Source organism: Strongylocentrotus purpuratus, unplaced genomic scaffold (genome assembly GCF_000002235.5).
Source record: "Strongylocentrotus purpuratus isolate Spur 01 unplaced genomic scaffold, Spur_5.0 spur5_scaffold_17, whole genome shotgun sequence".
Taxonomy (NCBI): Eukaryota; Metazoa; Echinodermata; class Echinoidea; order Camarodonta; family Strongylocentrotidae; genus Strongylocentrotus; species Strongylocentrotus purpuratus.
Window position 1 is genome coordinate 5,567,125 of NW_022145602.1, and position 144,179 is coordinate 5,711,303.

General features: G+C 36.4%; 5 protein-coding genes across 15 annotated transcripts; all 5 read left to right on the plus strand.

Moving 5' to 3' along the window:
* Positions 1–5,487: 5,487 nt before the first annotated feature.
* On the plus strand, positions 5,488–63,610 carry LOC763130 (neurogenic locus notch homolog protein 1-like). 11 transcript variants are annotated; one of them, XM_030988537.1, is made up of 32 exons: positions 5,488–5,620; positions 11,562–11,675; positions 12,246–12,430; positions 13,213–13,368; positions 13,883–14,030; positions 15,676–15,846; positions 16,896–17,177; positions 18,570–18,683; positions 20,941–21,111; positions 22,161–22,442; positions 23,829–23,942; positions 26,195–26,365; positions 27,413–27,694; positions 30,587–30,757; positions 31,806–32,087; positions 33,466–33,579; positions 34,611–34,724; positions 35,756–35,869; positions 37,948–38,118; positions 39,166–39,447; positions 40,818–40,931; positions 43,099–43,212; positions 45,559–45,591; positions 46,805–47,122; positions 48,120–48,137; positions 49,304–49,618; positions 52,319–52,351; positions 53,694–54,011; positions 55,013–55,030; positions 56,636–56,950; positions 58,158–58,210; positions 62,650–63,610. In XM_030988537.1, exons 1-32 carry the CDS (start codon positions 5,551–5,553, stop codon positions 62,752–62,754), a joined length of 5,262 nt encoding a protein of 1,753 aa, XP_030844397.1. In that variant the 5' UTR covers positions 5,488–5,550; the 3' UTR covers positions 62,755–63,610. The 11 variants fall into 11 exon arrangements, with proteins under 11 accessions (XP_030844397.1, XP_030844398.1, XP_030844400.1 ...); XM_030988538.1 differs by lacking the exon at positions 23,829–23,942; XM_030988540.1 differs by lacking the exons at positions 46,805–47,122; positions 48,120–48,137.
* A 32,579-nt stretch (positions 63,611–96,189) lies between these two features.
* Positions 96,190–99,218, plus strand: LOC115925167. The gene is made up of 2 exons (XM_030988548.1): positions 96,190–96,333; positions 98,892–99,218. Exons 1-2 carry the CDS (start codon positions 96,272–96,274, stop codon positions 99,163–99,165), a joined length of 336 nt encoding a protein of 111 aa, XP_030844408.1. The 5' UTR covers positions 96,190–96,271; the 3' UTR covers positions 99,166–99,218.
* A 7,185-nt stretch (positions 99,219–106,403) lies between these two features.
* On the plus strand, positions 106,404–108,714 carry LOC115925012 (ankyrin repeat domain-containing protein 50-like). Its single transcript, XM_030988133.1, has 3 exons — positions 106,404–106,486; positions 107,167–107,891; positions 108,692–108,714. The coding sequence occupies exons 1-3, from the start codon at positions 106,404–106,406 to the stop codon at positions 108,712–108,714; spliced, it is 831 nt and encodes a 276-aa protein (XP_030843993.1).
* Positions 108,715–110,650: 1,936 nt separating this feature from the next.
* On the plus strand, positions 110,651–113,548 carry LOC115925046. Its single transcript, XM_030988195.1, has 4 exons — positions 110,651–111,097; positions 111,354–111,601; positions 112,288–112,416; positions 113,302–113,548. Exons 1-4 carry the CDS (start codon positions 110,851–110,853, stop codon positions 113,503–113,505), a joined length of 828 nt encoding a protein of 275 aa, XP_030844055.1. The 5' UTR covers positions 110,651–110,850; the 3' UTR covers positions 113,506–113,548.
* Positions 113,549–113,971: 423 nt separating this feature from the next.
* On the plus strand, positions 113,972–131,850 carry LOC105442168. Its single transcript, XM_030988549.1, has 13 exons — positions 113,972–114,012; positions 120,366–120,649; positions 121,535–121,550; positions 123,090–123,349; positions 123,904–123,979; positions 125,540–125,637; positions 125,880–126,002; positions 127,142–127,345; positions 128,059–128,300; positions 129,359–129,493; positions 129,945–130,107; positions 131,055–131,118; positions 131,556–131,850. Exons 2-13 carry the CDS (start codon positions 120,430–120,432, stop codon positions 131,821–131,823), a joined length of 1,869 nt encoding a protein of 622 aa, XP_030844409.1. The 5' UTR covers positions 113,972–114,012; positions 120,366–120,429; the 3' UTR covers positions 131,824–131,850.
* Positions 131,851–144,179: the final 12,329 nt, after the last annotated feature.

A 144,179-nucleotide genomic window follows, 5' to 3' on the forward strand; every position in this document is an offset into this window, starting at 1 on the left:
AATGCTTAGGGGCATCTTGAGATGACATTTCGCTGTACACGCGCTATGTGGGATGGATTACATTTTCTATTGCTCTTGAAAGTCAAATAGCCCTTTCATTTCATTTAAGGAATAAACTCTAATCCATCCCTTGATATTTAAATTGCACTGCCCCCCGGCCCCCCACTCAGTGTTATTTAGGGTATATGCATATGCATGTTACCTCTTTTTGAGAACACCCCCTAAGTCCGGTGTGTAAAGTCAATTTTGTGTACTACGAGCCGGACTTTGGTGCGTGAAAATTATCCTTTTACCCATGGAGTAACTCCATGTTTTACCGGACATGTTGGTAACACCATGGAGTTACTAGCCTGGTTTCCCTCCGTTCACGGAGTTTTTTTTTTTTGGGGGGGGGGGATTGCCCCTATTGTGTGCTCTTTTTAAGACCTCAGATTAGTCAGCAAGTTTAGCAAAACATGCCCTTAATACTTGACACAACATTCAGTGGGATAATGCCCGAATCATTGAGTCTGAAACGCACTTCTGGTCAAGAATGGTAGAGAAACCATCTTGATATAAAAGATTAATCCTTCACTGAATAGGGACTCTTGCTATATTGTTAGCTTCCTTCGCTCCAGTGATCTCGAGACAGCAGACATCCAGAAATTGTGTACATAATCAAAAAGTCCATGGGAGTGGTTGTTAGAAGCTTAAACTACATATAACTCACACTCTCTCCAATTTTAGACAACAAAAGTTTGTCTTGGAAACCACTTTTATCTTTAAGGATAGGGTGCAGGGGCAGGGCCTTTGTCAAGAGTCTAGGGGGCGGAGCCCCAGAAGGTTCTTGATTTTTAAAAAAAAATGTAGACAATTCAAAATAGTCGTCACGAGGGATAGAAATGGTAATTTCCTCCTTGAAAGTCACATACCCGGATGCGTTGATGCAGGCAATACGTCTAAACCTGCGGTGGGATTTGATTACCATCCTATCTAGTTGCCGACCCGTTACTCAGAATGTATAGTTGTTGTCATGATGAAATGCAACGGAAATGTTGGTAGTAAATGGATGAATGAAATATGAATCTATGAAATGTATACCTTACCATTATTAGAGAAGACGCTTGCCACACTGAGGCAAAAAAGAAGCGATAGTATAGTTTAGCCTTTCATCATAGTACGATTCAACCAGGACCTTCGGGTAGGTGTTTCGATGAAAAGTGTTGCTAATTCCTGAATGATGTACGTTTTTATGGTGAAATGTTACCAAAGGAACATTTCCCTCAGATAATGATTTGAAAGGATTCGAAATATTTCCCCTTAGTTATCGCCTAGACAGCAGACTGTGTTACATTTCTATTACAAAATCCCCACAGCCATTTAAATTCAACGTTTTTCGTAGCTTATAATTATGTAACATAATACAATGCGAAATTTACAAGGTTTTGACCCCCAAAATAAAATTCAAACGTGGTTTATTTCTAATACAAAAATATCACTAATTTCTGTTTTTCTCGTAAGTTCCTTCTCCTTTGAGGCACTACTCAAAATATATTATAGATAGCATATTATTATAGGTCCTCTAAAAAGAACAGATCCTCCTGAGCCATGAAATTTTGAAAAACAATTTTTAAAGTTGATTTGGAGATACTGTTCTTGATTAAATGAATTAAAAAGAAACTATTTTGGCTATTGGCTTCTGTATTGGTTAATGGGTGGATTTCCAAAAAAAATAATTGAAAGAGGCATACGACAAGGATGTCCATTGTCAGCACTGCTGTTTATCTTAGCTGCCGAGCTCATGGCAAACAAAGCGAGACAAAATAATAATATTGAACCAATAGAAATGGTCGGGTATGACCTTAAACTAAAGTTGTTGCAATATGCCGACGATGTATTATTTTTTGTTCCGGATGAAACTTCATTATAGGGAATTTTACATGAACTGAATCAGTTTGGCGAAGTAGCAGGTCCAAGAATAAATAAAGAAAAGACAGCCATGATATGGTTAGGAGACACTGATAGAAGTTGGAATTTAGAGAAACATGATCTGAAATGGACCCACAAGCCTAAGATATTTAGGTCACTATATATATTTTAATAATAATGAAGCTCTAAAGATGGACTGGGAGCAGAAGTTGATAAAATTGAGGAACATTCTTGATAGCTGGACAAAAAGAAGCTTGACCATTTTTGGAAGAGTCACGGTACTGAAAAGTCTAGCACTTAGCCAAGTCACTCACTTGATCATGGTTGATTCCATCCCCCAAACTTTTTGAAGATGATAGAAGGCATTATATTCAAATTTATTTGGAGTGGGAAAACAGAAAAATGAAAAGGGTTTCTCTTATGGAAGACTACAGTAAAGGTGGTATAAAAATACTTGACATACAAAGGCAATTGTTCAACTTCCGACTAAAATGGTTGGGTAGATTTTTCACGGAGAGTAATGGAGCGTGGAAAAACTGTTTTCTTACTGGTTCAACTTATTAGGAGGCATCAATTTATTGTTGAACTACTCTTATAATATAATCACACTTAATGATATTCTAGTTCAAAAGAAAATTCCGTCATTTTACGTAGAAATCTTAAAGGTATGGGAAATGATTTGATACTGCACTACAGTGAAAGATGTTAGTATAAATGAGCCAGTGAAAGTTTCAGATCAGATTATTTGGCACAACAAACATGTGGTGTATGATAATCAGTCGCTCTTTTATAAAGGCTGGTACAACAGTGGTATAGTATTTTTAGGAGACCTTCTTACGAGAGATGGCTTTCGGTCAGCAGAATATATTATATCGCAGGTGCATTCCATACGAAAATGCAATGCAATGTTTGACTATGCAAGACTTAAACGAGCGTTACCACCTGTATGGGTCAATAGTTTAAAAGAAGAATTTATGCATGGATATACTAGACAAGAAAATGAAAACAAAGTTTCATATCTGTTGGTTGCAAATAAGGTAAAACATGTTACGGATGTAAGAAGCAATCGTTTCTATAAACTCATTCCTTCGTGAACTGTATTAACTAAGACATGTTGCCTTTATTCGGAAAAAACTCAATGTAGATATTGATTGGTCTATGGTATTCGAGCGTAATCTTTCACAAATTAGAGAAAGCAAATTACAAGAGTTTAACTTGAAATTACTGTATAATCTATTGCCAGTAAGAAGTAATCTTTTCAAATGGGGAATATCCACTGATGATGTATGCCCAAAATGTAATATTAAAGAGGGTATGAATCACGCATTTATAGAATGCAAACTATTTAAATTGAGCCGAACGGACATTTTGTGAAAGAAGTATTAGAGAAGCTTTTGAAAGCGTTTTTTCTTCTTTCTGATAAGTCTAAATAAGATACACTGTGTTTTGGCCCAGGGGCCTTTAATTCTCAAGTGCATGGCTTCCATGTCGGCCTTTGCATTTCTAAACAACTTTTCTCTTGTTCTTCTCTTCTATTGTTCAATTGTTCGGTAATTTAACAAAATCATGCAATTTCACGGACATTATGGAAAGTTTTAAGTAATTGTTAGTTCTTTATGATACAAATCTTGTACTTTTATTTTTTTTGTAAATTTGTTAACTGATTATCAATCATGCCCTGTCCATGTCAACACAATTTGTTATTTCATTTTAGGTTTGGAAATGGAAATAAATGTAATGAATGGAAAAAAAAGGGGAAAATTATCCAGCATATAAGGAACCTCAAGAGAAGTTTGTTGTGATGTTTAGAGAGGCATATTCTAGTTAAACTTTTGTCCTAGTTCAGATGTTCAGATGGTCATTTATTTTATGCTGGAAAAGTGAACTACGTTGAAGAAAAAGAAAGATTGTTTGAATATGATGGATAAAACCACCTGTTCTGTGGAAAGTGCTGATTGTTGTGTTGTGGGTTGGAAAGTAATAACTATTACGCTAAATAAATGTAAGTATAGAGACAAACAAAATGGAGCCTGCAGAAATACGTGTGGTTGCTTTGGTAGTTTAATCCAGACTCAATATCCATGTGCTTTTACATATGCATCAATATGTGTAGTTAACAGAAGACCCTTGCATAAACTTGAATTGTGTGTATGCATCTAATATGAATAACAATGAGCTGTGCCTAAACAACTGCACTGCATTTCTAAGTGGCATGTTAATTTCAATTGCATGTTAGTTTCAATGAACCTGTTTCTTAACATAACACTGAGGTTTAATACACGAATATAAAGTACAGTAATTACCTGATGTACACTGAAGGTAAGTGGCGTATAAAGCAATTGGTGTAAGCAAGACACGATTTAACGAATGTTGCAGCTTGTCGCATCATCCTACCAATGCCCTTATAACCCTTATAACTTTTTACACGATAACACGATTCAGAGCGACATTCTTCAATCGTGTAAATTTACACGATTACACAGTTACACGTTTGTTGCATCTTGTCGAATAATCCCACCAATGCAATTAACTATTTAAACGATTACACGATTCAGAGCGACATTCTTCAATCGTGTAAATTTACACGATTACACGGTAACACGATATAGGTGAATCGTGTAAACCGTGTAATCCAAAATAAAAATCGTGTAATCAGGGACGTGATAGAGAAGGACTGGAAACAAGCCGCTCTCCTTTGACCCCATGCCCCAAACCGCCGAAAAGTTATGCGCTAATCTGCAACTGTTGACCAGGTGATGAGACAAAAGAGCGCATGAAATTTCAGGATCTAGAATTCCTACATCAGGAATGGTATCACAGCAACTGTTCGCTGTCCCTTTCAATGATTTCTCATCAATTGTAAATGTGTAATGAGCAAAACAAGCGAACACAAACTTGTGTAATTTCATCCTTTTTCAACTGCAAAAAAAAAAACAGAACACACGCGAAAACACGCATTAGCCAACTTATAGTTATCGAAGATCGTATATCATGGATTAAATAACGGGGCATTAAAACACGCACAAATTAGCGTATTATCCTAAAATATTGAGTTTTTGTCAGGATCTAATTTTTCTTTTACCAACTCGGGCACACAAATTATAGGAAGGACGTAGTACTAAATTGGAAAAAATGTTTGGTGCACTATTCCCATTACATTCCCCGTACAAAGTTTATAATTTACACTGAAATTTTGCCGGTAATTTGATATTTTTAATAAATGTGAAACTGGTGCATGGCCTCCGAAATTCCCCGCAGTGGAAGTGCGGTTCAGAGCATGGAACTTCAAAGCCAAGTGGAACGTTACACATCCCATTGTTACGCTTTAGAACTCACGAATGAGTTTGAAAGAGTTACCACTCCTTTCTTTCACCTCCCTGGTGTAATCGTGTTGCGGAGATTTTCGGCGTGTACTGTATAATAACAGGGTCCAGGTACCTATTCTTTGAGCCAGTTTTGTAACAGCCACCACGGTCGGTTGGTTAACGAGAAAGGGGGAGGGCTAAATATTTCGATTCCTTTCAAATCTCTGAAGGAGAGACTCTTTTTGTTATCATGTCTCTATAAAAACGCCCCTCCTTTAAGAATTATTCACACTTTTCATCGATACATCCTACCCGATGGTCCTGGGTAAATTGTGCTATGATGGAAGGCTATACTATACTCTCGCTTCTTCTCTGCATCAGTGTGGCAAGCTCTATCTCTAATAATGGTAAGGTATACATTTCTTTCATTTAATTTTCATTCATCAATTTACTGCCAACATTTTAGATACGTTTCATTTCAGCATGACAATAACTATACAATTTGGGGCCAACTGTGAAAGATAGTCAACTTTTGTCCCATTTTAAAACTCAATGATCTATTGCATTAAATCAATCATTAAGAATCACTAATAATAACAGAAATAGTATTTTGGGGTTTGCACTATAAACCAAGACAATTTAGAATGAAGTTTGAGATTTTTGAAACTCTGCTTTTACGACTACTAATATTATCGATTATTTAGGAGCGCTAAAAGCAAAAGCTTTTACAAAATCACAGAATTCGAAGAGAAACAAAATGTATATGTAATCAACTAACATACCATTACAATACAGTTCAGTGATTGCACTCTCTTTTTTAAGATATTTGGACTTGAGTAAAATGTTGCGTGTCGTTTTGATTCCGAAGGTAAATAATAACGCACCCCGGATAGAACCCTGGATAGATATAGGACTTGTACAAATTACCCCAAAATATCCACAGATCTCTTACAACATATGGAGACGTCCCACTTTTCATTGCATTTCAGAATAATTACTGCCAAAGTGATGGAAGTGCTTTATGAATATCTTTTCTATGCCCTCTTGAAAATAAGGATTCCACCTGAGTGTGTATCGTAGAATGTACCGCCGATGCATAAATAAACGATTACACAACTTTCATGAACTCCTATCCAGTAGTCGTCGCGACTGGTTTTTAAGTTGTGAACAGTTTTGTGGCTTATTCCGAAGATTCGTTTATTCTGGACGTCCGTATTTCTATATAGGTTCGTTACCTCGAAAGTTAAACAACTGGAAGGGTCGTAAATCCGAAGATGAAATAAGGATTGTAAAGAAGAAAATGAAATAGGCTTTATTATTCCGAATGATCATATTTCCACAAATGTCATAGAACGCTGGGTTTGTTTTACTTTCGTGCAGAATACCAACGTTTAGAATAATGAACATTATTTCCTTTTCGGAATTAAGAGCCTTCTGAACAATGAACCATCGAAATAACGCAACAAATGTTATGAATGAAGTACTCCCTGAGTCCCTGAGGTATACTTTGCCAATTTGTGTTCAGGATGTATGAACCTTCGGAAAAACGAAAGTAGAATAATTCGGCAAGCACAGACCCTACAATTTGTAATGTGTATTGAGCGAAGGCAAGCCCAGTTCCTCCAGGGGAGTGTTTCACAAAGACTAAGATCGACTTTAAGTTTGGACTTAATTATGGCAGGCCGTTCATGCCACGGTTTGCTCTCACCATTATGATCTTTAGATAATATTATTTCCTTCAATAACGAATTATCATTAAAAGAAATTATGTAGATTTGTGACCATGAATTGTACGTCCCTTGATAGACCAATGCCAGTAAATGGTGAGAGTTAAAACAGTGGCATGAACGGCCTGCCATAGTTAATTCCAACTTAAATGTCATCTTTGTCTTCGTGAAACACTCCCCTGGTTGTGTGAGTACGTATTGTCAGGAACAGATACAATGCACGAAAGGCGTATTGCGTATACTAATAACTATAATTTAGTGCTGCATGTATAGGTGGCAAAATTATAAAGCCAGCCTCAAATGGTCGTAACCCTAATGTGATATTTGACATTAATATATCATTTATTGAACATGCATCTAGCATATCAAAGTCTGTGAGATATCAACTGCAGAACCCTGGGTTCATACCACAATCTTTGACTCAACAAGCATGTGAACAATTAATCCATGCATTTATCTCATCTCGCTTAGACTTTTGTTATTATATTTTGTTTGGACTTACCAAACAGCAGCAAGACAGACTGCAATCCCTCCAAAATTCCAGTGTAAGACTCCTTACTTTCACACCAAGAATGTCCTCTATTAAGCCTATATTAAGAGCTTTTGTCAATACCAACCAGGACATCTTCATACCTCTGAACACAACTCTGGTACGCCCACAACATTGTACGGTATCATGAATCCCCGTTTCATGAAAGCTGACCGCAAGATGCAACGGAGAGCAACAATAATTATTCCTGGTATGAGTGTATTATCCTATCCTGAAAGGCTTAACAAATTTCGATCTATTCTCACTTCGCTACCGGCGTGAGAGGGCTGATGTGATCCAGGTTTATAAAATACTTCATGGTATTGACAGACTCAATCCAAAACATTCTTTCTTTTGTATTCATTTTTATTTTTGTAAACTCACTTTTGAACTCTTTGGTTTTCTGTTTATATATTTTATATTTGATTTTTAATTTATGTCAAAGTATGTTTATTGTAATTTATATGTATATTTTGTAATTCTGCATGTTTTTATCTGTAAATTGTATCGCAATTCAGCCTTTTGCGGCTGCGAAGATATTTTTTAATAAACCTTGAATTGAATTGAATTGAAGAGACCAGAGTACCAATTCACTCGGGGACATCAGTTTAAACTGTTTAATAGTCATCACAAGCTTATTGTCAGAGGCTGTTTCTTCAGTAAACGTGTTATCGAGCTATGAAATAAACTGCCAGAATCTCTAGTCACTGCACGTAACATAGGTATCTTTAACACTGGTCTAGATAAACACTGGCTTGCTAAAATGTTTCATGTAACCTGACATCCACGCATTCTGCACTACGTTTTAAGTCGCAAACTGGCAATTGAACTTATATCTTTGAACACGACCGGGAGATCTATAGGACTACCTCACTCCCGTATATCGATGATGATGATGACTACGCTCTCTTCCCTGGCTAGTGGCTACCTGTCCAGAAAAGGGTCCAGTAAAAATAACGTTACTTGTTTATTTGGCCCTCCATGGCATGTCGCCACACTATATTAAAGACTCACTACACCCCTACAATCTAAATCGATCTGGAAGTGATAATTTGCTGCAATTTCCCCGTACCACTCATTTATGGGGAGACGATGCTTTTTTTTTTTGCATGCAGCCAAATTATCTGATAATGATGATGGTGATGATGAACAGCATTTGAATAGCGCCATATATCTGTTTCAAAAAACATTCAAAGGCGCGGGCTCCTCCAATAAAATTAGCATTTAAATGTCTGAAGGAAGATGTAAAGTTTTGAGTGAAGCTTTGAAGTGGTCCAGGTTGTCAATTTCGCGAATAGATGATGGGAGGGAATTCCACAGGCGAGGAGCAATAGAGGAAAATGCCCGGTCTCCATATCCTTTGAGATGAGTAATGGGCATCTGGAGAGTAAGGCCATATGAGCAAAGTCCAGGGCGAAGATGACGCCGTTCAATTAAAGATGACACATATCCTGGGGTCTGACCATGAATTGCCTTAAATGTGAGCAGCAGGACCTCGAATTCAATTTTGCTCTTGACAGGAAGCCAATGTAGCTCAGCCAGGACAGGAGAGATGTGATCATGCTTCCTCAGCCCAGTAAGCAAACGGGCTGCTCCATTATGTACTGCTTGAAATAATTAGAACATATTATCTTCAAAAAGTAAAGCGTGGGACATGCACATTTTGGAATATCCCTCATTTGGATATTCAATTAGTTGTATACTGAAATTCCTAATGTGAATGACCTACCCCCTATGCTATATGTCCCTGCACTTTGTTGATAATATGTATTAAAAACTATTGAAATACATTAAAATGGATGATGTTTTTTTTAATGTCCCAAGCGTTACCATTCATCGATTATGCAAATTTAGTCATTGATTACAGGGTTCATGTATTTACACATTTTCAAATTCTCTGACTTTCCCTGAATGTCCAAAGCAGAAAAATGGAAATTTCCATGACTGATTGCTTACGTGAGATGCTGATTTACAAAGTTACCAATGGATCTGACTGCCATGCACTCAGGGCAAGTCCAATCGCGAATTTGCTAACCATAAACAAATATCTTGAATAAATGATTTCCCATGACTTTCTAGAAGAAATTTACAAATTCCCTGACTTACCCTAACTTTTTTCTTCTGGGAAAAAGTATTTTTAAATTCCCTGTCTTGGCAATAAATTTTCTGACCCTTCTGAATCCTGTGATTACTTCCAACATAGTAAATATTTCTCTTTTCTTGTATTGATTCTTGAAATTTCAATATTTTATCTTTCAAATGCTTCCTAACTCAACTAATTTGCACAAAGTTGATAAATTAGTCATCCATTCATCCTTGAAACAAATACTTTGAATTAGCCCACAAATCTTTCCTAAACTCTCTGCCCACAGAGTTAATTTAGAGGGGAAACTAATGACAATAGTTCCTTGAATATTTTCTTTAAACTCTGCTTTCTTAGATCAGTATTGATGCTGGTCATTCTATAAATCTTATAGATTACGACTATATGTATCAGAAATAATTGAAGGGATTTACTCTTCAGAGAAATATGGAAGAATGCAGAGTAATTAAATTACCAGGGCCTGAATTCATGTTTTTGCTTGAAAACTGACATCCATGGTTAACCAATTGTCGGCGATAATCACAAACAGGCGAGTAGCCAGGGAAGGGGGGGGGGGGGGAGGGCGGTCGCCCCCAACAAAAAAACGTAGGCCAAAAAGAGAGAGAGAGAGAGATAAGAGGAAAAAGTAAGAGGACGTAGGAAGAAAAAGGAACAAAAAAGAAACATTTTTGAAAAATTCAGTCGATTATTAAGGTCGTGAATGGTAAAACGTATCGTCTTCTATCTCTAATAATTTAATGAAAAGTCAAAGCGTACGCGCTTTGCGCGGGAGGGGGTGGGCTGGATTAACAAGGATTAAGAGTCGAGAACGGTACAACGAATCGCCTTTCTCTAAAATTGTTATGAAAAGTCAAAGCTTCCGCTTTAATAATTTGATAAACCTCAAAGATTAAAAAAAAGACAAAAATTCAACCGGTCACCAATGAAAGTACACGCCTTGAAACAGAATAACTAGAAAGAAAGTGTGTGTGTAGCGACATAACGTGGTATAACTTTGAAAGTAACTCCCCCCATGCTCAAGCTCGGAATGACTCCCTTGGTTATAGGGTATGATAAAGACTGGTATGATTCAACCTGATTATAGCGATTCAACTTTTGGTGCTGGGGTGTCTCATGCCATTTCTGCGTCCAATTTCACATTCATTTCACGCCCAAATGAAAGAGATTTGCCTTAGTGATTTTTTTTTCTTGTCTGGCACGGGCACATTACGTTTTTTGTAAAAAAGATGAGATTTTTTCAAAATATATTTTCTTTCTAAGGCAACGTTTAAAAAAAAAAAGATGCTCACATCAAAAGAGATATTTAGTTAATTTACTTCATTTTAATTATGTATTAATAGTTTTACAAATGAAGGAATTTATTCCTGAACTGTAATTTGTATTTATAATGCCATTTTGACTTTATTTTCCTGTTCACCGCCAAATGAAGATAAATATGTCAAAAGGGACATCATTTTCTCATCCCTTTTATCTCATTTATGGTCAATAAACTCAATTTGCACAGATTTCAAACGATTGTTCTCCCGATCCTTGTGATGATAAAGGAACTTGTAGTCATGGTCATATCTTCATAATGTAAAATCATTTCTCCTTCCTATTTATCTTGATCAAGTTCAATATCGATCCAATCATTTTCAATTAGTAAGACGCACGCGCGCAAAAAAAAAATCCTCTGAATTATCTAAAATTCATTTAGCACACGTTTTAATCCATTTTAAGCATTTCAAACTTTTTGCCAAGTTTTTGAGAAAAAAAATGGTAACATTTAAAGAGACATTTTGTTCTGTTATTTCAGTTATATTTTGTATTAATAGTTTTACAAATGAAAGACTTTATTCCAGAACTGTAATTATTTGTATTAAGATTGCCAGTTTTGACTTCGTTTTACCTGTTCACCGACAAAATAATGAATATAAATATGTCAAAAGGGACATTACTTTCTCATCCCTTTTATCCCATTTATTGACTTTGGAACTCAATTTGCACAGATATCAACGATTGTTCTCCCGATCCTTGTGAGAATGGAGGAACTTGTAGTGATGGAGTAAACACCTTTACTTGTGCCTGCGATCCTGGATATACTGGGCCTACGTGTGAAACAGGTAAGATATAGAGTCAAAGCAGATTACATACCTACACTTTTTATATAAAGCAATTGCTCCTTGTTCATCAAGACATTAAAGATAAAAAGCAAACAAGGAAATAGAAAGAAAGAAACATGTTGTCATTGGTGTTGAAATCCTTGGAGAGTTTTCTTGACTGACAGTCTCATGCCCATATTGTAACTACACACTTGTCTATTGTATGTCCATCTGATAGGAGCATTTTATCATGTTTGCCTATTTGACCACCACTTCCATATAATATATCCACGGATGTTTTAGACATGGATAGGTCTCCTCGAATAGCTTTTGATTCCCCTCATTTCATAGGAAAACATCTACCTGTAGAACATATAATGCTTTGCTTGTTTATTCATGAGCAAATATCAAGTACTTGTCTTGGAGAGGGCCTTACAATTTTTACAAATAATCTTTTTTTCTGCTCATGTCCAGATTATAACTACACTCTTGTCTATTGTGTGTCAATCTGATAGGGGCATTCGATCCTTTTTGCCTATTTGACCACCACTTCCTACATTTTGCTATACATTGTCACGCATTAACTTACAGCTATCTTGAATGAGCCTGGCCCTCTGGGGCTTGAGAGTTATGTTATCCCGGATTCAAGTATGACAGCTTCCAGTGAGTATAATGCTGACCATGGTGCAGAGAGAGGTCGTCTTAACCTGGCTCGAGACGGCAACCTGCGTGGAGCCTGGTGTTCACGAGCAAGAAATGTCAACCAGTGGATCCAGGTTAGCAAATAATTTCTTAAGGCCAATTCAAACACGAAACATTTAGGCAACCCTTTTTTCTATGGCATGGGTTCATATTCCACTGCTGCCACCGTATCAGTAATGAAAGGGTCAATAGTCAAATGTTAGGCCATAGTTTGATTTGTATCCATACACTGCCACAAAGTCTGCAATAAGAGTCACCCGTCATTTATATGCATGGCATGAATTCATATTCCACCGCTACCACGATCTCAGTAACAAAAGAGTCACCAGTCAGTTATATGGCATATGGGTTCATAATACACCGCTACCACCATGTCAGTAACAAAAGAGTCACCAATCAGTTATATGGGTTCCTATTCTACTGCTGTTACCAGGTCAACAATGAAAAAGTCACCAGTCATTTCTTTGTCACTATTCACTTACACTGTTAAAATTGTTTTAATTGGCCACTTTTTGAGGTGACATATGGATTCGGAGATGTTATCTCCACTCTGTAGGTAAAGCTACTATAAAATTGCCAATTATTATTCATATCCAAGTCAACAATTGTTTCCATTTTTAAGGGCATCAATCTAATTATTCGATATTACTCAGACAATTAAAGTATCAATGTCGAGAACTTCTAATTTAAATATTGCCCTTGGAGGGGCGTTCTTAGTATTTGTATTTTAATTATATAGATTCGACATATTTTGGAACATGCTCATTGGTTAAAAGGTTGTCATGGAGATAAAAAAATTGATGATTATGAGAATTAACATCAATAATCCTTCCTCCGATTATTTTCTTTCTACAAGGTGGATCTTTTACACCTTTACCGTATCACTTCAGTTGCGACTCAAGGGCGAGAAGATACAAGCCAGTGGGTAACAAGCTACAAACTTGCTTGTAGTACTGATGGCACGAACTTTCACACCGTGCAGGGCATCTCCACAAACCCTGGAGCTGACAGGGTAAGTTTGTTCTCTGATTATTCATTCTTTAATATTACATTGACTCTATTCATGTAGAAATTGAAGGCATTTGAATTTTTGTTGATAACAATTAAAATATTTTCATATTACAATACTTTCTTTTAAAGAAAAAGGCAGTCATTACCTCAAAACACATAAACATGTTAGGTGTATTATCTACTATTCTGCATACACAAAGTATAGTAGCAAAAGACTATTAGGTAGGATTAAAGAACTGTCTATAATTGTAAATATTACAGAGCAAGAAATCCACTTCAAGCCAAAATTCTTCAATCCATATCATGTTTTTTCCTATTTTATTACTAGGTCTCGAAAACTAGAATTGTATGTCATCAGAATATAACTTCAAATAGAAACGAATGGACAGGCACTGACCATGCAAAAATATGTATTTTTCAGCATGCTTAATTAGATTGTCTTTAGTTCAATTGCAATTGACCGCAGAATCATTTGAGTCATTCAAAAGTGGATTGATTTTCCTTTATCATTGAAGATCTTCACCGGTAATGTTGACAGCAACACCATCGTGACCAACACTCTGCCTGTACCCCAAATGTGCCGCTATGTCCGATTGATGCCTGTCAGCTGGTTCGTCAGCATCAGTCTTCGTATGGAGATCTACGGTGAAGGCCCTTTCACAGGTCAGTTTTAAAACTAGTGATACTCAAACATTTTTTTGCTCCATATTCAATTTCTAGTAATGAGAAAAACTACACTTTTTTGATTTCGAGTATACACTTAAAAAATAGGAGTGCATGGTACTTTCAAGAGCAAATTTTATATTTTGATAATCACAACGATCTCTGATAATTATGATTTGTTTTAAGGTATGATAAGACTGGTATGATTCATCCTGATTATAGCGATTCAACTTTTGGTGCTGAGATTTCTTGGAGATCAGACTATCCCATGCCATTTTCACATTCATTTCACGCCCAAATGAAAGAAATTTATTTAAGTGAAATTTACTTAACTCGCATGGACACACTACGTTTTGTGAGACGATGAGATTTGTTCAAAATTTATTTTCTTATGATTATATCTTCATAACGGAAAGGAATTTCTCATTTATAATTATCAGGATTAAGATCAATATCTGTCCGGTCAATTTCAGGTCAATAAATGCGCGCAAAAATGCGCGTACGCGTTTGTGTGCGCGTCAACGCGCGCGTAAAATTTTAAATTGCTCAAAATCGTTTAACAAATTTTTTGCATACGTTTAAGGCCATTATAAGCATTTCATAAAAAATCGCGCAAAACACGCAGTTTTGCACGTTTTCGTTTGTCACTGCCGAACGAAAAATAATTCCTTGTATATTAGTTTTGACAGAATATTCCTCATAATTTTCTGAACAATTTGATGCCATGTTTATCTCTTTATCACTCTTAATAACGGTATGAGCGTCCGTTGAAGATAAATATCCGTGCGTGCGAGCTCATGTATTACATAGCATATATTGGCAAAAAAATGCCTATCAAAAGTCCATTGGGATGAATAAAGACTGCCAATTTTTGTTTAGATAGAGTATGAGTCGGAGATATGATTTCATGTCTCATTTGGCCATTAAGTACATCGTGACGTCATTATAATAGCCTTGGAAGTCAAAATACGAATACGCACATTATGACGTCAGTATCTTTATGGGAAATCGAATGTATATCTGTAAATATTGATCGATTTTCTTATAAACTTTGATATGTTGTAGCTGAGACAATCCTCCACAAGTTCATTACCAATATTTATTCATTTTGATAACGTCATTACGGTGAAAATTGTGATTGAAGTCGACATATGTCAGATTTTTGCTTAATATGCGTGTTATGCCTATGGGAGGTGATTGATACTAAATTCCAGTCTAGACTTGTTCATTATGTTGCGTATGTAGTGTGTCAAAATATCAGTTCAATGATTGGTAGGCTCTGCAATCAGGCGAAAATTTGAGCTTGTTTAGTAAATTAATAGTGTCCTTTCAAGTGGCAGAATGTTCTACAACGTAATAATTCCTGCACTTATTGTACGACACTGGATTCTTGTAAAACAAAGAAATGAATCAAAAATTATTTTATTAACTGGGAATGCAATGGGTCTGGCCCGATGTACTGTCAGACATAAGGTTCAAGCAAATTTTGGTCAACGATAAAATATATATTGTTTGTAATTGTATTTAAAAGAAAGATACCTAAAATAAACGAAATAAAAGGTCCCTGTATTCAATTGTCACCGGGTAAAAGAGATAGAGTAACACCAAGGAGAAGAATCTTAATGTATTCCTTTTCTGAATGCAGGGGAGGCCATAACCTGCAAACAATGTTCAGCGGTATATTCAACAAACGACGAGGCTTTGAACATACCATATATCATTAGAAGCTCATGTACGGAGCCTAGGCCGACAGATTGCGGAGGAAATGCCAGCTGCGTGACAATTATAAGCCTGTTTAACTTCTGGCATGAGACAGGTAAGAACAAACTAGTAATAGATGTTTCAGAAACCAAACAAGCAAATAAACTATAACGATGAGGTCTTAGAACACCGAAAAGTTTTGCTATGAACTCATTTGAGAAGCCTCGAGAGGTAGATTGCGATTAAGATGTCACAAGTTTCATGACAAAGACATGTATAGGTGTCGTGGATGACTGGATACGCCGCCGGACTGTCGATCACAAGGTCCGCGGTGCGAATCCCGCAGCAGCACTAATGACCTTTGACAAGACATTGATCTACATTTGCCACACTCCACCCAGTTAAAGTAAATGGGGACCGGTAGGAAGGAATTCCTTGAATGATACCGAAATCGGTAGCCTAGCAGAGCCGGGGTAATATTGGAGCAATTTGAGCACCTTGCAGGGTGGATATGTGCGCTATATAAACATCCAATATTATTATTATTATTATACACCATCAACCTTACGCAAAAGAAAATTCGAACAGGAAATAAAAAAATATTTAACTGGCACTTTCACTGACTTCACTACTAAAAATACAAAGTTCACCTATATCGAACGCAGAGGGAAACCTGTTTAACTCGGCATTATTGGATATGTGCGCTATATGAATATCCAATATTAGTATTATTATTATCCACCATCAACCTTACGCAAAAAGAAAATTGGAACAACAAATTAACAAATATTTAACTGGCACTTTCACTGACTCCACTACTAAAAAATATAAAGTTCACCTATATCGAATGCAGAGGTTAAAAGGTTGTTTGACTAGGAGTAGGGATTTCTGCTTACGGTGACATCTAGTACGCGACTGCTTGTGACCTTATGGAGTAAACTTGAACGTTGCGTTAGAGCATCTCAACGATCACTCAAATACAGATTTAAGACCCACATATATTTTGATTAAATTAGTTTTGGTTTTTAATGATGTTAAAAAGAGGAAATAAACCTAATGATGTTTATTTTTTATCACGATCATTATCATTATTATCATTATGCTGATTATGATTATAATCATCATCATCCTCAATATAACGTGGTCTAATGTATCGGTTTGCAGAAGGTCTCATCGTCCTGACGACCATGGACCGAGGATGCAACCCCGCGCAGTATAGCCAGTTGATCCCGGCTGGAGACGTATGTCTAGATGATGCGACAGTCGCAATTATCAAAGCAGATTCGCCAGACCCATTAACCAGCCTTCCGTCCCATCTTCGTCCGATGTACCTGAATTCCAGCCTAAGCTTTTGTGTGTGTGACAGCGAGGACTTGTGTACCCCGCCCTCACCCGTCGCTCCGACCCCGCCCTCACCGGTCGTTCCGATGACTGAGCCTGCCCCAGGTAAATAGTAGCTGCACCATGGCGTATTTAGAGTGAAAGTTGCGACACGAGCGCACATTCGCGCCCTAGTGTCAATAGTCATGGAGCTCCGAGAATTCCTCTCTAGACCAAACTCTATCTGAGAGAATTTAGGCGCTCGTTGAATGTTGTTGCTGCTAATTTGTAGAATGTTGCATGTTCATACTTTATTTTTAAATTGAGAAGAAGAAGGCAAATAAGAAAGAAGAAAAAAGAAGAAGAAAGAAGAAGGAAGTAGAAGAAAAGGAAGAAGAACGATGAAGAATAAAAAGAGGAGAAGAAATTAGTAAATCGATGAATACATACTACTACTATTGCTACTTATATTTCTACTTCTACTACTACTACTACTACTACTACTACTACTACTAATATATCAAATAATAATAGGAACTAGACTTTAAATCGTCACTTTGACGAATTGGGTGATACGTATGCTATTTCTGTATCATGAAAGTATGCCGATGATGATCGAAAGAAACATTACGCCATTGGAGAGGAAAATCATTGAGGTTTTTCTGAATTCAAAATTAACATAAGTGAAAGATCGAACAGACAAAGGGTTCGAGGGTGCTTTACAGTTCGGTTCGGTATTGAGAGAAACTACACTTCTCTTGATTTCGAGTAATCACATGATTCATGGGGGTGCATGGTCATATCTAGAGCAGATTTGAATTTTGATTCCCACAACGATCTCTACTGCGCACCATCTGTTTTAGGATAGGAAACGACTGACATTTGTCATCATGATCATAGCCATTCAATATTTGTCGCTTAGGTGCTGCAAAAGTCAACTGTGTCCATTTGTACATTGAATTCCACCCAAAATGAAAAATCACTTTCTTTAGTGATGTTCTTATTTTCTTCCAGTGCCACATTCAAGTTTGAGAGACAATGATTTCGTCCAGGATATGTTGTCTTTCAAAGGCCATGATTTTGGAAAAGGATCAAACATTTAAAAACAGAATCCGATCATTTACTTCATTTGATATATTGATCACATTTTTCTTCACTTTTGAGAACTTCACAGGGTTTATATTAATAATCTTTACACCAACGAACAAATCATATATATGGTTTTGCTTAAAACAAATAATAATAATCTTTCTATACAAAAAGCAATTCTAGCAACTGCCACTATACAACAAAATGTCTTTCCATTCCAGATAGACTTACTCACATGCTTTGTATTTTGATAAGTAGTTTTTAAAATAAAGTAACTATTTCCTTTCCTGTCATTACTCTAATTTAAGATAGCTTTTTTTAACTTGATTTTCGTGTTTTCCGTCCAAAAAAGATAAATCTGTCAAAATGGTAATGATTTTTCTCGTCATTTATATTCCACTTATTGTCTTTGGAACTCATTTTGCACAGATACCGACGATTGTACACCTAATCCGTGTCTGAATGGAGGAGGTTGCACTGATGGAGTTAACAACTTCACGTGTGCCTGTGCTGCTGGCTACGAAGGAAATACGTGTGACACAGGTAAGCTACACATTCTAAACAGATTACATACCTATATACATACATTTTTAGGTAAAGCAAAATCCACCAAAATTTGTAGTCGTTGCTCATTAAGAAATTAAAGATAAAGAGCGATATAGGAAATTAAAAGAAAGAAACATTACGCCATTGGAGAGGAAAATCATTGAGGTTTTTCTGAATTCAAAATTAATATAAGTGAAAGATCGAATAGACAAAGGGTTCGAGGGTGCTTTACTGTTCGGTTCGGTATTGAGAGAAACTGCACTTCTCTTGATTTCGAGTAATCACATGAAACATGGGGGTGCATGGTCATATCCGGAGCAGATTTGAATTTTGATTCCCACAACGATCTCTATCGCTCACCATCTGTTTTAGGATACGAAACGACTGACATTTTTCATCATGATCTTAGCCATTCAACATTTGTCGCTTAGCTGTTGCAAAAGTCATCTTTCTATACAAAAAGCAATTCTAGCAACTGCCACTTTACAGCAGAATGTCTTTCCATTCCAAATAGACTTACTCACATGCTTTGTATTTTGATAAGTAGTTTTTCAAATGAAGTAACTATTTCCTTTCCAGTCATTACTCTAATTTAAGATACCTTTTTTGACTTGATTTTCGTGTTTTCCGTCTAAAAAAGATAAATCTGTCAAAATGGTAATGATTTTTCTCGTCATTTATATTCCACTTATTAGGTGATACGTAACGAAGTCTACGTATCACCTATTGATTTCGTCAAGATTTTTATTATTATTTATTAGGTGATACGTATGAAATATACGTATCACCTTTTGATTTCGTCAAGATTTTTATTATTTATTTATTTCTTATTTATTATTATTCCTCGAATTTGTTCGCAGGATATCTCAAGACTGAATAAAGCCATTATCATGAAACTTGCCATGATGATAGATCTTAGTCTAACTTAGAACTGCGTGACCTTTTAGAGAGTGAAAATTATCGTGACGTCATCCAGGCGCCATTTTGTGAAAATAAACTTATGATCATATCTTCATAACGGAAAGGAATTTCTCATTTATAATTATTAGGATTAAGATCAATATCTGTCTGGTCAATTTCAGGTCAATAAATGCGCGAAAAAATGCGCGTACGCGTTTGTGTGCGCGTTAACGCGCGCGTAAAATTTTAAATTGCTCAAAATCGTTTAACAAATTGTTTGCATACGTTTAAGGCCATTATAAGCATTTCATAAAAAATCGCGCAAAACACGCATTTTTGCACGTTTTCGTTTGTCACGGCCGAACGCAAAATAATTCCTTGTATATTAGTTTTGACAGAATATTCCTCATAATTTTTTGAACAATTTGATACCATGTTCATCTCTTTATCACTATTAATAACGGAATGAGCGTCCGTTGAAGATAAATATCCGTGCGTGCGAGCTCATGTATTACATAGCATATATTGGCAAAAACATGCCTATCAAAAGTCCATTGGGATGAATAAAGACTGCCAATTTTTGTTTAGATAGAGTATGAGTCGGAGATATGATTTCATGTCTCATTTGGCCATTAAGTACATCGTGACGTCATTATAATAGCCTTGGAAGTCAAAATACGAATACGCACATTATGACGTCAGTATCTTTATGGGAAATCGAATGTATATCTGTAAATATTGATCGATTTTCTTATAAACTTTGATATGTTGTAGCTGAGACAATCCTCCACAAGTTCATTACCAATATTTATTCATTTTGATAACGTCATTACGGTGAAAATTGTGATTGAAGTCGACATATGTCAGATTTTTGCTTAATATGCGTGTTATGTCTATGGGAGGTGATTGATACTAAATTCCAGTCTAAACTTGTTCATTATGTTGCGTATGTAGTGTGTCAAAATATCAGTTCAATGATTGGTAGGCTCTGCAATCAGGCGAAAATTTGAGCTTGTTTAGTAAATTAATAGTGTCCTTTCAAGTGGCAGAATGTTCTACAACGTAATAATTCCTGCACTTATTGTACGACACTGGATTCTTGTAAAACAAAGAAATGAATCAAAAATTATTTTATTAACTGGGAATGCAATGGGTCTGGCCCGATGTACTGTCAGACATAAGGTTCAAGCAAATTTTGGTCAACGATAAAATATATATTGTTTGTAATTGTATTTAAAAGAAAGATACCTAAAATAAACGAAATAAAAGGTCCCTGTATTCAATTGTCACCGGGTAAAAGAGATAGAGTAACACCAAGGAGAAGAATCTTAATGTATTCCTTTTCTGAATGCAGGGGAGGCCATAACCTGCAAACAATGTTCAGCGGTATATTCAACAAACGACGAGGCTTTGAACATACCATATATCATTAGAAGCTCATGTACGGAGCCTAGGCCGACAGATTGCGGAGGAAATGCCAGCTGCGTGACAATTATAAGCCTGTTTAACTTCTGGCATGAGACAGGTAAGAACAAACTAGTAATAGATGTTTCAGAAACCAAACAAGCAAATAAACTATAACGATGAGGTCTTAGAACACCGAAAAGTTTTGCTATGAACTCATTTGAGAAGCCTCGAGAGGTAGATTGCGATTAAGATGTCACAAGTTTCATGACAAAGACATGTATAGGTGTCGTGGATGACTGGATACGCCGCCGGACTGTCGATCACAAGGTCCGCGGTGCGAATCCCGCAGCAGCACTAATGACCTTTGACAAGACATTGATCTACATTTGCCACACTCCACCCAGTTAAAGTAAATGGGGACCGGTAGGAAGGAATTCCTTGAATGATACCGAAATCGGTAGCCTAGCAGAGCCAGGGTAATATTGGAGCAATTTGAGCACCATGCAGGGTGGATATGTGCGCTATATAAACATCCAATATTATTATTATTATTATACACCATCAACCTTACGCAAAAGAAAATTCGAACAGGAAATAAAAAAATATTTAACTGGCACTTTCACTGACTTCACTACTAAAAATACAAAGTTCACCTATATCGAACGCAGAGGGAAACCTGTTTAACTCGGCATTATTGGATATGTGCGCTATATGAATATCCAATATTAGTATTATTATTATCCACCATCAACCTTACGCAAAAAGAAAATTGGAACAACAAATTAACAAATATTTAACTGGCACTTTCACTGACTCCACTACTAAAAAATATAAAGTTCACCTATATCGAATGCAGAGGTTAAAAGGTTGTTTGACTAGGAGTAGGGATTTCTGCTTACGGTGACATCTAGTACGCGACTGCTTGTGACCTTATGGAGTAAACTTGAACGTTGCGTTAGAGCATCTCAACGATCACTCAAATACAGATTTAAGACCCACATATATTTTGATTAAATTAGTTTTGGTTTTTAATGATGTTAAAAAGAGGAAATAAACCTAATGATGTTTATTTTTTATCACGATCATTATCATTATTATCATTATGCTGATTATGATTATAATCATCATCATCCTCAATATAACGTGGTCTAATGTATCGGTTTGCAGAAGGTCTCATCGTCCTGACGACCATGGACCGAGGATGCAACCCCGCGCAGTATAGCCAGTTGATCCCGGCTGGAGACGTATGTCTAGATGATGCGACAGTCGCAATTATCAAAGCAGATTCGCCAGACCCATTAACCAGCCTTCCGTCCCATCTTCGTCCGATGTACCTGAATTCCAGCCTAAGCTTTTGTGTGTGTGACAGCGAGGACTTGTGTACCCCGCCCTCACCTGTCGCTCCGACCCCGCCCTCACCGGTCGTTCCGATGACTGAGCCTGCCCCAGGTAAATAGTAGCTGCACCATGGCGTATTTAGAGTGAAAGTTGCGACACGCGCGCACATTCGCGCCCTAGTGTCAATAGTCATGGAGCTCCGAGAATTCCTCTCTAGACCAAACTCTATCTGAGAGAATTTAGGCGCTCGTTGAATGTTGTTGCTGCTAATTTGTAGAATGTTGCATGTTCATACTTTATTTTTAAATTGAGAAGAAGAAGGCAAATAAGAAAGAAGAAAAAAGAAGAAGAAAGAAGAAGGAAGTAGAAGAAAAGGAAGAAGAACGATGAAGAATAAAAAGAGGAGAAGAAATTAGTAAATCGATGAATACATACTACTACTATTGCTACTTATATTTCTACTTCTACTACTACTACTACTACTACTACTACTAATATATCAAATAATAATAGGAACTAGACTTTAAATCGTCACTTTGACGAATTGGGTGATACGTATGCTATTTCTGTATCATGAAAGTATGCCGATGATGATCGAAAGAAACATTACGCCATTGGAGAGGAAAATCATTGAGGTTTTTCTGAATTCAAAATTAACATAAGTGAAAGATCGAACAGACAAAGGGTTCGAGGGTGCTTTACAGTTCGGTTCGGTATTGAGAGAAACTACACTTCTCTTGATTTCGAGTAATCACATGATTCATGGGGGTGCATGGTCATATCTAGAGCAGATTTGAATGTTGATTCCCACAACGATCTCTACTGCGCACCATCTGTTTTAGGATAGGAAACGACTGACATTTGTCATCATGATCATAGCCATTCAATATTTGTCGCTTAGGTGCTGCAAAAGTCAACTGTGTCCATTTGTACATTGAATTCCACCCAAAATGAAAAATCACTTTCTTTAGTGATGTTCTTATTTTCTTCCAGTGCCACATTCAAGTTTGAGAGACAATGATTTCGTCCAGGATATGTTGTCTTTCAAAGGCCATGATTTTGGAAAAGGATCAAACATTTAAAAACACAATCCGATCATTTACTTCATTTGATATATTGATCACATTTTTCTTCACTTTTGAGAACTTCACAGGGTTTATATTAATAATCTTTACACCAACGAACAAATCATATATATGGTTTTGCTTAAAACAAATAATAATAATCTTTCTATACAAAAAGCAATTCTAGCAACTGCCACTATACAACAAAATGTCTTTCCATTCCAGATAGACTTACTCACATGCTTTGTATTTTGATAAGTAGTTTTTAAAATAAAGTAACTATTTCCTTTCCTGTCATTACTCTAATTTAAGATAGCTTTTTTTAACTTGATTTTCGTGTTTTCCGTCCAAAAAAGATAAATCTGTCAAAATGGTAATGATTTTTCTCGTCATTTATATTCCACTTATTGTCTTTGGAACTCATTTTGCACAGATACCGACGATTGTACACCTAATCCGTGTCTGAATGGAGGAGGTTGCACTGATGGAGTTAACAACTTCACGTGTGCCTGTGCTGCTGGCTACGAAGGAAATACGTGTGACACAGGTAAGCTACACATTCTAAACAGATTACATACCTATATACATACATTTTTAGGTAAAGCAAAATCCACCAAAATTTGTAGTCGTTGCTCATTAAGAAATTAAAGATAAAGAGCGATATAGGAAATTAAAAGAAAGAAACATTACGCCATTGGAGAGGAAAATCATTGAGGTTTTTCTGAATTCAAAATTAATATAAGTGAAAGATCGAATAGACAAAGGGTTCGAGGGTGCTTTACAGTTCGGTTCGGTATTGAGAGAAACTGCACTTCTCTTGATTTCGAGTAATCACATGAAACATGGGGGTGCATGGTCATATCCGGAGCAGATTTGAATTTTGATTCCCACAACGATCTCTATCGCTCACCATCTGTTTTAGGATACGAAACGACTGACATTTTTCATCATGATCTTAGCCATTCAACATTTGTCGCTTAGCTGTTGCAAAAGTCATCTTTCTATACAAAAAGCAATTCTAGCAACTGCCACTTTACAGCAGAATGTCTTTCCATTCCAAATAGACTTACTCACATGCTTTGTATTTTGATAAGTAGTTTTTCAAATGAAGTAACTATTTCCTTTCCAGTCATTACTCTAATTTAAGATACCTTTTTTGACTTGATTTTCGTGTTTTCCGTCTAAAAAAGATAAATCTGTCAAAATGGTAATGATTTTTCTCGTCATTTATATTCCACTTATTAGGTGATACGTAACGAAGTCTACGTATCACCTATTGATTTCGTCAAGATTTTTATTATTATTTATTAGGTGATACGTATGAAATATACGTATCACCTTTTGATTTCGTCAAGATTTTTATTATTTATTTATTTCTTATTTATTATTATTCCTCGAATTTGTTCGCAGGATATCTCAAGACTGAATAAAGCCATTATCATGAAACTTGCCATGATGATAGATCTTAGTCTAACTTAGAACTGCGTGACCTTTTAGAGAGTGAAAATTATCGTGACGTCATCCAGGCGCCATTTTGTGAAAATAAACTTATGATCATATCTTCATAACGGAAAGGAATTTCTCATTTATAATTATTAGGATTAAGATCAATATCTGTCTGGTCAATTTCAGGTCAATAAATGCGCGAAAAAATGCGCGTACGCGTTTGTGTGCGCGTTAACGCGCGCGTAAAATTTTAAATTGCTCAAAATCGTTTAACAAATTGTTTGCATACGTTTAAGGCCATTATAAGCATTTCATAAAAAATCGCGCAAAACACGCATTTTTGCACGTTTTCGTTTGTCACGGCCGAACGCAAAATAATTCCTTGTATATTAGTTTTGACAGAATATTCCTCATAATTTTTTGAACAATTTGATACCATGTTCATCTCTTTATCACTATTAATAACGGAATGAGCGTCCGTTGAAGATAAATATCCGTGCGTGCGAGCTCATGTATTACATAGCATATATTGGCAAAAACATGCCTATCAAAAGTCCATTGGGATGAATAAAGACTGCCAATTTTTGTTTAGATAGAGTATGAGTCGGAGATATGATTTCATGTCTCATTTGGCCATTAAGTACATCGTGACGTCATTATAATAGCCTTGGAAGTCAAAATACGAATACGCACATTATGACGTCAGTATCTTTATGGGAAATCGAATGTATATCTGTACATATTGATCGATTTTCTTATAAACTTTGATATGTTGTAGCTGAGACAATCCTCCACAAGTTCATTACCAATATTTATTCATTTTGATAACGTCATTACGGTGAAAATTGTGATTGAAGTCGACATATGTCAGATTTTTGCTTAATATGCGTGTTATGTCTATGGGAGGTGATTGATACTAAATTCCAGTCTAAACTTGTTCATTATGTTGCGTATGTAGTGCGTCAAAATATCAGTTCAATGATTGGTAGGCTCTGCAATCAGGCGAAAATTTGAGCTTGTTTAGTAAACTAATAGTGTCCTTTCAAGTGGCAGAATGTTCTACAACGTTATAATTCCTGCACTTATTGTACGACACTGGATTCTGGTAAAACAAAGAAATGAATCAAAAATAATTTTATTAACTGGGAATGCAATGGGTCTGGCCCGATGTACTTTTAGACATAAGGTTCAAGCAAATTTTGGTCAACGATAAAATATATATTGTTCGTAATTGTATTTAAAAGAAATATACCTAAAATAAACGAAAGGTCCCTGTATTCAATTGTCACCGGGTAAAAGAGATAGAGTAACACCAAGGAGAAGAATATTAATGTATTCCTTTTCTGAATGCAGGGGAGGCCATAACCTGCAACGAATGTTTAGCGGTATATTCAACAAACGACGAGGCTTTGAACATATCATATCTCGTTAGAAGCTCATGTACGGAGCCTACACCGACAGATTGCGGAGGAAATGCCAGCTGCGTGACAATGATAAGACTGCTTAACTTCTGGCATGAGACAGGTAAGAACAAACTAGTAATAAATATTTCAGAAACCAAACAAGCAAATAAACTATAACGATGAGGTCTTAGAACACCGAAAAGTTTTGCTATGAACTCATTTGAGAAGCCTCGAGAGGTAGATTGCGATTAAGATGTCACAAGTTTCATGACAAGGACATGTATAGGTGTCGTGGATGACTGGATACGCCGCCGGACTGTCGATCACAAGGTCCGCGGTGCGAATCCCGCAGCAGCACTAATGACCTTTGACAAGACATTGGTCTACATTTGCCACACTCCACCCAGTTAAAGTAAATGGGGACCGGTAGGAAGGAATTCCTTGAATGATACCGAAATCGGTAGCCTAGCAGAGCCGGGGTAATATTGGAGCGCTTTGAGCACCTTGCAGGGTGGATTTGTGCGCTATATAAACATACAATATTATTATTATTATTATCCACCATCAACCTTACTCAAAAGAAAATTCGAACAGGAAATAAAAAAATATTTAACTGGCACTTTCACTGACTTCACTATTAAAAATACAAAGTTCACCTATATCGAACGCAGAGGTAAACCCGTTCAACTTGGCATTATTGGATATGTGCGCTATATGAATATCCAATATTAGTATTATTATTATCCACCATCAACCTTACGCAAAAGAAAATTGGAACAACAAATTAACAAATATTTAACTGGCACTTTCACTGACTTCACTACTAAAAATACAAAGTTCCCCTAAATCGAATGCAGAGGTTAAAAGGTTGTTTGACTAGGAGTAGGGATTTCTGCTTACGGTGACATCTAGTACGCGACTGCTTGTGACTTTATGGAGTAAACTTGAACGTTGCGTTAGAGCATCTCAACGATCACTCAAATACAGATTTAAGACACACTTATATTTTGATTAAATTAGTTTTGGTTTCTAATGATGTTAAAAAGAGGAAATAAACCTAATGATGTTTATTTTTTATCACGATCATTATCATTATTATCATTATGCTTATTATGATTATAATCATCATCATCCGCAATATAACGTGGTCCAATGTATCGGTTTGCAGAAGGTCTCATCGTCATAACGACGATGGAGCGAGGATGCGACCCCGCGCAGTATAGCCAGTTGATCCCGGCTGGAGACGTATGCCTAGACGATGCGACAGTCGCAATTATCAAAGCAGATTTGCCAGACCCATCAACCAGGCTTCCGCCCCATCTTCGTCCGATGTACCTGAATTCCAGCCTAAGCGTTTGTGTGTGTAACAGCGAGGACTTGTGTACCCCGCCCTCACCTGTCGCTCCGACCCCTTCCTCACCGGTCGTTCCGATGACTGAGCCTGCCCCAGGTAAATAGTAGCTGCACCATGGCGTATTTAGAGTGAAAGTTGCGACACGCGCGCACATTCGCGCCCTAGTGTCAATAGTCATGGAGCTCCGAGAAGTTCCTCTCTAGACCAAACTCTATCTGAGAGAATTTAGGCGCTCGTTGAATGTTGTTGCTGCTAATTTGTAGAATGTTGCATGTTCATACTTTATTTTTAAATTGAGAAGAAGAAGGCAAATAAGAAAGAAGAAGAAAGAAGAAGGAAGTAGAAGAAAAGGAAGAAGAACGATGAAGAATAAAAAGAGGAGAAGAAATTAATAAATCGATGAATACATACTACTACTATTGCTACTTATATTTCTACTTCTACTACTACTTCCACTAATATATCAAATAATAATAGGAACTAGACTTTAATTCGTCACTTTGACGTATTAGATGATACGTATGCTTTTTTTGTATCATGAAAGCATGCCGATGATGATCGAAAGAAACATTACGCCATTGGAGAGGAAAATCATTGAGGTTTTTCTGAATTCAAAATTAACATAAGTGAAAGATCGAACAGACAAAGGGTTCGAGGGTGCTTTACAGTTCGGTTCGGTATTGAGAGAAACTACACTTCTCTTGATTTCGAGTAATCACATGAAACATGGGGGTGCATGGTCATATCTAGAGCAGATTTGAATTTTGATTCCCACAACGATCTCTACTGCTCACCATCTGTTTTAGGATACGAAACGACTGACATTTTTCATCATGATCTTAGCCATTCAACATTTGTCGCTTAGGTGTTGCAAAAGTCAACTGTGTCCATTTGTACATTGAATTCCACCCAAAATGAAAAATCACTTTCTTTAGTGATGTTCTTATTTTCTTCCAGTGCCACATTAAAGTTTGAAAGACAATGATTTTGTCCAGGATATGTTGTCTTTCAAAGGCAATGATTTTGGAAAAAGATCAAACATTAAAAAAATAGAATCAGATCATTTACTTCATTTGATATATTGATCAATTTTTTCTTCACTTTTGAGAACTTCACAGGGTTTATATTAATAATCTTTACACCAACGAACAAATCATATATATGGTTTTGCTTAAAACAAATAAAATAATCTTTCTATACAAAAAGCAATTCTAGCAACTGCCACTATACAACAAAATGTCTTTCCATTCCAAATAGACTTACTCACATGCTTTGTATTTTGATAAGTAGTTTTTCAAATGAAGTAACTATTTCCTTTCCTGTCATTACTCTAATTTAAGATACCTTTTTTGACTTGATTTTCGTGTTTTCCGTGCAAAAAAGATAAATGTGTCAAAATGGTAATGATTTTTCTCGTCATTTGTATTCCACTTATTAGGTGATACGTAACGAAGTCTACGTATCACCTAATGATTTCGTCAAGATTTTTATTATTATTCATTAGGTGATACGTATGAAATATACGTATCACCTTTTGATTTCGTTAAGATTTTTATTATTTATTTATTATTTATTATTCTTCCTCGAATTTGTTCGCAGGATATCTTAAGACTGAATAAAGCCATTATCATGAAACTTGCCATGATGATAGATCTCAGTCTAACTTAGAACTCTTTGACTTTTTAGAGAGTCAAAATTATCGTGACGTCATCCAGGCGCCATTTTGTGAAAATAAACTTATGATTATATCTTCATAACGGAAAGGAATTTCTCATTTATAATTATCAGGATTAAGATCAATATCTGTCCGGTCAATTTCAGGTCAATAAATGCGCGCAAAAATGCGCGTACGCGTTTGTGTGCGCGTTAACGCGCGCGTACAATATTAAATTGCTCAAAATCGTTTAACAAATTTTTTGCATACGTTTAAGGCCATTATAAGCATTTCATAAAAAATCGCGCAAAACACGCAGTTTTGCACGTTTTCGTTTGTCACGGCCAAACGAAAAATAATTCCTTGTATATTAGTTTTGACAGAATATTCCTCATAATTTTCTGAACAATTTGATACCATGTTCATCTCTTTATCACTATTAATAACGGAATGAGCGTCCGTTGAAGATAAATATCCGTGCGTGCGAGCTCATGTATTACATAGCATATATTGGCAAAAACATGCCTATCAAAAGTCCATTGGGATGAATAAAGACTGTCAATTTTTGTTTAGATAGAGTATGAGTCGGAGGTATGATTTCATGTCTCATTTGGCCATTAAGTACATCGTGACGTCATTATAATAGCCTTGGAAGTCAAAATACGAATACGCACATTATGACGTCAGCATCTTTATATGAAAACGAATGTATATCTGTAAATATTGATCGATTTTCTTATAAACTTTGATATGTTGTAGCTGAGACAATCCTCCACAAGTTCATTACCAATATTTGTTCATTTTGATAACGTCATTACGGTGAAAATTGTGATTAAAGTCGACATATGTCAGATTTTTGCTTAATATGCGTGTTATGCCTATGGGAGGTGATTGGTACTAAATTCCAGTCTAGACTTGTTCATTATGTTGCGTATGTAGTGCGTCAAAATATCAGTTCAATGATTGGTAGGCTCTGCAATCAGGCGAAAATTTGAGCTTGTTTAGTAAATTAATAGTGTCCTTTCAAGTGGCAGAATGTTCTACAACGTAATAATTCCTGCACTTATTGTACGACACTGGATTCTTGTAAAACAAAGAAATGAATCAAAGATTATTTTATTAACTGGGAATGCAATGGGTCTGGCCCGATCTACTTTCAGACATAAGGTTCAAGCAAATTTTGGTCAACGATAAAATATATATTGTTCGTAATTGTATTTAAAAGAAATATACCCAAAATAAACGAAAGGTCCCTGTATTCAATTGTCACCGGGTAAAAGAGATAGAGTAACACCAAGGAGAAGAATATTAATGTATTCCTTTTCTGAATGCAGGGGAGGCCATAACCTGCAAAGAATGTTTTGCAGTATATTCAACAAACGACGGGGCTTTGAACATACCATATATCGTTAGAAGCTCATGTACGGAGCCTAGGCCGACAGATTGCGGAGGAAATGCCAGCTGCGTGACAATTATAAGCCTGTTTAACTTCTGGCATGAGACAGGTAAGAACAAACTAGTAATAGATGTTTCAGAAACCAAACAAGCAAATAAACTATAACGATGAGGTCTTAGAACACCGAAAAGTTTTGCTATGAACTTATTTGAGAAGCCTCGAGAGGTAGATTGCGATTAAGATGTCACAAGTTTCATGACAAAGACATGTATAGGTGTCGTGGATGACTGGATACGCCGCCGGACTGTCGATCACAAGGTCCGCGGTGCGAATCCCGCAGCAGCACTAATGACCTTTGACAAGACATTGATCTACATTTGCCACACTCCACCCAGGTAAAGTAAATGGGGACCGGTAGGAAGGAATTCCTTGAATGATACCGAAATCGGTAGCCTAGCAGAGCCGGGGTAATATTGGAGCGCTTTGAGCACCTTGCAGGGTGGATATGTGCGCTATATAAACATCCAATATTATTATTATTATTATACACCATCAACCTTACGCAAAAGAAAATTCGCACAGGAAATAAAAAAATATTTAACTGGCACTTTCACTGACCTCACTACTAAAAATACAAAGCTACCTATATCGAACGCAGAGGTAAACCTGTTCAACTCGGCATTATTGGATATGTGCGCTATATGAATATCAAATATTAGTATTATTATTATCCACCATCAACCTTACGCAAAAAGAAAATTGGAACAACAAATTAACAAATATTTAACTGGCACTTTCACTGACTCCACTACTAAAAAATATAAAGTTCACCTATATCGAATGCAGAGGTTAAAAGGTTGTTTGACTAGGAGTAGGGATTTCTGCTTACGGTGACATCTAGTACGCGACTGCTTGTGACTTTATGGAGTAAACTTGAACGTTGCGTTAGAGCATCTCAACGATCACTCAAATACAGATTTAAGACACACATATATTTTGATTAAATTAGTTTTGGTTTTTAATGATGTTAAAAAGAGGAAATAAACCTAATGATGTTTATTTTTTATCACGATCATTATCATTATTATCATTATGCTGATTATGATTATAATCATCATCATCCTCAATATAACGTGGTCCAATGTATCGGTTTGCAGAAGGTCTCATCGTCCTGACGACCATGGACCGAGGATGCAACCCCGCGCAGTATAGCCAGTTGATCCCGGCTGGAGACGTATGTCTAGATGATGCGACAGTCGCAATTATCAAAGCAGATTTGCCAGACCCATTAACCAGCCTTCCGCCCCATCTTCGTCCGATGTACCTGAATTCCAGCCTAAGCTTTTGTGTGTGTGACAGCGAGGACTTGTGTACCCCGCCCTCACCTGTCGCTCCGACCCCGCCCTCACCGGTCGTTCCGATGACTGAGCCTGCCCCAGGTAAATAGTAGCTGCACCATGGCGTATTTAGAGTGAAAGTTGCGACACGCGCGCACATTTGCGCCCTAGTGTCAATAGTCATGGAGCTCCGAGAAGTTCCTCTCTAGACCAAACTCTATCTGAGAGAATTTAGGCGCTCGTTGAATGTTGTTGCTGCTAATTTGTAGAATGTTGCATGTTCATACTTTATTTTTAAATTGAGAAGAAGAAGGCAAATAAGAAAGAAGAAAAAAGAAGAAGAAAGAAGAAGGAAGTAGAAGAAAAGGAAGAAGAACGATGAAGAATAAAAAGAGGAGAAGAAATTAATAAATCGATGAATACATACTACTACTATTGCTACTTATATTTCTACTTCTACTACTACTACTACTACTAATATATCAAATAATAATAGGAACTAGACTTTAATTCGTCACTTTGACGAATTGGGTGATACGTATGCTATTTTTGTATCATGAAAGTATGCCGATGATGATCGAAAGAAACATTACGCCATTGGAGAGGAAAATCATTGAGGTTTTTCTGAATTCAAAATGAACATAAGTGAAAGATCGAATAGACAAAGGGTTCGAGGGTGCTTTACAGTTCGGTTCGGTATTGAGAGAAACTACACTTCTCTTGATTTCGAGTAATCACATGAAACATGGGGGTGCATGGTCATATCCAGAGCAGATTTGAATTTTGATTCCCACAACGATCTCTATCGCTCACCATCTGTTTTAGGATACGAAACGACTGACATTTTTCATCATGATCTTAGCCATTCAACATTTGTCGCTTAGGTGTTGCAAAAGTCAACTGTGTCCATTTTTACATTGAATTCCACCCAAAATGAAAAATCACTTTCTTTAGTGATGTTCTTATTTTCTTCCAGTGCCACATTAAAGTTTGAGAGACAATGATTTTGTCCAGGACATGTTGTCTTTCAAATGCTATGATTTTGAAAAAAGATCAAACATTTAAAAATAGAATCCGATCATTTACTTCATTTGATATATTGATCAATTTTTTTTTCACTCTTGAGAACTTCATAGGCTTTATATTAATAATCTTCACACCAACAAACAAATCAAATATATGTTTTTGCTTAAAACAAATAAAAATAATCTTTCTATACAAAAAGCAATTCTAGCAACTGCCACTATACAACAAAATGTCTTTCCATTCCAGATAGACTTACTCACATGCTTTGTATTTTGATAAGTAGTTTTTCAAATGAAGTAACTATTTCCTTTCCAGTCATTACTCTAATTTAAGATAGCTTTTTAAAACTTGATTTTCGTGTTTTCCGTCCAAAAAAGATAAATGTGTCAAAATGGTAATGATTGTTCTCGTCATTTGTATTCCACTTATTGTCTTTGGAACTCAATTTGCACAGATACCGACGATTGTACACCTAATCCGTGTCTGAATGGAGGAGGTTGCACTGATGGAGTTAACAACTTTACGTGTACCTGTGCTGATGGCTACGAAGGTAATACGTGTGACACAGGTAAGCTACACATTCTAAACAGATTACATACTTATATACATACATTTTTAGGTAAAGCAAAATCAACCAAAATTTGTAGTCGTTGCTCATCAAGAAATTAAAAATAAAGAGCGATATAGGAAATAAAAAGAAAGAAACATTACGCCATTGATGAGGAAAATCATTGAGGTTTTTCTGAATTCAAAATTAACATAAGTGAAAGATCGAATAGACAAAGGGTTCGAGGGTGCTTTACAGTTCGGTTCGGTATTGAGAGAAACTACACTTCTCTTGATTTCGAGTAATCACATGAAACATGGGGGTGCATGGTCATATCCAGAGCAGATTTGAATTTTGATTCCCACAACGATCTCTATCGCTCACCATCTGTTTTAGGATACGAAACGACTGACATTTTTCATTATGATCATAGCCATTCAATATTTGTCGCTTAGGTGCTGCAACAGTCAACTGTGTTCATTTTTACATTGAATTCCACCCAAAATGAACAATCACTTTCTTTAGTGATGTTCTTATTTTCTTCCAGTGCCACATTAAAGTTTGAGAGACAATGATTTTGTCCAGGATATGTTGTCTTTCAAAGGCCATGATTTTGGAAAAGGATCAAACATTTAAAAATAGAATCCGATCATTTACTTCATTTGATATATTGATCAAATTTTTTCTTCACTCTTGAGAACTTCACAGGGTTTATATTATTAATCTTTACACCAACAAACAAATCAAATATATGGTTTTGATTAAAACAAATAAAAATAATCTTTCTATACAAAAAGCAATTCTAGCAACTGCCACTATACAACAAAATGTCTTTCCATTCCAGATAGACTTACTCACATGCTTTGTATTTTGATAAGTAGTTTTTCAAATGAAGTAACTATTTCCTTTCCAGTCATTACTCTAATTTAAGATAGCTTTTTAAAACTTGATTTTCGTGTTTTCCGTCAAAAAAAGATAAATGTGTCAAAATGGTAATGATTGTTCTCGTCATTTGTATTCCACTTATTGTCTTTGGAACTCAATTTGCACAGATACCGACGATTGTACACCTAATCCGTGTCTGAATGGAGGAGGTTGCACTGATGGAGTTAACAACTTTACGTGTACCTGTGCTGATGGCTACGAAGGTAATACGTGTGACACAGGTAAGCTACACATTCTAAACAGATTACATACTTATATACATACATTTTTAGGTAAAGCAAAATCAACCAAAATTTGTAGTCGTTGCTCATCAAGAAATTAAAAATAAAGAGCGATATAGGAAATAAAAAGAAAGAAACATTACGCCATTGATGAGGAAAATCATTGAGGTTTTTCTGAATTCAAAATTAACATAAGTGAAAGATCGAATAGACAAAGGGTTCGAGGGTGCTTTACAGTTCGGTTCGGTATTGAGAGAAACTACACTTCTCTTGATTTCGAGTAATCACATGAAACATGGGGGTGCATGGTCATATCCAGAGCAGATTTGAATTTTGATTCCCACAACGATCTCTATCGCTCACCATCTGTTTTAGGATACGAAACGACTGACATTTTTCATTATGATCATAGCCATTCAATATTTGTCGCTTAGGTGCTGCAACAGTCAACTGTGTTCATTTTTACATTGAATTCCACCCAAAATGAACAATCACTTTCTTTAGTGATGTTCTTATTTTCTTCCAGTGCCACATTAAAGTTTGAGAGACAATGATTTTGTCCAGGATATGTTGTCTTTCAAAGGCCATGATTTTGGAAAAGGATCAAACATTTAAAAATAGAATCCGATCATTTACTTCATTTGATATATTGATCAAATTTTTTCTTCACTCTTGAGAACTTCACAGGGTTTATATTATTAATCTTTACACCAACAAACAAATCAAATATATGGTTTTGATTAAAACAAATAAAAATAATCTTTCTATACAAAAAGCAATTCTAGCAACTGCCACTATACAACAAAATGTCTTTCCATTCCAGATAGACTTACTCACATGCTTTGTATTTTGATAAGTAGTTTTTCAAATGAAGTAACTATTTCCTTTCCAGTCATTACTCTAATTTAAGATAGCTTTTTAAAACTTGATTTTCGTGTTTTCCGTCAAAAAAAGATAAATGTGTCAAAATGGTAATGATTGTTCTCGTCATTTGTATTCCACTTATTGTCTTTGGAACTCAATTTGCACAGATACCGACGATTGTACACCTAATCCGTGTCTGAATGGAGGAGGTTGCACTGATGGAGTTAACAACTTTACGTGTACCTGTGCTGATGGCTACGAAGGTAATACGTGTGACACAGGTAAGCTACACATTCTAAACAGATTACATACTTATATACATACATTTTTAGGTAAAGCAAAATCAACCAAAATTTGTAGTCGTTGCTCATCAAGAAATTAAAAATAAAGAGCGATATAGGAAATAAAAAGAAAGAAACATTACGCCATTGATGAGGAAAATCATTGAGGTTTTTCTGAATTCAAAATTAACATAAGTGAAAGATCGAATAGACAAAGGGTTCGAGGGTGCTTTACAGTTCGGTTCGGTATTGAGAGAAACTGCACTTCTCTTGATTTCGAGTAATCACATGAAACATGGGGGTGCATGGTCATATCCAGAGCAGATTTGAATTTTGATTCCCACAACGATCTCTACTGCTCACCATCTGTTTTAGGATAGGAAACGACTGACATTTTCATCATGATCTTAGCCATTCAACATTTGTCGCTTAGGTGTTGCAAAAGTCATCTTTCTATACAAAAAGCAATTCTAGCAACTGCCACTTTACAGCAAAATGTCTTTCCATTCCAAATAGATTTACTCACATGCTTTGTATTTTGATAAGTAGTTTTTCAAATGAAGTAACTATTTCCTTTCCTGTCATTACTCTAATTTAAGATACCTTTTTTGACTTGATTTTCGTGTTTTCCGTCCAAAAAAGATAAATGTGTCAAAATGGTAATGATTTTTCTCGTCATTTGTATTCCACTTATTAGGTGATACGTAACGAAGTCTACGTATCACCTATTGATTTCGTCAAGTTTTTATTATTATTTATTAGGTGATACGTATGAAATATATGAAAATATCGTGACGTCATCCAGGCGCCATTTTGTGAAAATAAACTTATGATCATATCTTCATAACGGAAAGGAATTTCTCATTTATAATTATCAGGATTAAGATCAATATCTGTCCGGTCAATTTCAGGTCAATAAATGCGCGCAAAAATGCGCGTACGCGTTTGTGTGCGCGTCAACGCGCGCGTAAAATTTTAAATTGCTCAAAATCGTTTAACAAATTTTTTGCATACGTTTAAGGCCATTATAAGCATTTCATAAAAAATCGCGCAAAACACGCAGTTTTGCACGTTTTCGTTTGTCACGGCCGAACGAAAAATAATTCCTTGTATATTAGTTTTGACAGAATATTCCTCATAATTTTCTGAACAATTTGATACCATGTTCATTTCTTTATCACTCTTAATAACGGAATGAGCGTCCGTTGAAGATAAATATCCGTGCGTGCGAGCTCATGTATTACATAGCATATATTGGCAAAAACACGCCTATCAAAAGTCCATTGGGATGAATAAAGACTGCCAATTTTTGTTTAGATAGAGTATGAGTCGGAGATATGATTTCATGTCTCATTTGGCCATTAAGTACATCGTGACGTCATTATAATAGCCTTGGAAGTCAAAATACGAATACGCACATTATGACGTCAGTATCTTTATGGGAAATCGAATGTATCTCTGTAAATATTGATCGATTTTCTTATAAACTTTGATATGTTGTAGCTGAGACAATCCTCCACAAGTTCATTACCAATATTTATTCATTTTGATAACGTCATTACGGTGAAAATTGTGATTGAAGTCGACATACGTCAGATTTTTGCTTAATATGCGTGTTATGTCTATGGGAGGTAATTGATACTAAATTCCAGTCTAGACTTGTTCATTATGTTGCGTATGTAGTGCGTCAAAATATCAGTTCAATGATTGGTAGGCTCTGCAATCAGGCGAAAATTTGAGCTTGTTTAGTAAATTAATAGTGTCCTTTCAAGTGGCAGAATGTTCTACAACGTAATAATTCCTGCACTTATTGTACGACACTGGATTCTGGTAAAACAAAGAAATGAATCAAAAATAATTTTATTAACTGGGAATGCAATGGGTCTGGCCCGATGTACTTTTAGACATAAGGTTCAAGCAAATTTTGGTCAACGATAAAATATATATTGTTCGTAATTGTATTTAAAAGAAATATACCTAAAATAAACGAAAGGTCCCTGTATTCAATTGTCACCGGGTAAAAGAGATAGAGTAACACCAAGGAGAAGAATATTAATGTATTCCTTTTCTGAATGCAGGGGAGGCCATAACCTGCAACGAATGTTTAGCGGTATATTCAACAAACGACGAGGCTTTGAACATATCATATCTCGTTAGAAGCTCATGTACGGAGCCTACACCGAGAGATTGCGGAGGAAATGCCAGCTGCGTGACAATGATAAGACTGCTTAACTTCTGGCATGAGACAGGTAAGAACAAACTAGTAATAGATATTTCAGAAACCAAACAAGCAAATAAACTATAACGATGAGGTCTTAGAACACCGAAAAGTTTTGCTATGAACTCATTTGAGAAGCCTCGAGAGGTAGATTGCGATTAAGATGTCACAAGTTTCATGACAAGGACATGTATAGGTGTCGTGGATGACTGGATACGCCGCCGGACTGTCGATCACAAGGTCCGCGGTGCGAATCCCGCAGCAGCACTAATGACCTTTGACAAGACATTGGTCTACATTTGCCACACTCCACCCAGTTAAAGTAAATGGGGACCGGTAGGAAGGAATTCCTTTAATGATACCGAAATCGGTAGCCTAGCAGAGCCGGGGTAATATTGGAGCGCTTTGAGCACCTTGCAGGGTGGATTTGTGCGCTATATAAACATACAATATTATTATTATTATTATCCACCATCAACCTTACTCAAAAGAAAATTCGAACAGGAAATAAAAAAATATTTAACTGGCACTTTCACTGACTTCACTATTAAAAATACAAAGTTCACCTATATCGAACGCAGAGGTAAACCCGTTCAACTTGGCATTATTGGATATGTGCGCTACATGAATATCCAATATTAGTATTATTATTATCCACCATCAACCTTACGCAAAAGAAAATTGGAACAACAAATTAACAAATATTTAACTGGCACTTTCACTGACTTCACTACTAAAAATACAAAGTTCCCCTAAATCGAATGCAGAGGTTAAAAGGTTGTTTGACTAGGAGTAGGGATTTCTGCTTACGGTGACATCTAGTACGCGACTGCTTGTGACTTTATGGAGTAAACTTGAACGTTGCGTTAGAGCATCTCAACGATCACTCAAATACAGATTTAAGACACACATATATTTTGATTAAATTAGTTTTGGTTTTTAATGATGTTAAAAAGAGGAAATAAACCTAATGATGTTTATTTTTTATCACGATCATTATCATTATTATCATTATGCTGATTATGATTATAATCATCATCATCCGCAATATAACGTGGTCTAATGTATCGGTTTGCAGAAGGTCTCATCGTCATAACGACGATGGAGCGAGGATGCGACCCCGCGCAGTATAGCCAGTTGATCCCGGCTGGAGACGTATGCCTAGACGATGCGACAGTCGCAATTATCAAAGCAGATTTGCCAGACCCATCAACCAGGCTTCCGCCCCATCTTCGTCCGATGTACCTGAATTCCAGCCTAAGCGTTTGTGTGTGTAACAGCGAGGACTTGTGTACCCCGCCCTTACCTGTCGCTCCGACCCCGCCCTCACCGGTCGTTCCGATGACTGAGCCTGCCCCAGGTAAATAGTAGCTGCACCATGGCGTATTTAGAGTGAAAGTTGCGACACGCGCGCACATTCGCGCCCTAGTGTCAATAGTCATGGAGCTCCGAGAAGTTCCTCTCTAGACCAAACTCTATCTGAGAGAATTTAGGCGCTCGTTGAATGTTGTTGCTGTTAATTTGTAGAATGTTGCATGTTCATACTTTATTTTTAAATTGAGAAGAAGAAGGCAAATAAGAAAGAAGAAGAAAGAAGAAGGAAGTAGAAGAAAAGGAAGAAGAACGATGAAGAATAAAAAGAGGAGAAGAAATTAATAAATCGATGAATACATACTACTACTATTGCTACTTATATTTCTACTTCTACTACTACTTCCACTAATATATCAAATAATAATAGGAACTAGACTTTAATTCGTCACTTTGACGTATTAGGTGATACGTATGCTTTTTTTGTATCATGAAAGCATGCCGATGATGATCGAAAGAAACATTACGCCATTGGAGAGGAAAATCATTGAGGTTTTTCTGAATTCAAAATTAACATAAGTGAAAGATCGAACAGACAAAGGGTTCGAGGGTGCTTTACAGTTCGGTTCGGTATTGAGAGAAACTACACTTCTCTTGATTTCGAGTAATCACATGAAACATGGGGGTGCATGGTCATATCTAGAGCAGATTTGAATTTTGATTCCCACAACGATCTCTACTGCTCACCATCTGTTTTAGGATACGAAACGACTGACATTTTTCATCATGATCTTAGCCATTCAACATTTGTCGCTTAGGTGTTGCAAAAGTCAACTGTGTCCATTTGTACATTGAATTCCACCCAAAATGAAAAATCACTTTCTTTAGTGATGTTCTTATTTTCTTCCAGTGCCACATTAAAGTTTGAGAGACAATGATTTTGTCCAGGACATGTTGTCTTTCAAATGCTATGATTTTGGAAAAAGATCAAACATTTAAAAATAGAATCCGATCATTTACTTCATTTTGATATATTGATCAATTTTTTCTTCACTTTTGAGAACTTCACAGGGTTTATATTAATAATTTTTACACCAACGAACAAATCATATATATGGTTTTGCTTTAATAAAACAAATACAAATAATCTTCCTATACAAAAAGCAATTCTAGCAACTGCCACTTTACAGCAAAATGTCTTTCCATTCCAGATAGACTTACCCACATGCTTTGTATTTTAATAAGAATTTTTTCAAATGAAGTAACTATTTCCTTTCCTGTCATTACTCTAATTTAAGATACCTTTTTTTGACTTGATTTTCGTGTTTTCCGTCAAAAAAAGATAAATGTGTCAAAATGGTAATGATTGTTCTCGTCATTTGTATTCCACTTATTGTCTTTGGAACTCAATTTGCACAGATACCGACGATTGTACACCTAATCCGTGTCTGAATGGAGGAGGTTGCACTGATGGAGTTAACAACTTTACGTGTGCCTGTGCTGCTGGCTACGAAGGAAATACGTGTGACACAGGTAAGCTACACATTCTAAACAGATTACATACCTATATACATACATTTTTAGGTAAAGCAAAATCCACCAAAATTTGTAGTCGTTGTTCATCAAGAAATTAAAGATAAAGAGCGATATAGGAAATAAAAAGAAAGAAACATTACGCCATTGGAGAGGAAAATCATTGAGGTTTTTCTGAATTCAAAATGAACATAAGTGAAAGATCGAATAGACAAAGGGTTCGAGGGTGCTTTACAATTTGGTTCGTTATTGAGAGAAACTGCAATTCTCTTGATTTCGAGTAATCACATGAAAAATGGGGGTGCATGGTCATATCCAGAGCAGATTTGAATTTTGATTCCCACAACGATCTCTATCGCTCACCATCTGTTTTAGGATACAAACGACTGACATTTTTCATCATGATCTTAGCCATTCAACATTTGTCGCTTAGGTGTTGCAAAAGTCATCTTTCTATACAAAAAGCAATTCTAGCAACTGCCACTTTACAGCAAAATGTCTTTCCATTCCAAATAGATTTACTCACATGCTTTGTATTTTGATAAGTAGTTTTTCAAATGAAGTAACTATTTCCTTTCCTGTCATTACTCTAATTTAAGATACCTTTTTTGACTTGATTTTCGTGTTTTCCGTCCAAAAAAGATAAATGTGTCAAAATGGTAATGATTGTTCTCGTCATTTGTATTCCACTTATTAGGTGATACGTAACGAAGTCTACGTATCACCTATTGATTTCGTCAAGATTTTTATTATTATTTATTAGGTGATACGTATGAAATATATGAAAATATCGTGACGTCATCCAGGCGCCATTTTGTGAAAATAAACTTATGATCATATCTTCATAACGGAAAGGAATTTCTCATTTATAATTATCAGGATTAAGATCAATATCTGTCTGGTCAATTTCAGGTCAATAAATGCGCGCAAAAATGCGCGTACGCGTTTGTGTGCGCGTCAACGCGCGCTTAAAATTTTAAATTGCTCAAAATCGTTTAACAAATTTTTTGCATACGTTTAAGGCCATTATAAGCATTTCATAAAAAATCGCGCAAAACACGCAGTTTTGCACGTTTTCGTTTGTCACGGCCGAACGAAAAATAATTCCTTGTATATTAGTTTTGACAGAATATTCCTCATAATTTTCTGAACAATTTGATACCATGTTCATTTCTTTATCACTATTAATAACGGAATGAGCGTCCGTTGAAGATAAATATACGTGCATGCGAGCTCATGTATTACATAGCATATATTGGCAAAAACATGCCTATCAAAAGTCCATTGGGATGAATAAAGACTGTCAATTTTTGTTTTGTTTTTAATATGCGTGTTATGCCTATGGGAGGTGATTGGTACTAAATTCCAGTCTAGACTTGTTCATTATGTTGCATATGTAGTTCAATGATTGGTAGGCTCTGCAATCAGGCGAAAATTTGAGCTTGTTTAGTAAATTAATAGTTCAATCATATAACAATTCTCTATCGAATACCTGAAGGGGGCGCTATACCACTTTTAATCATGGTCATGGTCATTTAAAACTAAAAAATCATCATTATCAATATCGTCATTGTCGTATTTATGAATATTATCATTAGATCATCATCGGCAAACTTTGATGATACAAAAAAAGCTTACGTATCACCTAATTCGTCAAAGTGACGAATTAAAGTCTAGTTATGATTTGTTTTAGGATATGATTAAACTGGTGTGATTCATCATGATTATAGCGATTCAACCTTTGGTGCCGAGGTGTCTTGAAGATCAGACTTTCCCATGCCATTTTTAGCGTTCATTTTCAAATTCATTTTACGCCCAAAGAAAGAAATTTGTTTTAGTGACATTTTCTTAACTGGCATGGACACACTACGTTTTGTGGGACGATGAGATTTTTTCAAAATATCTTTTCTTTCTTAGGCCATGTTTTTGCAAAAAGATGCTAACTTCCCAAAAAATATTTAGTTCATTTACTTCATTTGAATTATGTATTAATATATTTAAAACAAATTAGGAATTTATCCCTGAACTGTAATTATTTGTATTGAGCATGACAGTTTTGACTTCTTTTTACCTGTTCACCGCCAAATGAAGATAGATATGTCAAGAGGGACATTATTTTCTTATCCCCTTTATCCCATCTATTGTCTTTGGAACTGAATTTGCACAGATATCAACGATTGTTCTCCCGATCCTTGTGAGAATGGAGGAATTTGCAGTGATGGAGTGAACACCTTTACTTGTGCCTGCGATCCTGGCTATACTGGGCCTACGTGTGGAACAGGTAAGATATAGAGTCAAAGCAGATTACATACTACACTTTTTATATAAAACAATTGCTCCTTGTTCATCAAAACATTATAAATAAACTGTCATTATTTGTATTTAGAAAGCAAGTTTTGACTTCATTTTAGCTTTTCACCGCCAAATGAAGATAAATATGTCAAAAGGGACATTACTTTCTCATCCCTTTTTCCCCATTTATTGTCTTTAGAACTCAATTTGCAAATATTTATGAGAGCGAATCCTTCATGATTCAGCCGCGGACCAAAACAAACAAACAATTATCGGGGCAATGTGGCAAGGGATATCGGCTCTAACATAACAACGGGCAAGATCGGGCAGCCAAATTTGGTATCAAATTAAAGCTTAGACACAAGACAAAATGGTGGTATTAAAATTTAAGCGGAACTCCGCGTAAATCTAAATATTTCCTCTGGATTTATAAAAAACCATGGATAAGTAGTCCATTTTTCGGTGAATTACCTTATAATATATCATTAAGATTGTGTTTCTAGTAATTTTAACCAATTCATGCTACGAAATGAACTATCAGGAACATGTGAGAGCAATTTCATATCAATAACTTAAGAACTTCATGTTAAATTGAAAGATTTATAAAATAAGTCACTTTTGCACTAAATATCTGAATATGTAGGATTTTGCTGTTTGAAGGAGTATATGTATACCCTTATTGTGCATACCGGAATTAATCATTTTACTGAGGTATTCCTCAATGTGTTACTTTTCAACTGGGCAAGAACAAAATTCGAAAAACATAAATCACCACAAATGAGTTTTGGCGCACTTTGGTTCCCCCCTGGCCCACTGTGCGGCGGGTCCTGAGGCCCTGTTCGCAGAGGGCAGGGCCAGTGCCCATATTTCCTAATGTAATGGTTTCTTCCTGGGCGTTGTTCCAGGGGGTGGGTTTGGGTGTCATTTTGAAGGCCGCGTTTTGGCGGTCTCCCAATTCCCTTCCGTCTTTTTATCTTCGGGGATGTCACCTCTGGGAAGATGTTGTGGTGTTGTTTGCAACTGCGTCCCTGCGGGCGGTTTCGGCTGCCTTTGTTCCCCAGTAATCTCCTTCTTGTTCGGGACATGCTTCCCGGTTCATTTGTGTGCTGGTCTAGCAAATATTAAAAGGTAGATACATTGATTTTTTGTGGTAAATAAGAAAAATCAGAAGTGATTTTATTATTTACTATATAAGTCTATGTATCTACCTATGTCCCTCTCTCCGTCCCCTCTCCTTGCGGGCAACATGTCCGAAGCTATGTCTTTGGAGGCTCGTGAAAGAGGATGAATGGCGGACGTACGATGCGCACGCGAAGGCGATGTATGTGGGTGGGGGCATGCGCGAGTGTGACGTTTTTAAAGAGTTCTCGAAAGTAGCGTAGTTTAGATAAACTAGCAAATAATAGGTAGATACATAGATTTATATAGTAAATAATAAAATCAGTTCTGATTTTTCTGACTATTCAGTGACTCAAAGTCATCGTGACGTCATCCTGGCGCCATTTTGTAAAAATCAACTCATGGTCATATCTTTATAACGGAAAGTCATTTCTCATTCAAATTTTTCAGTGACCACCAGTGACCACTGCTCCATCTTGCTGAAGCCAATTATGAACTAGTAACAAAGAACAGAAGTACTATACTTACCCGCCCACTAAAAGACTCATCCATAAAAGAATTTGGCCAATGGATTGTTGATTATGGTTGAGACGATGTTTATACTGAGTTGTCAAGTAATGAAATTGTCAATGTGTTCAATAGTTTATTACATAATGCTTACAGAGCAGTCAGGTAATATAAATCATCAAACAAATCTACAAATTAATTCATGCAGCCATTTTGGGGGGTATTGGTCCATTGTGCATTCAAACATGGAAAGTCGTTTTGCTCACGTTAATTTATCCCTCAAGATAGATGTGTGGGCAATAAGATTATAGGTACAAATATCATGTATTTCATTAAATAGAGGCATAAGTAAAATAACTGGTTTACCGTTTCCGTGGTTTCATGGTAAAGTGGTTCATTCACTTTACTCGTAATCCTAGGGTTGAGAGTTCGAAACCTAGTCTAGCACTAACGTCCTCTGGCAGGACACTTATCTCCAGCCAGGTTTAAATTGGTACCTGGCAATTACTGGGGTAGTTATTTCGGGGCCATCAGAAAGTACAGCATTGATGATGATGAGGCTTCCCTTGGTAAACAGGATTTAAGTTTTCATTTTTCACCTAGTATTTAAACATTTTTAATTGATCACACTGACTTGCTAAATTGTAATTATTATGCAAAATCATAATCACCGATAAAATGATTTTTTCACGAATCTTTCTTTTTTCAGTTTCACATTCCACAGGAAGTTCTAGTGGTGCAGGTGAGAATATTTTATTTTACGTACTTAATATTATGAAAAGTAAAGTACGCTGATGTTATAAGCTGAAAAATGTAATGCGATGTGAATTTAAGATCCTTTTTCTTTGGGGGACCCTAAAGTCCAAAAATCAATGAATGAAAATTCAATAATCCTTCTCTGTCCATACATTCTCAGGGGAAATACCGGGGAGGGAGTTTAACAAAATGGGTCTTTCCTCTCCCCTTCTGACAATCAGCCAGTGAGAATGAACTGCACGTGAAGTGTTCAATTTATGTATATCAGCGGCGAATCCCTAGATTCGTGTTTAAAGGAATAGTTGAGTTTTGTTGCGGAGGGCGCTACACAAAATAATTTGTTTGTGAGATAATGAAAAACTAAGTGTCAAATTTGAAAGAATATACAATTTATTTTACAAAATCATCTTTGTTTGATCAAAATCGGTAAATATAACCATTAAACTGGCACTGAATTTAAATTCACACATGTTGGGGTCTAAAATCACCTTCATAGCAATTTTAGGTTCTAAAAGGGCACTGGAAATGTCATAAATAAGAATAAGAGCAATAACCATGCACCTTAAATGCATTTGCAGTCTTAAAAGAGAACTCAACTATCCTCTTAAGCAAAAATATACACCGTAAATCAGAGGTTTAGAAGTTGTGGAATGTTTGTCAATGTTTAACGGTGCAGTTACATTTCCACATAAAACATAGCCATAAAACCTCGTTCAAATTTGAGGGGGTAAACCAAGGCGGTTCTATTTATTAAAAAAACGATGATGACGTAAATGTAGGCTTCATATGTTTCATATTTATATGTGTGGTAACACCGTATTAAAGCTTTGTAGATGCTCATAGGACATTTGTTGCACGTACCTGTCATTTATTCATACGTTATTATTAAAAAAACAATCACGAAGTTTATGTTATCCAGATAATAAAATATAGATACCAGTACGTTCCAGTACGTGACAATACGTTGAAAGAAATTGTGTAACATGTTTTACGTGTCGTTACGTAGTTATCGTTGTTACATGGTGATACATTTTGTTACATATCCTTACGTGAAGTGGCGATACCTGGTTTTACGTGGTGGTATGTGGCGATACGTCGTCGTGGTACGTGGCATTATTATAAGCCCAATTATTAACCAATTGTAATGACCTTTGCAGAATCATTTCATTTTATATATTCAATGCAATTATTCCTTTCAGAGTTGCGACTTGCCGGATCAGGTAGCTCCGCCAATCAAGGTCGAGTTGAGGTGTATGCCAATAGGCAATGGGGAACAGTATGCGGCGATCTTTGGGGCCAGAACGACGCTAATGTAGTGTGCAGGCAGTTGGGCTTCCCTGGAGCTTATGGCTACACGAACGCCCAGACTTTCGGCGCCGGTTCAGGACCCATCCTTATGGACAATACGAGATGTGTAGGCAACGAAACTTCAATCATGGACTGCCCGAAGAACGCAATGGGTGTCCACAATTGCCAGCACTCTGATGATGTTGGAGTGATATGTCGCGTTGCTCAAGGTAAATCAGCTAAATCTCTAAACAGACTCCGACTTTTGCTCCTGCTCTGAAAAATACTCTTCCGTGCTTGGTTTCGTAATCAGGGCAGTAGCGATTCTAATGGGGGGGGGGGGGGGATTAAAGGGGGCTCAAAACCCCTGCCGCTGTACAAATAAAACTAAATAAATACACATCTTCAAGCACTCGACCTCTCCCACCCCGAAACAAAACGATTATAACAAGCAAAGTCCGTGCAGACCTTCTACCCAGGTTTAGAAAATGGGTACCTTGTGGGAAATTATTCCCTGCATGCTTTTTGGGCCTTAGGGCAGTTGGTTTAAAGCTACGGTGATGATAATACTTTGTAGGCGCCATGAACCTCCCTCGGAGATAACTTTAGCCGTTGCCCCCCGGGTTGCTTACCTACAAGCTTACATCTGTTTTCTTAGCAGTCAGATAATACAAACCATCAAACAAACCTACAAATTATTTCATGCATCCATGTTGGGGGTATTGGTCCATTGTGCAATCAAACATGGAAAATTGTTTGCTCACATCAATTTATCCCTCAAGACATGTGTGTGGGCAATAAGAATGTAGGTACAAATATCATGTAATGCATATACTAGAGGCATTATGGAAAGAACTGGTTTCGGTTTCCGTGGTTTCATGATGAAGTGGTTCATTCGCTTAACTCGTAATCCTAGGGTTGAGGGTTCGAAACCCAGTCTGGCACTAACGTCCTCTGGCAGGACACTTATCTCCAGCCAGGTGTAAATTGGTATCTGGCAATTACTGGGATAGTTATTTCGGGGCCATTAGAAGGTACAGCATTGATGATAATGATGAGGCTTCCCTTGGTAAACAGGATTTAATTTTCCATTTTCACCTAGTATTTAAACATTTTTAAGGGATCACACTGACTTGCTAAATTGTAAATATTATGCAAAATCATAATTACCGAGGAAAATTAATTTTTCATAAATCTTTCTTTTGTTTTCCTTTTCACATTCCACAGGGATTTCTCGTGGTGCAGGTGAGAACATTTTATTTTACGTACTTAATATTATGAAAAAGTAAAAGACGCTCATATGACTTGCTGAAAGACGACGAAAATAATAAAGGGAAGAGGAGGGGGCGTACCCACTGTAACTGTTCCACTGTTGTCACTCCTGTACATGCTTTCTCCTGTTTAAAGGAATAGTTGAGTTTTGTTGAAGAGGGCGTTGCACAAAATAATTTGTTTGTGAGATAATGAAAACAATAAGTGTAAAAATGGAAAGAATATACATTTTAAATTACGAAATCATCTTTGTTAGATCATAATCAGTAAATATAACCATTTCTGATATTTGTGGTGCCCCATAAACATTCGGTAATTTGTAACCGGCCGTTGAAAAACGAGATACCGCCTTATACGTTTTATTCCGGCAGCCAATGCCAACATTGGATTTTTGTTGGCTGTTTTCGTGTTGGTTATACAACGCACAACCAGCCGGCCCGTGTATTGTTATTATTAATAAATTAATTAATCAATGGTCACCGCATTTTGTTTTTGTTTAAGTGGAGCTGAATTGGTATGATTGTATTTAATCTAAATTCACACATGTTGGGGTCTAAAATTACCTTCATAGCAATGTTTAGGTTCTAAAAGGGCACTATAAATGTCATAAATAAGAATAAAAGCAATAACCAAGCACCTTGAAGGCATTTGCAGTCTTAAACAAGAACTCGACTCTCCTTTTAAGCAAAACTATACACCGAAAATGAGAGGGTTAGAAGTCGTGGTCTTTGTTCAAGTTGTTAACGGTGCAGTAACATTTCCACATAAAACATAGCCATAAAACCTCGCTCACATTTGAGGCGGTAAACCAAGGCGGTTCTATTGATTAAAAACAAAATGATGACGTAAATGTATGTTATCCAGCTAATAAAATAAAGATACCAGTACTTGGCAACACGCTGAAGAAATTGTGTAACATGTTGGTACGTGTCATTACGTGGTTATCGTTGTTACATGGTGATACATTGTGTTACATGGCCTTACATGACTTTAAGTGGCTATACCTGGTTTTACGTGGTGTTTTGTGGCGATACGTCGTCGTGGTACGTGGCATTATTATAAGCCCAATTGTTAACCATTTTTAATGACCATTAGAGAATTATTTCATTTCAAATATTCAATGCAAATATCCCTTTCAGAGGTGCGACTTGCTGGATCAGGTAGCTCCGCCAATCAAGGTCGAGTCGAGGTCTATATAAATGAGCAATGGGGAACAGTATGCGACAATCTTTGGGGGATCAACGACGCTGATGTAGTGTGCAGGCAGTTAGGCTTCCCTGGAGCTTCTCGTGCCACGAGAGATGCCAAGACTTTTGGCGCAGGCTCAGGACCCATCCTTCTGGACAGAGTGAAATGTGTAGGCGACGAAACTTCAATACTGGACTGCATGAAGAGCGCAATCGGTGTCCACAATTGCCTTCACTCTGATGATGCTGGAGTCATATGTGACATAGGTAAATCACGTAAATCTCCAAACAAAATCTGTCTTGTACTCCTGCTCCGATAACTATTCTTCCATGATTGGTTTCGTCATCACGGCAGTAGCGATTTTAATGAGGGGGGGGGGGGGGGGGTTGAAGGGGGCTCTAATCACCTGCCTCTAAACAAATACAAATAAATAATAACAAATCATTAATCACTCGACCTCGCCGACTCCAAAATAAATCGGTTTTAATAAATTCAATCAAAGGGCGTGCAGACAATCCATGTAAGAGCCCAAAGGCCTGACTTCATCAAAAAAATGAACAGAATGAAATCTTCTAGAACCGCGACAAGCTAGATATAGGATTAGAGTAGAGTGTGCGATAGGGTTGTATGGATAAGTTTAGACTTATAGGCCCGAATTCACAAAGGAGGTTTGTCGACAAACCGAGATTTATGTACGTCATATGACACGTTTTGACGCGTTTTTTACAAACCTAGTTTGTAAATAATAAAAGGAGGTTTGTCGAAACAAAAGGAGGTTTGTCGACAAACCTCCTTTGTGAATTCGGGCCATTGTGTTAACTTTTTTATGTTTGGTCCTTATACGAAGTTAGAAACTCGGTTAGTGCAGTATTTGGACCACGGAAAAATTGTTGCCAAACATGGGTCGTACAATCAACTCAACTTATGAACGAAGGGAGTAGTGTGGTTCAATGTGTATCTCCACTGTCGCTCATATAGTTGGAATATTTTTGATTTACCCCAATTTATGGAATTATTTAAAGAATAATTTAAAAATATTAGATCTAGATAATAGTATACATTCTCAGATTTTATTGAATAATAATTTTGCCAATGTGTATTTTGCGTGACTGCTAAAGCATGTATATGCTACTATGCTTATCAACTAGGGGACCTACGCGCTTAAGTCATAAATGACAGTAATGAGGATTAATGCCCCACAAAAGGGCACTAATATAGCACATCGACACGGTTTTGATCATGGGCCTCACAGTTACGAGGCCATTGCTTTGACACTGAACCATGACTGTACGCAGCGGAGGCTAGGGTGGGGGGCAGTTTCCATAAAAAATATATTAAAAAAAAACAGAAAATGCAATGAATTTTCAATAATTTATTGCATTTTACCCCAGTCCCCAACATAAACAAATCCTCTGGACGGCCATGCATTATGGCTCAAGGCATGGGCACATAGAGGATTTTTTTTTTTTTTTTGGGGGGGGGGGGGAACCGGGGTAAAGTGCAATAAATTATTGAAAATTTATTGCATTTTCATGAAATAAATCTAATGAACAAGATATCGTTGTCATTAAAACACATCATCAAAACATACCAAACTTGTCTCAAACTTATCCAAAAGATGCTATGTGTGTTCACAAGACGATTGAAACAAATAATGCACCAATTGGTCAGCTAAATCCAATAATATGATTCACTAGTAGAGAGCTCAAACGAACGTGCTGCTGGCTGTTAGGCGCGACATCAAATAAAGTAGGGTGTGCGATAGGGTTTAATGGATAAGTTATGCTTATAGGGACAACTTTTTCTGTTTTATCCCGATTCGAAGATAGAAACTTGGTTAGTGCAGAATGTGAACCACTGAGCAATTGTCGCCCCATCACCCCACCTAATGAGCGATGGGAGAAGTGTGGTTTATATGAATAAACATATCTCTCTCATAAAGATGTGTATAATTATGTTTGTTTTTTAACACATTTTACCATGATAGCCATCACCTTCCTGCGGTATCCTATGGGATAGCAGCAAACTCATTCAAAGTTTGCTGATTTTACTCATAGTAACTTATGCTAAAGGCATGGAGTTTTAAACATACGTAGAATTGTCGTGGTTTAGAGGATATCTCACCGAATCGTGGATCACACGGTTCGGGGTTCGACCCCTGTCGCGGCGGTAATGTCGTTTGGCCTGACATTAATCTAAATGTGTCACCTTCCACCCAGGTTAAGTCAATGGGTACCTTGTGGGAAATTATACCCTGAATGCTTTTCACGCCCTAGGGCAGTTGGTATAAAGCTAGGGTGATGAAAACACTTTGTAGGCGCTGTGAACCTCACTCCAAGATGACTTAAAGCCGTCAGCATCGGGTTGCTTACTTACAAGCATACACATGTTTTCTTAGCAGTCAGGAAATACAAATCATCAAACAAATCTACAAATTAATTCATGCAGCCATTTTTTTTAACATTTTTTTTTTGGAGGGGGATGGGGGGGGGGGGGGGGTATTGGTCCATTGTGCATTCAAACATGTAAAGTTTTTTGCTTACGTTAATTTATCCCTCAAGATAGATGTGTGGGCAATAAGAGTATAGGTACAAATATTATGTATTTCATTAAATAGAGGCATAATTGAAAGAACTGGTTTCGGTTTCCGTGGTTTCATGGTAAAGTGGTTCATTCACTTTACTCGTAATCCTAGGGTTGAGGGTTCGAAACCTAGTCTGGCACTAATAACCTCTGGCAGGACACTTATCTCCAGCCAGGTGTAAATTGGTACCTGGCAATTACTGCAGTAGTTATTTCGGGGCCATCATAAAGTACAGCATTGATGATGATGATGAGGCTTCCCTTGGTAAACAGGATTTTTTTTTAAATTGTTAAGAGATCATACTTTCTTGCTAAATTGTAAATATTATGCAAAATCATAATCACCGATAAAATGATTTTTTCACGAATCTTTCTTTTTTCAGTTTCAAATTCCACAGGAAGTTCTAGTGGTGCAGGTGAGAATATTTTATTTTACGTACTTAATATTATGAAAAGTAAAGTACGCTGATGTTGTAAGCTGAAAGACGAAAGAAAACATGTAATGCGATGTGATGTTAAAAGCCTTTTTTTCGGGAGGGGGGGGGGGGAGGATCGTAAAGTCCAAAAATAAATGAATGACAATTTAATAATCCTTCTCTGTCTAAACTTTCTCAGGGGAAATACCGGGGAGTGGGTTGAACAAAATGGGTCTTTCCTCTCCTCTTCTGAAAATCAGCCAGTGAGAATGAACCTCACGTGAAGTGTTCAATTTATATATATCAGCGGCGAATTTCTAAATAACGGGAGAGGGGGGGGAGGCGTACCCACTGTAGTTGTTCCACTGTTGTCACTCATGTATGACAAATGCAGTACATGCTTTCTCCTGTTTAAAGGAATAGTTGAGTTCTGTTGCGGAGGGCGCTACACAAAATAATTTGTTTGTGAGATAATGAAAAACTAAGTGTCAAATTTGAAAGAATATACAATTTAAATTAAAAAATCATCTTTGTTTGATCGAAATCGGTTAATATAACCATTCAACTGGCACTGCATTGGTATGATCGTATTCAATCTAAATTCACACATTTTGGGGTCTAAAATCACCTTCGTAGCAATTTTAGGTTCTAAAAAGGCACTAGAAATGTCATAAATAAGAATAAGAGCAATAACCATGCACCTTAAAGGCATTTGCGGTCTTATAAACAAGAACTCAACTATCCTTTCAAGCAATAATATACACCGAAAATAAGAGGGTTAGAAGTTGTGGAATATTTGTCAAAGTGTTAACGGTGCAGTTACATTTCCACATCAAACATAGCCATAAAACCTCGTTCATATTTGAGGGGGTAAACCAAGGCGGTTCTATTTATTAAAAAAACAATGATGACGTAAATGTCGGCCTAATATGCTTCATATTTATTTATGTTGTAACACCGTATTAAAGCTTTGTAGATGCTCATAGGACATTTGTTGCACGCACTTGTCATATATTCATACGTTAGTAGTAACAAAAAACACACGAAGTTAATGTTATCCATCTAATAGAATATAGATACCAGTACGTTCCAGTACGTGACAATACGTTGGAAGAAATTGTGTTACATGTTTTACGTGTCGTTACGTGGTTATCGTTGTTACATGATGATACATTTTGTTATATATCCTTACGTGAAGGGGCGATACCTGGTTTTACGTAATGTTATGTAGCGATACGTCGTGCTGGTACGTGGCATTATTATAAGCCCAATTATTAACCAATTGTAATGACCTTTGCAGAATCATTTCATTTTATATATTCAATGCAATTATTCCTTTCAGAGGTGCGACTTGCCGGATCAGGTAGCTCCGCCAATCAAGGTCGAGTTGAGGTCTATATAAATGGGCAATGGGGAACAGTATGTGACGATTTTTGGGGGCAGGAAGACGCTAATGTAGTGTGCAGGCAGTTGGACTTCCCAGGAGCTTATGGCTACACGAACGCCCAGACTTTCGGCGCCGGTTCAGGACCCATCCTTATGGACAATACGAGATGTGTAGGCAACGAAACTTCAATCATGGACTGCCCGAAGAACGCAATGGGTGTCCACAATTGCCAGCACTCTGATGATGTTGGAGTGATATGTCGCGTTGCTCAGGGTAAATCAGCTAAATCTCTAAACAGACTCCGACTTTTGCTCCTGCTCTGAAAAATAATCTTCCGTGCTTGGTTCCGTAATCAGGGAAGTAGCGATTCTAATGGGGGGGGGGGATTAAAGGGGGCTCAAATCCCCTGCCGCAGTACAAATAAAACTAAATCAATACACATCTTCAAGCACTCGACCTCTCCCACCCCGAAACAAAACGATTATAACAAGCAAAGTCCGTGCAGACCTTCTACCCAGGTTTAGGAAATGGGTACCTTGTGGGAAAATATTCCCTGCATGATTTTTGGGCCTTAGGGCAGTTGGTTTAAAGCTACGGTGATGATAATACTTTGTAGGCGCCATGAACCTCCCTCGGAGCAGGGATATATAACTTTAGCCGTTGGCCCCTGGGTTGCTTACTTACAAGCTTACATATGTTTTCTTAGCAGTCAGATAATACAAACCATCAAACAAACCTACAAATTAATTCATGCATCCATGTTGGGGGTATTGGTCCATTGTGCAATCAAACATGGAAAATTGTTTGCTCACATCAATTAATCCCTTAAGACATATGTGTGGGCAATAAGAATGTAGGTACAAATATCATGTAATGCATATACTAGAGGCATTATGGAAAGAACTGGTTTCGGTTTCCGTGGTTTCATGATGAAGTGGTTCATTCGCTTAACTCGTAATCCTAGGGTTGAGGGTTCGAAACCCAGTCTGGCACTAACGTCCTCTGGCAGGACACTTATCTCCAGCCAGGTGTAAATTGATACCTGGCAATTACTGGGGTAGTTATTTCGGGGCCACTAGAAGTTACAGCATTGATGATAATGATGAGGCTTCCCTTGGTAAACAGGATTTAAGTTTCCATTTTCACCTAGTATTTAAACATTTTTAAGGGATCACACTGACTTGCTAAATTGTAAATATTATGCAAAATCATAATCACCGAGAAAATTTATTTTTCATAAATCTTTCTTTTGTTTTCCTTTTCACATTCCACAGGGATTTCTCGTGGTGCAGGTGAGATTATTCTATTTTACGTACTTAATATTATAAAAAGTAAAAGACGCTCATATGATTTGCTGAAAGACGACGAAAATAATGTAATGCGATGTGATGGTAATAGCCTTTTTCTTTGGGGGACTCTCAAGTAAAAAAACCAATGGATGAAAATTCAATAATCCTTCTCTGTCCATACATTCTCAGGGGAAATACCAGGGAGGGTTGAACAAAATGGGACTTTCTTCTTCTCTTCTGACAATCAGCCAGTGAGAATGAACCTCACGAGAGGTGTTCAATTTAAATATATCAGAGGCGAATCCAGGGTTCTCTGGCAGAGGGGAGTGGTGGGCACAAGCTCTACAATTCAGTTTCTCGTCTTTTGCCGTGCATCCTTTTCCCTTTCGGGATCGTTTGTTCATCCCTTTATAAAGGGAAGAGAAGGGGGCATACCTACTGTAGCTGTTCCACTGTTGTCACTCCTGTACATGCTTTCTCCTGTTTAAAGGAATAGTTTAGTTTTGTTGAAGAGGGCGTTGCACAAAATAATTAGTTTGTGAGATAATGAAAACAATAAGTGTAAAAATGGAAAGAATATACATTTTAAATTACGAAATCATCTTTGTTAGATCATAATCAGTAAATATAACCATTTCTGATATTTGTGGTGCCCCATAAACATTCGGTAATTTGTAACCGGCCATTGAAAAACGAGATAGCGCCTTATACGTTTTATTCCGGCAGCCAATGCCAACATTGGATTTTTGTTGGCTGTTTCGTGTTGGTTATAAAACGCACAACCAGCCGGCCCGTGTATTGTTATTATTAATAAATTAATTAATCAACGGTCACCGCATTTTGTTTTTGTTTAAGTGGAGCTGAATGGGTATGATTGTATTTAATCTAAATTCACACTTGTTGGGGTCTAAAATTACCTTCATAGCAATGTTTAGGTTCTAAAAAGGCACTATAAATGTCATAAATAAGAATAAGAGCACTAACCATGCACCTTGAAGGCATTTGCAGTCTTAAACAAGAACTCGACTCTCCTTTTAAGCAAAACTATACACCGAAAATGAGAGGATTAGAAGTCGTGGTCTTTGTTCAAGTTGTTAACGGTTCAGTAACATTTCCACATAAAACATAGCCATAAAACCTCGCTCATATTTGAGGCGGTAAACCAAGGCGGTTCTATTGATTTAAAAACAAAATGATGACGTAAATGTAGGCTTAATATGCTCCATATTTCTATATGCTGCAACACAAAGCTTTGTGGATGCTCATAGGACATTTGTCGCACGCACTTGAAAAAAAAAAAAAAAAAAAAAAAACGAAGTTTATGTTATCCAGCTAATAAAATAAAGATACCAGTACTTGGCAACACGTTGAAAGAAATTGTGTAACGTGTTGTTACGTGTCGTTACGTGGTTATCGTTGTTACATGGTGATACATTGTGTTACATGGCCTTACATGACTTAAAGTGGCTATACCTGGTTTTACGTGGTGTTTTGTGGCGATACGTCGTCGTGGTACGTGGCATTTTTATAAGCCCAATTGTTAACCATTTTTAATGACCATTGCAGAATTATTTCATTTCAAATATTCAATGCAAATATCCCTTTCAGAGGTGCGACTTGCTGGATCAGGTAGCTCCGCCAATCAAGGTCGAGTCGAGGTCTATATAAATGAGCAATGGGGAACAGTATGCGACAATCTTTGGGGGATCAACGACGCTGATGTAGTGTGCAGGCAGTTAGGCTTCCCTGGAGCTTCTCGTGCCACGAGAGATGCCAAGACTTTTGGCGCAGGCTCAGGACCCATCCTTCTGGACAGAGTGAGATGTGTAGGCGACGAAACTTCAATACTGGACTGCATGAAGAGCGCAATCGGTTTCCACAATTGCCTTCACTCTGATGATGCTGGAGTCATATGTGACATAGGTAAATCACGTAAATCTCCAAACAATCCCTGTCTTGTACTCCTGCTCCGATAACTATTCTTCCATGATTGGTTTCGTCATCACGGCAGTAGCGATTTTAATGAGGGGGGGGGGGGGTTGAAGGGGGCCCTAATCACCTGCCTCTAAGCAAATACAAATAAATAATAACAAATCATTAATCACTCGACCTCGCCGACTCCAAAATAAATCGGTTTTAATAAATTAAATCAAAGGGCGTGCAGACAATCCAAAAAATAGACAGAATGAATTCTTCTAGAACCGCGACAAGCTAGATATAGGATTAGAGTAGAGTGTGCGATAGGGTTGTATGGATAAGTTTAGACTTATAGGCCCGAATTCACAGGAGGGGGGGGGGGGGGGGGGGGGTTAAGACGACACTTTTTTTTTTGTCTCGAAATTTGAAAATTTGACATTTTGTTCCGTTGGGGGGGGGGGGGGGGTAAGGTCACCTTTTTTAGGTCAGCCATTGGCATTTAAAAAAAAAATAAAAACATCAAAAGGGGGGGGGGGGGGAGGGGGAGGTTTAACAAGAAACATACACAAAACATACACATAAACAAAACTAAGGGGGGGGGGGTTTAACCCCAAAACCCCCCCCCCCCCCCTTCCCCCACCCCCTGCGTACGCGCCTGATTGTAGCTACCTATTATTCAACAAATACTACAAAAATACAGCCATTATATTTCTATTTGATAGCTGCCTTTTATGAAAACAAAAGTATTATGAATTATAAAGCATATTTTAACTAACACATTTGACAATTATGTTTTCGGATGAATTGTCGAAATACGATCGTATTTGTTTGTTTTTGCAATAGTTCAATAATATCTTGTTTTTTCTTTTTTTTTTCAATTTTCTTTTTAACGACAATGTGATATGAAATTCAATTCTAGTAGTATTATCATTTTCATTCAGAGCTGAGATTGCCTGGTTAAACATTTAATAAATATATGTTTAAGTGCAATTATTTATATAGGGTATGTAGAGTTTAATGATTAAAAAAAAAGACTGAGGTTTTAAAAAAAATGGAAAGACGGAATGTACATGTGTAGTTCTCACTCAGACCCCGACGTTATGCATATTCAATGAAAGAATAGTAATTTTTTTTTAAATACAATTAATGCAACAAGAATGAATTTAATTTTTTTTTTTTTTGTATCTCCCCTTTACCGTAAATATTGTATCAGCTGAAAGACGCAGCATGGGGGAATTGGAGTTATATCATAACATCGAAGAACAGGTAAGGATCATCTTCAAAGACAGATAAGAATGGATTTTAAAAAGATGTATTGCTTTCAACTACATGTAATAAATGCACCATGTGTGTGTACATATATAAATATACACAGTACGTATCGAAAAAGTGTTCCCAACTTTAGTAGCTTCTAACTAAAATGTTGTAACCTATGTGACTTTAAATCATACTAAAATGGTAAAGGGTAACTAATACCATGTATAATGACACCCTATTCATAAGTGTGCTGACACGGTTGGCTTTTTAAAAGTATTGTCAAAATCCTCTTGTACAAAGTTTGGGCTGAAGCAATGAACGTGGGTCAAAAACAATTATGTTTGTGTTATCTCTTTCCAAAACAAATGCTCACTTCATTTGCAATGATAGTCACTGACTATAAGGCAGTTGCAAAGAAAATTGAAGCAAATGCCTATTACAAGCTAAATTTACGATAGTTACTTCACTATGATGATTGCAATCTTGACTTCATTCGCATCCCATGTTTAAGGTAACCCTTTTCATTGGCTGATACGAAATTGGATAAAGTTTATTTAGGGAGAGTTATCTTATTATTAAAGTCTACGGTCAATTTCCTTCATATTTATTTTCATATGTGTTCTTTCTTACCTTAGGGTTTAGTAACCTATGAGTTTTAATTCGCTATTTGAGATAAAAACGTTATGCTCCTTATGCGTCTGAACTGCCGCAACGGAAAATGAGCAGAGAGAACTTAGATATCATGAGACAGGAAGTTAGTAGGCTGTTCAAAATCATTAAGGGATATCCTATGGATTGAAACAAGTTTCTGTGAAAGCCTAGATACATTGTATCATTTTAAACAATTAATCATTGAATCACGAGGCATAATGTAACTTTTAAGAGGATTTAGGACCAAAGAATCACATGCATACTGCCTGACCCGCATTCGTTGCATCAGTCAAGACTTGGTACAAGGCAATTTTGACAACACTTTTTTTCTAAAGACGCTAGTGCTCAGTCACCCGTTTCAGAAATATTATGAATAGGGTATCATTGGACAGAAAACAGACCAGTCTTCACCATGAGGTGGATGTAATTACTCAAGAATGAAAGGTGGAAGAAGTGAACAAGGGCCTTTATGGAATACTTTATAATAATATTAATATTATTCGGTTCTTGTATAGCGCATATCACATTATAACGTCTCTTTGCGCTTCCAAAGAGCTTCGGAAATTATTACACCGGCTTTAGCATGGCTGCCATTACGGTGCTCCAGCATTTCAAGGAAATAATTCCTGCCAGGTACCAACTTACCTCACCTGGGTCTAGTGTGGCAAAGGACATTAGTGCCGTGGTGGGACTCGAACCGCGGACATATCTATTAGACCACGACACCTCTACACATTTACATATAAGCATATACAAACAAACAATTGTAACAAATACATTTTTCACATTCGCTGAAAATTACAAAACTTGGTAAGGCTATGAATAATTTAGTTGTAAACTGTATATAAAGCGCATCCCAGAAAAAAAGACGAAACCTGAAGACAAACGATTACTATGAGTGATCTATGAGCAGGATGATAATAATTATTTCATAAAGTATAACTAATGTACTTTCCAATGATGCTTTGATTGAACTAATCCATACTGTTTCACCGAGGAACTTATTAACTCTTAATGATACTTATACACAAATTATAACAAAAATAATAATAGCTAAATTTATATGGCGCACATATCAATCCCAGAAGATGCTCGAGGCGCCTAAAAAGTACTACTTTATTAAATCCTAGCTTTACTCAAGCTGCCATAAAGCGCTCAAAACAATGAATGAATTCTTACAAGGTACTCATTTACTTCCATCCGGGTGGAGAGGGGCAAATGTAGATCGATGTCTTGCTAAAGGACATTAGCTCCGCGGCGAAACTCGAACTGCGCCCCAATATTGTGATTCTCAGTCCGGTGACGTATCGTGGAGGTGTCATTCACTAGATCCTCAATCCAAGGATTGATGGTTCGAATCCCAGCCCAAGACATGCCACTCTCCACTCAGGTGCAAATGGGTACTGAACAAATGTTGGGGTAATAACTACAGGACCCTAAGGAAGCGCGGCAATGCTGATGATAAGGCTTCTTTGGGAAAACAACATTTTAGTTGTAGTAGTAGTAGTACAGTGGCGGATCCAGGGGGGGGCACAGTGGGCACGTGCCCCCCACCCCTCCCCTGGTAAAAAGGAGAAGAAAAAAGGAGGGGAGAAAGAAAAGGGAAGAGAGAAAGAAGCAGAAACGAGGGAGGAGAGAAAAGGGGAAAGGAGAAAAAGGAAGGGGAAATGAAAAGAAGGGAAGAGATAGGAGAGAAAAGGCGGAAAAGGAAGAAAGGGGGAAATACGGAGGAGAGGAAAGTGGGAAAGGAGAATAATGAGAAGGAAAAAGAAAGAAAGGGGGATGGTATTTTAAAAAGGTGTTTTTTACCTGGAAATGGGTGGGGGGCACGCAATTCTAAGTCGAACATGACTAATACCAAAAATTGTATCTCCTTTATAACTTCTAACTTGTAACTAATAACTTAGTCTTGAATTACTTTTCCGATATACCTATTCTAAGTGCTCTTTCAGTAGATTGTCCCGCCATTAATCATTCCCCAGTTCCTCGTTTCATTTTCATATTATTTTCTGTCATCCCTGTGGCCACGAAGAGTTCAATCGTGCTACTGCAAAGTTTATATCCGTTTCGCAAGCACATTTTCCATAGCCTACATGTAATGATTATTGCTTCCAGTTTGAACTTCAACCATTTCCCCTTCAGTTTAAAGGATCTAGAAGTGATGAATTGTGGAAATTGTATATGTTACTGTAGTAAGCTGTTAATGTACTTTGGAAGAATTTTTAGGGGGGTTAGAATTAGAATTAGTTAAAATGTTATGTGCATAGTAAAACGTCATCAGACCCACAGAGTATCCGCATCCTCATTGGGTCAAACCCCCCTTAAACTGTTACTTGATTTAAAAAGACGTTATCATGCACTGCTTTTTATGGTCTCCATTGTGTTAGTATAGATGCCAGGAAAACATCACTTTAAATACGGGGGTTCAAAATAGCAACAAGAAAATCGCTTCGCGGCACGTGAATCGTTATTGGGTCATACCTCCTTAAACTGTTACTTGATTTAAAAAGACGTTATCATGCACTGCTTTTTATGGTCTCCATTATGTTAGTATATAGATGCCAGGAAAACATCATTTACGGGGGTTCAAAATAGCTTTACAAATCGCCTCGCCGCTACGCGGCTTGTGATCGATGCCTCGCGTCGACATTAGGTCAACCCCGATCTTAAAATGTTACTTGATTTAAAAAGACGCTATCATGCACTGCTTTTCATGGTCTCCATTATGTTAGTATATAGATGCTAGGAAAACATCACTTTAATACGGGGGTTCAAAATAGCACCATAAAAATCGCCTCGCCGCTTCGCGGCTCGTGGAGGCATCGTCATTGGGTCAAACCCCGCCCCCTCCCTTAGCAAAAAGCTAGATCTGCCCCTTGATCCCTACTCTTAGAGGGGGTAGGAGAAAGCAATTTTACGTGATATTACTCCAGGAAGTGCCTGAAAATGCGCCTAATTTGGTTCTAAAATTCCAAATGCTTCCTACCCTGGGAGAAGGTGGGGCCCCCTCCCAGAACCACCCCACTGGGTCGCTCCGCTCCTTCGCCACTGACGCCTTGCTCTGTCGCTTCGCTCCATCGTTTTTCATATATTTCATCCCTAGCGATTTTGTGCCCCCCCCCCCCGGTAAGAAATTCTTGGATCCGCCGCTGTAGTAGTAGTAGAACAAGTGAGCCATTTGACAAACATATGAATCCTAAACCCAATATTAATACAATTCAATGATAAATGTCAATCCTAAGCTTTGTCTTTAATGTGGGTATCTCTTGCTTTAGTATCCTGACAACGACTTAATTGTCTGTCTGACGTCAGCACCTGTCCCTGGATAGACCTGGACCATTGGTTCCATCCTGTCCCTCAGTTCCACTTACAGTACAGCTACATAGATCCTAAACGCCAACTTCTTGTTTGTGTTTACATATTTACGCTGATTCCGATTTGTCCAATGTGGAATCGCAAGTACCATCAGGTTATCCTCTATCAGGTCAGAGAAAATGATAAATATAAAAAAATGATATATATGTGTGAATGATTAATTGCAGCATTTTGAATTTGACCGTTTTGTAAATAACTTGGTCACATTTTTCAAGTCATGTTAGTAATCGATTCATTTCTTCATATGGTTATGTGTTATACTCGACTGGTTGTGAGTTCGCGGAGTGAGCTTGGACAGTGTGAAAGACCCTCACAGAGATATAGAAGCATGACTGCTGAATGTGATTTGCTCACGCTGACAGCAGGAGTATCATCATCATCATCATCATTATTATCATTGTGTTTTATTTTCTTACAAACAGGTGGCTGCTGAAGAACGATCCAATGCCAAGAAGGATGCTGACTTGAAGAAGAAAAATGTCCTCCAGGCTCTATCTGATTTCCTGGCCAAACTCAAGGACAAATAGATGATATAAGGCAGCGGACACACTGAACTTGGGGCGGACTGGGAGCTAAGATATATAGAGGCTTTTTTCTGCACGTTCGCTTGGCCGTTTATTCATTCACGGTTGGGTGATGTCACTTCATATAAATAGGTGTGACGCGCGATCGTTACAGTGGAGTCGAAAAGGACCCTATTTTGTGCATACTTTCAAGAACATTTTCCCCACAAATAAAGAAAACATGATCCATTTTGCCCAAGAGCTGGTACAAAGATTAGGCTCTAGATACAATCCATATGTTTAGCTTTAATATCGAGTACACAAACACAAAAAATAGCCCCCTTTAGCCTGTTTTCGAGAAGAAAAATAAAATATACGCGTTCACATGTTTGTGATTAAATATCACCCCTTTACATCAATTTCATGCTCTTTAAAAAAATTCCTCTTTTCAAATCCGCAATCATTCCCGCCAACTACCCATTTTACACGAAATTTCTACCTATCATGTGCCACACACCGTGTCAATAAGCAGTGCTACCAACGCGAAGAGACTTAACACATTTTGACAAAAGTTGGATTCCAGGGCCGTCCCCTAGTCTATACCCCCCCCAACATTACGAATTGCCTAAATTTTACTAACCCTAGGTTTCTAACCACTGTGCTAATTTTGTTACCTTAAAGGGATAGTTGAGTTCTGTTGCAGAGGGTGCTACACAACCTATTTTGTTTGTGAGATGATGAAAAACTGATATGTCAAATTTGAAAGAACACACAATTTAAATGACGAAGTCACCTTTGTTTCAGGAAAATCGGTTCAGATACGGCTGAAATATGCATAAATATAACGATTTCTAATACTTGTGTACCACCACAAATAAGAGATAATTTGAAAAAGCCGTTAAAAAAACGAAATAGCGCCTTTTACGTCGTATTTCAGCCAATGCCAATGTCCGCTTTTTTTGTTGGCATTTTCGTTATGGTGATATTACGCACAACCAGCTGGCCCATGTATTGTTATTTTTAATTAAATAATTAATTAACTGTCACCGTATTTTGTTTAAAGGGGAGCTGAATTGGAATGATCGTGTGGCTAAATTTCACACATTTTGGGGTCTAAAATTACCTTCATAGCAATTTTAGGTTCTAAAAGGGCACTAAAATGTCATAGATAAGAATAAGAGCAATAACCCAGAACTTTGAAGGCATTTGCGATCTGAAAAAAGAACTCAACTATCCCTTTAATTCCTTTGAAGAGAGACCATCTTCATAAGCTCAGTAAGAACGCGCAGCAATATTTGTTATTTTTGCTATGGTTTACCAGGTCTATCTGAACGAGAGAGTGAGAAAGAAAAGGTTAACACTTCAGAATTCTCAATCCATCAAGGGGGGAGGGGGAGGGGCACATATCTCAACAAGTGCTAACAAGCTCCCCCGAATATCCCTAGTTCTCTCTCTGTTTCTCTCTCTCTCCCTCTTTCTTTCTCCATTTCTTTCTGTTTTTTAAACGTTCATCTAAAATACAATTTGATAAACACTCTTTAATAAAGGCGATATTTTTGCTATAGAGATTATATCGTTCTTTACTTTGTATTGTACAGGGTCATTTCAAACGGGCATGCTTATGTAACTGAGAAAAACTTTCCTTCCCTGTATTAACGTACTCTTTCATTATTAAAACATGATCTATTCATTGACTAAAAAACAATTATTTGGTTGACTATTCTCTGTTGTCCTCACATGAATAATGACTGATGCATACAAAGGCATTTTTATCGATACAAATTTCTTTTTGATATTCTGATTATATGTCGTTGTTATTAGTTTATTATCATTATCATTACTTTATTTATAATAACATGATAGCAAAGACTTATACAATAGACTTGTGCGTCACCTATTTATGCGTTCAACACATGTCGCTGATTGTATATACAACCGTCACATGTATATTTCTCCCTGCTTCAACCGTGAATAGGGGTGCCAACCAAAAATGAAAACTTCCTTGTCTCACAAAAATAGCCCTAGAATCAAAATGTCCTACCCAAAATGTATGATCTTGACTTCATCTTAATAGGGTAGGGTTTATTAACTCAGGAAAACAAATATATACTATATACTTTGGTTTTTTTTCCATTTTTTTAAGATTAAAGATTTCATTCAAAATAAATCATTACATAAAGAATCAATAGGAATAATTCCATACAAATACAAAATTTAATTTTGTTTTCTTAATTCACAAAACAGTGAGCAAGAAGGGGAATAATACACACACACACACACAAATACACACACTGCATGCAACCTGTTCCGGAGATTTCCTTCCTCAAAAAATTCACATTACATAAGAATTATCATAGTATGTAATACAAAGCAAGATCTACGTACGATACAAAACATTTCATGAATTACAATGAACATAGAAAAATCTCAGATCATACATGTTTGCACATTTGTTCTTTCATGTAACAGTTAATAATCAAAACAACCATAAAGGAAGGTATGAATTTTACCTAGCCCGACCCAATCAACACACTCGCACACGCTCAACTCACACCACACAAACTCTTCACCGCCCCCCCCCCCCTAGCCCACCCACCTCACACCCCCTTCACGCCGACACACACACTGCATGCAACCTGTTCCGGTGTGTCCACCTGTACAAGAGAGAGAATTGATAATAATAATAATACCCACATCCATTAAAGTAAAAATGCATCGATTTGTTCCCATTTCTGTAAGTGCATCCCCAGTTTCCCCTTTTTGAAGGCTTTTTTGTATTCCTCGTCTCTGTAATCTTTAATCATATGTACTACTTTCTGTACAGATGGCAGAGTTCCTTCTTTTTCTATAAATAAAAATGATATACTTTACTAGAAATATAATACAATTTATTACAAATATTCTAGCAGTATTGTCGGATATTCCCGTAAAAATGGGTTTCCAATCTTCACTGTCAATTTCGATTAAATGTAACTTTTGAATTACCTCCTGCCATAATCTTTTAACTTTAAGACAATCTAAAAATAAATGTTAGTATGTCTCTACTTCTTGTCTACAAAAGGAACAAAAATGGTCTGACTCAAAACCAAATTTAAAGAGCTCTCTTTTCGTATATACAGCCTCTTGAAATTGTTTGTATTTAAACTCGCTTTGTTTATTACATAGCATTGCACATTTCATCCTTGTGAATGTTTCTCTCAACTCCGTCATTCCAAGATCAAATTGACAGTTACCGCCTGTAACATGTTAAGTATACTCTTTTTGAAGTTCTTCAATGAAGTAATCATATAACCGCCTATATATCACATAGTTTCTGTAAACGTCCAAATATCATCAATTCTATTTAAAAAAATTCAGTGTCAACTTTAAAATTACTTTGTATCCATTCTTTTCTGATTGCTACAAAGATCTTTTGAATTCTAAGCAAGCTTTCAGTTGGCAAACCCAAATTAAAAAAATGTAAGATCGGTTTTAAATGACCTCTGACAATTATATCTGATGCTTGAAGTATACCTTTCTGAAATAGTTCGACATCAGCGCAGTAATATTAATATAATATTTTCCGTTTTATTCTGTCTCTCCCTCCCCAAATAAAGTTAAAAGAAATCTTTTCGATTTCTTCAAAAATGTTCTGTGGGACTGTCATAAGAGACGAAACATAATTTAATTTTGAAAATACATATATCTTCAACAATTTAATTTTGCAAAACATCGTTAAATCTCGTTGCTAATTCCACCAACCGATTAGTCTTTTGATTTTGCTCAAAATGTCCTTATAGTTCAAATCATCTTTTATTTTGGAATGACGTGCAAAATATACCCCTAGGGTCTTTATATGTTGTACCCTATGTCCAAAAAAGGTAAACCCGGCCTATCACTTTCCTCTCCTAACCACATAACATTTGTCTTAACCATATTTATCTTCAATCCACTTAATTTTTCAAAGTTTTTTAAAACTGTTTTCATTTTATCAATTGAATCCATATCTTTTAAAAACAATGTAATATCATCTGCATACAAAACTTGCTTTATTTCTTTATTCCCAAATCTTACGCCTTTAATGCTCTCATCTTTCCTAATATAACGAGCTAGTAATTCGATAACTATTACAAATAAATATGGAGATAGGGGGTCACCTTGTCTTACCCCTCTATTAGTTCCAAAATATCCTGTTGAGTGTCCACCGTTCATCACGCAACTGCTAACATTAATGTAGAGGGTTTTAACCCAAGAACACAAAACTTTACCAAACCCAAACTGTTCTAAAGCTTTAAATAAAAGTTTATGGGTAATGCAGTCGAATGCCTTTTCAAAATCTTCGGCAATTAAAAAGCCTACAGGCTGATACAAGGATTGAAAGAATGTATCATCAATTAACCGAACTGCTTCCCCAATATTCCGATCTTAAACATAGCCCACCAAATAATAATGAATAATATCCTCCAATACCTCCTTTACCCTTGTAGCTAATACTTTCGACAATATTTCATAATCTATAGTTTTTCATGTACAAAGGGTCTTTGCCTTTTTTCTCAATTAGTGTAATTACCCCCACACTCTGTGAGTTTGATAACATTTTTGTTTCAAAGCCTTAATTAAAAGCCTCCACTAATGTTTCCCCTAAAATTGGCCAGAACGTGAAATAAAACTCAGCCGAGAAGCCGGCATTGCCTGGTGATTTGTTCAATTTCATTTCCTTCACTGCTTGATAGCATTCTGCCAGTGTTATCTAGCCTTAACAATAATCTTTATTTTCTTTACTTAATTTTTGTTAATTCATTTAAGAACATTTTTTCAATATCCTCTGTAATTTCATCATTTTTACATGCATATAAATTTTCGTAAAACTCCCTGATAATCTTCAAAATCCCTTTGCCATCCCTCACAGCTTCCTTTTTTTCATTATATATCTCCTCAATCACACTTTTCCTTTTATTTGACTTTAGTAATTGTTCAAAAAACTTCTTCAGACCATTCTGCCCTTGAACGGACTTTTAACCCTTGACGTGAATAGTCGAAAAGCTTCTCTAATTCAATTTTGTTTCATGTCTATTTCATCCTGAATACTTTTATGACAATTATTATTGATCGCCAATCGATATTCTAGGTCTTTAATTTCTTTTTCCAATTTTTTAATGTGGACTCTTCTGAGTTTTGCTCTTTCACGGGAGAATTTCAGTATAATATTCTTTTAATTTCATTTTCATAAAATCCCAAAGTTTAATTTTGCTCGTTATTTTATTCCGCCACGTTTCCTCTATTTCAGAAATCTTTTTTTTTTTTTTTTACCCCAGCTACAAAATCTTTTTCATTACATAGACTACTATTGAACTTCCAATACGATTTCCCATAAATAAAACTATCATCGACTAAATTGTTAAATTCTATTCTAACTCCAGCATGGTCAGGTGTAATAGAAGGCAAAATCTCAGAATTTCTTACCAACTTGTCTACTATTACTCTGAACTAATGCCTGCTTTTGTATACAAGTGAATTCTTTTTTATTAGGGTGACGCTTACCCCACACATCAATTAAATCAAGCTTATCAAGAAAGTCTACTAATGAATCCCTGTATTTGCTTTTTGAAATATTACTTGCACCCATGTAATCCAAATTATGATCCATAATTACATTGAAGTCTCCTCCAATTACCAAGAAATATTCTTGACTAAATACAAAGAATATTATTTCATTTAGATCAGACAGAAAATCACATTGGGCGTTTTCTTTATTCCTTGTGGGAAAGTACACACTTCCTAATATTAGCTTTTTGCCTTGACATTTGCCTTTTATGATGACGTATCTTCCCCCTTCGTCAATTAAGGTTTTTTCCACCACAAAAGTAATACCTGGTTTAAACATTACAATAACATCCCTACTGTGGTTACTCCCGTGGCTACAAAACATTGGGCCTTCCCAATCCCCCTTCCAACTGTTTTCAATGTCTTCTGTGCTAAAGGTTTCCTGCAAGAATATAACATTTCCCGACATTTTGCACCACTGCCCGACATTTTGCACCACTGAAAAATCTTCTTTCTTTTGACTCTCCCAGTCCTCACTCATAGAGATGGGAGATATAGCGCCATATAGCGCCATCTTCCGGCGAATAAGCGTACATTTCTTTACAATATGGCGGCCTTTACTCTCTAGACACCCACACATTCGAGCGAGAAATATTGCATGCTAATTGAAGTTCCATTTAATTGGTTTCAGGTTTGAAAATTGAAACTCGATATTGAGTTAAAGTTATAACAGAAAGATAATCTTTATTTTATAATTCCACGGGGGCGATTTTTAATTTTTGTAATCGCCCCCGTGAGCAACCTGACGGAGGCAATTATGTAGCTCAAGGGAGGCGAATCGCCCACCGCCCCCGTGTATTTTGAGCCTTGTTACCATGGTACCTTTTTTAGAAGGGTGGTATCTACATCAAGATTTTGAATTTTTAGCATAATTTCAAAAGTGTTTGTTAAAATTCCACGAAACTTGTACCCAAGGGTTATCAAGTATCTCAAATCATATGCCACAAATTCCAGGTCACGAAGTCAAGGTCAAAGACCATTTTAGGTCAGTAGACTAATTGAATTATGTTTTTCACAACTTAATAGGAGAATTAATAAATCAATTTGTGTTATTTGTCCATATTTCATGAAAGTTTTAAATCTTGGTAAAAATAATAGTAAACAATTCTTCTGATGATTCTTAGTCAATATTCACTTCATAATGCTGAATTTTTATTCATAGGATTTCATATTTTGGATCATGTTAATGAGCCACTCTCCTATAAATAATGTTCCAACCTCAATTTGTCATCATATCAAATTGCGTAACGCAGGCGAGACCGCCGAAAGCGTTTCCCTTGTTCCTTGATATTTTTGATGGAAAATGTAATAATGCCTTAAAACTTGTTTTGTTTTGCTTTTGCTTGTTATTAAAGTGCAATGTCGAGAAGAAATTTTGATTGGAATGTGGACATACAAAAAAGTGTACTCATTTTCATAAGCGACAAAAGTTCACGCACAAAAGATTGGTACCCTTCAAACAACAAAGGGTTCCCAGCCAGATGTCTATATTATCGGCTATTTTGGTGTTTTCCACCATTCAACGTGTGAAGATCGATTATTGGTTCCATATGGTGATTTGAAGCAAACCCTCAGATAGTCTGTGACCCCATTCTGACTGAGGCCATTCTGAAGGCCTACTGTACAACATCCACGACTGCCGAAAACCTGCATCAGATCGTGACTTGCCTTTTCGTTATCTTTTCCTTTTGAGTGTCGCGCAACTTTTAAAACACAGTTTGCAAAATTGGGCGATCACTTGCGAGGTCACACAATATTTCGTAGTCACATGTTGGGCCAAAAATGTAATTGAAATTGATATTTTGCATACATTTATCTACAAAATACTTTTTTCCTACTTTTTTTTCTATAACACCGCCATCTTGTTTTTTACTGCTTTTTCTTGATCTCGTATGTCTTCCCGCGTAATTTAGGCCTTTCTGTCGGCCTACCTATCTCCAGAAGCTACATACTTCTTACAAATTGCTCTGGATAATCCGAGAGAGGCTCTTTTGATCGTTTGGCACGTACAAATACGTTCGGGTGCTACTGCATGCACCTCGTTCTGATACGATTGCAGTATTTCTATCATTATGATCATCATTACTATTATCATTATTGTTAATTTTGTTTTCATTTGAGGTTCCAATGGCACTGCGTTTTTTGCGACTGGGAATTTGTATGCTAGTCACGGGAGACCTGCAAGGCGTTAGTGAAGCTTGAGTTAGCATAGAAGTTCGAGATATTTCTAGCGTACGTACTCTAGCTATATAGTCGGAAAGGCCAACTAGTATCGACTTCCCAAGTGACAGGGCTTCCCTACTTCAAGTAAAGCGCGATTTCAGTGAACTGTGTGGCATTCCTATGATTAGCTGGGTGACGTTGACTTCCTTATAAAATAACCCATGGTAACCATGGTAAAACCATGGTACTGTGTGGTACCCGTGTTACTCGTCTCTTACCACGGTACTACCATGCAAGAATCGTGGTATTACCAAGGTTATAAAACAAGGACCATGGAAATCGTGGTACCTCCAAATGTGTACATGGTACCTTGCGGTCCTTGTAGTTGTATAATAATACTCAGTTTTTATATAGCGCAAATTACAATTAAGTCTCTAAGCGCTGTGAAAATAGAAAAAATTCAAGAGTGAGTACAGAAGAAATGAAATGATAAGAACATAATAGCATGATGAATATCCAAACTGAAACTACATGTACATGTATAATACATTGTATTGTATAAAGAATGGTACAAAATTACATTTGAAAAAAGTAAGACTTTAACAGAGGCTTGAATATATCAAGAGAAGAACATTCTTTGATATTAATAGGAAGTTTGTTCCATAGTTGAGGGACTGCATATTGAAATGCTCTATGCCAATATGATATTGTAGATACCGTAAGGGGGACAAACAACTGTCTTGAACTAGAACGAAGCTGCCTAGTTGGATGATACTCATTGAGAAGCTGTTGTAAGTAGAGAGGAGCCAATTTATGCTGACATTTGAATGCTATTACAAGAAGTTTAAATATTAATCTATCTTTAACTGGAAGCCAATGTAAATTACGAAGTATGAGGGAAACTGATTCTCCTGAATGTGTTCTAGTAATGAGCCTGCATGGCAGCAGAATTTTGTATTCGCTGCAGTCTACAAATCAGTGTATCAGGCAGACCGTACAATAAACCATTACAGCTATCAATATGGCTAATTACAAAAGCGTGGACAAGTCTTTCTGTTGTATCCTGATCAAGGTAAGGCCTTATTTTTCCTATCTTATATAGTCCATAAGCAGCATTACGGCATATTTTGCCAATGTGAATTGACATTGCTAGTTGATTATTTATCACATCACCAAGGTTCCGAGCATTCTTTGCTGGCTGAAGTCTTGAGTGGTTGAAAATGAGGGGAGGGAGTAAGCTTCTTGTGCGATGTCGAGAAGCCAAGTGTATTAATTCTGTTTTCCCCTCATTAATTGACAGGCCATTTTCCGATGACCAAGATGATATCTCCTGCAGGCACGCCTCTAATCTGGGAACGCCTCAGTCCCTCAGTATGGTCCTAATACCTTGTTTGTATGGTTCTGACCATGGTTCATTACTAGGGCTGTATGGTATTAGCATTGGTACATGTATCGTTCTCCTTTTGTTTGCAAGTAATTCATATATTCCATCATGGGGAAACGAATATTGATATCACTTGATAGTCCTTTAGTTTTCTAAGGTTGTATTTGAAATGAAAAGTGACAATTAAAAAGTACAGCTAAGATTCTGACTTAAATTTAATATATTAAGAAATGCATTAACGCAGTTAAGACGTGTCCAATTATTATTGGGGGAAACAGGAGTGGAAAACTTTCAACTTTCAATTGGCCTTTATCAATGGTCACAAATTTAGATATTGTGCAACAGCTTCAAATATCGTAAAAAAGGTCTGCACTAGTCAAGAATATACACCTACAGGCCGTCCCAAACCCACATAACACACGCAGGTATACATCTGACTATTCACGCACTTTATGAATGGTTGTGTGTATGTGCCAAAAAAAAAATCGATTCAGTGCAGTAATGCTGTAAACCGGATACAGCTAATGCGTGCACTATTCACAATGCAGGTTTGCCTCGACAGGAGAATTAATGAATCGTGGTGTACTAGATCTGCAAAATTATACTGAATACATTTTTTCCATGATATTCTACAACAGTATGGGTAAAGTTTAGAATAATCTACTTTAATGACAATATGTACATGACATTGTCAACTCGGACTTAAAACACCTTCCGACCGGATGAGACTGCACATGTACGATTCAATTTACGTAATTTGATGTAGGATCTTGTTGGGTTTATAGGGCATACTTTTCAAATCAAAGTTTGTCCGTTTACATACACATTAACTTTGCTGTGAGTAGTGTCAATGTTCGCAGAACTGAATGTTAATTTTTTTGTTGAAAATAAATAAAATACTGGATAAGAACTCAACAAATTAACAAATTGAGCTAATCGATGTCATGTCTGCCTCTGTGACTGTGTGATTTTATGCTGTTATTGATATTCATATTTGTTTTTGTTATAGACTCTAATTCAAAATTGTCTCTTTTAAATAACATATACGCAACACGATATGAGTTGTTTCCATATCGACCTCATTATTCATCAGCATCTTCACCAATGCATCAACGCCACCATCACCACGTCGTCGTCGACCCCCGTTTAGGTGTTTGAACTTTTATAGTAAAAAAGAAAAGAGGTCGTTCAATCGAGAAATCTTTAAGAGTCTTGTATCATGCAGGTGTATAGACGCGTGTCTAGGGGTGGCCTTCAGTTTGCGTCAGAGCGTGTGTGACACATTTTTATGGCGGTATATCTGTGTAAGCAACAATCTGCCATACGACATTATTGTTGTTGTTGACATTTGTATTCATTCAGTACTGAATATATACGCCATATCTTCAGTTATATAAAAAAAAAAATCAACGACCTTACTTGGGCAACACTTTGACGACTACAATGACGAAGTTCAAGCAGAGGTTGCTGGCGATGGCAGAAAAAGCCGCATTCCGAAATAATCTCTTCTAGCAACTCTATGGTAGACGTGATTAACTTTAACTTTTAAACCTCTCACTTTGATAATAATAAACAACAGAGAAAATGTTGTGCATTTATGAATGTCATACAGACACATGTGAATAAATGTTTGGATTTCAAAGAAATTATGAAAAAAGATGAGATAGAGAGAGTGAGAACATGGGCATATAAATAAAGAAAAATAAAGAAAATAAATAAAGAAAGTAAGTGCCAGAGAGAGAGAGAGAGAGAGGTGGACAGACATATAGTGACAGATGAGAGGTGAATATGAGAGGGGGGGGGGTTAACGGAGAGAGAGAGCGAGCGAGAGAGATGGATTATAAATCATTAGTGAATATATGTTTCGGAAAATTTTACTTAATAAAAACTCTTTTGAATTCCAATCTTTTGTCGATAAGTATGTTGAATGTTAAGTATTAATTTAAATTATTTGTATGCGCATTGAGCATCTCTAGAGATTATGTTGCGCTTTATAAATATTGTTATTATTATTATTATAAAAGTTGAAAACTAAATTTCTTTGAGTCTTTGATTTAAATAATTGCACAATCATTAATACATAACCATAAATAAATCATTGATTTATTTTTGATAGTTCTGAGAAAATATAAATATTGTAGTGGTTAGGCTTCCTCACAATTACTGTGCCTCAACAGACGAGGCGGTGACACGTGATCTAGGTGTAACCATTTAGTAATACCACACAGCCTAGTCTCGTATCTGGTGAAGTGTAGTCTTATTACAAGTCGTTACAATGATGCACATTATACTACAATAAACTTTATCTATTAATAATAAATCATATTTTCACAATCCCTTCGTGAAAAGAGATAAAACAATTTATTTCAACTTTATGGGCAACATGATAGAAACACAATCAACCTCATTAAAAATATTACAAAATTGTCAAAACAGTCGTAACATTAAGCAGCATATACCGAGAAAAAGCGACACAACCAATCGGAATGCAATAATTAGGATGGCCAATTTCTGTTGTTGGTGATATGAACAAAATCTGCATTATGGATGTTGAAATATATGTATAGCCTTCTTTAAAGGAATCATTAGGAAAATATCATATGTAAGACTACACGTACAGGGCTAAATTGGTCACTCTATCACTCCCCCACCCTCACCAAATGACTAAAACAGAAAGCCAATGAAATATGACATTGAAGCAGGAATGGTCGTTGAGCGGAATTGATATAATAAAAACCAATTTCCACTTACCAGACTATATGCGTGCAGAGATACCCAGGCATGAATCCTCAAAAAATATAAATGTTCCAAATATTGCACAATCCTCAAGTAGCACTCGCGATATTTTGGAATGTTCTCTGAGTGAACCGCAGAGAAATTAGATTTATCTAATGGAGGTTAGAATTGAAATGTCCTCCTAAATAAGTTTTGAAAAGATAAGAAATAAAATTAAGTAAAGAATGTGGTGTCGTATATAAACTTGATTTTATCTTTAAAGATAATCACCCTAGACTGGGCAGAGAGGGGCCTATGTACTTTGCCTTAGTACGCACATTCAAAATCCACAGACTAAATAGTTCAAATTGAGAGAGTTAATTGTTATACTGAATCTGGATTGTTAATGGAAATGTAGGTCATTAATTTTATGTTTTATCAAACATATCTTTGGTTGGACATATACAGGTTGCAGAATGAATATATATTTAATTTAGGCGGAAGAATATTAGGAGAGTGATTAGGCAGTTTGGGAAGACACTCCCCTTGTGTACTGTCAGTAGAAAGAATAGTGTCATTGTACAACCAACTCGGTGAGGAGAGGAGATTGACAATCAGAGAGTTGCAGATTTGCAGTAGGTTTCCAGAACAATTCATAATTCTGTCGAGGTATGTTAATTGATTTTTCTTATTATGAAAAATAAGGTATATAGTCACGTTATTATTGATATTGAGTGGAAAGAATGAAGGAAAATAAGGGATTTATAATGAAGGGATCGCATTACTGAGTAGGGGTCAGGAGCACATACATTGTGTAGCCTAGTATACAAATGTTGACTGCTCATGACGATAATTTCCACCACCATCCGATTACAGAGCAGTCCATAACTGTTTTATATACCTCATCCTTTTCATTGATTTATGAATAGCTCTAGAAAAGAAATAAAACATCAAGAGTCTATTAAACATATTTACAGTCTTTCGAAGTTCAAAAGTTTCAAATATCCAACGCTAAAAGAAATCCAGCTTACGGAAATCAAATTTATACATGTACAGTAGTGCAGTGCGATTACTGCGGCTCAACGTAAATTGCACGGCGTGAGCGCTCTGAAACCGCGGGAGTTGAGCGCTAGAGGCATTTGAAATCCCGTACGCTCTGTGGATGCAACAGTTGCGGAGGGGTTACGCGTTCTATCACATGGTTTTGGTGTTCTATCACTTGACCTTAGGTCAATTGATAGAACGCCATGCCCTCTGACGCAATCGCGATGCGCCTTGTCATGAGATATGGTTTTGACCAATCAGTGAATAGCAATCTATGTATGAGGTATATAATTTACAATACACAATGTACATAGTTTGCGTGTAGGAGGTGTTGTGTGCATCTATTCAGTATAGAGCTGCCGTTCATGACCATGAGTCCTTGTTCTAGTGGCTTTGTAAACTATGTAGGGCAGAGTATCTTATATTTATGTTAATGTTGATGAGAGTATATATATCATATACACATCTACACGTACTTGTAAAGTTAAAGGTATAGACCGGATTTGGAAACGCCCCCCTCTCAAAACATGATATGGAAGCTCGTATTACCAATCATGTGAAAGTGTATGCTTTGACTAATACGTGATGAAACAAATTTTTCCTGGAAACTGCCTGCTAATTGATATATTTGGTAAATTCGTCGCTGTTTTCACGAAGTGACGGTAGTGAAAAAAAAATTGCATTCACTTTGCGTTACGATTTTCCTCACTACCGTCACTTCGTGAAAACAAGGACGAATTATTGTATCTATCCGGACCGAATAGATATCGCACACGTGCCGCGTAGTCCCATAAACATCTTTCTGTGTACAATGCTTGTTACTTTACCAAGAGTGGGCCAAATTTCTTATCATTTTGATAATTTCAGGACATTGCCGTACACATCACCAATACTTAAATGCTAGATGATCAACCTTTTCTGATCGATTCCACAACGTTTCTTTCACAATGCAATCGCATGACCAGAACTGGTCTTAACCTTTAAGTGTTATTATTTAGTGTATGGTATTGAATACTGTAGCTGGAGTATAGAGTGCACTGAGGAAAGCTGGGAGATATTTGATTATAGATGGAGATTTTTTGGTAATGCAGCTTTAAGGCCGGTCATGACTGAGTGTGCTGTGTAAGCAATATTCTCAACCAAGAGGGGGTACTCAATTGTAAACAAATAAGAGGCATCCTCCATGGGAAGGGTTTATGGTGCAGTTAGTTAGACATATGAGTCTACATATTTCAGTAGTTTGGTGTTGGCTCTTGATTTCAATTATATCATATTATTACTAGAGAGTACATCGAGTTTATTGGGATATGGTGTATTATCCATTCATTTAGGAGTTCCTTTCTTGGATGGAGCTAGGGGTTAGCAGTTGTTGAGGTTGACTGATTGACCATGATTCAGATTGAGAAAGAGTTATGATTCTCTTTGGAGATTCTAGCGTTTGAGAAGAAGAACCTGGCACCATTGTTGGTCTTCGTAGCGACAAGTAGTTGTTAGCAGTTCTTGTAGGGTGAGTCAGGATGGTAGAGCGTGATAAATAATTTGAACACAAACATTTGTTATATCACTTTTGTTTCAGGTGTTGATAAAATGTGATATAATGAATTATAGGTAGGCAGTCGACGTACTTTAATTAGACTGAAAATCCATGACTATGCTAATTTTAGGGGATTATTCTGATGTCTATCTTAGAGTTGATGCTTTTATAATTTTGTGACCTGTATTCATATACTTGCAGTGAAGAAATCGATTCGTCATATTTCACCTCTAATGGCTAAAGGGAATATTTTGATATGATAATGTAACAGCAGGCACAAATGACACTCAACGAAGTCATTCCGAGTGTTATGTGGTATTAACCCTTAATAAGAAATAAGAAAGACAACAAGAAACAGGCAAATGGATTATATACTTTTTGTTTTTCTTACATAACATCAGCAACAGCAACAATAGGAAAGGTAGCTGTAACAATTCAAAACACTAGTCTGTGCTTCAAATCTATGTAATATATGTAAGTGTCTATTAACAAGGTAATAACGTATGATTATTCATATAAAAAGTAGACAAACGTCATTAAATGAGTCCAATAATTGTGTCTAAGTAGCAAATAGAACATTCCTCTAATAAATAAATAAATAAGGTTTATGACCTTACATTTCTGATCACCTCTTAACATCTATAACAATCATCCAGCAAAATAACTATTGTCCTACTTGGCATTTTCGCCACACCGTACAAATACTGTACAAGTACTCGGATACTTTTCCAGGTATGGTTAACTTCCGAAGAAGCACTATGCAAGGTATGCACACAAAAAAAGCAAAAATATGCATGATTAATAATTAATACAGAAATATAAATTGCCTTTTATACAGTTCTCTTGACTTATTACACTGACTCAGCCCTCTTGAGGAGAGACTCATAGCCAGACACCGAGACTAGAATTGGACCAACTAGTGCATCATAATCTCTTACCAAATGATGAAGTTAGACCTCTGTAACATCAATGATAACTCAAATGATAACTTCTATAACTTTTAAAATTGTTATAAAGTGATATGCAAGCTTTTTGTTAATACCAAACAAATATCATATATTCCCAACCTTTTCAAACTTAAGCTCGACAACTTTTACTTTGACAACAAAATATCCAATACTAATGATACAAATTATATCTTTTCCTAGCTATTACTGTAAATCAGGTCTTCTTTTGTATCGATAATAAAAGAAGCTATTCTACCTCAAGGTGTCTGTGTTACATTACAGGTATATATTCATACACAATATTTTAAACTGAGAAGCATTATTCCTAACAGGTGTAGTCTATAGGTTTTCTACACAGACTCATTTTGAAACTTGAAAAGCAGTTAATGATAGACCTCCAAATATTAACATAAATCTACCCATGGGTACACATATACAGAGTGTTTCTCTGTAGATTTGTCTAGTAGTATCATTGTCACATAATAACAGCAGGAATGTGAAAACACAGCTCACAATTACGCTTCATGAATAAGACACCAGGTGTTGTCCACTATACATGAAATCAAGTTTCGTCTTTGAGGTTTAAATCTAATGATGCATGCCAAATACATCATAATTTTACTAACAATTTACCACAAATGCTGCAGTAACACTTTTAAGTCTGAAGTTCTGCTCAAAGTTACTTTCTCTGTCCAACCACCTCTGTTTTCATAAGCGATGAGTGGATGGTCTATGTTCATCCCTCTCACCCTGTTATCTGGTGATGTGGCAAAAAGTCCTTTATCTCTACTCTCTCTGACCCAAGGTCAAAGTTGACTTCCCCTTTTAGGGATCTCCGCAGAAGTACACTAAAAGGATATCCTTATTTTGATAGAGATCTAGATCCCTTCAGCCAGGGACCTTCTCAACAAACAAAATTAAGAAATATGTTCTACGTGTACAGTCAAACCTGCTTTAGCGACCACCTGTATAGAAAGACCACACGTTTCACCGGACATGTATTTTAAACATTTGGACCCGTCACATTAAGAAATACATTTTTTTTGTAGCATTTTTTATTGTATTAATTCAGTACAAAATATAATTTAAAGAACATACAGCTTCATTTATTTACATAACATATCAAAATATAAAGAAAATTGTATATCCCTCAAAAAACATACATAATATAGTTCAATACACAATACATAATGTTTTCAAATTAATTATACTGAATAAAATAATTCAATCGATAAAAAAAATAAAGTATCGTTGACTTGGTTTTAAATGATGTAAATTTACTGTTACTTTTCAATCGTATTTCACGCAGAGGTTTTGAACATGTATTTATTGATGTTCTTTCTTTTATTGTTTCTTTTTTTTGTTTTTGCAGAGGTTCCTTTTCTTTGTATCAAACAGATTAGCTCAAGAGGGAAATAAGATTCCACTCACAATCCTACATCTTCGAGTCGTATCAGTGTATTCTAGTAGTGCCTTCTTCCTGACAGCCCCCCCCCCTTCTCTCGAATACTAGATTACTACATGAAGAAGAGTTACATGTGGAAAATACCGTACAACATATTAAAAACTGAGTGTCAAATTTGAAAGAACATACAATTCAAATGACAAAATAATCTTTGTTTGATCAAAATCGGTTCAGAGACGGATGAAATATCCATAAATATAACGATTTCTAATATTTGTGTACCACCACAAATATTTGATAATTTGAATAGCCGTTGAAAAAAACGAAATAACGCCTTTTACGTTGTATTTCAGCCAATTCCGATGTTGGATTTTTTGTTGGCTTTGTCGTGTTGGTTATATTACGCTCAACCAGCCGGCCCATGTATTGTTATTATTAATTAATTAATTAATTAACGGTCATCGTATTTTTTTGAAAGTGGAGCTGAATTGGTATGGTCGTATTGGCTAAATCTTTACACATTTTGGGGTCTAAAATGACCTTCAGAGCAATTTCAGGTCCCAAAAGGGTACTAGAAATGTCAAAGATAAGAATAAGAGCAATAAGAATGCACTTTGAAGGCATTTGCAGTCTGAAAACAGAGAACTCAACTATCCCTTTAATAAATAGAAATTAACAAAATGAGAGAAAAGGAGAAAAAGATTTACACATGCGCACGTCCAAATACTAGAACCTTGAAACTCTCATTATAATCTCTCGGTGAGTTAAAGTACCGTATTATTTTGACGAAGCGAAAAGATATACATCTATTCATCCTACTTTCTCTGAATTTCACCCGATATCCGAGGCTGATGTTCTCAATGTTATCATGGAAAGCCCATCTAAATCATGTCGACTAGATCCTGCCCCCACTTGGCTCATCAAGAAATGTATCGATGTTCTTATCTCTTTCTTCACTAAACTTGTGAACCTTTCACTTTCTTCTGGGATTGTTCCTTCCTCATTCAAGACTTCACATGTCATCCCAATCTTGAAAAATCCTAAGTTAGATGTAGAAAATATGACAAACTATCGGCCAATTGCCAACCTGATGTTCCTCTCAAAAGTCTTAGAACGAATTGTTGCCAATCAACTAAGGGCTTACCTCCAGGAGTTTCAGCTCTTTCCTCCTATGCAGTCGGTATATCGCGAGGGTCATTCCACAGAAACTGCTCTCCTTAGGGTTTACAATGACATCTTACTAGCGTTAGATAAAGGACAGGAGGCCATTCTGGTGCTGCTTGATTATTCAGCAGCCTTTGATACCATCAACCATGACTTGCTGATTCAACGCTTCAGTCACACATACGGCATAGAAGGTTCTGCTCTAAAGTGGCTCAAGTCATACCTCGAGAACCGGAAACAAATTGTAATCGTAAACGGAACCAAATCAGATGAATTCCCTCTAACTCGGGGGGTACCGCAGGGCTCAGTAATGGGACCTTTGGAATTTGTTCTATATACTGGTCCTGTGAGTGACGTCATCACAGCCCACAAAGGTATAAGCCACATGTTATATGCTGATGATACCCAGTTGTACATCGTTATGCAACGCAACGACCTGGCTGATGGCATCTCGTCTTTGGAAGACTGCGTGACAGATGTGAAGTCTTGGGCTAGTAACAATAACATGATGCTCAATGCAAACAAGACTGAGCTCATCCACATTACATCACAATTTAGGAAACGGAACGAGTCGGTTAGCCTTCACCTAGACGGAGCTGTTATTACTGCGACCAATTCTGCTAGAGATCTGCGTGTTATCGTTGATAACTCGTTAGACTTAAGAGAGCACATCCGAAAGGTGTGTCGGGCAGCTAGCTTCGGAGTTTATAGGATTGGGAAAATCCGGAAATACCTTGATCGCAGCTCTACTGAACGACTAGTTAATGCATTGGTAACGTCCCATTTAGACTACTGTAATTCATTATTAATCAACTTACCTGCTTCTCATCTGGCCCCACTCCAGCACATCCAGAACACCGCTGCACGTCTAATCACTCGCACCAGAAAGCACGATCACATCACTCCAGTCATCCGCACCCTACATTGGCTCTTAATTCCCCAACGTATCCAATTCAAGATTCTTCTCCTCACGTTCCACATCATCCATCAACACGCACCATCATACCTGATTGAACTGATCTCACCCAAACAGACTACCGGCATGAACCTTAGATCATCATCCAGACCCCAGCTCGCACTCGGTCGTCGCACCCACAACCGCTATGGTGACAGGGCCTTCTCAGTCTTTGCCCCCACTCTTTGGAACATTCTCCCCGCCCATATCCAGGACTCACCCACCATTGACATTTTCAAAAAGAATCTAAAAACTCATCTATTCCAAAAGCAACCCAAATAACTCTAAAATAAGTTCGAATAAATATTACCATGCCTTCATTATGTCTTTTCAAATTATTACTATTACTGATATAATGTGTTAATTTCCAAGGAATTTACATGTTTTGTTAATTTCTTTAGTAATGTTAGTAATGTTTGATCTTCTTGGTAATTTGAGTAATGTCAATTTGTTAAGTTATGATAGAAATATTTGATTTTCTTGTTAATATAAGTAATGATAATTAGTTAAGTTATGTAGGTAATATTTTGTTTTCTTGGTAATTTGAGTAATGTTAATTCCATTAGTAATATCGATTTTGTTTGAAGTAATTTTGATTTGTGTACATGTACAGCGCTTTGAAACTTTTGTCACAAGCGCTATATAAATTTGTCATATTATTATTATTATTATATACTTGTGGGTTTCTTGACTTAGACTTTATCCAATGATACAGAGAAATTCATGACAGGACACTGCTTGCGTTCCCCCGTCAGATTAGACCGAAACAGTTCTTTGAGATTGGCGGGATGCTGGGATTCAACACGTCAGAGTTACAACACACCGTGCACCGAACATCGGATACTAAACAACAGGAAAAACGCTAACATCCCAATGCTCTCAAGGTTGATAGCATCTCAGACTTCAGGGCCTGAAGCAAAGCAGACACTGAAGCTGGTTGGGGAGTCTGTGCAGGACGTTTCGAAAGCAAAGAAAACCAAGGGTATCGTAAATCGTGCAATTATAGTCTTCTTCTACTCTCAAGTACAACATAAGAAGGAATCGTTCAATGTTATCATTTTGGAATAGTTTTGGAAAAATTGATTGGCCTAGTGAATGTATACGAAAATATTTAGTCAAATCACATTTTTGTATTCCACAGTTATATATTGAGAGTATTCCCCTTTATCTTAATTTAAATCCAAAATATAATACTTTCATCCTATATATACATTTATACGTTTAAAGTTGCAATAGTTACCTTAAATGAATATAAAGTAGCTACTATGTGAAATAAAAATTAAAATGTATTTAAACCATGACCACTGTAAATTCCTTTTACACCTCGCACCCATCGTCTACAATAATTTGAAAGAACTTCATTTTTGAATATTATTTTATTTGTTTAACTATTGTATGTGGTTTTGTGTTGTCTGTTTTCTATTTGCTTCATCAAAATGTTTGCTTATAAGTTCTAGACAACTTTTCAATGTCATGCATCTGGATTTTCTGGATGAGAGATCCATCAATTTTCTTTTTTTTTTTTATACTAAATTGTGAAGGATCACACCATTAGAATAATGTTATAATTATGTTTTTTATTGTGTCGGATTCTTAATTGATGAGGATAGAAATTAATGTCTGTATTAATATTGGGATTATTCACATTTTATATAATCTGTCAATGCCACATGTCAATGAATACTGCAATACATTTCAATAATTTTTAGATGGTGCAAAGGGCATTGCTCTCTTGAATACGGAAACTGCTGGCACCTCTCAAGCTTTACCTGACGAATCATATCAGTAAGTTTAACTATTCATGAGTCTATCTCGCAAACTAATTTCATGTGCTGATGCTTATATTACAGCGGCATTTATTTTCCCGCCCAACTTCGTAAAATCAGCATGCAAATTAACATTCAGTTAACTCAAATTCAACAAACACCCTAATTCAACCTGTCCACCTTTCATTATTGAGTTTCGAAAAAGACACCCAAAACTAAAAGACACCAAATTCATAAGGGGTATGAATAAAATAGTTGTTTACTGTATTAAGTTTGTTTATAAGTATGTTGTTGTTGTGTTTATTTTCAAAAGAGGAACGACGGAGGCCAAGAAGAACGATTTTGACAATCTTCTGGAAAAGGCGCAATTTGGATCAGACAGTGTAGAGCCAATAAACCACGCCTTAGGTGAGATACGCTTTATGAATCTGAGGCAGGTGAATATTTTTCTGCAAGAATACATAGATATATTCACCTCCAAATAAGGACTTTGTTGATTCATTTTATTTGATATTATGAGGTCACAGGCAAGAATCACTGCCCCGGCATCAGATCAAAGGTAAAAAAACATAATTATTAACCGTATCAGACATCTGAGCAGGGCAATTTTTAAATGTTATTGCCCTCAAGGTTTGATGGATAAGCCAACAAAATTACAATAAGTTAGTCCGCTTAGAAAAGTCAATGGGATTTGTGTGTAATTTGCCGGGCGATATAGGTTATACAGTAATCCAATGAACAAATATTTTAGCCCGCTCTGAAAAGTCAATGGCAAAATGCGTGTTAAACTAGTGAGCAATAATGTAGATCCAGTTGTAATTTACATCGCGCATCAGCTACTGTAATTTACATCGCGCATCGTGTATAAGAAAATGCGCACTTTGCGCGAACTCTATTGTGACGTAACAATCACACCCTAGGCAAACTGTTTGCAGTGTATCGAAAATCTGTCAAACACTGGATGAACAGTGCTGGTTTGACAATGTTTTTGCAACTTCTAATGTTAGGAAACCCTGTGTAGCCTACATAATTTAAGAGTATAAGATAGTAAGAGTTTCTTGTTTGCTCTAGATGTCTGATGTGGTTAATAATAGTAATATTGACTGCCTAATTCAGGGCAATACGACTTGTCATATATCACCCTCATCTTCGGTTCGGGCGATATATGTCGTATTGCCCAGAAGGCAGTCAATATTAGTTAAATATATAAACTACATAAATGTTTTCAAAAGTAAAAAACCATCTAACGTCTTTATAAACATCAATTATTTGTTCCCTTTGTATTTTCATGTATCCTCCTGACGTTGTTATTTTCGCAAATACAACAACAAAGAAGTGAGTCTTGGAGTCGATACTTCATGGTCATTACATGCAATGCATCTCTAGCAAGAGGTTTTCGTCTGTGACGTCAGAGCTTGTTAAATATATATTTACTGTACAGTGTGCTGTTAATATATATATTTACATTGTTGTTATCAGATGGTAGTTCTGCAACTGGAAAATTTGGGGCCCTTGGAGGGAAACTGTCAACCAAATGTCATGGTTTTATACTCCTTATTCCACCTGGTGCTCTTGAGGAAGATGAGGAAATCAGCCTTCGGGTACTGACCGACATACCAAATAGTCTCACACTTAAAAAGAACGAGCTTCTAGCCAGCCATGGCTTCCAGTGCTACCCGTCCGGGCTACGCTTTAAGAAACCGGCAATGCTGACAATACCTCACTGTGCATTAGTTAGTGCTCATAACAATGTAAAGACCGTACTGTATTCCTGGAATCAGTCAGGTAACTAAATCTTGTTTTTGAGCCTTTCCGCAAGTACAATATTACTACATCACATTTATAACGCGCCGAATACTTTGTTTCTATGCGCAGTATTATTACCCCGATCATCGGATTCAGGCTTACCCGCACACAATGTGTGCACATTCTCGACTCCCTGGGGAGCATTCCGGCCAGTCGCCATTTGATAAGCCCACACTTGCTCATCCAACCATATTAGCTTTCATAAATATCTTCGGGCTGTGTTTTAAGAGCAAATCACATAATACTTCGCATAATTGTTAGTGAACTGGCGTATAACCGGTTGTACCCCCACATTGGCTTACGTCATGAACCCAAATCATAATCAAGCAAAACTGTTATGGAATGAGTTATAATATTTCTAGTATTCTGAGATTTTTTGGTTGTTTCACGTTTTCTGTTGGTAATGAGGGGGGGGGGGGGGGGGGGGGGGGGGTTGCCTCTGCCACTGCCACTGCAGACTCTACATCATTTAATGTGTTTAATGTTGGGATGCATAACTCTACAAGCCTCGCGCTTGGCGAACTACGGGTATAGCTGTATAGACATTGTCACAACTTTTAGTAGCAAATACGACATAAGATGTGACATCACTATGATCGATGACCTATGATCAATGCCATTTTTAAATTTTCGGTTGGCGATGTCGGCTACATCTATACTTTTAAATATTCACCAAACGTGTTTACAATACCAGTCGGGAACTCAAGATACGACAAAATATATAATTGTTCTCAGAAAGGCTCATAAACTTTGACACCCATTCATGACCTCATATTTACTAAGTTTGACAATTTGGTAACAAAATCACAAGTAGAATTCGCAATACCCCGACGTTAATTACTTTGTTTAGTTTTCTATAAGTTTTGTCAATGCAACATAATTATACAAAACACGGCCCGGATTGAAATGACAATGTTGCCAAAAATAGATTTATTTTGGTAAGGACGTCCTTTAATTGAATGAAGCCTTTGACGTTGTTTGTCATACATTATTATGAATACATGTACACGTAATGTCAAAATCCACCTATTATGATAATGTTTCCATCCCCAATCAGTTCCACAACTTTAAATGAATTCTGGTGTTTCTGTGCCAGACAGGGGTGGCGGTCCCGGGGGGACGGTGGGACACGTCCCCTCCTCGGTCCCCTTTAAAAAAATGAGGAGGAGGGGACGTTGGGACACGTCCCCTCCTCATTATTTTTTAAGGGGATCGTCCCCCCCCCTCCAGGAAATTTGAATACTGACTTAAGACTGCAACACACTTTTAGGCTCTGGAGAGACAAATAAAAAATGCCAAAATCTTATATAAGTAAATATTGTACAAATATGATGTGTGAAATGGGTATATTGCTTGTTGTTATACTATAGTTTTGCTAAGGAATGTAATTCTTTAAAACAATAAATCTTCAATAGCCTGTGAGGGGGGATTCACTTCCGTCACCGTCACCTCTCTCGTTCAATATGCTCCCTCGCACTGGCTCACTGATGGGGGGAGGGGGGGGGGGCTTGGGGCAGTTGCCCCCAAATAAAATTTAAACGTTGTTTATTTCTAATTCAATACCAGTGATTTACAAATATTGCTGAAATACCATGGTTTTTCCCTGAGCTTCCGAGGGCTCTGCCCCCTGGACCCCACCAAGGGCACTAAGGCGGGCCCCTGGTTGCTCATCTGACCGTTATTAGATGCCTAAAAACCCTGAGCTTCAGAGAGCTCCGCCTCCTGGACCCCACCAGGGCCCGAAGGTGGCTCCTGGATGCTCATCTGATCATAATTTAATGCATGAAACCCACTCCAATGAGTGACCTGCATGCCAGTGCCACATATAAGGTATCAAAATATGCTCATCTGACCGTAATTAGATGCCCCAAATCCTTGAGCTTCATGGGGCTTTCCCCTGGACCCCACGCCAATTTACTTTCCACTTGCTCCGCTCGCTTTGCTCTACCTGATCCCCCCCCCCCCCCACTTTGAAAAACGTTCCGCAGGGCCTGCATGTAACATGTTAGAATGGGGATGATACAGATTTTGTTCTGCCCCCCCCCCCCAAAAAAAAAAAAAAAAAAAAAAAACGCTTTTGCTCATTACCCCACTGCTTCCTCGTCCCTCGCATTTCCTCCCCCGGTCATAAAAAGAAATCGCCGCCACTGGTGTCAGGGGATTTTTGCAATTGATTTACATTTTTAATCTCGTTTTCTCAGTGGGTAGTGTGTTATAAGGATAAATTGTTAACGGTCGTCAGAAAATCAGATTTGTATATTCTCCATTACGTATTAAAGTGACTCAGTAACATTGTTGAAGGTTGATGAAAAAAAAAATTGTTGTATAAAATGTTACTTATTATATTCCTTTTACTGTACTAACCCTCTGACATGCACAGAATCCTGAAAAATCCCAAACAACGAAGATATCTATGTTTTTGTTAAGGCGTCAACAATGTGCAACAGCCTCTAACAGTGATTAACAGTAAATTCTCCCAACCAATTTTGAATTTTCCCAACCGTTTTTCCATGAAAAAAAACATAAAACAGGCTTTTAAAATTCTTTTACCACTTAAAATGTCTGTAATGGTATGTAGAGCCAATTTATTGCTTTGGGAAGATTTACATTCACCTAAAATGTAATTAAATTGTAATAATATAGTTGGAAGAATTAAAGAACCGATCAGATCAGTTGTTTCCAATTTGTATCATTAATAATGGTCCGTTTTCACTCAAATTTTCAGATTATCTATATTATTTTGTACATCTAGCATTGCAGCCATTACGTTAGCAACACTATCTTTCATCTGAACAGAGTTACCAAGTCCCTTTAAAGGTACTATGTCCCATTTACAGGCCAAAAAAATGAAAAGTTAAATTCCAACTGCATTTGAAAGATAATACTAATTTAGAACTTTCCTAAAAAAAGTGGGGCTTGAAAATGTCTTCAATTTGGAAAATAACGACTATTAGTTGTCAAATTGACTTATGGGCTATAGAGCCCATAAGTAATAGTCTTGATTTTCAGACAATTGTACCGAATGGTCATACGTTTTATGCTGCGCAAAGATTCAATCGGTTTAATCTTGGCCATCACAAGAAGTGGGTTATTAATGTGGACAAATGATCATGTACCCTTTACAACTCTTTTCATGTATGTTATTACCAAAGAAGAAGAAAAAACCAGTCAGTTACTAGATAGTGTCTGACAGTGAAGTCTAGCAAGTAAACGGGTTTCCTTGCATAATTTGAATATGAGGACACAGCTAACGTTTAAATTTCACAGATAGGACATACATGACATATTCATAATTCCTGCAAAGTTCTACAGAATTTGAGGTTAGCTGCATAAGGGACATTTTTTCCTTCCCTTATCCAGGAGCCTGAGAGATTCATGACAGAAATGTTCAAAGAAAATAATGTTCATTTGATTTTGTAATGGAAATAATTTTTCATTGAATTGACATATATCAATATTTAGTCCTCATATCGCTAAAGATTATATTTGTTGTAGTTCAGTTCAGTTCAGTTTTATTTTTCATTTCCAAACAGAACGGTTATTTTGACAAGAAATCAGATATACAATTCAACATATGACATTTTACTTGGTTTACAGTTGTGAAATAGAAAGTATACAGAAATATCCAGTATAATGGGTTTAACACAAATTTAAGATTAACCTGTCGAAATGGAGGGATATGATAAAGTCAGTCCTGTTTTTGTAATTTTTCCCTTTCGAATTGTATTCCAGTCGCTAAAATAACATCGATGCATAATTATGTTGAGCCTTAGAGGTAAGACAATTATTAAGATAGTTTTCTGTCGATTTTTATTGAATTGAGTTCGTTTTGTTTTATTTTAAAGGTACACCTAAACGGCTTTCCGATCCCGACAACTTTATTTGTTCTGTACGAGAACGGTGCCTAGAGGTCTCAATCAGTCATTTTTCTGGAGGATTCATTGCCTTTATTCGGAACTGGCGATTTCGGAAGGGCATATTGCTGTCATGCATGTCGTTTCTTCCCAGACTCATGCCTCCCTCCAGAATACCAGTCCTGGAGGTTCGTTTCGTAAAGAAGCCACATGAACAAAAATGGGTAAACAGACATTATCAACATTTTTTATGGGGCGTATTTAAGCCTGATCACTGCAGAAAGGTTTTGTTTATCCTGGGTTCGATGGTGAGGATGTGGTACAATCCCATTAAAAGGTTCTGTCGCAAATTAACAGGTTTAGAGCATCATCATATTTCAAAATGAAGCCAATTAATTACTTTGACCAAAAGTATTTGTATGTTAAAACGAAACATTATTACCTACTTCGACATCTGTTACGATATTAGTTTTTTTTTTTTTTTGGGGGGGGGGGGGAGGGGGTGGGGGGTTGCACCTTTAGTTTTGGTTTTAATTATTCATCAAGCATGGTCTAGTCAACATCTTGATAACTGTCTTGCATTTTAGACTATACCTTATAACTTTTCCACTTTCATAATATTAAATAAATGAATGAATATCCCGATGCCGAAAATATACTATTAGACTTATCCGTAACATCTCTATCATAAATAGAATGCTCTTGCCCTATACTGTTCTGACTATTCCTCTAAATCAATGCCATTTTGGACGTTTACATACTATACTACTATACTATACTACTATACTATACTAAATGATTTGGTTGACTCATGCGACCACAGCTTTTTTCCTCAAGTTTCAAGTTTCAAGTTTATTTGTTTCACATTTCACATTTAAAAAAAAACATAATTGACAAAATTAGAACATAATATGAAATATACTAAAAAGTGTCACATCATATAATCAATTCTTTGAAAAGACGTCGAAATTAATAATTGAATAGTAGGTTATACAGGGTGAAATGTGAGGAACCTATTGAAAAGCTCAGCTTGTAGATCATAGGTTCCCATAAATAAAACTAACATTTGATTAAAGTGGTTGCAATGGTGAAGGACGTAACAATAATAATAGGTGGACAAGAAGGCCTTAAAATAGAATCATATACAAAGTGAAACAAGCAAAAATAGCAAATTAATTTGTTACCAAAAAAATGTCACGTTGGTCACTTTAAAATATTGAGGCGCTCGAACGAGGCAGTAGACATGAACAATCATGATACAATAATAATTATGTAGGCCGGAGCCCAGACACAATCCACAGTTTCCATTACAAACCCATACACGTCTGCCCCCAGAGAGCCCAAAGGCACACAAACACATTCACCTGCGCCACGCCCCACGCCTCCCCCGCAGTATCACATGCATGAATCTGCATACAGCAGCCGTTGCCAGGCCGGACGGATCTTTTTTTCCCGTAAGGTAGCCTTCCTAGAATGCATATTAATACTTGAATATATGAATATTTGCGTTGGTGAGGTGGAGATCAAATTCAAATTAAATCGGCCAGATTCTAGACTAAATAAACGAGTATGTCGCAATGATTATGGAAAAGTTACGACCTGGTAAGTCATTTGTTTACGGTAAGCCCCCCGATTTTGTCGCAATGTCACTTATTTAAAGTAAACTTAGCTTTGCATTTGTAATTCTTGTATGAAATCTCATATTTGATAAATTATCGCATCAGATTCTGTGTGCGTGCGTATCATGGATGTTGATGACTAGCGCATGATGTATAGGTCATATTGAGCCAATCAAATGCAGCGACAGGATATACCTTACGGAAAAAAAAGACGCAGGCCGGACAAGCCACATGGCTTGTCCGGCCCAGCAACAACTGATCCATGCAGACGACCCCAGCAGACGACCCCAGCAAGAAAACAAGGACCTGGCACATCTAAGCGAGCACGTTCGCATACCCGAGGGCCTTCCGAGTACAGATAACAGGCGCATATGAGTAGACGGCATTGTTTTTTTATGAACATGGGAGTAAAGACACTGGGTAAATCACCTTTGTTTAGCTGGTATATGAATATGCCTAGACAAAAATAGTACAAATCAGATGTTTTCAGTATGTTGTCAGTACGAAAATATCCATCAGTATGGGAGCAAAAATCAGAACATTCCATGATAATTTACTGTCAATATACAGGCCGAGAAATTTCGTGGAGTTTGTCTGGGCCAAACTTAGTCCATTTATTTGAACCTGCCCTGGAAGATTAATTAATGTGTTGCTAAAGAGCATAACATTAGTCTTATTCAAATTGAGAGACAGTTTATTAGCCTGTATACATTTAAATACAAAATTTAGTTCGTAATTCAAAATATCAAGAAGCATGTTGGGGTTTTTGTGAGAAAGAAATATATTTGAATCGTCCGCGAAGAGGAGGAACGAGAGAAATGTTGATGAGTTTTTGGAAATCATTGATATAAATAATAAAGAGGAGTGGGCCAAGGAGGGAGCCTTGTGGTCCCCCGCAAGATGTTAATTCTGAGTTTGAGTTTTGGTTATTAATGGACCCAAATTGGGTTCTACCAGTAAGGTAGCTTCGGAACCACTCCAAGGCCTTCCCTCGGATCCCGTAATGGGATAATTTGTAAAGTAGAATCTCGTGGCTAATTGTGTCGAAGGCCTTGGAGAAATCCAGAATAAAGCCAAAGGTATTAAGACGTATTATCGATAGGTTTTGCTACTTTATCAATTAACATTATTATTGCGTGCGTGGTTGTGTCTTTGGCGAAAACCAAATTGAGAATTTACTAAAATGTTGCCGGTGTTTAAAATTCGGATGGGGCGAGAATATATTAATTTTTTGAGTAATTTGGAAATTGATGTCAGTAAAGATATTGGGCGATAATTGCCTACGTCGTGGACATTACCCTTTTTATAGCCTGGAATTACCTGGGCAATTTTCATTTTACTTGGTACTATTCCATCTACCAAGGACAAATTAAATACAAATGTCAATGGAGAGACTATTTCATGGATAATAGTTTGGAGGAGATAATTTGAGATACCATCACAGCTAGAACTTTTCTTTACATTTAAGTTATTCACGATGTCAATAATCTCAGTTTCATATATGGGTACAAGAAATATTGATTGAGGATTTGGGTTTCCTAGGAACGAGTGGAACTAATTATTTGTGGCAGGGATTTTACTGGCAAGATCTGGCCTTATATTTACCCAAAAAGAGTTGAATGCCTCTGCTATGCCGAAAGGTTTTTTTTTAAATTTCGTTTCCGTTGTAAACGATCTTACTTAAATTCTATTTTTTTCTTTTCACCTTTTTTGAGAACATTATTGATAATTTTCCAGGTTGATTTTAGTTCTTTTTATGAGTGGTGAATTGGGGTGAATAATTATGTTTTTCCCTACGTATTACAGATGTTAGGGAATTACGATAGGAAGAATATTTTACCTTAGATTCATCTGTTCTTTTAGATTTATATTTGACTATTTTTCCGGTTAATGGATATGAGTACAGACTTGGAGATCCAGGGGGATCTAGGTACCTTTTTATAACTCGACTTGGAAGGTGATTTCACTGGAATATAGATATCACATAAAGCCATAATTATATCAACTAGCTTATTATAATCTTCATTAGCATCATTAATGTCAATAACTACAGACCAGTCAGTGAGTATCAGACTTGCTCTGAGTCTAGCTATATTTTCTTTTGACATATGACGTGAACCTACTTTGCCGATATTCTGAATATCAGGCTTGAATGTGTTAGAAATATGGGGGTACATGTAAGCACTGGGAAATGATCTGATATGTCAGAAACTGTAATGCCTTGATCCATACAATAGGAACTATTGGAGAACACATTATCAATAAAGGTTGATGCAGTATCAGAAATTCGTGGGGGTTTCGTTATACTTGGGAAAAGTGATTAAGAAGTCATGATATCCAAGAAATTACGACAGTGTGGTTTTTCATTATATTTAAATAGGTTAAGATTTAAATCGCCCATATAATGTTTATCGTTAAAGGACGGTGAGGTTAACATAGATTGTAATGTATTAATAAAATCAGTACAATTTGAGTTTGGTGGCTTGTAGATTACACCGACAATTATGTTTCTCATGAGAAATGTTCATCATGACCGAATTGTAAACCAGGCATTTGTAAATTTAAACGATAAATTTCTTCTAAATCAAAGTAGGCCGCGTTACTCTGGGGTGGTGTTGAATCATCAGAGTGGCTATAAGGAGTAAAAAAAAAAAAGTCATGAAGCTCATAGTTGGCGATTGTAAAGGAAAATTAGAGATCATTTACTGCGGCAAGAATTGGTGAGTTGAGATTATCAGCGAGACAACGCAGCTAAATGCGTAGGGCGATGACCAAATAATTTGAATCAACCGATGTCTATTGATATAGGTGTGGTTACGTAATCGTTGGGTAGGAAAAAAGCAAAGAAACTGCCTCGCCAGGGCGACCCCGGTAACGTGAATATTGCATTATACTGAGATTGTTTACACCATAATGTACAAAGCAAATGCGAACATAAGGCAGGTGACACATATGAATACGTTATGAGTAGAACATAGGTAACATTATATGCATTGAAACTTGCTTTCCAAAATGAGAGGTAATGAAACTTGTTATGAGCATTGTGAATGAATAACAAAAATTCAAAGAAAGATTCAAACGCGTACTAGTAGAAATACACCTAAATTCGAGATTATGTGTAAATACAAGTGTACATATGATATCCAGCTACTTGACAATTTCGAGATAACTTTATCAGAATCCTGTTTGTACACGTGATTTTTCAGAAAGATGTCCATGAGATAGATGATCACCGTTTCCAACATGTGAAGGGCGATGACGATGATATTGTGTTTCGGAGGGGAACACTAAAAGTCGCTTGCCAGCTGGGTGAGAAGAGATCCAAAACACAGGTACACGTTAGCATACTTTGGTTCTCAGAATTACCTATACTTAGTTAAAATAAATTGAAACAAGGGTCATGTGGAAACTGGACACAAGAACAGTTTATGATAAAAGGTAGAACAACCAATGTAGAGCCAAAAGGAGAAAAGTTAAAACAAAGTGCCAAATAACTGACAATTGAATCATTCTAATGGTGATGATAATGATAATGAATATTCATAGACCAACACTACTAGGAATATACATATATATTTACACATACACAAAGCAGGCTTCGGGTAGAAAATAAAAAAACCCGTAAAGTATACGTAACACATGCATGTATATAATTATAGTAAGCGAACGAGTGAGGAATTTGAATGATCCTTTAACGAAATTCACTGAAAAATCAAAAAATAGGTCCATGCATGTATACGTTGGTGGCCGGGATGAAGAAATTGAATTTATCTTGAAGAAATTAGATGCGAAACATGGAATCGATTGGAAAAAGATTGAAAATACAGACGATTTTTCTTCATTTATTTTCATCAGTACTCCCTACATTTGCGTTTTGGCGCCTATTTCATACAATCATGAATTCAAATTAATTATTTCCTCAGGTCATTCAGTTCAGTGAAATGAAGAATCATCCGAAACTGACAAGGTACTTTGATCTCGATCTAATTGAGGAGAGTGATGAGACATTAGTGACACTTGAAGTGATTCTAACCTCCACACAGACGATCAAATTCAACACAAATTTCCAAGGTAAAACATTTCATACAGATGCTTAGTTGTTCTAACCCCTGAGTATCGATATTTCATAGCTTATCACAAAGGACCTATTCCGGCAAAATGACATCCTATATGGTTATATGTACGGTACAACTCGACATGTGGTGCATAAACGCACCACAGAAATTAAATGATCGCAATATTAGAATAAGTAGAAATTAAAGGTATAGACCAGTTTTGGAAACGCCCCTCTCTCAAAAAATGAAATGGAAGCTTTTATTGTGCAAGAATATGATTTGACTAATACGTGATGATACATATATTTGGTAAATTATCATATTAATCCAGCCTGGATAGATATCGCGAATGCACTTCAACATAGAACATTTGGGCATATATTTCTGCTTTTTTTTTGCGAATTCAGGTTGAAGTATATTGAAACATTATTGAATGGATATTTTGCACCCGAAACCTTTGAACCACAATTTTACCACTTCCGGTCTATATCTTTAAGGTTAAAGCGACTTTACAATCAAAACTTGATATCATGATGTACATGTAGGCCTATGTTTATTTATTTTTGTTTTGTTTTTATCATGAATAAAGTTTAACTCTAAGCATTGTAAAGGCCACCACTCGTTCGTATATTTCATGCAACCATACGGTTGAAGACGAAATAAATATAAAGACGTATTTAGATTACCTGTATATGAACTAAACTATGGACGAAATGGTTCTTGGAGTAATTGGGGTTCAGACCATTTTATTACAGACAAAATGGTAAACGGACCGAATAATGATGGACCAAAAGGTAATTGGATCAAGTCGTAGAAATTATTGATTTGAGGAAGTGGCAATTAGAATCACATGACTAAAGATTGGCCCTATTTGCTATTTAGACAAAATAATGATTGTACGATCATTATTTTGAAATGGAGACGTTGGAAACTCCGGAAAAGTTAAAGGTACTACAAAGTTTTGGGAAATTTTGAAAATTGGGTGGATAGTGGTTCTTTACAATTGTGATATATTTGGATGCCCCTGTGGATGTATTATAAGCACTAGGACATTAAGCCCCTAAAACACTTCTGCTTTCGAAAAAAATTGAATATAAAAATTTACCGGTGCTCCCGGTAAATTTTGATCAATTTCAAATAGCGCATACGGCCGTACAATGGCAGCTGCGACCATGAAAATCTCAGAATATGTAGCTGTGATATATAATTTTCAAGCGGGAATAGCTAATCGGTCGATCTTAGTCAAGAAACATTGTTTCATAGCTAAATTAATATCTTGACCTTGGGAGGGAGCTATACAACATAAAGAGTTTATTGTTTACAATTTCATAACTTTAAACTCGATTTCAAACTCGACAACGATCACTGAATATTGTAGGATCGCATATGCATCCAATATGTTCATTTGAACCGAATTCATTACCCAATACCAAAACTTTGTATTACCTTTAAGTGTAGGGAATATGGGGAGGCTGTATCCATTAGACGAACAATAATAAAACAGAGTATTGTGCTTACACAATTGGTAACCGGTAAAATGTGTGTACATGACAGGGATCAACAAAGAGACTACGGGACAGAATGCTCCTTCACCAAACATCGATGAAATGTGAGTAGAACCACATTATATGTGTTTGTGTGTGTGTATGGATGGGTATTTATTGATACCGAGTGAGTCCAAAAAAGTTTACACCTAGAAAATTGCTAATTATTTTAAAAATCATCTATGAACAGTACATTATTATACATATTATGAAACAGTGTTTTATCCCAAATCATTTGGTATCATTTTTGTGTGGAATGTGTTCACGCTTGGATGAACATGAGGCATTGTTTGCAAGAGTGCAAAAATCGACTTGCGTCAAAGGGATGCCTTCAGCATGTATTATGTTGCATGGGATTAGCGGACTGAGAGAATTAATTGAACGTATCAAATGAAATGCATTGCATATGCTTTTTGCAGGAACAAAGTCACACACACACGCACGCACAAATGTTCGTTGATATTTGATATTCGATATTTGATATGTGTGGCATGATTAGTTTTGTTAGGGATGTTACTTGGATCTGCAAAGACCGAATTAATACCCAAGTCCCAATTGTTTTATTCAAACATCACACAAGCAACTTTGGTACAAATCGATTTTTGCACTCTTTCAAACAATGTCTCATGTTCATCCATGCATGAACACATACTACTCAAAAATGATACCAAATATTTTGGGATAAAACACTCTTCCAAAAGATGTATAATCACTTACTGTTCAAACATGATTTTTAAAATAATTAGCAGTTTTCTAGGTGTTAACTTTTTTTGACTCACACGGGTAAAAGGAAGTCTAGATTTTTGCTCGGAGTTGTAGAAAATATTCACATATTCAAGAACAACATTAATGTTACTTCGTACACAAATAAATTGTTTCCACGTTTAGAGCTTCGTCAACTAATGATTTTGATCGAAAAAATATTATTGTTATGCATCAAATTTTGCGCATTTTATATGATTTAATAAGTTATAAATAAGTCTTATATAATATGTTTATAAAAACTTTATATGAATATCTTAAAATGAGACGATGGTTTAATGCATTATTACGAATTGATGAAATACAATTTTAACAATTAGCAGTAATGGAATATTAAATCTTCTCTTTTATAGTTCACTTGACGTCTTCAAGGAGACATTAACTGATATTATAGAGATAGACTCAACATACTTTTTTTTTTATTGATTTCAAACAATACAAATCAATCTTAAAAATAGAATACAGTTGTTTTTCATCTTGACATGAATTCAAAACATTTTCATTACATAGATTGGTCGATTGATGAAAACAAAATGAAATCAGTTGTAACATAAAGCAAATAACCCCATAATATAATAATATAATAATAGCCTAATAGTCCACTCCAAATTTTATTAAACCGAAACGGAAACTCTTTTTGCCCAATTTATCGTGAGCCCGGCAGCCACTGAGCAGCGCCAGATCGGCGTTGCTCTATCCCCTATCCAACGATACACACTTATACCCCCCCCCACCATGCGACACACACATATACCACACACTGTTCCTAGCCTCCTCAGAATACCCAACATTGGAGCGACAGAAAAATAGAAATAATCTATTTCACTAACATACAAACACACGCGCTCACATACACACACACACACGCACACACATATAATCATGTAATTATGTACATATATATATATACAAAGTGGTTAATGTGTCAAGAAGAAGAAATGTACGGCTGAAGTGAAGCATTAGAAAATATATAATATAAAATCTGTATTCAAAATAATTGCGGTATTAAACACATACGTCCCGTCACAAAGCTTATGTTTTCCAACTTTCTTAGTCACGCATCCATGAATGTAAGAGGCTGGTGTGTTTTGCTTGAATATCAACTACCAGGATTCTAAACTTTGCAAGCGAGCGAAGCGTTTGAGTATTTGTTTACATTAATTTTAGTCATCAAACTCATGTATATTTGACCTTGAAAAGAGAACGATAAAATATGAAGAGATCATCTCGCTGCCTGAAAATGATTTTCCCCCAGAATTGTATATTGAAAACTATAAGAGCTAAACATGTAAGAGCTAAAAATGCTGAATGTAAAAGTGCCGTGGTATTTGTATACATTAAACCTGTAGATCTGGGGTAGTTGCCCAGAAGGTAAATGCCCGTGGTTATATTTCCAAGAGTCGGTAGTCCGAATACGACTTATAGTCTTACAGTACATCTCAATATCAGGTTGAATATTCAGTCCAGGAGAAAATAACTTAACTATATTGTGAGGCAGAGGTTTAAATGATGAATGCTCCACTTCTTGTGACTTATAGACTTTATTCTTTTCTTATTTGGCCTATCCTTTTATTTGTTTTTAAGTATCTGAAAGCCTTAAATCTAGAAAATCATTCCTAGACAACAAATTTGTCGCAAATTTTGGCCCGTGCTGCGACTTGACTGTTTATTAAAAGCCTGCTTATCCAGGTCAAATTCATTGTTCGTTCTCTTGCAAATGCATTTTCTAATATATTTATGAAATGATTTGTACAGTAAAATATCGAAGAGCTAACATTTATTTCTTTTCTGGCGGAGCGAATTAAAGAGAATTGGTGACTTTCTGCCTAAGCATAATACAATTATAATTCTTAAATTTCAGTCCATCGGATGAACAGAAAGTGACAGATGCGAATATCCTGAAACTAGCAAGGCTTCTACCACCTAATCTGTGGAGCCCTCTTTACGTTGCTCTTCGCATCGATTACAGCATCGCTAAAGGTATCAGAGAGAATTCTAGAGAGATGAATGAGCAGTACATAGATCTCCTTCAAATATGGAAATCTGCATCAACTCGGACTAGAAAGGATTTAAATGCGATCCTCATCCAGGCAGAAGCAGGAGGATTTGTAGACAAGTATTTGGATTCGGTGTAAAACCAGAAAGAGAGATTAAGATAGAGTAAGAGAGAGAGGGAAAGAGAGAGAGAGAGAGAACGGGGGGGGGGGGGGGGCGAGGCAATGTGAAAACAAATATGATATAGAATAAATGGATAGTTTTCAGCAGAAACATAATCGTTCGTCACAATGTTGTTAACGCTTGATAGTTATGCAAGTTTGGCTTTTTTCCGTTTCCTTATTTGGGGGTTGTTTGTTTGTGTGTTTGTTTTTTAGAGGCGGATGTTTGTTGTAGAAAGCAAGTGCGTAATTACATGGTGACTGTTTCATATACACGTACATAAATCTTTATGAATACAGTTCATTAAACACCGAAATATGACCATTCTTCTTTTTGCAGATGTTTTCAATGGTCGGTTGAAATAGTAATGTGATGAAAGATCTTAAATTATATCACTTCGTGTAAATCTGCCTTGTCAATAAATTGTAGAGATTTATGTTTTTGTTTCCATGACCAACCCGCATTTTAATAACTTCAACATGCAGATGCATACTGTACTATTGATTTCTTGGTGTGTGGTTTTCAGTGCCCCCCTTAACTCAACCGATCTTTGATAAAGTTCTTAAAGCAATGTAAATTACTTTCATGTGTATACGTTCATTATTTATAGATGCTTGCATCTTCTGCTGATATTGTTAGTTTTATATATGATATTCTGTGTAATATTCCCTGCAGCTTATAACTTAGGATATAACGATATAACAACTATGGAGGCTAAAAATCAAAGCGCGAACTTGTACGTGTTGTGTTAGCGACCATGTTTGTACAAAATGTATATATTCTTTTTATTTTTGCGTTAATTGTTTCGTGTAATACTTATTCTGCATCTCTAACGTGTTGTTGCATTTGGTTTGAGCAGAATTTCAAAAATGTAAATATCTACTAGAGGCGGTATTCTGAAAGCTTAATTAACTTGCCTTTAAAGTCTTCAAGTTAATCTATTCAGTATACTAAAAGCTCACTTAAATTACATTTTAAATCCGAAAGTTAAGTGAGCGGTAATATACATCTAAATTGGTATTCTAAAGCTCATTTAGCGCTCATTTAACTCCTGCGTCATTAAAGAATGCCCACTCCATCTTTTTAACCCATTTCTGTAACAAAGAAAATGGATGTATGAATTTCGCCAATTTCAACATAGGAAAATCGTGTAGTAAACCATAGCCTGCTAGTCTCGGTTTCAAAGGGCCATGTGATAATGAAAATTTGCTTGACTTTAATCACCCACCAAATGTTTAAAAGTGTAATTGACACCGCTCCGTCGTGATGAAATGAATAAGGACATTCTTAATTAATCAAAGGGGTCATCCTTCCGCATTTAATTACTTCGCGCACTCTACAGCCGTCTTCTTTTAGAATGGCGCCCATGTCGGCGCATGCGCACTCTTGTAACCGTGAGAGGGTTTATTGAGCGCATAAGATATGTATGTACAACGTAAGCGTGTGTCCATGTGTAGATATAGGCCAATGTTATTAATGTACAATTGCGTAGACAAATCTTACCATGTAATAAACTTTCAAGATGCCAAATATGATTTAGGATATGACTTCTTATTGCAAACATGAAACAAGTGATGTATATTTTTATAAAATGCCATCTCACGAGGCAATTCCCGTGAAAAAAATATAAATGTGTTTTATCTGTTGAGCGTAACACATTATTATTTAGACAGTTTTGCTATTGCAAATTATTTTTGGTTTGTATCACTTAAAGAATACATGTCAATTTGAATGGAATATGTGTCAAACCCTAGGCCTAAATACATGTGTATATTATATATACGTATTGAAGCACTTCTGTGTGTTTCTTCATGCAATATTTGTTTTAATGTATTATGATTGTTATTGTGTTTGAAAGACTATTAAATGATATTGTTTGTGTATGTTCATCTTGATAATACTAAGCAATGTGATGAACCATGTATAAATAAATGAATAATAGAGGAGCATGATTTGTCACTCATCGGGTAAGCATGGTAAAAGACCTGATATCTTTGTCACAGTTTAGTCGTTTTAATTTTCAATTCTCAGATCATGCCCTACAGGAAGAGTGATTTTTGGTTCTTCAGTTAAAAGAGCCAACATGAAATCAAAAGCGAAGTCTGTTGATGAGCTCAGCATTTCATCCATCCGATAAGAGACCCCCATGCAACCTGTAAATAAACTCGTAGGGAACATATTTCCCTATCTTACACGAGAAAACGGCGAATATTAATGTACAATTGCGTAGACAATACTTACCATGTAATAAACTTTCAAGATGATAAAGATATGACTTTATATTGCAAACATGAAACAAATGTTGTTTATTTCATAAAATAGCATCTGGATGGCATCACGAGGCAGTTCCCGTGAAAGATTAATTCTAAATGTTTTATATCTGTTGAGCGTAATAGACAGTTTTACTATATTGCAAGTATATTTAGCAAATTGATTCTGTTTGGTTTGTATCACTTAAAGAATACATGTCAAATTGAATTTTAATATGTGTGACAACGTCTCAATTAAACCGTAGGCATATATATGTGTATATAATATATATTTATTGAAACACATCAGAGTTCTGAGACAATAAACCAAATCTACCATTGAACCAGATTTGATTATACTTGCAATATTCCTCTCAGATATTGTGCGAACAAATATTATTAAACAAAATAATAACAAGAGGTTAACAAACGGAGCTTCACATGTGAATAAAGAAAACATAAAGTAGTCCAGACCTACCATGCAGGGGCGTACGCAGGATTTTTTCAAGGGGGGGGGGGGGGGGGTTTAAAATATTTTGCTTCCGAAAATTTGAAAATCGCGCCGGCCGCTCAGTGGGGGGGGGGGGGGGGGGGTAAGCGGACACTTTTTTTTTTTTTTGTCTCGATTTTTTTTTTTTTAATAATTAAAAAACAAAAAACAAAGGGGGGGGGGGGTTAGAACCCCCAAAGTCCCCCCCCCCCCCCCCCTGTGTACGCCCCTGCTACCATGCAACCATCACATTCGGCTGCGGTTCTGTTTACACACGTTCTGTATTTCCCCTGAACCATAGCTGGGTTCGTGCTCGGTAAAATGATATGCTAAAAACCTGATATAATAAAGAAGAAATAAAAACAAGATTAAAGAAAACTCGGTGCGTACGTTCTCATACTTCTCCCTGAAATGAATACATGTGCTCGAGAATGAAAAGTTGAAGTGTAATGAGTTAGTGTATCATCAGTTACCGTTATTTCTTCGTACAACAGAATATTTGCTAAATGAAATGTCTTGAAAATTCGATGATATTCATATAAAAACACCCACGAATGATTTTTCACCGATCTGCTGCATTTAGCAAGGAGCATTAAAATAATGGAAATGTTCAAATTTGCATAAGAAAGAAACAAATACATCTACTAATTATACAGCAGAGTATTAAACTTTTCTTTCCTCATAATTATCCATATCACAATATTCGCACGCTGACTGTATAACTTTTGTATTATATAAATATATATGACAAAATTATGTTATTATGTTAAGGACTACATAATTTATATATTGTCTTCGTAACGTTTTTTTATATTTCGTTTCTACATAATAATTTTTTATTCAACCATCGTGTATGTAATTTTTTTTCTTTCAATGTATACATTTAAGAATGTAGCTCGTTATGTATTATCATTTTGATTTGTAAATAATGCACAATTCTAATTTGTGTTGCAACGTATGATCGGTTTTCATTGAAATAAATACATTTTTAATGGAATTGAAAATTAATTCCTGACACTTAATTTGTCAAGGAAATTAAAATGAACACCGTGTTTGTTTGTTATGCTGCCCTCTTACGGGCAATGCTAAGCAATAATTACTGATGTTTGTATTATTGGATGACCTTCGCAGTTCGACCGGCATCTTGTTCGCGTATATGCATGTCCCAATAAATGGTTGATTAAACTCTGAATTATTGTGGCTATAGGAGCCTTTTTTAATGTCGGTGTGACAGTAGGGATAAGTCCTCTGAAATTTACTCTTAATAATTATGGCTGTTCCGCTACAATTATGTCACGCATTCAGTTGGCAAATCCTGTGTCTTGATTAGCCTGGAAGGGGCTCTAGTCAGACAAAATGATTCTATCGTTGTTTAATTATCTTTCATTTTTTCCTTTCTCCTTTATAAACTCCTTTCTCTCTTTCCCCCCTTTTTTTTTTTTTTTTTTTTTTTTTTTTGGGGGGGGGGGGGGGGGTTCTTCCCGTGCTTTTTTGTGGGGGGGGGGGGGGGCTATACGCCTTGCAAGAGGGACTCCATATAATGCACACTATAAAATTGCGTTCCACCCCCCCCCCGGCCCTTTCCCGAAAAAAAACACCTTCTTATAATATCATCCCCCTTTCTTTCTTTTTCCCCCTCATTATCCTCCTTTCCCCTTTTCTCTTCTCCGTCTCTCCCCTTTCTTCCTTTCCCGCCTTTTCTCACCTCTCTCTCTCTCTCTTCCCCTTTCTTCCTTTCTCCCTCTTTTTCTCCTCTTCCCTTTTCTCTCCTCCCCCTTTTCTTCTTTCTCTCTTCCTTTTTCTTTCTTTCCCCCTCCTTTTTCTTTCCCCGTGCCCCCTGTGCCCCCTTGAATCCGCCACTGTTATACCTGTATAGCTTTACAGTTTCCTGCGTTCTGATTGACCAGCTGGATAGACGTATAGTCGTATAGTTATGAATTTGTACGGATAGTGGCATGCTTGGCCCGCCATATACCCCGCCATATTTAGCTCGACTAGTTCTTAACACGACTTTTACCCTAGGGTAATGTTTCTCCGTCTGAACAACAGGGCCGTAGCCAGAGTTTGATGATGGGGGGGGGGGGGGGGGGCACATACATGCAATTGATCGACGTCCCGAGGAGGGGTCTAAACAAGTTCAACCGATCTTGGATTATTATTATTATTTTTTTTTTTTTTTTTGGGGGGGGGGGGGGACGTGCCCCCCCCCGTGGCTTACGTGCCTGCTGAACAAGACTTTTATAAGGTGGCGGTGGTCATGATGTGATCAAAGAAAGACTCTCATTATCAGTCAATCTGTAGCAGGGTCCATGTTCAAAGTAATCTATTTAATCGTGTATCGAAAGCATCGTATACAAATATACTTTGGCAGCACCTGAAATTGAAGTGTTTTACGGGTCAGGGTATTCCATGACACTTGGGTAAGCAAACAATCCGTTTATGAGTTTTTGTGTAGCTGGGAATCTTCGCACTATAAATACTAAAGTTCCAAACATTGTGTTTTAAAGGGATAGTTGAGTTCTGTTTTCAGACCGCAAATGCCTTCAAAGTGCATGGTTATTGCTCTTATTCGTATCTATGACATTGCTTGTGCCCTTTTTTAACCTAAATTTGCTATGAAGGTAATTTTAGACCCCAACATGTGTGAAATTTAGCCAATACGAGCATACCATTTCAGCTCCACTTAAAAAAAACACGGTTACCGTTAATTAATTATTTAATTAAAAATAACATTATAAGGGCCGGCTGGTTGTGCGTAATATAAGCACCACGAAAATGTCAACAAAAAAGCCAACATCGGCATTGGCTTGAAATACGACGAAAAAGACGTTATTTCGTTTTTTCAACATTTTTTTTCAAATTTTTCAAAATACCTAATATTTGTGGTGGTACACAAGTATTTGAAATCGTTATATTTCAGCCGTCTCTGAACCGATTTTGATCAAGCAAAGATGATTTTGTCATTTAAATATTATGTTCTTTCAAATTTGAAACTCAGATTTTCATTATCTCACAATTTTTTTTTTAATATCCCTTTAACCTTCCCAACAAAGAGAGATAGAGAGGGGGGGGGGGTGTTTTGTTCCCTTCTTAGAATTAAATTTGATGCAATTCTGTCTCTTTTCTTGCTCTCTCGATTCGACGTTTAACTATGCATGGTAAATATTAATACATCTTGACAAACTCTTGTGAACTTAATAGTTCCAAGGAAGCAGATTAATATCTCAGAAAAGGCACCAAGCTACCTTAAGCCTGCCCGGTGGAAGTGGCTGGGACTAATAATGAATGTCTACCCAAGTGCACTAGACCACGTTGACTAATTTTCAACAGGGACTTCCATAAAGAATATTTCGTAATATGTATTTTGCTTAGATATGTAACTTCCATGGACTGCAATTAAACGGATAAATACTGTTGATTGTAAATTTCGTCATCTTCGCCTCTGTTACCGTTATCGCCATATTTTCATTACAGTACTGGAAACGTCATCGTCGGCGTCGTCGGAAATGTCGTCTTTGATATCACAATTACGGTTTTCTTCAGTTGGATTTTTGCCCCAACCTTTACCGCATTATAATTACCATACCAAGCGCCATAATCAGCGTTAATGTTTGCTTTGTTCATGAGTAATTCAATTGTGAAAGGATGGGAAACAGCGGCATGTATCCACGAATAGTTAGTATTTCAATTAATTGTAGTGAGATACGTCATTAGGGGGGCAAATTTATGTTTCTCTATTACGAATTATTTCATAAGATATTTAAAAAAAATGGACTGTTTGTCCTTTTGTGGGCAAGACGATTTCCCCCCTTGAACATTTACAACGTATTGTCTTGTGAATATATGTCACCTTGAAAAGACGAACAGTACAAACGTTCACAACCTTTATTTTAGAGTGAGCGGGAAGGGGGGGAGGGGTCAAAAATGCACTCGCTATATATTGATTTAAATGTTGATGACTGTCATAAATTTGAAAAAGAAAAGAGGAGGCAAACATACAAGTTTAACGGTGGAATATGAATGACAAATATTTGAACTACGATTTAGTTCACGGCATAGGACTTTGGAACTTGTTGAAAACGACAAAACTAACAACTGCACATTGCGAGGAAAAAATGAGTATATTGTATGCTTATGCTTGTAGCCTGCATAATGTGACTGGCTTGTCTGTTATAACAGATTAATCGTATCATTTCAAAGTCGAGCGTAATGAAAGAAGCATAACAAGGAATTCAGATAGCTTAGGATGTCTGGTAAACCGGTGCTTCTTCAAGTATGGAGGACATAAATCAACAGCTGCATGAGGTAGTATTTGGGGGTAATATCAAAAGCGTCAAAGAATTGCTAAAACAGGGTTCTTATATAAACCAGCCAGACCAAGATGAATACTCATACGTACACGTGGAGGTCCTTTATGTCCAGAAAACTGTCACCGAAAATCTCATCAATCAAGGAGCTGAGGTCCGTAAGGGTAATAATGAAGGTTGGATTGCATTACACGAAGCTGCCAAGAATGGTCGTCTTGATGTCACAAAATATCTCATCAGCCAAGGATCTAAGGTGAATAAAGGAGATAACAACGGTTTGACTGCATTACACTGTGCTGCTTTTAATGGTCATCTTGATGTCACCGAATATCTCATCAGTCAATTAGCTGAGGTAAATAAGGGTGATAATAAGGGTTGGACCGCACTACACCGTGCCACAGGGAATGGTCATCTTGATGTCACAGGGTATCTGATCACTCAAGGAGCTGAGGTGAATAAGGGTTGTAACGACTGTTGGACGCCTTTACACCATGCTGTTCAGAATGGTCATCTCGATGTAACAAAATATCTCATCAGCCAAGGATCTGAGGTGAATATGGGAAATAATGAAGGCTGGACTGCATTACATAGTGCTGCTCAGGGGGGTCATCTTGATGTCACCGAATATCTCATCAGTCAATTTGCTGAGGTAAATAAGGGTGATAATAAGGGTTGGACTGCATTACACAGTGCCACAGGGAATGGTCATCTTGATGTCATCAAATATCTCATTAGCGGAGGAGCTGAGGTGAATAAGGGAGATAACGACGGTTTGAATGCATTACACATTGCTGTTCAGAATGGTCATCTTGATGTCATCAAATATCTCATCAGCAGAGGAGCTGAGGTGAATAGGGGTTATAACGGCGGTTGGACGCCATTATACCTTGCTGTTCAGAATGGTCATCTTGATGTCATCAAATATCTCATCAGCCAAGGAGCTAAAGTGAATCAGGGAAATAATGACGGCAGGACTGCATTACACTGTGCTGCTTCCAATGGTCATCTTGATGTCACAAGGGATCTCATCAGCGGAGGAGCTGAGGTGCATAAGGGAGATAACGACGGTTGGACGCCTTTACACCGTGCTGTTCAGAATGGTAATCTTGATGTCATCAAATATCTCATCAGTGAAGGAGCTGGGTTGGATAAGGGAACTACTGTGGGTTCAAGTGCATTACACATTGCTGCTCAGAATGGTTATCTTGATGTAATCAAATATCTCATCAGTGAAGGAGCTGAGGTGAATAAGGGAAATAGTAGGCGTTTGACTGCATTACACAATGCTGCTTCCAATGGTCACCTTGAAGTCACCAAATATCTCATCAGTCAAGGAGCCGAGATGAATCAGGAAGATAATGACGGAAGGACTGCATTATGCTTTGCTGCTTTTAATGGTCACCTTGATGTCACCAAATATCTCATCAGTCAAGGAGTTGAGATAAATAAAGGAGAAAGCGAATACACTGCATTACAATGTGCTGTTCTCAACGGTCATATTGATGTCATCAAATATCTCATCAGTAAAGGAACTGAGGTGAATACGGGAAATAAAGACGGTATGACAGCGTTACATAGTGCTGCTCTGGAGGGTCATCTTGATGTCACCAAATATCTCATCAGTCAATTAGCTGATGTCAATAAGGGTGATAATAGTGGTTTGACCCCATTACATAGTGCTGCTCAGGGGGGTCATCTTGATGTCACTAAATATCTCATCAGTCAAGGAGCTGAGGTGAATAAGGGAGATAAGGACGTTTGGACTGCATTACATATTGCTGCTGTGAAAGGTCATCTTGATGTCACGAAACATCTCATCAGTCAAGGAGCTGAGGTCAGTAAGAGTAATTGTAAAGAATGGACTGCATTACACATGGCTGCTCAGAATGGTCATCTTGATGTCACCAAATATCTCATCAGCCAAGGAGCTGAGATAAATAAAGGAAATAAGGACGGCAGGACTGCATTACATAGTGCTGCTCGGAATGGTCATCTTAATGTCACCGAATATCTCATCAGCGAAGGAGCTGAGGTAAATAAGGGTGATAATTGGGGTTGGACTGCATTACACAGTGCCACTGAGAATGGTCATCTTGATGTCATTAAATATCTCATCAGTCAAGGAGCTGAGGTGAATAAGGGAAATAATGATGGTATGACTCCTCTTCACCATGCTGTTCGGAATGGTAACCGTGATGTCGTTATAGTCCTTCTGGCAGGAGGAGCACGTTCTGACACAGGGGACATTAATGGGCACACACCTCTAAGATTATCTTTAGTTCTCGGATACCAAAGCATCGTTGATCTCTTCATCGACCGTTCAAATTACAAGGTAAACTGCATATAAAAATACAAATGTATGTAACTTGATGTATTTAATAAGTGACTGTGGAACAACAAATACTAACATTGAATTAAGTGAATATAGTCTAAGGTTTCCCATCATCGTTTTTTTCAGTCTTGACCAGCTCGATGTTGTAGCACCTATAATAACCATTAGTAATTATAACACCAGTTAAACTTCAATGTTGTTTCTTTGGATTTAATTGATCACCTGGCAGTACTTTTGTTCTCAGAAATTCGGTTTTACTGGCATTTAAAAAGAAATTTATCATGTTTTCATGCCGCGTATTTTCTTATATCCTGCTGGACTAGAATGATTTAGCGGGTATCCATCTTGCCATCCAAGACGGTCATACCTCCACTATTGAGAAGTTAGTTTCTGAGGGAGCTGATCTCAATGTCCAGTCAACTGACGGCCAGACGTGTCTCCATAGAGCCATTAAACTCTGCTATGAGAGCGGCAGAATTGTGGATGACACGGATACACTAAAAGAGGTGAGTTGTACCTCAGGAACACAAACTAGACTGACACCAGACCGACGAGAGTCTGAACAACAAATTACGATACGGCCAAATATTGGTAAGATTTTTGGAGTCTGCATGAAGAATGTGCTCCTTTAGGTCATTAGTGACTCCTAAAATACGATAGCCGTGATTGGCCAAAGAAAATGTGTATGTTGATGCTTGTGCGTGTGTTCGTGCGTATGGAGGGAAGTTTGCAACGTACATAGTTATTTCTACTATTGTGAATCCAAGAGGCAGCGTTAAACTATGCGTAGGGTGTTCATTTGACGAACGGTCCTATTCTAATACAAAAGTATATATTTTTATGTTTCAGATCTCTGATGAGTATTACAAGGGCGAACTGTCTCCTGAGAAGGCCTTGGTGTTTTATCTCCTAGAGAATGGAGCCAAGTTAGATGTGAGGGACACAACAGGCAACCTACCAATTCAATACGCCAAGGACGAAGTGGTCAAACAGATGATTTTGTCGAGGTGATACTTTAAGTCTAAACAAATTAGCCTTTTGTCCCCTCCAGTTTTAAAAAACAAACAATTTAACAAAACCCAAGGAAAATAAAGCATTTGTTCATCTTCCACTTTTGATATTTGGTAATAGAATCTTGTCTCTTTTTTGTTGTTGTAACTCTAGCCTTATTGTAAATCTTACCAGTTAAGTATAAATGTATTTTTCAAACAATAAATTGTACATATATTGTGACAATTGTGACCTTTACTTGTACATGAAGGCCGTAGAGTCCACCTCATCCTTGTTTTATTCTAATATACTCAGATGGTCAGTATATATACACATATAAGAAAAATTGTATTTTTCTTCTTTTTGTAGACTCTTTTTTTTCTTCAAATAATGGGCCTCGATAAGTGTTTGACATTTAACAGTTGTTTGATGCATGTCAATATCATTTAAGTAATATACCATAGGTTGAAACAAATACACGTTTTCACAGCACAAATTGTATAGGAATATCTTATCGACTTCCGCACTGATTATTTTCAGGTTACCTTCTTTGGAGGAGATCCAGACTTACCGAGGTAAGAACGTCCTTCAAACACAATCAGCTTTTTCTCAGTATAATAGCTAAATAAGTGATTCTAATTAGTTCTTATCCATTAAGTCACATCTTAAAATCTAGCAATAACCCTTCTTTGTTTTCCATCTCAAAGAAGAAGGAATTTAATAATTCATTGTCTGGGCCATTTACTTAATCGCACACACAAATCACTCAGCTACTCCCTACTAAATACTGCATTTGTATTTATGAAAAACTAAGAGTCATGTTTCCATCAATTACCCAAATACGAGCCATGAACGTTGGGTGAGCCCTCAATTTAAAAAAGCATATATAAATACACAGATGGATATAAATAAAGATGCAATACCGATACAAAATTATAGATTTACCATATACCCAGGGAGGTGACATGCCCTGATATACCCTAATTCAACTATTACAAACCAGGAGGGAACGTCAGTGTTTGGGTAATTAACTCAACCTCTCAGTTTTAATAGAGTGAATCCTTTTTGAGAACAGAAATGAGATGAGAACTATATTTATATATTGGTATATCATTCCAACGACTATCCCGATCTGAATTTACAGTTACTTTGTCGATTATATCCGTTCTTATTATTGTGTCATTTTCCTTTGTTTAAAATAAATAACAGCTGAACCATCAACACCTGCCATCGTCTCCGTTGAAGTCGTAAGGAGAACCAGTCAGGAAATTGAACTAGAAGACCATGGCGTATCAATGTTGATTCCTCCGGAGGCTGTTCATCAGAGTGACCCGTGCAAGATCACTTTAACCCTCTTACAAGACCCTCCAAGTGTCGACATCCAAGATGATGAATCAGTGGTCTGCTACGGGATCAGATGTGATCCTCCAAACATGATCTTCCACCAACCTGTTAAGATCAGGATCCCACACTATTCCTTGGTCATGAACCCTGATCAAGGGAAACCAAACATCGTTTCCCGTGTATTGTATCCAGGCACGGGTGAGTCTATTTGGTTAGATTAAGAAAATTACCTGCATTTGATACTAGTATATGAAGGGAGAGTTGGTGCTGTTTGATATGGCTCCTTAAATTCAAAACCATTCGAAATAATTACTCTTGACAAGATCACCCACTATGGATATAAATATTATTTTGATGTCAGTATACATCTAAGATTTCACTGTTCAAATGACAAATCGGCCCCGTGGTGTTGTGAACAAAAAACGCATTTTGTTTTGTTATCCACTTACACCAGATGTAACAATAACATCAAGAAAAAGATCATCCAGCTCACCAAACGAACCACCATACTGCAGAGTGTACAAGAGACATCTTGAGCTGTACATTGGAAAATGTGCTGAGTGGTGGGTTCTTATTCCTCTCGAACAACAGGTGATCCAACACCAACTTAAATGCACTCCATACATCCCAGACAAGATAGAGAGAGGACAAGAGTTTGAAGTTCACCTGCATATGCATGCGGACCTTCCTGGGATGGAAACGGTCAGTAAAAAACACCTGATTATTGGCAATTAATTGAGGGAATGTATTACTTACAACTACTGGACCAGCTCCTACTGGCCTGTTCAGGCAGTCTGACTTCTGTTTTAAGGGAAGCCCATTTTATTGCTACGTGATTAATCAAAGTCTTCATGAAACTGTAAAGGAATTGTAGTCAATATGTACTCGTTTTAAATGATATAATTAAAACTGCAATGCTATCATATCTCGTCCCGTATTAAGCATTTGCCCCGAATGAATTATACAATTGTCTGTGTCTTTTAACATCTACACAGAGCCCTTCATTTAGAAATTCATTCATGTTCATGGTTACAGAGGGTCAAATACGTTCTGTATAACTCCCAATGTATGACTATAGGTAAGACTTCAGAGAATTCACTACCAACTTTCCTTGTCAATTTCAATTTTTCTTTGATAGAGTGAATGAGAAACAAAGAAACAAATTATTAATGACAGTTTTACCCAACCATAGCATCAAGACAGGAGTATGGACTTTTAAAAAACCGTGATTTCTCACTGCCCGGAAATATTTAGAACCACTTCATTCTAAGGGTGATAAACTAGTTATTAGTTTTCTGTTGAGGTTCAAAACATTTCTTCACCGAAAGGAAATGCTTTTTTTCTCATTAATGTGTATTGACGGTTCTAAGTCTCTTCCTATGAAATAGGATATACGGAAGGAGAAGAAGCAGCAGTCGTACCACAAGAGCCACCGCTCCGTTCCCTTCAGTGTTGAGTCTAAGTCTGGTGACGTCGCAGTGACGTGTCATCGAGAGGGCAAACAAGTTGAAAGCAAGGTAATCAAAACTCAAAAGGATTTGTATGACGTGTCAATAATCTGTAGAAAATATATAACTTTTGTGTTTCATAGCAAAGGCTATATTTGATGATCAAGCTATTATTGTTTCCTAAAGAATTACCCAGGTTTAATTAAAAATATCAGAGATAAAATTTTTGAAGGCAAACATGTCAGAGGTAAACCTGTATGAAGGTCTATCATTCTTACATCTGTCATTCTGAAATTCTGCATCTACCTCACCTTTTACCTTTGGCATTTTTACCACGGGAATGTTTACCTCTGACACTTTTACCTCTATCATCTTCTGGTATTCTCACGTTTTACCGTTCTTACTTTGACGTTTTTCCCTTAACATTTTGTATGTGATATTTTTACCGGGCAATGTTACTTAAACATTCTCTTTCAATGTTTTATGAAGTTATCCGACACGAACATCATCCTATTGATGCCTTATGTTTGATGGAGATGCAGTTCACACCAAGGAGGAAGAGAGGGGCATTTACCATCAATCATATGAACTAAGTGTTTACCATACCCACTCCTCTTAATTGGTGCATTTGGTACTATTGAGGAATGTATCCGTGGTAAACACAATCGCATCTTTAACAAAAATCAGTATATTTTAATACCCTCGTATAACACTTATTGAACTATCTGATTGTAAAATTATGACAATTACGTAGTTGAACATTATTTCTAGGGGAAATACATTAGGGTACTAAAATCGCCCTTGAGCTGATTTATCGAAAACAAGTTGTGATCGTGATGATAACAGGAAATGCTATGAATAAATTTACACATCTCGACTTTGTCGTATTTTTCCTTGTAATGACATTGTTTTAAATTTAGTATTGTTATTTTTTTCTTTATTTCAATATCACAGGTTCTCTCTTTGAAGGATGTTTGTGGCAAGATGAGACACAACCTATTGTTGTCCGTGACTTCTACTGATGAAGAATTCACAGGGATAACCATTACAATTACACAGGCTGGAAGGCTAGGGATGTCTCGATCAATTGCTTTTATCATCAGACACACGGGTATAGTTAATCTCTCTTCATCAAATTATCAGTTAGTTCGTGGTTAGTAACTCAAGAGTATGATCAAAGAAAGAACGTGAAAGACTTGAATAAATCTCTCGAGAAATGATTCTAGCGCTTTTGAGATAATTGCATCCGAATGCAATGTTTTTCAATAAACAATGAATAATAACTAAGATTATCCTAAAAATTTAGCCAAAATGCAGTTCGGAATGTTTTTTTCATATCTTCTTGGTATGATTTTTTTTACATTTCGTCATGAAATAAGAAATGGGGGCATTTGTTCATTTGTTTTTTTTGGTCATATATGTTCAATTTCACATGACTCATTATACATATACTTCATCTGTAAGTCTAATAATTAGACACAGGGTTTAGCAAACTGTTCAAAAACTAGAGACCATAAGCAGAGGAAGTTGTCTAATTTTAGTAATGATTATAACCAAGAAAAAGATCAAGTCATTCTTGTATTTTCTCTTTAATTTTCCTTTTCTTCAAAAAATTGTAGATGGACAGGAACACCTAGCTCCTTCTGAGCCCCTTTCATTTGTTGGGTAAGCTAAAATCATACATCATAGATGATAATACTGTTTTGTTTGGACAAAACTACATGTATAACAGCTTTATTGGAATGGAAGTTATACTCTTTAAGAATAATTGTTGTGGAATAATTCCAAACAATACTTCTGTTTTTGTCTTTCATTTTAGGACTTGAAGAAAATAATTAGAAATTCAAGTACTTTTCGCACCTCATTATTTCTACGTTGCAGAAGTTGAAAAGAAACGTATTCGATGACATTTATTTGATGCATGTCAATATCATTTTGGTAATGTACCATAAGTTGAAACAATACATCTTTTCACAGCACAAATTGTATAGAAATGACTTATATGCACTTTATTACATCTGCACTGATTAATTTCAGATTACCTTCTCTAGAGGAGATCCAGTCTTATCGAGGTAAGAACGTCCTTCAAACACATTTCTCAGTGTAAATGCTAAACTAGGGGGTCTATTTTGTTTTCTTATCCATATCGTCACATATTAAAGTCTAGCGATAATTTTTTTTTTCCATTCCAAAGAAGAATGAATTAAATAATTCATTGTCTGGGCCATTTACTTAATTGGACACACAAACTTCACTCAGGTACTCCCTAAAAACTGCATTCGTATTCATATATAAAAAACTAAGAGGAAAGTTTCCATCAAGTACCCAAATACGAGCCATGAACGTTGGATGAGCCCCTAATTTAAGAAAGCATATATAAATAAACAAATGGATATAAATAAAGATGCAATATCGATAATATATTACAGATTTACCATATACCCTATTTCAACTATTACTCCCAGGAGGGAACGTCAGTGTTTGGGTAATTTACTCAACTTGTCAGCTGTAATAGAGTGAATCATTTTTGTGAACAGAAATGAGATGAGAACTATATTTATATATTGGTATATCATTCCAACGACTATCCCGATCTGAATTTACAGTTGCTTTGTCGATTATATCTGTTCTTATTATTGTGTCATTTTCCTTTGTTTAAAATAAATAACAGCTGAACCATCAACACCTGCCATCGTCTCTGTTGAAGTCGAAAGGAATACCAGTCAGGAAATTGAACTAGAAGACCATGGCGTATCAATGTTGATTCCTCCGGAGGCTATTCACCAGAGTGACCGGTGCAAGATTACTTTAACACTCTTACAAGACACTCCTAGTGTTGACATCAAAGATGATGAATCAGTGGCCTGCTACGGGATCAGATGTGGTCCTCCAAACATGATCTTCCACCAACCTGTTAAGATCAGGATACCACACTATGCCTTGGTCGTGAACCCTGATCAAGTGAAACCAAACATCGTTTCCCGTGTATTGTATCCAGGCACGGGTGAGTCTATTTGGTTAGATTAAGAAAATTACGTATATCTAATACTGAGATAAATGCAAATTGATGCAACGAGATCCATTTTTAGCATTTGTAAGACAGAGCAAGCACCACGAGCGCCCATCTGAGGCGGACACCGACGTTATAGAAAGAGTCACCATCATCATCATGTTAAACCAATTGAAAATTAAGAAAAATATATATATATTCTTTTTCCTCTTCGCTAGTACTACATGCCACCATCGGGTGTGTTCTCGGAGACAATTGTGATCCCGGAGTTAATAGTTGAAGCATGTATCGTCCTCACCACAGTCCCAAAACGCTGTGAGGAACAATTTGCAACTAAAAAATCTTTGGAAACTTTCAGTAAAGGGGAAGTGATGAAGGGGGAGTTGGTGCTGTTTGATATGGCTCCTTAAATTCAAAATCATTCAAAATAATTATTCTTGACAAGAATACCCACTATTTTGATGTTAGTATACATCTAAGGTTTCACTGTTAAACGGACAAATCGACCTTTGGCGTTGTCAACAACAAAAGCATTTTTGTTTTGTTATCCACTTACACCAGATGTAACAATAACATCAAGAAACAGATCATCCAGCTCATCAACGGAACCACCATACTGCAAAGTGTACGAGAGACATCTTGAGCTGTACATTGGAAAATGTGCTGAGTGGTGGGTTCTTATTCCTCTCGAACAACAGGTTATCCAACACCAACTTATATGTACTCCATACATTCCAGACAAGATAGAGGGACGACAAGAGTTTGAAGTTCACCTGCAGATGCATGCGGACCTTCCTGGGATGGAAACGGTCAGTAAAAAGCACCTGATTATTGGCATTAATTGTTGGAATGTATTACTTACAACTACTCCGCGATGTTTCACCAGTTCCTAATGGCTTCTTCAGGCAGTCTGATTTCTGCTTTAGGGGAAGGCCGTCTTATTGATACGTGTTGAATCAAAGTCTTCATGAAACTGTAAAGGAATTGTGGTCAATGTTTACTCGTTTAAAATTATATAATTAAAACTGCAATGCTATCATATCTCGTCCCGTATTAAAGGTGAAATTCAAAGAAAATCACAAATATGTCAACTAAAGTATCACTAGAAACTGGTAAGCTAACAGATGGCCATCGTACAAGTTTTAGGTCAACTTCATATCGGGTGATTTGTAAAAATACAAATACAACCACCTCCATAGCAGCTGGGATATACGCGAGATTCGCCGGAAAAATAACGATGTTTTAATGACGTCAATATATGGACCAATACTGCCCAAGCAGACGACATCCCATAAAGAATGAACATAATTGCAAAGCTATTATTTCTCAAATTGTAATGAGTTAAGTGTATATAAATATAATGGCATGTCAAACCATTCAAAAGGGGATATGACCCGATTCTTATAACTAAAATCTTTTGCTTGTAAATACACAGGATAGGGGTTAATTAACAATCAAAGAAACCAGACTTTCAAATTGAAAACCCCTCGGAATGATATTAAGGACGGCATTTGTTCCCTCTTGAAACGCCGAACATACCGCGGTGTGTGCACTTGAAAATACAATGGCGTCTTATTTTGTTTACAAGCGACAGATTCCTTTAATTTTGTATCACTGCATTTGTCATTAAAATAAAACCATGCGCGGGTTTAGAGTGAGGCAATATATTATACATTTAGCCTGACGGTAGTGAAGTAAGAGAAAGAACTCAAGAAAAGATGAAAATACAGGCACTGAAAATGTGTGAGATGTCATGGGACATCGTCTGCTTGTGCAAATCATGTCCATACTGTGATCTCACACATCTCAGCAGCGTTCGGAGAGCTCTTCAGGTGTTATGCCGGGGCCGTATTTAAGCGTTTTGTAATTTATGATAATCATTACTTCGATTGTTTCCAGGCATTGAATTTTGGTAACCTTGTCAAATCAAAGTTTCAACTTTGCAATAATGAAAATAAAGTTAGTTTTTAAAATCAATGAATATCTACTGTATTAAGCAAATTTGCCCCCAATGAATGATACAATTGTCTGTGTCTTTTAACATCTACACAGAGCCCTTCATGTAGAAATTTATTCATGTTCATGGTTACAGAGGGTCAAATACGTTTTGTATAACTCCCATTGTATGACTTTAGGTAAGACTTTAGGGAATTCGCTACCAGCTTTCATTGTCAATTTCAATTTGTCTTTGATAGAGTGAATGAGAAACAAAGAAACACATTATAAATGAAGAAAGTTCTACCCAACCACAGCATCAATACAGGAGTATGGACTTTTAAAAAACCGTGATTTCTCACTGCCAAGAAATATTTAAAACCACTTCATTCTAAGAGTAATAAACTAGTTGAGGTTCAAAACATTTTCTTCACCGAGAGGAAATGCTTTTTTTTCTCATTAATGTGTATTGACGGTACTAAGTCTCTTCCTGTTAAATAGGATATACAAAAGGAGAAGAAACAGCAGTCGTACCACAAGAGCCACCGCTCCGTTCCCTTCAGTGTTGAGTCTGAGTCTGGTGACGTCACAGTGACGTGTCATCAAGAGGGCAAACAAGTTGAAAGCAAGGTAATACAAAATCAAAAGGATTTGTATGACGTGTCAATAATCTGTAGCAAGTACATAACTTTTGTGTTTTCATAGCAAAGGCTATATTTAATGATCAAGCTTATATTGTTTCCTTAAATTTTACCCAGGTTTAATTAAAAATATCAGAGATAAAAATGTTGGAGGTAAACATTATTGAGGGTCTATCATTCTTACATCTGGCATTCTAAGATTCTGCATCTACCTCACCTTTTACCTTTGGCGTTATTACCACGGGAATGTTTACCTCTGACATTACTCTATCATCCTCTGGTATTCTCACGTTTTACCGTTCTTACCTTTGACATATTTCTTTTTAAAATTTGTATGTGACATTTCTAACGAGCAATGTTAATAAACATTCCCTTTCAATGTTTGATGAAGTTATCCGACAAGAAAATCATCTTATTGATGCCTTAGGTTCGAAGGCGATGCAGTTCACACCAAGGAGGACGAGAGGGGCGTTTACTCTCAATCATATGAATTAAGTGCTACTATACGCACTCCCCTAATTGGTACTCTTGGGGAATGTATCCATGGTAAACACAATCGCATCTTAAAAAAAAAAAATCAGTATATTTTAATACCCTCGTATAACACTTATTGAACTATCTGATTGTAAAATTATCACAATGACGTAGTTGAACATTATTTCTAGGGGAAATACATTAGGGTATTAAAATCACCCTTGAGCTGATTTATCGAAATAAAAGTTGTGATCTTGATTGTAACAGGAAATGCTATGAATAAATTTAAACATCTCGACATTGTCTTATTTTTCCTTTTAATGACATTGTTTTAAATTTAGTATTGTTAGTTGTTTCTTTATTTCAATATCACAGGTTCTCTCTTTGGAGGATGTCTGTGGCAAGATGGGACACAACCTATTGTTTTCCGTGACTCCTACTGATGAAGAATTCACAAGGATAACCATTACAATTACACAAGCTCGAAGACTAGGGGTGTCTCGATCAACTGCTTTTATCATCAGACACACGGGTATAGTTAATCTCTCTTCATCAAATTATCAGTTAGTTCGTGGTTAGTAACTCAAGAGTATGATCAAAGAAAGAACGTGAATAAACAATGCATAATAACTAAGATTTTCCAGAAATTTAGCCAAAATGAAGTTTGGAATGTTTTATTTTCATTTCTTCTTGGCATGATTTTTTTTACATTTCGTCATGAAATACGAAATGGGGGCAGTTGTTCATTCGCTGTTTTGTATATGTTCAATTTCACATGACTCATTGTACATATACTTCTTCTGTAAATTCAATCATTAGACACAGGGTTCAGCAAACTGTTTGAAAACTGGAGACCATAAGCAGAGGAAGTTGTATGATATTAGTAATGATAATAATAAAAAAAAGCTCAAGTCATTCTTGTATTTTCTCTTTAATTTTCCCTTTCTTTAAAAAATTGTAGATGGACAGGAATACCTTTCTCCCTCTGAGCCCCTTTCATTTGTTGGGTAAGCTTAAAATCATACATCATAGATGATAATGCTGTTTCGTTTGGACCAAAATACATGTATATCAGCTTTATTGGAATGGAAGTTAATACTCTTTAAGAATAATCGTTGTGGAATAATTCCAAACAATACTTCTGTTTTTGTTTTTCATTTTAGGACTTGAAGAAAATAATTATAAATTCAAGTACTTTTCGTATCTCATTATTTCTACGTTGCAGAAGGTGATCAGAAACGTATTAGATGACATTTATCTGTTTCAATGCTCTGTTTCGTCAAAGATATTGATAGGGCCGATGAGGCAATAGGAATTGAATTTGCGTTTATAAATTGAAATGAATGGAACATTTGGTCCTAAGTTGAAGTTAGGCATTTGTGTAGTAAATAGATAACACGGCTGTTTTATTTGAACAAAGCTACATGTATATCGTTTGTAGGAATGAAACTGTATCCTCTTTAAGAATTGTGAATACATTAAACTAATTCCTCTGTTTTTTTTTTCTTTTCAAGACTTGACCAAAATAATTATGGATTCGAATAGATCACGTGAAACAACACCAAATTTGTTTACCCACCATATTATTTTTTACTTTGCAAAGGCGATCAGAAATGGATTCAGTTTTCTCCGTTTCTATTCCGTCAAAGATATTCATAGGGCCGATGAAGCAATCGAACTTTTGGTTAATTGTATAAATCAGAATGGATGTAACATTTGGTCTTGAGCTGAAGTTCCTGTATTAAATGCTATACCGGTACATATACACCATGAAGCCATTGCCTTCGGAACATTTGTTGTGTAATCATTCTTGGGTCTATGATGTATATGGACAAATATAAAGAAATGTCCTGCAATAAGTCATTAGCGTCAGGTTGTTGTTCATACATTTATAACCATCGTTTTAAAATAGTTTCACCGAGGCAAATTTACCAGAAAACCCTCACTTTGTCTTGCAGGGCTGTGGAAGAAGTCTTGAAAAGTGACCTGCCGGACATTGATGTCCTTACAATAGCCCAAACAATGACAGTAGACCAGTTCTATGATTTGGGAGTAGCTCTTGGTTTCACCATACAACAACTGGATGTCATAGAATACAGGAGGTTCCGTGACAGAGAGCAGGCCATCTATGACATGTTGGTGACATGGAGAGAGAGACAACCGTCCGGCCAAGCAGCAAAGGAAACGTTCCTCTCACTCATGGAATCTTTAGATTCACCAGCAGAAGGAATCGCCATATCAGGTCTGACTTTTGAAAAAAAGTGTCGGTTTGTATTTCTCGTTGATGTCCATTTAAAATGAAGAAAATTACTCCCCTATACTACACTAGAATTTTTTTAATTAGAATTAAGATTAATTCACTCTTTTTTAAATCGAACCTTCATTGAACTGACATTATTGTAAAACAGTGTGCTTCAACCTTCCTGCTAACCAAGGGACGAGTACACAATAGTACTTTCCGTTGTTTTTTAAACAACGTAGTTTCATAGGGTTTTATAATCAGGATAATTTTTGATAATAAATATGGTTTCATGGCAAATTGACACCCATTTCAAATTGTATTTCACTATTGTATGTTGCTAGAAGTTAGGGTTGAGGATAGAATTAAGAGTAAGTTTCAGTAAATCTATTTCGAGACGCTTATGGCGCATAACAGTCTATAAATATGTTAGAGCTTTAGATAACTGTTAATAGTGCGTTGAACTAAGGGCTGAAATGTAGTGAACATTATTTTATTTGAGTTATTTCGAGATGTTATACAGTCATACCTGCTTTAGTGACCACCTGTCTACAAAGACCTCTTTTTGTGTTTCCAGTGGGCGTTCGCTGTAGGCAGGTTTGACAGTAATACGCAATACATGTCATTTTATTCTACAACAGAGAAAAGATAGAAGAAATAGTGGGTGGGATACTGAAAATACTACTTATCTAGTATTCGCACATCGTACATGTAGAAGGGAGTGTGAGAGATGTACATGACTTAATTAGCTTGGCGTATATAAACAAGGCTAACATCTAGTTTGATTTAATTTTTTTAAATAAATTGTTTATTCTTACAATGTTATTCTTTATTTGTTTTCATGTTTATATCTTTATGTTCTACTTTTGCATCACCTACGTGCATCAGACATTGGACTCACTGGGTAAGATTTTAATTTATGTCAACTATGGTGTTTATAGAATCGATATTGTACGTGGGTTGTATTTATTACCGCCAATGAAAATAAACTGGCTGCAGTGTTATCAATACAGTTTTTACACAAACGCCTGATTATTACAATTGGGAAACTAGACATTGAATTCGTAACAGAGACGAATTAGGTGATCTGCTGCTTTAATGGAGACCTAACACATGTAGAAACTCAAAGGAAGATTTGGTCTTTAACAAAATTCCACCCTCCACTCATATAGCATGCCTATGTACAAGCTCAATTAGTAATCAAGGATGTAGAAACAGTAGAAATAATTGTCATGACTATTGTTTAGTATAACCATGTAACCATTAAATTAATGACAGGAGTAGGCGAACTAGCAGCAAAATAACATGCCGTTCATGAAGTTAAATTTCTGATTATTTATTATACATATATGTTGGATCGTAAAGAGCAGCAAGAAAAGCAATGTTGACGGTCGAGAGTCGATGTTCCCGTATTTTGATCAAAAACGTACAATAGAAGGTCTGAAACATTTAAACTATCCATGACGAAAACATGACACAAACTCAATAGGAGATAGCACGTACAAGTAGAAACCATAATGGCAGATTTTGCAGTCTTCATCTTAAATCAGAATTTTTACTACGCTCCCGTCTTCTTAAAAAAATAAATAATCACAGAACATTTGTAGAGTAAATTCTAAGCTACAACATAGTAAAATATGGGAAACATTAGAGAAGGGATAGACGGGATATATTCAAAACAACAACGGCAAATATTACCTAATCAAATCATATTCAATCTTTTTTTTTTAATTGGCACTATGTTAACATCAAAGCATTCTAACAGCAAACGTGATACATGAAATCGCATCTACAATTCATACCCTATCAGAACATAAAAAAATAAAAAAAGGGAGGGGGGGGGGGGGGTAACCAGCCATTCTGAAGAGTTATAGAAATTAAAAATAGGTACTTTTTTAACCACTTTTGGAAATTTCTGCAAAAGCGTGCATGCGTCAATTTTGAGGTTGAATTAATGTTTATGAGCTAAATTTAGTTCAATAAAAGCAAAACGTGACTTAAACATTGCTAAGAATAGTATCAGCAACACAAAACAAGTGAAAAACTTGAATTAATACCATCAGTACGGACGGCACGCACAAGAGCGTCTGAACTTGCAGTAAATTAGTCCAATAAGCATCTTGACCAATTTTTGATTTTGAAGCACGCGTACGCATTCGCCGTGACGCTTGAACGTACATGGTTGTGACCAAAAGTGTACGCATGAAATCAAGTTTATGCATATCACATATCATTCAGAAATGACAATGTATGAATGAAATATGGTCAATATTGAAATGGAAATTAACAAAAGAGAACAAGATTTACACACGCGCACGCCCACATACCAGTACCTTGAAACTCTCAATATATAAATATCTCGGTGAGTTGATGCATTACTTTGAAGAAGCGATGAAACTATACGTGAGGGTTTCTTGACTTATGACTTTATCCAATGATACAGAGAAATTCCTGACAGGACACTGCTCGCGTTCGCCCGTCAGATCAGACCGGAAAAGTTCTTTGAGATTGGCGAGAAGCTGGGATTCAACACGTCAGAGTTACAACACATTGAACATCGGATACTATACAACAGGAAAAATGCTAACATCCAAATGCTCTCAAGTTGGAAAGCATCTCAGACTTCAGGGCCCGAAGCAAAGCAGACACTGAAGCTGGTTTGGGAGTCTGTGCAGGACGTTTCGAAAGCAGAGAAAACCAAGGGTATCATAAATCATGCAATGACAGTCTTCTACTGCTCTCAAGTACAACATAAGAAGGAATCATTCAATTTTATCATTTTGGAATAGTTGTGGAATAATTTATTGGCCTAGTGAATGTATACGACAATATTTAGTAAAATCACAATCTTGTATTCTACAGTTATATATTGATAGTATTCCCCTTTGTAATTAGCTTAATTTAAATTCAATATATATACACGTTAAAAAATAGCGATTGGTAGCTTAAATGATTATAGAGTAGCTACTATGTGAAATAAACATTAAAATGTATTTAAACCATGACTACTGGATCCAAGGATCCAACACCATTAAAATAAATTTAAAATTGCATTTTTAAATGTGAAATACTGTGCGGTGCGTGTGGGGTGGGGGTATCATGCAATATTTCATCCATTGTTACATGTATTGTATCGGCTTCTTATTTGATGAGGATATAAATTGATGTCGGTATTATTAATGGGATCATTCACATTAATTATAATCTGTCAGTACCACGTGTCAATACTACTTTATTAATATTTCATTATATTTCAGATAGTGGAAAGGGCATTGCTCTCTTGAATACGAAAACTGCTGGCACATCTCAAGCATTAGCTGAGGAATTATATCAGTAAGGTTAAGTGTTCATGAGTCTCGCAATCTAATTTCATGTGCTGATGCTTGTATTACAGCGGCATTTCTTTTCCCGCTCACCTTCGTAAAATCAGTATGCAAATTAACATTCAGTTAACTCAGTATTGTGCGAAATTGAATGTTTGCTTTGATCATAATTCCCATTCCCAAAGTGATATTTTAACTTCTGGTTTAATTTTAGGGTCATGGGTCATTTCATTTTGAAGTGTATGATAATATTTCAATTCCGAAACACGCGCCAAGAGCATCCGATTTTGTGCCTGTCAGTATGCAGCAGACATTCATCAATCTCGTTATAGTTAATGGGCATGCAATGTTGACACTTGTGCAATACATTTCATCAATGTTAAAACGTAATCAAGTTATGTCTTTAAGCATGTATTTAAAATTCTTTGCAAAATTTTGCACACGAAAATAAAAATGAATGCAATGAAAGAATAGATCCTGTAGGAAAAGAAGATAAAAAGCCATACGTACAAAGACGAAAAATGAGCGCCATATTTGATAAGAAATAGAGAAGGCTGCAAATTATGTTCTACATTGAATGTTCAAAATGTGGCAGCCATTGGCGCAAACGAAATTGGAATACGGCGGGAAAACCCATATTCCAGTCAAGATCGCCAACAGGTAATTTGACAAAAATGAAAACTGTTTGAATGAATATGATATTTACAGTGTACTACTACTCGCTATTGAATACATACATTTCTTAAAAATGTGGTGTAGCTCACTATACTCTCCTGCGAATTATAGATAGGGACAATTATCTTTAATTTTTAATTTTGCTTCCGACTGCTATGACAAGAAAAATTCGAAAGATTTCATTTAGAAGGTGTTGTGGTATAGTGGTTCAAGTTGTTAGCTCTCGATTATTGGGTTGTTGATATGAATCCCACCCATGCGAAATCATTACAGTTTGCTCAGCATTGTGAGCGGATGTGAGTATCAATACACAGGCGGCAAAGCAGGTTTTTTTTTAGACATGAAATATTATAAAGGGTGTTGGGTATCAACATGTCCAGAGCACCTCACTAGTTCTACGTGGACTACCTTGGATATAAATAAATGTATATACAAAATGGCCGCCGTGTATAACTAATGTTGAACGATTACTCAATAGTGTCTGACAGTGAAGTCTAGAAAGTCAAAGGGTTTCCTTGCATGATTTGAATACTGGGACACTGCTAACGCTTAAATTTCTCCGATAGGACAGATTGGGTGTCCTCTAAATGAAAGATAATTCACTAAACGTTAATAGGTACAATGTACATGAACTTCAACGCAGTTCAATGTACAGATGATAACTAAATTAGTTTTGTCATCATTATGTGAAAAATTGATCTGTCTCGATGTATGTTTCATGACAATATGACACAATAATGCTTACATCTAAAAGTATTCAACACATGCCCTAATTTAACCAGTCCACTTTTCATTCTTAAGTAACAAAAAACTTACAAATTTTTAAGGGTTTTATAATAACCTAGTGGTTAACTGTTGATTTTTTAATTTTTTTTTTTTTTTTTTTTTTCAACAGAGGAACTGCGGAGACCGAGAAGAACGATTATGACAATCTTCCGGAAAAGGCGCAAACTGATGGAACAGACAGTGTAGAGCCAATAGACTACGCCTTAGGTGAGATACGTTTTATGCATCTGAGGCAGGTGAATATTTTTACGCAAGAACACATAGGTATATTTACCTACAAATTAAGAATCTTTATTTTAATACAGATCTGTGTAGTCAGCAGTGATTATGTCGATCAAGATTATTAACAAAATATATATATCTTATAAATGATATGGGGTTTTCTTTATTGTGTGGTTTGTGTCAAATATCTCGAGTCCTAAATATTACCTTTTCTCATTTCCCAAAAGCAGGACTAGATTTCCCCAAAGCAGCGCATGCGCAAGGGCCCTCAGGAGGACAGACCATGACACATGAGCCTACATCAACCACTAACCAACCTCTTCTAGATGACAAGTCCTCCGAGAACCAAGGTAATGTGGCCGGTGGAGGTAAAACAACTGTCGGCCTATTCAAATATGATATGCGTTGTCATTCAATAAAATCGGTTTTGATAGAGAACTCCCAAACAAGAACGTACACATGACACTGTATCGTAAAAATGCATTGTTATATGGTGAGAGTATGATTGCTTTTAAAATTTGGTGGAAGATGAATATGAAAAGAGGACAGACAAAATGTTGTTCACTTGATTTGTCACCTGACCTTAACTGAGACATCGACAGATAACATTCTTCGCCTTTACTTAATTAAGGTTATACACGATTTCGCCGTCAAGAAATTTACTGAATACTTAATTGAGCCCTGGACACAAAGGAATCGGAAAGAGAGCTAAGCGGAAGAATAACTCAAAACATTATGACCTGCATACAAGTATTTTGTAAACCTGCAACAGCCGCTTTGAGGTAAAGAAGTTTGTTTTGCCAGGTCCATAATTTTATTATTTTTATTCCTTCATTGCTACCAAAAGTTGTATTTCATATACAAATACCACGACGAACAGATACATAGCACTGGTAACAATAATGTACACAATGAAACTGTATATCATGATACATTAGTGATATGAATAACAATGTTAACTCTTTATACAATATTGTTTAATGATTGTGGCGCACTTATGCACTCACCGCACCTTCATTTGTTTAAGTGTGCGCATATGGGTGTCCTCGGTCTGAGGATGAAGATTGAAGTAATGAGTAGGATTATGGTGACGATGATGATTATAATGGCAGTGATGCTGATACCTCAGTCACACCGACGAGACTGACACCAGACTGATGACAAACCGAACAAACGATGACATTACACACAATGGCTAAAAATAGTTCAGTTTGGAGTCGGTCTTTTGAAAGGTCTGCCGGTGTGACCGATGTATGATGGTGGTAGTGATGATGATGTTGACGGTGTTGATGATGATGGTGTTGGTGGTGGTGAAGATGATGATAATGATGATGGTGGCAGTGATTGATGATGGTGACGATTTTGGTGATGATGGTTATGGTGATCATTGTATAACTCTTGAAAACATGCTATTCAAGTAAATTATATAATATTTTACAGTTGAGAAAATTAACAATCTTTTAGTACTCTACCAACCTTTATTTTTCAGATGGGAAGAAAATCCACTGGGATTTTTTGACAGATAGTCCTCAAGAACTTACGCTTCAAGATAATGAAGTATTAATATCATGCGGCATCAGATTCTCACCTTCTGGAGTCAAGCTCAGCGAAACTATCAAGGTCACGTTGGACCATAATGCACATTTCACCAATCCAAGACGTGCAGAGATCGTCTTCTACACCCGCAACAAAGGTATGGGGCAATTACCTCGGGGACCTCACAAAAGTTTCTGCGACAATAATTGTTCCGAGCTTTATTTCTTCAAAGTTATAGGCATTCGGTTATGGTAGCAATTGAGTTCCAGGTTAGGTTTAAGATTGGGGATATGGTTAGGGTTAGGTGTTGTGTTAATTCCATGGTTAAAGTTAAGGATTGGTGTATTGGAGGAGATTGAAGCGGAGCAATAGTCGCAGGAGCAAGTTCATATCCAATTTACTGCAGCTCAAATGCATTTTTCATCTAACAAACAAACAATTTTGACATAGAAATATAACACGGAATATAAGTAAAATTATTGTTACATTTCAAAATAGGACAAATTCGTGTCACCTTAAGTTTCCTTTTATTATTTGATGTTTTTTTAATTCAGTAAACTTAGTTTTAACTTATTTATGGACCAGAAGATGATTTTATGGAAACATGGGGCATATGCCCCTATCCTCGCCCCTCTCCCTCCAAATAAATAAATAAATAATAATAATAGGGGGAAAAGGAAGAAGAAAAGTAATTGGCTGATGACTCTTGATCTACTTCATAGTGAAAGTTGATGCATGCATATCTATATGCTGTCTCTCAATAATGTGTTGTATTATTAAGAATCACCAATAACATAGCATTTGTCAAAAATAATCCAATGACAAGTTTCTTGTAGACCTAATATTTATGATATAATCTCGTTGTTATAGACTCAACAACTTTTCTGAGAATTCCCGCATCCACCAATGGTTGTCCACGTTGTGACGTCAGATCAAAGGACTTGGATTTCTACGTAGATCATTTTAGTGATTGGTGGATTGTGGCCGTATTCACTCGATACTTCATTGGAAAGAGGGTCCGGTGCACGCCATATATACGACCACCTGTCATGAAAGGGTTCACGCACTTAGTGCTACTCTGCATATATGACGATCTCGTGGATGTTATTGAGGTGAGACAGAGATAAGGGCGTTTGGCCGTTGAAAATAGTTTTAAATGGGGGGAGGGGGGTGATGGGTTGTGTGTCGGAGCAAATATTCTAGCAAGTGAGTCGAAAATATAACAACATGCAATTAAAGAGGGTCCCCAGATTTTCGCATTTGATGCCAGGTATTCTTCACTATTTTGTAAACAGGCATAAAGATAAATTAATTAGAGAACGAGAAAAAAAGTTATCATCCCCCATAAGTTATCTGAAAAGAAAGAAAAGAAAGTTAACACATTTCTGGCTATTTCATGATTCATGACGTCTAAATTAGTTGCTGTGCGGGGGGAGGGGATAGGGACACATTTGCTCTTTTTTAATTTAAAGAAACAATGTCCCTTTTACAGCCAACAACAAATTCTGTAGAACTTTGTAGGAATTGTGAATATGTCATGTATGTCATGTCTGTGAAATTTAAACGTTAGCAGTGTCCTAATATTCAAATTATGCAAGGAAACCCGTTTACTTGCTAGACTTCTTTTTCAGACACTATTGAGTGACTGACTGGCTTTTTTCTTCTTTGGTAATAACATAAATAAAATGATCTGTAAAGGGTACATGAGCATTTGTCTACATCAATAACCCACTTCTTGTAATGGCCAAAATTAAACTGAACGAATCTTTGTGCAGCATAAATCGTACGACCATTCGTTACAATGGTCTGAAAGTCAGACTATTACTTACTGGCGCTATAGCTCTTAAGTCGATTGGATAACAAATAGTCGTTATTTTCCCACTTAAAGACATTTTCAAGCCCCCTCTTTTTAGGGAAGTTCTAAATTAGTTTTATCTTTTAAATGCCGTTGGAATTTAATCTTTTCATATTTTGGGACTGCTAATGGGACATCTATAGTACCTTTAATATCTAATTAATATCCTAGAATTGTAAAAAGAAAATATATATTTGTTTATAACTATTCATATGTAGCTTTCTCTCTTTCTTTATGTATACATACATAATATATACAAAGAAAGACATTGAGGGGGTTGTCTTCTTTACCATCCATTATGTTTTGCTCCAACAGAAAATAAACGAAGAAATGAAGGAGTACAGAAAGCTCTATCCACCCCAGCCAATGTTCGTAGAATGGAGGTATGGTGATATCAATATCGAGTTGTTCGATGGCTCAAAGGAAAATAAGGAGAACATTGACAAACAGGTATATTCTGTGTTTCAAAGCTAGGGGTATATCGATGATTTAAAAAAATAAACCATTTTTTAATGCAATGAAATTTAATGCAGAAGCTTAATGTTTGTCTCATCTAGCAACAGTTGAAGTACGCTATTCGCATTCGGACTACTCGAATATAATTATTCGTAACAGGCGGATGAAATAATCTATAACGAGGCACTTATCATAGATTCGTGCATCATATTTAATAAATTACGAATATGGTCGATTGTACACACAGAGAAAAAAATGGTGTTCTTGGGGAGTAAAACGACATAGGAAAAATTGGGCGCCGCTTTTACACCTTTTAGGAAGTAAAACACGGAAATACGCAAGGGTGTATATTTGAGGATGTTTTAAATTCAGGTTATGCCTTTTAAGTTGAGAAAATGAGAAAATGAACTCAGATTTACTTGAATTCATTCTTCTTTTAAAATAGATACTAGGTGAAAGGGATATGTACCTCTTTGAAAGTAAACAGTTCTCCTTTGAAGTGAAGCCACTCGTGTCGGGGGCAAGCCAAAGGTTCCTCGAATTCACCTTGGATCAAAGAAAGTCTTCTTCTTACCCTACCCTGATTCGTTTCGACTTGAAATATGATGGTATGTATGATGGATGAGGGACCACAAGCTGCACACTTTGATCTGAAAGTCTAAAAGTCTTCTAATTCCTTGAATTAAAGACAATGTCTTGTGAAACTTGGTTGACTTATGAGAAAAATTACGACTGACAAATGTCAATAAAGTACGTGTTTGATTTGAAGTAACTTTCGATCCCCGGTTAAAATTTGTTTAACAAAATTAAAGAGTTCATAAGATACCCACATGTAATAGCATGAATGCAATTATTAACTTTGCAAATACTATCAAATGTGAATTTTACCTCAATTTGAAACTGTTGACGATCAAAATGTTCAAGAAGGGACATATATATTTTGACAGATAACCTTGTAATGCTTTTAATTAGCTTATTCTAATGGGGTCCTAGGAATAATATATATGTATAAATCTTACTGTTTTGTGGGTCATATATTGAAGAAAAAAATAAGAACAATAACAAAAGAAAGTTCAAAATTATGACAACCAAAACATAATATTTACATACATTTTTCTTTAGCATAAATAATCTTTATGAGGATATAACAAGACAAATTCTGCATTAGCCTGCATAAGGCATATAAAGTATACAACAGTAAATTTCATTGAGATAAAGGGTATTTCAAACACTATCATAACATGAAAATTGCATTTAAAGCTCAAGATGTATGTGTCATGTGTCAAACGGGGTTTAGTCATTCACATATTTCTACAGTAAATCAGGAATTTGGAAGAGAGCGGTACTTCAAATAATAGAAGCGACCCCCGTAGCATCTCTTAAAGAGTATCAATTATTAATACCAGTCTTTTAAGTTGTATGCTAAAATTGCTTTAAGACCAGCCTTTAACTGGTTACACTCTGTTTTCATGACATTGACCGGAATGGACCTGGCTTTTATTTATCCACAAACCCAATTCTCTTTTTTTTTATAACGTGATAACGACACCACCAGCAGGAGCAGCATTCTCTACCATGGATGCAGGATCACAATCAGCAGAGGTGTCAACGCTATCAGGGTACTTAGCCAATAGTTAATACATATTTTTTCAAAGAGCAGGCTGAGTTCTGGTAAAAGTAAAAAGCGCTTTGTGAGCGTTCTCAATCTTTGCATGTCAGTTCGGAAAAATATCATGGTAGAAGTGAGGAGTGAAAGTATTAATATAAATATTGGTAGTAGCAGAAGTTGTACTAGAGTTAGTACCTTAAGTGGTATTGTCATCAACTTTTCTTTTTAGTATCTGAAAGCCTGAAATCTATAAAATCATTCCTAGACAACAATTTGTGGCTAATTTCGGCCCACGCCGCGACTTGCATTTCCTAACATATTTATGAAATTATTTTATATGGTACAATTTCGAAGAGTTAATATTTATTCCTTCTCTGGGGCAGAAAATTTAAAAATATCAGTGACTTCTTGTGTAACCATAATACAATTTTAATTCTTAAATTTCAGTCCATCGGATGAACAGAAAGTGACAGATGCGGATATCCTGAACCTGGCAAAGCTTCTACCACCTGATCGGTGGAGCCATCTTTACGTTGCTCTTCGCATCGATTACAGCACAGCTGAAGGTATCAGAAAGGAGTTTACAGAGAAAACTGAGCAATACATACACCTCCTTCAAAATTGGAAAGCTGCATCATCTCGGACTAGAAAGGATTTAAATGCAATCCTCGTTAAGGTAGAATCAGGAGGACTTGTAGACACGTACGTGGATTAGGTGTAAAACTAGAACGAGAGAGTAAGAGTGAGAGAGAGAGAGAGGAGTGGGGTGGGCGAGGCAGTGTGAAAACGAATATATTGCATCTCTGTCACACACATTCTCCTTAATTACTTGGTGACCCTGTTGTGTTTTATAACACAGATGCCGTCTAACACTATAAAATAAATGGATAGTTGTCAGCTGCAGAAACACATTATTATCCATTATCGTTTGTCACAATGTTGTTAACATTTGATAGTTATGTAAGTTTTGCTTCTATTTCTTTTCCTTCTTTGGGGTTGTTGTGTTTAGGAAGGATGGTGTTTGTTTGAGAAAGCAATTTCGTACTTGCCACTACAGGGTGATTGTGCCATATATATGTTCATACATCTCAATGAATACAGTTCACTAAACATCGAAATATGACTATTCCTCGTTTTGCAGATATTTCCAATGGTCAGTTGAGATAAAAATGTGATGACAGATCTTACATTATTCGTGTAAATTCTACGCTGCCTATAGATTGTAGAGATTTATGTTTCTATTTCTATGACCAGTCCGCATTATGACAACTTCAACATGCAGATGCATACTCTACTATTGATTTTTTGGTGGTCGTTTTCAGTGTCCCCCCCCCCCCCTAATTCAACTGATGTTTGATAAAGTTCTTAAAGCAATGTAAATTCCTTTTATGTGTATACGTTCATTATTTATAGATGCTTGCATCTTCTGCTGATATTGTTAGTTTTATATATGATATTCTGTGTAATATTCCCTGCAGCTTATAACTTAGGATATAACGACTTAGGATATAACGATATAACAAATATGGAGGCTAAAAATCAAAGCGCACTTGTAGGTGTTGTGTAAGCAACCATGTTTGTAAAAATGTATATATTCTTTTTATTTTTACGTTAATTGTTTCGTGTAATACTTATTCTGCATCTCTAAAGTGTTGTTATATTTGGTTTGAGCGAATTTCAAGAATTTAAACATCTACCAGAGGCGGTATTCTAAAAGCTCATTTAACTTGCCTTTAAAGTCTTTAAGTTAATTGGGTGGTACTATACATCTACCGTATTCAGTATTCTAAAAGCTCACTTAAATTACATTTTAAACCCTAAAGTTAGGTGAGCGGTAATATACATCTAAATTGGTATTCTAAAGCTCACTCAGCGCTCATTTTACTCCTGCGTCATTAAAGGATGCCCACTCCATCTTTTTTTAACCCATTTCTGTAACAAAGAAAAGGGATGTATGAAGTTCGCCAATTTCAACATAGGAAAATTGTGTAGTGAACCATAGCCTGCGAGACTCGGTTTCAGAGGGCCATGTGATAGTGAAAATTTGCTTGACTTTAAACACCCACCAAATGTTTAAAAGTATAATTGACACTGCTTCGTCGTAATGAAATGAATAAGGACATTCTTAATTAATCAAACGTATCATCCTTTCGATTGAACCTCATTTACGTTACATGAAATACAGTAAAAAGAACGTAGTGTCGTTAAAATACAAAGGGCCTAAAAGACATGTAGGTCTTTTATCTTTTTTAAATCAATTGACTGCTTATACAGTTTTCAGAATAGCAAACTTCTTTTGACTCCGCATTTAATTACTTCGCGCACTCCACAGCCGTCTTCATTTAAAATGGCGCCCATGTCGGTGCATGTGCACCCTTGTAACCGTAAGAGGGTTTATTGAGTGCTAAGATATGTATGTACAACGTAAGCGTGTGTCCATGTGTAGATATAGGCCAATTTTATTCATGTTCAATTGCGTAGACAAATATTACCATGTAATAAACTTTCAAGTGCCAAATATGATTAAGGATATGACTTCTTATTGTAAACATGAAACAAGTGATGTATATTTTTTTTATAAAATGGCATCTCACGAGGCAATTCCCCTGAAAAAAAAATGTATAAATGTGTTTTATCTGTTGAGTGTAACACATTATTATTTAGACAGTTTTGCTATTGCAAGTAGTATTATTATGTTTGGTTTGTATCACTTAAAGAATACATGTCAACTTGAATGGTAATATGTGTGACAACGTCTCAAACCTTAGGTGTATACATGTGTATATTATATATATTTAATGAAGCACTTATGTGTGTTTCTTCATGCAATATTTCTTTAAATGTATTATGATTGTTATTGCTTTGTAAGACTAATGGTATTGTTTGTGTATGTTCATCTTGATAATACTAAGCAATGCGATGAACTATGTATAAATATATGAATACAAGATGAACATGATTTGTCACTCATCGGGTAAATATGGTAAAAGACCTAATATCTGAGGCAAAGTTTAGTCGTTTTAATTTTCAATTCTCAGATCATGCCCTACGGGAAGAGTGATTTATAGTTCTTCAGTTTAAAGAGCCGACATGAATTCAAAGCGAAGTCTTTTGATGAGCATACCATTTTATTCATCAGATAGGAGACCCTATGCAACCTGTAAACTTGTTAGGGAACATTTTCCCCCTCTCTTACACTAGTAAACGGCGAATATTCATGTACAATTAAGTTGATAAACCTTACCATGTAATAGACTTCCAAGATGCCAAATATGATAAAGATATGACTTTATATTACATACATGAAACAAGTGTTGTATATTATATACAATGGCATCTGGATTGACGTCATGAGGGAATTCCCGTGAAAAAAAATGTAATATGTTTGATATCTGTTGAGCGTAACACATTATTTAGACATTTTTGTAAATGCAAGTAGTTTTCAGCGAATGGATTATGTTTGGTTTGTATCACTTAAAGAATACATGAAAAGTTGAATGGTAATATGTGTGACAACGTCTCAAACCATAGGCATATACATGTGTATATTATATATATTTATTGGAACAATTATTTGTGTTTCTCCATGCAATATTTCTTTAAATGTATTATGATTGTTATTGCTTTGTAAGACTAATGATCTTGTTTGTGTATGTTCATCTTGTTTATACTAAGTAATGCGGTGCACCATGTATAAATATATGAATAAAAGAGGAACATGATTTTACCAGACCTGATATCTGAGGCAAAGTTTAGTCGTTTGAATTTTAAATTCTTAGATCATGTCCTACAGGGAGAGTGATTTTTAGTTCTTCAGTTTAAAGAGCCGACATGAATTCAAAAGCGAAGTCTTGTGATGAGCGTACCATTTCATTCATCAGATAGGAGACCCCCATGCAACCTGTAAATAAACTCGTAGGGAACATATTTCCCTCTCTCACACCAGAAAACGGCGAATATTCATGTACAATAAAGTTGGCAAATCTACCATGAAACAGATATTCAAGATGCCAAATATGGTAAGGATATGACTTTATATTGTAAACATGAAGCAAGCGTTGGGATGACATCACGTGGCAATTTCCGTGAAAAAAATAATTCTAAATGTTTAATATCTGTCGAACGTAACACATTATTATTTAGACATTTTTGTAATTGCAAGTAGTGTTTAGCAAATGTATTATGTTTGGTTCGTATCACTTAAAAAGACATGTATAATTGAATGGTATATGTGTGACAACGTCTCGAACCTTAGTCCTATACATGTGTATATAATACATATAATTGAAACACTTCTGTCTGTTTCTCCATGCAATATTTGTTGAAATGTATTATGATTGTTATTGCCTTTGTAAGTCTAATGATATTATTTGTTCATATTCATCTTGATGATACTACGCAATGCACTGAACAATGTATAAATATATAAATAAACGAATAAAGAGTTGAAAGAGTTCTGGCTTTGAGGTAATAAACCAAATCTATCATTGAACCAGATTCGATTGTACTTGCAATAGTCGTCTCATATATTGTGCGTACAAATATTATTATGTTTACCAACGTTCTGTTTACCTCCCGAACCATAGTTGGGTTAATCGTGTTAGGTAAAATGACATCCAAAACCTGATAAACGAAGAAAAGAAAGAAAAAAAAAAGGATTAAAGAAAGCCCGCCGCGTATGTTCTCATACGTCTCCCTGAAATGAACCGGAAGAAAACATCTCAAAAGCGGTTTCGATAATAATTGAATACATTTAAGGTATAATGTGTGGGTGTATTATCCGTCAGCTTTTCTTCGTATAACAGAATATTTGCTCAATTAAATGTCTCGAAAATTCGATGATATTCGTTTAAAAAAACACCCACGAATGCAATTTTCCTTTTTTGAAGGAGTGAATCTCCTGCATTTAGCAAGGACCATCGAAATAATGGAAACATTCAAATCACATTGCGTAAGCAAGAAAGCTTACTTTGTAAACAAATACATCTACTAGTTATACAGTAGAGCATTGAAGCCTTTCTTTCCCCATAATTATCTATATCACAATATTCGCAGGCTGACTGTAACGTTTGTATTATATTTATGAGAAAATTATGTTATTATGTTTAGAACTACAAATATCATGTCTTCTTCATGATTTGTTTATAATTCGTTTCTACATATGGCATACTAACTTTTAGTTTAACAATGATGTATGTAAATTATTCTTTTGAACGTATACATTTAAGTATGTTTCTCGTTATGTATTATCATTTTGATTGTAAATAATGTACTATTCGAATTTATGTTGCGCCGTATGATCATTTTTTCGTTGAAATGAATACATTTTTAATGGAATTGAAAATTATACCTAACACTTAACTTGTCAAGGAAATTAAATGAACACCATGTTTGTTTGTTATGCTGCCCTCTTGCGGGCAACGCTATGTAATTACTGATTTGTGTATGTTGGATGACCTTTGCAGTTCGACCGGCATATTGTTGACGTATATGCATGTCCTAATAAATGGTTGATTAAACTCTGAATTATTGTGGCTTGGAGTCTCTTTTAATGTCATTGTGACAGGAGGTATACGTACTCTGAAGTGTACTCTTTATAATTATGGCTGTTCCGATATAATTATGTCAGCCATTCAGTTGGCAAATCCTGTGTCTTGATTAGCCTGGTAGGCGCTCTAGTCAGACAAAATGATACACGCTCTATCCTATGACGCCTTGGATGTAAACACATTATGTAACTTTAAACTGAAAGAACAGGTTATTAAACAAGTCTCCTCTTTTAACTACATCGGCAGCACGATTACCGAGGATGCCAGATGTAGATCAAGAGAAGGATAGCTCTCGCTAAATCTGCATTTTCAAAGTCAGGCAAAATTATGACAAATCGCATAATGGGTATGATTAAGACCAGAATAAGAGTACTGAATAGTTACATCTTCCCAGTACTTGTGTGGTAGTGAAAATGGACTTTGGCCTCTATTACTAAAAAGCGGTCGAAAATTTGAGAAACGTGGTTTTGAAGAAGAATGATGAAAATCCCTTGGACTGACAGTTTATGAAGAAGTTCCGAGAAGAGCTGAAGGGCAATGGAAAATGAATCGTGAGATGTTCAGTTGATCAGGCAGTTGAAGTTCATGGGCCATATTACACGTAAAGAAGGCCTTGACAATCTTGCTTTGACTGGGAAAATTGTGAGAAGGAGGAGTATGGGAAGAAGGAGGATACTTTAAATGGACAGTCTGCAGAAAAAATTAGAAGGAGGATTAGGGGAAGAAGGAGGATACTGTGGATGGACAGTCTGCAGAAATAGTTAGAAGGAGGAGTAGGGGAAGAAGGAGGATACTTTAGATGGACAGTCTGCATAAATAGTTAGAAGGAGGAGTAGGGGAAGAAGGAGGATACTGTGGATGGACAGTCTGCAGAAATAATTAGAAGGATGAGTAGGGGAAGAAGGAGGATACATCACCATCATGTGTGACTTTGAGTTGAAGCCCTCCGATACTGTGACTTGGACAGACAACATTGAATGCACAACTTTTCTCAAAGGAAAATGGCCTTGCATGAATACAGTCATGAAAGGAGAGAACTACTACAATGGAAAAGGGAGGTGTGAAAGAACTGGGAATGGTGCTAATAGAGAAGGCTAGGCCGGAGCCGACGGTTGTGAACAGGATGATCGCCAAAGTCAATCGATATGGCACTTTATATATAGAGACAGAGAGATTCTTGTATGTATTTGAATTTTTATACGGAAAATAAAACCAAACCAAACTAATGTTACTATAATTATCTAATAGAACATTATTGGTTTAAAAAGATCCCGGGGCAGTTGTTTTCATACTATTAAAGATAATATTTAGTGAGTAGTCTTTTATGAGTAACATTGATATAGTGTTATCATTGCACGTTCATTATAAAAATAACGTGTTAACTTTATTTGTTTGTTGTCATTTTATCTCGCTCTCTCTCTCTCTCTCTCTCTCTTTGATCCCCTCCCTCCATTTATTTTTGGTTTAATAGTTCTCCCCGCCCCCTCTCTCCTTTCTTCCTCTTTCCACCGCTCCCTCTCACTCCTCACATGCTTTCTCTCTCCCTCCCCCCGCTCCCTCTCTCTCGCGTTTTATTCTGGCTACAAGATTCCAATATACTAAACATTCCAGTTGTTAGTATCATTATCATTATTTAGAAGCTAAATCAGGAAGACGATTTTTGTTTATTTTTTTCTATCTAATTAAATTAATTCTTGAGTCCTCAACATTTTAAGAAATTTGGCCCAGTCTTGGTAAAGTTACAAGCACTGTACACAGAATAATGTATATGGGACTACACGATCATGTGTCATAAAAATCCGTCTCTATTTTTATGATGTTACATGCCATGATTAGAATATTAAGGCATTTGAAGAGCCATGCTTTTCAGAAAACATTTTGTATCTGATGTTTTTCCGCACTTGCATAATACATGTACACTGTACAATAATGATGCTCACAAATTATTGTGCACCTCTTCCCAGATCCCAACCTCCTCTTAAACCACTTGACTACGACACCTCTACGAATTTAATTTTTATTCTACGGTCACATTTAAAGTACATTGGTAGTATTGTTAGTATTGTATTGGAAGTCAAAAATATTGTTTTGTATGTGTATACTAGTTATATGTCGTAATATTATATTCAAAATATGAGCTTAATACACCATTTCTGTTCAGAGATTGCTGGCTAATAAACTTTCACTTACTAGTAACATAAACACAAATAAACTCAACTCACATAATTTAACACAAGTCCCGAGCACGCGATCCCGATAAGTCTACAATCAAGTTGCGTTAATTTATTTATCGTGTTGCGATTAAAAGGATTTTTTAAAGCAAAGGGCGCCCCTTGGTGTCGGTCCCTGACATGTTCACTAAGATGGCTATTACGCTCTAAAATACATCACAGCCAACCACATCCTTGGTATCACCGGATGCTGACGCCTCATCGCAGCATGCCATCACTTGAGCGAGTACCATGCACGCCGGACTCTACGCCGACACCTGACCAATCAACGCGGCACTGACAACTTTACCACAGGTTAGCACGTCACAGAGTGGCAGTTCACCTACTGCGGGCCCAGAGACGCCCTCTGACCAATCAACTCAAGCAACAACGGATCAGCAAGGGACATCAAATCAGCAGGTACCATTACAAACTCACACTCCCTTTATTTAAATGTTAGTTCAGTTTAATAAGATCACTGTAGAAATGACAAGTCTTTTGAGTGGTCCTCTTGGACCTCTCAATTGTGTTTTTCACAAAACATATCGCCATAAGTGCTATGAACATACAAAGAATGCACCACATTACTGGTTTAATCACATTATCAAACCAAACGTGCCAACATGAGGCAATTAATTAATTTGCCACACAAACGTTAAGTTAAAAAACTAGTAGGTAAATAGCGTTCGCACTTACAGACAAATCAAACATCTCCAACGCTATATCTATTCATGACTAGTTATTTACCAAGTATAGTCGTCGCTTTTGAACTTCATTTTAAGATGTCACCTTGCTTTACACTTTTGAAACGGAGGAGTCTGTAAGACATGTACGCTACTAAGGGAAAGCGGTGGCATCTTCGTTAATGACTATGCCAGATTCTTTGATATTAATTAGTTTTAATGAAGTCAAACGGTGTGTTCCGGGTTATGTTACTCACAAAATATAAACTTTAGTTTTGTAAACATTATTTTATTATCATTTTAACTTTTGTTGATTTTCGTTCGTAGAGTTTTATTTTTGCTAAATGCAACACGGAAAAAAATTTTGTTTGAATTTTCCAGTAGTTATACCAAAAAGTTTGGCTTTTAAATTGTTTTACTTGTTAATCCTTTTTATGGAGGCGGTTGTCTAGAGATATGGATGAGGAGGGTGGTGTTGTCCGAAGGAAGGGGATGGGTAGCTGGGATGGGGGGTGGGGGGGGGGGGGGGGTAATTATACAAATTTATATTCTTGTGGTGGTTTTCGCCTGGATCGATTTGTCCGAATTCAACTGTCTGGGTAAGTGTCCTAAAATCTGCAGAACCAAATAAGGATACAGCAATTTGTTTTACTATTACGAAAAAACGTTTTCAGAATGAGACTAGATTATAATCCTTAAAGTACACGAGATTTCCTCCACCTAACACATCACGACATCATTTCTTAAATACCCAGATCAATAGACAAAAACCCATGTTCCAACCGAGGCATTTCAGAACTCTCATTTAGGACCTACGCAAGATTTAGATATGAAAGATGTTTGAAAAGAAAAAAAAAAGAAAAAAAAAAAGAAAAACGAGGAAAGGTAACGAAAAAAATTTAACGAATAACAGCAACGAAAGTAAAGGGAGTACAGAGGAAACTAAAATTATAAGAAAACAAAACAAAACACAGCTAAAGAAAAGACAAAGACTGGAGAAGAAGAAGATCGAAGAAGAAGAAAAAGAAAAATGCTATGTTGAAGAAGAAAACATTTGCGCCGTTTTAACTAGTACTCCCCCAAACAAACAAGATGGGGACCAGTCCCATTGCCCACTTTTATTCCCTTCTTACCTTCCTTCCTTTTTTTTTTCTTTGTTTCTTTGTTTCGTCTTTTGAAAAATAATTGTCGTTACTTTTTGAAAAGAAAGTTTTGGTCACAACGTCTTAAGAAAAGGTTATGATAAGTTTTGGAATCATTAACCAAGAACGGATTCACTTATAGTTAATGTTTGAAAGAAGAAAACCAAACTCTTTTGAATATTTGTTGGCAATGCGAACACTCTCCAAATCTATTGATTTGGTTGAACGGGGGAAGGTCGTACATGTATTGATTTCTTTAAGTAAACTTTGACATGAATGCGTCTCAGAAGAAAAGAATTGAGATGAGCTCGAGTATTTGTTCTTGTCACTCCGAAACATGTGTTCTTCTTTCAATTCAAACGCACCGAGCGTACCACACGCGTATACGTACGGAGAGTCCGAAAGTATGCGGAGGTGATCATGGTGATGATGATGCCCTTTATACCGGACCTTTGGCCATTGGCTCAGTCTGCATCTCTCCGTGTTGGTGGGAGGAAAAGCACAACAAATTGCACCGTCTTCTGTTTAGGAAAGTGGTTACCCATTCAAATGGTGAAGCGGTGTATTAACTCTGGAAGTTCTTGGGGCATTCACACGTAGTCACTGAATATATTCAACTGATAATGACAGGTATTTAACCTAATTTTTTTATAATCAGTATATTTGTCTCAGAGGTAACCATTCGCTAAGTGGTCAAACAAATAAAAGAGCTGTGGAATAAGTATTGGGACATCCTGTTTCCGTTATCACGGTATGATTTCAAGATAATGGTGGCAGCAATTTAGTACTGCGTGTACTCAAAGACCCCAGTTTATTCTCTTGAGTTAAATGAAATTGGCATAGAGTCTTGATTCGCCCGAGCATCTAATTAAAAATGAAAGTGTCGAAAAGAGGACCCGTGCCGTTTACTTGCTGGTGAATTCTAGTCGCAGGCAGGTGTACATGTAGAGATAACTGACAGACGGGATATTCCACTGGGTCACTTATCGATAGTAAAATAAGTAGCTAAATACACGACACTTTTAAAGTCACCCCTTATATAGGCAATGACCTACTTATCAGCAAAGCGGGTTTAACATTTAACTAGATAACCAACGCAGGGATGATGATTTTATATGCAGAAGTATCTTAATATCTTGCCTTATAACCTTGGTTGGCATATTTCTTGGATGTGGGAGGGGGGGGGGGGCTTAAAGTAAAGCGCATGATGAAATTTATTTATAACACATCTTTAAAAAGAAGGGTAGCCCAATCAGCAAACAAATACTGGTTTTCGTTGAGGCCCTTCATGACACAAACAAGTATATACATTTCATCAACATATCAAAATATAAATAAATATAGAAAATTACAAAATTCGATTTTAACAAACAAAAAATTGCAAACCAGGTTATAAATAAGGATTTAATTATAAAGAATAACGAAATGATTAAAATGTATATGATACAAATATAAAAATATAAATAAATATAGAAAGTTACAAAATACGATTTTAACAAACTAAAATTGCAAACCAGGTTATATAAAAGGATTTGAACATAGAGAATAACGAAATTAGTAAAATGTATATGATACAAATATGTAAATGCCATATATCCTATTGAAGCAAACAGTAAAAAGTTATTAAAACAAAAACAACAAAAAACAAAAAACAAAAAACAAAAAAACAACAGCAACATACAACCACAATAACAAACCAACAAGAGAAAACAAGAAGAAGATATGATAAAATATATAAAAAGAGGAGAAAAAGAAGAGTTATATCATACCATAATCATATTAAAATGTGGATGTCTTTTGCCATTTTACCAATTCTTGTTTAAATGGTTTCATATTTTTTATAAATCGAATACGTTCGGGTAATTTATTCCAGTTTGATGGACCTGTGACAAGAAATGACTTCTGATAAAAGGTAGTACGAACATGTGGCATCCTAATTAGCATCTTATTTGTGCTCCTTGTTGTTCGAGATGATATCGCTTCAATATAAATAAACTTATCACCTAGTACTTCAGGTGCAGCTTTATGTAAGCATTTATGAATCATGCAACAAGATGCTCTAAAAAACAGATGATCTACTTTCGGCCAGGATAGAATTTCAAACACTTGTTCAGATGGGGTTTCCCAGGAAAAACGAGATATCATATATGCTGCCCTCTTATGTAATCTTTCCAGTTTACTATGGTTTGCTTCAGATCTCCCAGACCAAACGGTACAACAGTACATTAAATGGGGCACTACAAAAGCCCAGTACAGTTTGTTCAATTGTGCTTTATCAAAATAATGTTTACATCGACGAATAGTTCCTAATTTCTGTTTCACAGTTAAAGCAATACTTTCGATATGTTTTTTAAAGTCAAGACTGTTATCAATTATAACTCCCAAACATTTATATGTATATACACATTCCAATTGGCATCTATTTAATTCAATCGACAGCATACTGTTATCTAATGATCTAAGCTTTTGCTTTGATCCTAGCAGCATCGTTTTGGTTTTATCACTATTCAAAATCAACTTATTTTTATTCAGCCAAGAATTCAGTTCACCAAGAGCTTTTGTCAGTTTGAGTTCTACCTCTTGCTTAGTTTTTCCACATACAGAAATAGTAGTATCATCCGCATACATATAAAAAATGCCATTTGAGATGGAACATGGGAGGTCATTAACGAATAGAGTAAAAAGGAGCGGGGCCAGGATGGACCCTTGTGGAACTCCCATTGTTATATTTCTAAATGTTGATTTTTCTTTCCCTAATGAGACAAATTGTTGGCGATTTTTCAAGTATGATTCAAACCATTTAATTACATGCGGAGAGCAACCATATTGATGTAATCTATTTAAGAGGAGAGAGTGATTGACTGTATCGAATGCACGTCGGAGATCTATAAAAGCTACACCATTTAAATACCCTTTGTCTACATTGACTGACCACTGGTTAACCATGCACAATAGGGCTGTTTCACATGAGTGCTTAGGACGAAATCCAAATTGGTTCTTATAAAATAGATTATGCTGAGACAGATATTCAAAGATATTTAAATAAACTGCCCTTTCAATAAGCCAGTTCACGGTTGCAGTCTGAGCATGAGCAGATAAAGGTCATTGCAGAACAAATTTTGAAATACACGGAGACGAAATACTGGATACGTGCTCATGAATGTTATGTAACATTATTCATTCATGCACATTTAGTGCACTCCATGGTACACAGGTGAAAGTATTCTTTGAAAAGGGGGAACAAAGGCTATTTATAAAAGCACCCCATCGCTATAGGAGTGATTATTTCAAAATGTATAAAGTGGGACCTCTTCATGTTTTGAAGATCTGTGGATATTCGGGGTCATTGCAGTAAGGTGCTAACCGTGAACTGGTCTATTATTTTAGATAAAATCGGCAATATAGACACGGGTCTGTAGTTTTTCATTATGGCTGTATCCCCTCCTTTGGGAATTGGTTGGACTCGGGCTATCTTCCAAGCATCAGG

What these genes read in the sequence shown, in the direction of transcription:
- LOC763130 (XM_030988537.1), top strand. Translation starts at nt 5,551, where the DNA reads ATGATGGAAGGCTATACTATACTCTCGCTTCTTCTCTGCATCAGTGTG. An exon ending in AGGAAATACGTGTGACACAG is followed by an intron (nt 18,684 to 20,940) that starts GTAAGCTACACA and finishes TTCTGAATGCAG; the next exon opens with GGGAGGCCATAACCTGCAAA. An exon ending in TGGAGTCATATGTGACATAG is followed by an intron (nt 56,951 to 58,157) that starts GTAAATCACGTA and finishes ATATTGTATCAG; the next exon opens with CTGAAAGACGCAGCATGGGG.
- LOC115925167 (XM_030988548.1), top strand. Translation starts at nt 96,272, where the DNA reads ATGACAGGGATCAACAAAGAGACTACGGGACAGAATGCTCCTTCACCA. An exon ending in TCACCAAACATCGATGAAAT is followed by an intron (nt 96,334 to 98,891) that starts GTGAGTAGAACC and finishes CTTAAATTTCAG; the next exon opens with TCCATCGGATGAACAGAAAG.
- LOC115925012 (XM_030988133.1), top strand. Translation starts at nt 106,404, where the DNA reads ATGAAGGTTGGATTGCATTACACGAAGCTGCCAAGAATGGTCGTCTTG. An exon ending in TCATCAGCCAAGGATCTAAG is followed by an intron (nt 106,487 to 107,166) that starts GTGAATAAAGGA and finishes ATATCTCATCAG; the next exon opens with CCAAGGAGCTAAAGTGAATC. An exon ending in CAATAAGGGTGATAATAGTG is followed by an intron (nt 107,892 to 108,691) that starts GTTTGACCCCAT and finishes CGTTTTTTTCAG; the next exon opens with TCTTGACCAGCTCGATGTTG.
- LOC115925046 (XM_030988195.1), top strand. Translation starts at nt 110,851, where the DNA reads ATGTTGATTCCTCCGGAGGCTGTTCATCAGAGTGACCCGTGCAAGATC. An exon ending in TGTATTGTATCCAGGCACGG is followed by an intron (nt 111,098 to 111,353) that starts GTGAGTCTATTT and finishes CACTTACACCAG; the next exon opens with ATGTAACAATAACATCAAGA. An exon ending in GCAAACAAGTTGAAAGCAAG is followed by an intron (nt 112,417 to 113,301) that starts GTAATCAAAACT and finishes TCAATATCACAG; the next exon opens with GTTCTCTCTTTGAAGGATGT.
- LOC105442168 (XM_030988549.1), top strand. Translation starts at nt 120,430, where the DNA reads ATGACAGTAGACCAGTTCTATGATTTGGGAGTAGCTCTTGGTTTCACC. An exon ending in TTAGCTGAGGAATTATATCA is followed by an intron (nt 123,980 to 125,539) that starts GTAAGGTTAAGT and finishes TTTTTTCAACAG; the next exon opens with AGGAACTGCGGAGACCGAGA. An exon ending in AGGAGAACATTGACAAACAG is followed by an intron (nt 129,494 to 129,944) that starts GTATATTCTGTG and finishes CTTTTAAAATAG; the next exon opens with ATACTAGGTGAAAGGGATAT.